Source organism: Camelus bactrianus, chromosome 5 (genome assembly GCF_048773025.1).
Source record: "Camelus bactrianus isolate YW-2024 breed Bactrian camel chromosome 5, ASM4877302v1, whole genome shotgun sequence".
Classification (NCBI taxonomy): Eukaryota; Metazoa; Chordata; class Mammalia; order Artiodactyla; family Camelidae; genus Camelus; species Camelus bactrianus.
The window spans coordinates 5,751,521-5,876,987 of NC_133543.1; the positions used below are offsets into that span (position 1 = coordinate 5,751,521).

Below are 125,467 nucleotides of genomic sequence, written 5' to 3' on the forward strand. Positions count from 1 at the left end.
GGCAGGCACGAGAGAACCCTGTGGGCGTCCCAGCTGGGGCGTCACGCCGGAGGGAAGAACAGAGTTATAGACTTTGCCACTTATTAGCTGTGTGACTTTGAGCAAGATCACCCCGCCTCTCTATATATATATCTTCATCTTTAAAGTGACAGAGTGACAAGCTCGTGTAATCAGAAGGCTTAGTTTTGCTCTGATCCTCTTTGTCCAGTCCTGTCATTGCTGCCCTGTGAGGTTCTGCAGTGGCTGCTCTTACCCTGAGAAGGGAGGGCATAGAGGGACATTGTAGTGCCCGAGGGCAGGAAGAGGTTGCTTTAAAAGCAGACATGTTGCCGCCTGCAGCTGCAGGCCTGCAGGCAGTTTGGTTGAAGGTCCTGCAGGGGACTTTGGAGGCCTTAGGTCGTGGAGAGTACTTTGGAAGCCTTAGCTTCGTCTTAAGTCTTGTTTTCCCTTGCGGACCGGATTTGCCTTTCCAGAGTGATGCTGAAGATTTGGGCTTCTAGTAAAGCTGTTTTCAGAGATGGGTATATACGTAAAATATCGTATAAAATAAAATGATTTATTTAACTTGTGGGACTTCGCAGCTTTTGGGAACAGCTCTGTTGTCCTGGTCTTCACGGAGGACACCAAGGTTCAGCAGAGCGTGTGGGAAGGCAGGTAGCCTGCAGTGCTGCTGCGGGGTGTTCTCCCGAGTAAAGAACTCTGCTGAGTTGACTCTTCTCTGAGTTTGGTTGCCAGATGAGCAGACAGCAAATTAATGAGTTCTGGTGGGATTGTATAATGACAGGAAAAAAGAGGAAACCGTAGTTTTTCCAGACTAAAACACGCTTTTGTTTCCTGATCCAGTGTGTTCCATTACATAATTGATGAGTTGTGTCTATTCTGGGACTTCATTGAAATAAACGTTCAGCCTAAATGTTAAGAGTTATGTTTTATTTGGCTGGAGGACTCGAGCCTGGATGGCAACCACTCAGATCACTCTGAGGGACTGCTCCCAAGAGGTAGGGGAGGAGCTAGGATATATAGAAGTTTTACAATAAAGACCAGGTAGTTGGAACAATAAAATATTGCTTGTTATCTAAAGAAAACCAGATATCTCAAGATCAAGTATTTAGTGCTTTTCTATGTATGGGAGTAAGCAAACATTTGTGTCATTGAATTCATCCCTTTGGCAAGTACCTAGCTATCTAAGGCCAGTATCCTGTCCTTTCTTACTCTGATTCCGCTCAGAGGGCACCACTGTGAGTGGCTGAGAGGCTGGGCTGCAGGCATGCACTCGCTGGGGGTGGCAGCAGCAGCTGATGACTTGGTTTCAGCCTTCTTTGTTTACTGACATGGTTGCAGTATTTTCATTCACAGTGCTCCCCCTTGGTCCTAAATTCTGCCAATATTTTGAGAGACATTTCATGACCAATTTTGTCCCATGGTGCTAGGATGGCTCAATCCTAGTTCAGGTGAAGAATCTTCTGAGTTGCCATTCAAGGTGTTAGTTTTTTATCAGGCCCTGTTGATACTAAAAATTCTCTGGATCACCTGTCTTACTTGTTTGTTATGATCCAGGAAGTGTTTTCCCTTCATTGCTCATTGCCATACCTAGAATCACACTACTACAATTACTTTATTCAGGGTTATAAATTTTATCTATTTCTTCAAGATGTTTAGCCATCATCAATTTTGTAGGCCTAGTTACACTTTGGGAAATGTAACAGACAATTTTATAAAATAGACAGGATATAAGTAATACAGCTAGTAACGTTAATAAAGTCACGATTAAGAATTTAATAGTCGGGAAGTTGTATTTTGGGGTTAAAATTTTGCTTGTGTTTCTGATTGAGTTTGAGTGATCTTATGAGAAAGTTCATATTTATGGTCAGTCTCAGAGCAGGTATTAATTGGTCAGGTGAGGTCTCCCACCTTGTAAGATCAACAGAGGCCTAAACAGAACTATAATTTCTTTTTAGAATAACGTTTCTGAGGGCTATCTAGTTAGAGCCTTGGAGTAGGGAAACCCACCAAGGTAACACAGAAGAACTAGACATAGGTAATTTACCATAAACTTAACAATAGGAGTAGTTCATAATCAAAGGTAGGAGAAATTATCACAGTAATTTTTATGCAGCCCTGGTATGGTGTCTTGGGTCAGCTGTCTACCTCAGATATCGTCTTCTTCTCATCCTGGCCTGGTAGCTTTTTCTCCATTTGGGCATTGTTTTAAGGTGAGCAGTGCTCTATAGGCCAGTGCATTGCAGGGGCTATTTCTGATAGGAAATGAACCCGAAAGTCCGTTTCCTTCAGCTTTGGTGTGTATGGTCTATTTAAGAGTACCTGATAAAGGGTCCTTCCATTCAGGTTGGAGACAGTTCTTTAAGTCATGCCTGTTCCAGTTTGTATAATCCCCTGGCTGCAGGTCATGGGGCATTGGAACTTTACCCAAGGATAGATTAGTAAGCTTCAGAAACAAAGCTAGAGTATCCTATTAATAATTCAGTTAAACTGTACAGCAATGTGACATAACAGCAAGGAATGTTTGGGAAGTGTGTTAGTAAATACGGACGTCAATTAACAAAACTAGAATTTAATATCCACTAAAATATAATCTTTTTTCTCTCTAAAGTTACCCTATTTTTCTCAAATAAAGCCATGTCAAGATTAATTTATTTACATGTTGTCTGATTATTTGATCATATAGGCTTTTTTAAATTGGCTGTGTTGGAAATTTTAATTAGGAGTCTCAGGGTAGAATGTTAATAATGTTTGCTAAGGCCAGGAAAGACCCGTCAACGGCTTGTCATGGATTTCTGCCTTACAAATTTAGGTAAATTCTTTTCTCTTTAAAATCCTTAAAATACCTTGAGATTCCTATATCTGTTAGGAGATGATCTTCCTCATTTGTCTGATAGAGCCACTGGGGACCTAAGAGTTTTTAGTCTATTGAGGGATCAGATAGAGAGAAAAGATAACTGTTCCAAGTCTGATTACATAGGTATAATTTATCAAATTGCTTTGAATCATAGCTAGCTTAAAGAGAAGAGATTCTTTATGTCTGGGAAACAGGTTAAAAGCCAGTAGTATTTTAAACAAAATCAAAATTTATAAACATATTCACCAGTTTACTCAGTCCCATGTAACTAATTCTTTTAATCACAGTTTTCATTGGAAATTTAAAATTTCTTACCCAGTTTAGTTCACTGCTATAGTTTGAAATTTATTAGAAATCAATAAATCTCCTTGAAGAGCAAGCATTTTGCAAAACCATCAGAAGACAACCATTAACTGTCTATAAATGACAAAAGATTTAAAATCATGGTTAAACACCGTTACACTATAATCGATAAAGAAACCTGGTCACTATACCCAGAATTATCACTGGTACCATTTCAGATATACCAGAATTTTAGGGAGTCCATATAATTTCTACAATATCTATATTAATAATATTTTCTCATACAATATAACCTTAGAAGATTTATTATTCATTTGACAATACCGTGTTATTTAACATGCCAAATGAAATTTACTAGATTAAAATCTCTCTTTGGGATGTTTCAGGGGCCCTCTGTAGCATCCCAAACTTAACTGGAGATTAAAAGAACTTTAATTAGAAATTGATATTTGGGGAGCTTGTTAAAGGTTTTCAGAACACTTGGTCAGATAAACATATAGATCACTGTAACGTAGTACTAATTCATTAACAAGAAAATGCGTCAAAGGTAATGGCAGAACAGATCAGTTAAGTGGTATAAGAAGCTTTACAATCTGTTACTGAAGGTGGATTAACATTTTAAGAAAAATTTTTCCTCTTAACAGCGAGAAAACCAAATCTAGTCTTGTACCTGCTTACTTCTAAGATTCATTTACTTTGCCCAAGTTGATTCTAAACTTAGCCAATTCCGACCACGTATGAAACTTTCCTCAAGGTTCCTCTTCTACAAGCTTTCCATAGCTTTCTCTACTCATATTAGTGTGTCCCTTATTTTCTCTTCCATTCAGAAGTAACCAGCTTCAGGAGAAATTCACTATTTTTCATTAACAAAATATAATTCCATTCTTATATCTTCCTTTGCACATTTATCTTACTTTCCTAGGATACTGAGATCATTCCCTTAATAATAGAGACTATTTCAGGGTGGCATCATCCATTTATTAGTATTTCTAAACACCTTTATTTTCTCTGTAAGAGGAAGTTACATGTTAAGTAATTCATATTTCAATCTTATTTTATCTGAAAATGGCATAGCTATTTAATAAAATCCTATCATTTGACTTAATTTAGCACAACTCTAAAATTTAAAGATATCAAACATTTAGAGATTATCTTAAGCATACATTTTAAAAATATATTTTAAAAATTTACCCAAAGCTCTCATCTCATTTGCAATTAATTTACTTAAAATTTTACCACACCACATTACTTTTTTTTTTTCTTGACAAATCTGCAACAGATATAACAGGATCTTATTTGACTTTCATTAAACCTAGGTACAGTAAAAGCATTATACTTAATATTGATGTCTTTAAAGATGTCTATATTAATTAGAACATTCTAAAAACAAAACAATATCAAATATTATCTTAATATTGAATATTTTCCAGTTCACGTGACACTGAAAATCAATTTGTTCAGTTTTTATTTTAAAAATACTTAATTTTCAAGCTCTTATTTTTTACGTCAATTAAGCAGATCTCTTTGACTTTGATTTTTTTTAGCTGTAGAAATATCTCACATCAATAATGTGTACACAGTCTTATAAACAGACAAAAGCTAGAGATCTCATAGCTTCACTTTAAAACTTACTTATAAGATAGGTATAATAATAGTTGGAGTAAAGTGAATTTGCTTGCTCAAATCACTAAGGCTTGCTATTTATGAAACAGACATTTAAGATTTCTTGACAAAGTCTGAAGGACACGTCAGAGTTCTGAGTTCTAAAATGCCAAAAATTTCTTGGCCTTAAATTTTATTTCGTTGAGCTAATTAGGCTCAGTCCTAGGTCACTGTTTGCTGTATTTCCATTTCTGATCTGCAAGACAAAGACACAATCTTCCAATTCCCCAGAGAACTGCTCTGTCACCCAGACCCAATTTTCTCTCCTTAATTGGCATTTTTTTATCAGTGAGAAGAGCTGTAAACAAAGAATTCCGTGTTTTAAAACCTTAAGGTTTAATTTATCATGTTTTCCAAAGCTTGCATAAGGCATTTAGTAAGGTCTCTTTTCCTTGAGTTATAAGTTAAACCCAGGGTAAACCTCTTATTATATTTTTTATTAGCCACTGAATATTAGTTTTTAGTTTTACGTTATACTGGACGGCTCATGTAACTCCGTTGGTTTCTTTTACTTTGTTCAATTAATATATTCTGAGGGACAGATTTGTGCCCAGAATTATAACACCAAGAAGGGGAAGCGTTTTTCCATTGAAACAGATCTATCCCACAACATAATTAAGCAAAACTTTTATATAAAGACCATTTAAATATACCAATTTTACAGACTTTTATCTCAATTTTATTAAATCTTATACCTTTAATTTTTATATTTATGTTTTAATCAATTCTTATTTCTAGAAGTAGTGCCAGAAGCCTTTTTTTTTTGTGTGTGTGTGCATTGTATCTAATTTTATAGAAAAGTCTCTAGGATGCCCAAGTTTCAGCCAAAGAGCTTAGACTCTTCTCAGTTTTTAATTTGATTAATTGGTCTGTTGTCCCAATCATTGATCAAGTATTTCAGTCTATATATACATATATTTTAAACTGCGGCAAATAAAACGGACTTGTTTGAACTTTAATGTTGGGGGGCAGTAGGTGATCTCTTTGGCCCTTTTTTTTACTTTATGTAGTGTAGTATCAAAACCTTGTACCTAAATCCAAAAATGTCCATTTTATTTATCTCATTCAAAATAACAATATAAAAATATTTATCCACTTGGGATAAGCCCCTTATCTTTTATTTTTTGACCATTTAACAATCCTTTTTCCAGTTATTCAACCTAATTAACATTAATAATTCTAAGTTTTTATTAGCATCCCTAGAACCATTTATCGGAAAGGAAAAACACAAATGTAGCATTTCAAACCAGTTTTATTTTTTTCACTAAGTTCTTAGCTTAACCATTAGATATATTTTTCTACCTTTAAAATTGATTTTAATAGATACCAATAAAACAGCTGTTTATAATGAGATCTCTTTCAACTTTCACCAATTTAAAAGTTTTTCCAAATTAAAGGATCCATCATATGGCCATCAATTTATATATATATATATATATAATAATATATATATTATTATTATATAATATATATATAATATATATATAGTGATTTTAAACCAATAAGATGAAGAGGCTCTTCCACATGAGGGTGGGGGTGTTGCCTAAATAAAATTCAAAGGTTTAGTCTTCAAAAGCTAAAGGCGTTGTGGTCCAGGCTGATGAAACAAAGTTTAAGATGGCAAAATATCTGACAATTGGTACAAAGAATTGCTTATAATCCCAATTTATTTGCGTGGCCACCATATGTACACAATACTTGAACCTTTTGTATGGCAGAGTCCAAGGTTTCCTTAAAAAAAAAAGTAAACTTATATATACATACATACACACACTTAAAACACCCAGAGAAAGATAAAACGTTTACATTTCAAGGACACAGGAAGAGAAATCCAAGTTCCCCCTAACGGGGATTTTGTTTTTATAAGTTCAGAATTCCAAAAAATGTTTTTTATCAGGCCTGGTTAGTTAATTTCATAGTGAGTTTTTTTTTTCTAACTCCCAATTAATGCTGTAAGTTTTGTACGTACATAAACCTGGCTGGGGTAATAGTTGGAGGCTGGCAATCTGTCATTTTTTCTTTTCTTTTCTGTTTTTTATTTTTTTTTTGAAAGTTCTATTCCACATTGTAAGGTCGGGTTCTCAGAATAAATTTGCTAGTAAGATTTCCCTCAGGGACAACTCTATGGCATGAAGTCTTTGCCTCTACCACTCCTGCAAGATTCTCTGTCACCAGAGAAAGCTGTTACCAGCCAGGATGAGGATCCCATTTTTGGAGTTGAAAGGTTACTCATAAGAGTTTTACTTTTATCCTGAAAAATTCAATGGAGGTAACCAAATTGAGGAAAACATTAGAACAACCTCTTACCTAACCACTCAGCCCTGAACCCAGTGTCCTTCAACTTGGACACACTCGGGACGTCTCCACTGGGTGAGTATTTTCCTGGTATGTTTCCACCAGCCCCTCTTCGGACGTCTCCGCAAAGTGGGTATTTCCCGTTATCTTTCAACCAGGCCCCACCCAGTATGTCTCCACTGGGTGGGTAATTCACCCCAGTATCTTTCAACTGGAGGGCCAGTTACCTGGAAACACCACCAAATAAAACTCAGGATCATCAAACAATATGTGATTTCCGAGAACCAAGAGAGACTCACCCAAATTCATCTGGACTCCCCGAGGAGGCAGATGGTCACAAAGGGCCACTTATGGTACCAAGGTTCCAGATACTTGGAGAGTTCAGGTGGAGAAAGTCTGCTCTGGGTCCCTTCATGGTGTCCAAAACTGTTGACTGAAATACATGTGCAGCCTAAAAGTTAAGAGTTATGTTTCATTTGGCAGGACGACTCGAGCCGTGATGACAGCCTCTCAGATCTCTCTGAGGGACTGCTCCCAAGAGGTTGAGGAGGAGCTAGGATATATAGGAGCTTTACAACAAAGACCAGGTTGTTGGAACAGTAAAAGATTGCTTGTTATCTAAAGAAAGCCAGGTATCTCAAGTTCAAGAATTTAGTGCTTTTCTATGTATGGGAGGAAGCATATATTTTGGACTCCCTGAATTCATTCTTTAAACAAGCACCTAGCTATCTAGGGCCAGTATCCTGTACTTTCTTATTCTGAGTCTGCTCAGAGGGCACCATTGTGAGTTGCTGCAGCTGCTGGGCTGCAGGCCTGTCCTCGCTGGGTGTTGGCGGCAGCCGCTAATGACTTGGATTCAGCATTCTCTGTTTACTGACATGGTTGCAGTATTTTCATTCACATTGTAGTATTTTCATTCACGGACTGATTATGGATAACCTGCAAACTTGGAAAGCAACCGAGATGGAATTACTGCAGGTACCTTCTTCTTTAATAAGCCGTGTGCAAACATAAACAAGGAAGAAGCATACATTTGGATTTGGTGGTGTAGGGAAGGGTTTCTGCACATTACAGGAGATCGCAATTCAGAATTCCTTAAGTCCACCTTTCTTTTCTGTAGTGGTTTCTGAGAACAGTTTATGGTAATTAACCAACATTGACAAATGGTGGCACACATTGCATTTAAGAGCTGGCTGGCTGCAAACTTGTGTATTGGACAGGTGGAATTCATAGGCAAATTGTCAGGTGGATGGGAGAGAGATGGAGCCTAGGCCTGGGCCCAGATTCCGGTTTAAATAGCCATTTCCTCACCATACGGCTTTGGACTAGAATGCAACCTCTCTTAACCTGTTGGTGAATCTGTGAAATGGGCATTATAATATTCGTTTCTTCCTGGGATTGTTGTAAGTTCTAAAGAGTATTGTAGCACTCATGAAGCACTTAACACACTGGCACTTAGCAGTGTTCACTGTGTGCGGCCGCCCCGCTTGGCGTGTGTCAGAGCCGTAAAGGCAGCATTTGTCTGTTGAGGGCGCACAGGTAGCCCCTTGAATAGGTTGTGAATTTGGTGATTCCCTTTAATCTTGGTAACTCTGTGAGCCGTGGGAAGTTATTTTCATGGACAGATGAGGAATCTCAGGGTAAAGAAGACTGTGTAATTTGCCCAAAGTCAGACCATAATTTTGGGTGCAGGGGCCTCGGTTCAGCATGGGCCCCAGGGCCTTCTGCCCTCTCCGTTCAGCACCAGAGCCAGATGTGTGGTCGGCTGTTTCCAGCCCAGAATATCGGGCAGGCCGCAAGACACACCTGGCCCTGCACTGCTTGAGCAAAAACTCGGGAGGAGAGGAAGTTACAAAAGGGATAAACATAAAAACAGATGACAGCAAACTGTGATCAGCACTGAGAAGGAAAGAACACGCCTCGTAATGCAGAGCTGCGAGCTTTCCCGTCGGGGCTGCTCTGGGGGCGTTCATCTCAGCTAAACAAGCTCTGCTGCTGCACAAAGGCAGGAAGGCAGGGCGCGTGTGACCAGGTAGACAGGGCCTTGTTAATCATACTCATTCCCCATTAAGCTGCAGCTGTCACGGGCACTTACCTAGTAAACAGATGTCTTCCATAATCATCACGCACTTTTCTTGGTAGTTTTATTGCCCCATCTTTGAGATGAGGTCATTGAAGCTGGGGAGCTTGCTGCATGCCCGTAATCACCATGGAAATTACCCCACTGGTCTTTCAACCTAGACTGGTGTGGCTATCATGTCCCAGCCCTGTGAATGGCATCTTGTTGCTTCTCCCAAGTGGCCCAAATGACTGTCATTGATATTCTTAAATCGTAGGAAATGGTATGTGACAATAGGAGAAAAAGTTAGTAAGTATTTGTTTGGAAAACTAGAACAAAATCCAGTTCTTCCCCAGATGGGGGAGCGTACCCTGTGTCACTCACCCCACTCACTGCGTGTCACCTCCTCCCTGCCGCCTCCGCATTCAGAAGCCACTCTGAGCCTTTGAAGAACATTTTGCCTCATGACACTGTTGACTAGGACCTGCGAACTCTCTGTCCCTGGTTAACTCTCTCTTCAAAGCCATTTAAATTTTTTGCAGTCTCCTCCGCTCAGATGTAAGAATATCCTCTTTCAACTTCTTGATGAAGCTCCTTAATGAAGATCTCGTGAAGGAAACTTAGTCAAAACCTGGGAGGTATGCACACAGTGACTGCAACCTCAGCAGTTTATGAAGTTCAGAATCAGATTTGTGGGTGACTCAGGAAAGGCTTTTTTATGGTAACAAGGGGAAAGTGAAAGGATGCAGGCTGTGTGAGACTGAAACATCTCTGTCCCAGCCAGCAAGGCACCTGCGTTCAGGATGGTGTGTGGGGAGTGCAGAGTTCTCACAAAGAAAGAAGTGTTGGGATGGGAGGGAGGACAGTTAGGTACTTTACTGTGGAGGGAAATAGTGCGTTAACCATTTCCTGGTTGAACAAGAGGACTGTGACATGATGTGCTTGTATTTTGGAGAGAAGGGTTTTGTGGGGACAGGCCTAGGGAGAACGCTCTGTGGCTGTGGAGTCAGCAAAACAGAGAAACACAGAGAACCGGGCAGACCCCAAGGCCCCTGCATGGGAAGAGGCTGCCCTCCGATTCGAGCCCTGGGGGCAGCTTCTGTCCCTTAGCTGGGGCCTCAGAGCTCCCTTCACAACCCAGTCCTGTTGATACAAGGAAAAAAACGTGAGGCATGGGAAGGGCTGTGTCCCAGGGTTTGGTTGAGCCCCTGGGATGTGTCCCACCAGATTTTGTTCCTTGGCTTTGTGCAGTAAAGTATTCAAGAGCAAGCCAGTGTTGAGGAAAGGTAGATTTATTCACAGAGACACATTGAAAGGCAAGAGAAAGGCCACGAGGTGTGGGGTTTGAGTGCTCAGATTAAAAGTAGGTACACACTCCACAGAGTGTGGGCTTTCTCCGAAGAGGGAGAGAGAGGGGTGACCGCGAGGTGGCGCTGTGTTGCTCGTTTTCTTGGGCTTGGGGTTTCATTTGCTAATATATAGAAGGACCAGCCTAAGGGCAAGGGGCTGGGATTCCCAGGGAGTTGGCCATTTCCCACCCTTTGACATTTTGTGGCTAGCCTTGGGACTGCCATGGTGCCTTGGGTCATGTTATTCACCATGTTACTATTACAATGGGTGTATGATGAAGCTCAAACTCTGCTAGAAGTTAAATCTCTTCATCCTGAGCCTCAAGGCCTATTGGGGGTTGAATCCTTCACCATTTTGATGTTAATTGCTGTGACCTTCCTTGAATGGCTGTGCTCTGCCAATTCCATCCTGTCTCACTGTGATGACACAGAGAGAGCAAAGGCCGGGCCCTGCCTGTGCTCCTGCATTTAACAGCGGGAGGTGTGGGGTGGGCTTATGATGACTCTGAGTGGTGAGAAAGATGTTTCAGATTTTGCCACGTGATACATGGGGACCTGCCAGCAGCCATCACAGATTTATCTCAAGGGCATTATCGCTTGTGTTGTTATGGAAACAACAGGCCAGCCAAGAAACATGCACTGAGATTTATTACGCCGGCGGGCTCAGAGGGGCTTCTGTTCCGAAACTCTGAGCACCTCCAAGACCTGCACATGAGGTTCTATAGGGTTAATTACAAGTAAGGGGCTATTAGCCAATAAGGCTCAAACAACAAAAAGCAAGGAATCAGTACACTGAAGCTTATGAATTTGCAACAGATCACTTTACTGACAATTGTTGACCTTGGATTTACAAGTTAACTTATTAGCCCATTCAACTGACACTAAACTTCAGATTTACGAGTTAGCTCAGCAATACTTAGATCAGTAAACCGACACTTATCACACTTAGATTTGTGACTTAGCTCGTTAGCCCACCTGGGCTTTTCCTTCACAGTGTCATTCATCTTTTCTATATTTCTTTTTTTTTTTAAGTATTTAATCCAAATTTAATATCAGGTTTTTTTGGAAAGAAATGTCTCTTTTTCTTTTCTTTGGGACTCTTTTGGGGGGTAGGTAATTAGGTGTATTTATCTGTTAGTGGAAGCCCTGGGGCTTGAACCAGGGACCCCGTGCACACTAAGCACACCCTCTACCACCCCCCCATGATCTTTTCTTTTTGCTTTAGCTGCCAAGAATCTTACAGCTGAATTTCTAGTCGGACTTTAACACTTGCCCTGACTCCAGGGAATCTATTTTTATGACTTTACCTCCCCCAGGTTTCATTTAAGTATTGAATCTCCAATTTCTCTTCACTCTCAGTTTTGCCTTTTTGTTGTTATGGTTGTTAAGGTGTGTTTAAAAAAATTGTTTAATTTCTCTTTTAGCAGGAGGCTGAAAGTAAATAAATATGTGAACAAACAGCACACTTAAATGCTTTTATACATTCTAAGCTGTTTAGTAGTTACTTAAAAACCGAATTGAATATTAAAGTGATAACATTTTTAAATTATTTTTTAATTTTTTACAAAGATATAGCTGATTTAAAATATGATATGTTTCAGGTGTACAATAGATGCTCCATTTATAGTTACTGTAAACATTGGCTGTATTCCCTGTGTTGTAAGATACATCCCTGTAGCGTGTTTACATTACATGTTGCAGTTTGTATAAGAAAGTTGGGTAACGCAGAGTCTGGGGCATGGCTGTGTCTGACCCAGGGTCACGCTCACCCTGCCTGTCAGAGACCAGGCCCTCACTCCTGTCTGCAGGGCAGCGAGTGGAGGCAGCCCTCATCAGCGCTGGCACCACCCTCTGAGCGGCAGTAACAGCAGTGTCTGTGTGTGGACGTGCAAAGTGTTTTTCCAGGAGCTTTACATGCATTTCTGCATTTAATAATTAAAGCCCTCCTGTGAGGAAGCGTTTTATGATTCTAATGAATAGTACAATTTATTTTGATATTGATAGACTTCAAACCTCCGAAAAATTTACAGAAGTAGTACAGTAAACGCTTAGATACAGTTCACTTTAAAGGGCACTATTTGTCCTTTTGTGTCTGGCTTATTTTAGCATAAAGTTTCAAGGTTCATCCATATTGTAGCCTGAGTCAGTACTTTATTCTTTTGGTTTCATAATATCCTTTTTCTTTTTTTTCATTTTTGGTCTATTTAAAAATATTTTCATTGAAGTCTATTCAGTTTATAATGTTGTGTCAGTTTCTTGTGTACAGCACAACAATTCAGTTAAATAGGAACATACCTGTATTCATTTTCATATTCTTTTAAACATAAGTTACTATAAGATATTAAATATATTCTCCTGTGCTATACAGTATAAACTTGTGGTTTATTCTATACATACTCAGTATCGGCAAATCTTGAACTCCCAATATATTCCTTCCCACACCCTCTCCACTCTGGTAACCATAGTTTGGTTTCTATGTCTCTGTGTCTGTTTCTGGTCTGTAGATAAGTTTATCTTTTTGTGTCTTTGTTTTTTGATTTTTTTTTTTAAGATTCCACATGTGAGTGATCTCATATGGTATTTTTCTTTCTCTTTCTTGCTTACTTTTCTTTCAATGACATTCTCCAGGTCCATTCATGTTGCTGCAAATGGCAATACTTTATTATTATTTTATGGCTGAATAGTAGTCTATTGGAGAAATATACTACAGTCTCTTTATCCAGTCATCTTTCAGTCGACATTTAGGTTGTTTCCATATCTTGCTATTGTAAATAGTGCTGCTGTGAACATTTGGGTGAAAGTGTCTTTCTGATTTAGGGATCCTTCTGGATATATGTCCAGGAGTGGGATTGCAGGGTCATATGGGAAGTCAATTTTTTGTCTTTTGAGGAACCTCTATACAGTTTTCCACAATGGCTCCACCAACCTGCATTCCCACCACAGTGCAGGAGGGTTCCCAATTCTCCGTAGCCTCTCCAGCATTTACTGTCTGTGAACTTCTGAATGATGGCTATTCGGACTGGTGAGAGGTGAGTCTTGATTGCAGTTTTGATTTGCATTTCTCTGATAATGATATTGAGCATTTTTTTCATGTGCTTATTGGCCATTTGTATGTCTTCATTGGAGAAAAGTTTCTTTAGGACTTCTGCCCATTTTTGAATTGAATTGTTTGTTTTTCTTTCTTATTAAGTGTAAAAGCTGTTTACATATTCTGGGAATTAAGCCCTTGTCAGTTTCACTTATTGCAACTATTTTCTCTCATTCCATAGATTGTCTTTTTGTTTCCTTTTCTGTGCAAAATCTTGTAAGTTTAATTAGATCCTACTTGTATTATTTTGCTTGTATTTCTATTGCTTGAGTAGACTGCTCTAGGAAAACATTGTTGAGATGTATGTCAGATGTTTTGCCTATGTTTTCTTCTAAGAGGTTTATAGTGTCTTGTCTACCTGTTTAAGTCTTTAAGCCATTTTAAATTTATTTTTGTGTATTCTGTGAGGGAGTAGCCTAACTTCATTGATTTACATGCGGCTGTCCAGTTTTCCCTACACCATTTTCTGAAGAGGCTGTCTTTACTCCATTGTATGTTCTCACCTCCTTTGTCAAAGATTCAATGACCAACAGTTTGTGGGACTATTCTTGGTAATTTTGTTTATCCGTTCATTGATGGATGGATATTGTTTGTAACCTTTGGCTACTCTGAATGATACTGCCATGAATATTGATGTGCAAGTTTTTGTGAGAATATATTTTCATTCTGTTGGCTGTACAGTTGGCCCGCCATATCTGTAGTTTCCACTTCATGGATCCAGATGGCTGGTTGTAAAGGGACTCGAACATCCTTGGATTATGGTATCCAGGGTGGGGGGTTCCTGAAACGAACCCCCCGAGGATACTGAGGGATGACTCTATATGTAGGAGTGGAATTGCTGTGCCATATAATTCTAACCTTTTGAGGAAACACCAGGCTTTTCCAAAGAAGATGCACCATTGACCCTTTCCAATGGCTGCGTATTGAGGGTTCCCATTTCTCTGCCTCCTGACCGACACTTGTTATTGTCCATGTTTTGATTATAACCATACTAGTGAGTGTAAAATCAGATATCATTTTGATGTTGATTTCGCTAGTGATGCTGAGCATCTTTTCATATGCTTATTGGCCAATTGTGTATCTATTTAAATACTTGGCATATTTAAAAATTGGGTCGATTTTCTTTGTATTGGTCAGTTGTAAGCATTTGTTTTATATCCTGGATACTAGTCTCTTATTAGAGACTTTGCAAAATTTTTCTCCTATTCTGCAGATTGTCGTTTCACTTTAGTGTTTTTAAACATTAAAACAATTTCTTTCTAGGGGAGGTAATTAGATTTATTCATTTTATTTTTCTTGCTAAGCACGCACTCTATCACTTGAGCTACCCCCTTTCCCTTCATTTCACTTTCTTGATGATGTCCTTTGTAACAAATGGTTTTCATTTTGATGAAGTCCATTTTATCTTTCTTGTTTTTCACTTGTGCTCTTGGTATTGTATCTAGGAAGTCATAGCATATCCTTGAACCACAAATATTTAAAATATGTCTTCTTTTAGAAAGTTTATACATTTAGTTTTTACGTTTCCATCTATGATCCATTTTGAATTAATATTTTATTTGTTATATAAAATAAAGTGGTCCAGATTCCAGATTCATTCTTTTGCCTTCAGATACCCAGGTGTCTCTGCACCATTTGTTGAATAGACTATTCTTTCAATGGAGATTTGTTGGCACATTTCTGGAAAAATGACTGTAAATGTAAGTTTCCCCCCTGGATTTTTTATTGTGTCTCATAGATTTATGCATCCAAACTTATGCCAGTACCATAATGCCTTGAGTACTATAGATTTGTAGTAACCTTTGAGTGAGTCCTCCAACTTTGCTCTTCTTTTTCAAGATTGTTTTGGCTGACCTGGGTCCCTTGCACTTCCATATGAATTTTGGCATCAGTTCTTCAATTTTTGCAAAGAAGTCAGCTGGAATTTTGATAGGGATTCCATTAAATTTGTAGATCACTTTGGGGAGTCTTAACATTTTTAACAATATTGTCTACCATTCCATGAACATGGGATACCTTCCATATATGTAGATCTTTTAATTTTTTTTTTGGTGATACTTCAAAATGTTCAATATGCAAATCTTGTAAAATTTTGTTAAATGTATCTCTCATTTTATTTTTAATGCTGTTGTAATTGGAAAGGCTGAGCTTCCTAAGGGTGGGACTATATATCAATTTATTCATTTCTAGGATTCCTACACAGCAAATACCCTAGATTTATATTTGCTACATAAATCTATCCACAATTCTTCCCACCCCCGTGTCATAAGAAACCAAGACCCAGGTTAAGCTACCTGAACACCTATGTGGAAGTGAGAAGTGAGAACCTTGGTTGGGGCTTTGTGCAGATTATACTGAAAGCTTATTCATTATGGCTTCATCTTAATTTCTTTTAAACAATCCTTTCAGTGTTTATAGTCAGATACATTAAGAAAATGCCCTTTCGATGTGTGGAGGAGCTAAGACTATAATTTTCAAATAATTTCTAGTGAGAGTGTTGTACTTGAAACTAATTTGCATCAATCTTTGAAGATTTATGTTTCAGGAGCTTTGACTATATAATACCTGTCTTTATTCAATAACTACAACTAAATGCTCAAACAACATGTAAGAGTTTGAGCAAACTGCACCCGCCCCGTAGTGCTGGTTGGCTGCAGCTATAACTGGAGTCAAGTCTTACCTATCCCAGTACGCTTGGGTGGATCTGCTCAAAGGGGTTCGTCCAATAGTTTGTTGGTAGTCTTTGGACAAAGCCATAAAGCATTGATTTAAGGTTTCTGGAATGGAATCTATTTTATTAATATTAAGTAAGCACATATTGAGTGCTTACTGTATGTTGGGAATTGTCCCTTAGCTTCACATGAATATTATTTCGCTTAAAAACTCTCATATTTCCTTGTTATTCACACTTTACAGACAAGGAGTCTGAGTATTAGGTTTTCTCTCTTTTGGGGGGAGCTCATTATCAATGATGGGAAGTTGTAAGGAAAAAGATACTGATTCATCCAGAGAAAACATTTTTCTGAGAGTCAGCACTGAAGAGGGTGATCATTGTTTGAGTGAGAAGAGCCCCGGGTTGTACGGAGTCAGCATCCCTGTCCTGGACACGGCAAGTGTAGCGCTGCGTGGTGGGTGAGGTGGCGCGGCCGCGCAGGGAACGCAGATGCCGGGCAGTTGGGCTGTACTCAGGCCCGGTGGGGCTTTCTCCTAAGGGAAGTGGAACGTCATTGTCAGATATTAAGTAGGGGAGAGGGGTGCTCTCGTAGATCACTTTTGTCTTGTAGAATGATTAGAAACATTTAGAAGGCTCGGAAGGAGGTGATGTGATAAGTCAGAGTAGGGTGGCTGTGAGGTGTAGCAGTGTTCAATTTTCAAGTGGTTTTCAGTCACAGTTTTGTGGCTCAGTAGCCGTGTCACTTTGGATGATGCACTCAAGGAAGTGAAACAATTTATCTTATTAATTGAAACAGTGATATACCGACTTCCCAGGACTTCTGTGGAGATCCAGTGAGATAACTTGTACACAATGTGCAGCGTGGTCCCCAGCACAGAGTCAGTGCTGAGGGAGTGCCAGTGAGAACCTGGTAGTTGAGGTGTGGGTGGTGTGACTCGTTGACTGAGGAAATTGGGCCCTGAAGGAGGGGTCCAGTCACATCTGTGAGTGATGGGACTGAGCTGGGAGAGGCAGACAGACCTTGACCCCGACAAGGGGCCCTGGGCAGGACGGCCATGGGAGGAGCACCATGAAGTCAGCTCTTTGCAGGTGGGGTTGGAGGTGCCCTTGAAACATCTAACTGCAGTGCCACAATCACAGAGGAGGTCTAGGCCCGGGCTGTGCATTTTCCTATAATCTCAATCCCTGAGGACGCCAAGGTATTGATCATTGAACGTGAAGACATACTTACAGGACAAGTGAATAGTAGCATCATCTCTGTCATCAAAGCTCACGTCTCTTTATTCATCACTCACTTTGCTAATTGGGTACTTACAGAGCTCACTTCACCATCCTCACCTGGGCTCAGGCTCCACAGGAAAGATCTTGTGAGTCTCCGTCTTTACCAGAAGAAAACACATTTAGCTGGTAGACTTCTCTACCTCGCCAGACTTAGAATTTTAGTTGGTTGATTTAATTCTGTTTTCTGTTGGCCGTCGCCTGACAGGAGAGACATTTTACCTCATGGTCAGGTTTCAATTAGCTGTTACTGAGAACTGCTGATCTGATCTATAGTGTATTCTTTCTATTAATTTTGTAGAGTACTTATCATTTTTCTGTCTTTGCCCTTTAATTTTGTTTCCTCTTCAATGTTCTATCCTATTTGAGGCCTTATTTTATTTTTTAATTAAAAAATGTCTGTTAGCAGTTTAGAAAACAAAAGCAAATAAAAAATGCACATGATAGCTAGATTTAGAATATATCTAGTGTGTTTTCTGTCTCAGCAATGGAGGGTTCTAGAAACTCTTGAAAACCTTCATTACATAAGTTCCTTAAAATGCTGATTAAGAAATAAGACCTTCCTTCCTCATCTTTCAAGCTGCACAGCTAATTGTCAAGAAAGTGAGGGGAAATCCTCAGAAGCCAAGTCAACCAGAAAGCAGGGATTCTAGGAGATACACGAGCCTTAGAAGCCCTGGGGACCAGTTGGCTCCTGATCTGAGTTTCAGTTGCCTTGACAGGAGGGCAGGAAGTGAGCCCCAGGACTCTCACACTGGGAGTTGGATGGCTGTTCTTATGTAAGGCCAAGCACATCCTGAGAATCCTGCTTTATAAAAGGGTGAATTAGAAAGAAAAGTAAAAAAGCATTCCTCAAGGCAAGGAAGTAAGGAAAGTCAATTTTTTTGGAAGCGGGGTAAAATAACATATCCAATGTAAGTATTTAGCTTAAATCTGTTCTGGCATGAGAGTGACAACAAACTCCTGGCAGAAAATCACAGCTCCTACCGGAAAGAGAAGTTGTGTTTTGAATGAATCAGTGGGCAGCCATTCCGAAAAAAGATCTCCAGAGTCTTCTGGATCAAGATACTGGACCCAAACACCTCCCTTCCATGGTCTCATTTAAATAACCAGAAAGGTTTTAAAGGAAAGAAGCCATAATCATAGTTCTATTTATTGACATTAATATATGCTAGGAATTCAGAGGTGACTATGGAGTTGTCTCCTCTTTTATGGACCTTACTTTCTATTTGACATAGTTGGGGAACTTGGTGGAGGGTGGTGTTAGTCTGTTGCAATTAGCCAGGACAGGAGATTAAGAAAGCAGTGAAGGGCGGGTGATATTTTTAGCTGAGGACAGTCCTGTTCAGTTGGTTTGTAATTGCAGGCTCGTTGAGATGTCACTGGAGGGAATTGATCTTATGGAATTTGGACTTAACTCAGGCCTCTTCAGAATGGACAAGTGAACCTGGAGAATGACAGTCAAATCTGTGCAGACATTAAAGTCCACGTGAACATGCTGTATCCCTGAGCCAAAGATAGGACAAGTAGGCAGCACTTCTTGAGGACAGAGGAGTGGTTTTTAAGGTTCTCCAAGAATGAAGCCCAGGGAACCGGGATGGCCAGTTGTCAAACTGTGACGTTGCTCTTTGGACGGTGTACCCACCGAGGTTATTGGCCGTTTATAGGTTTCCATTTCTCTTTAATGCATGACAGGTGATGAGGACGTTGGCATACACTTTTGACACCTTGTCGAAGTGACTGGGTACCTGCCTAGAAGCGCGGGCACAGCTACGGCTGCGCCTTACATCTTTCCGCCCATCCCGCTCCCTGGCTCCGTGATCACGGCAGAGTGGTTCCTTGATGACCTGTCCGTCTCCGCTGTGACATCATAACCCAACAAAATACCGGAGCGTATTAGCTTGGCTTTGTTCTTTTCCATCCTTCCCTTCAAATGATGATGACTGATAATGGACCCAGTTACTTTTGCAGATGATTTACATGTAGGGCTTTCAGTACAAACCTCGTAATCCCCACTGTGTGATCTAGAGAAGAAAGTTACATTCTTTCCAAATTGTTTTGATGCACTTATGTGGGAAAATGATGTACGTTTGAATATGTATTTCCTCTCTGAATCATCATGGTTACAGATGAATATTTGTAGACATGGAATGAGTTTACTCTATTTGAACTGTATGGTCCTCTAAATTCTCCCCAGCTTTTTAAAGTCATCACTGGAGTGCTACCTCCAGAGTGTCCCAAAGCATCCACCACTGCCTGTTCTTCGGACACTGTGAGTTTCCAAGTTGGAGAAGGCTGCTGGCTGTTGAGGCATTCTCTGGCACATCTCTGGCTGGCTGATGTGAGCTTAGCACACAAGATTTGGCAGACAGTATCTAACCATGGTCACGTCCATTTCTGGAACACTCATTTAGGATTTTACACCTATGCTAGTGGCATACGTTATTTCATTTAGTTTTCCCAACAATCATAATTAGATTTTATCACCTGTATTAATAAGGAAACTGTCAAAGCGAGTGATGTGCAGACTTTGGACTGGAACACTGGTCTTTCTGATCCTATCTCTGTTCCCTCCCCAGCCTATCCTTCCAAATGGCCAAGAGACTCTTCCTCAGTCTTGAGTTTCCCGCTGATGTTACCACTGTCTTTGTTTCTGGAGAGGAAAACAAGTCTAAACTTACTTTCCAGTTGGAAATGGAATGGAGAGTTAACGTTGGAAGCCGAGAGAGTCTGTCCTGTGATGAAGCGGTCTCTGAGCCACTTCCATTGGGACGTCACGTCACTGTCTGGGCCCCTTGCACAGCCTGTGCACAGGTGATAAGCCAGATGTTCCGAGCAGTCCTACCGGACAGGGAAGTGCGTTGGAAATCAGTTTGGGTGTTTGGTTTCATTACATAGGTTCCTGAGGGCCTTGGCCTGGCACTTCAAGTGGGACCACTCCCTGTCCCACAGACTTATGCTCTGGGCCCGTGCAGACCTAACGTGGCCTCAGCCTGAGGCTCAGGGCCCGTGGTGATGAGGAGCATTTTAGTCCAGGGTCTGCCGGAGGCTCTGACACTTCTTGGCCGTGGGAATTTGTCAAGGATGATAATAAATCCTCCCCGAGATTCAGATTTCCTTGCCTGTGAGCCGGGGTAGTAATAGTTTCTGAAATGATTGTAATGATTCAGTAACGGGCACAGCGTGTGCTGGCAGGTAGCTGGTGTTTAAGGAGCAGAAGTCGCAGTCACTCTGTCAGCCTCTCACTGTGTGCTCTGTGCTTTGAGAGGTTGTGTGTTTGTTGAAAGTGTCGCCCAAACACTAGGGTGTAGATGAACTGTTGTTCCTTTACTTTCCCGTCCTTTTCCTCTTTCCCTTCTCTGTGTCCCATGTTTAGGTAGCAGATTCCTCTGTTTCAGGGAATACGCGCCTTTCTAGTAAAAGGAGAGGCGGAACGTGGAAAGGTGGGGCCCAGAGGAGGTCTGGAGCGTCTGCACAGCGCTGCTTCCCTGCATTTCTGCATCCGGTCCCATCAGTGCACGAAGTCAGCCTTCCTCTTCCTTCCTGTGTCATTGGGTCTCTGTTTTAAGGGAAAATTTTTTAAGGGTCTTTTTTCACTTACATGTTTCGTTCAGATGCTTGTTGCTTTTCTCCCTGTGCTTCAGCATTCCTAGGAGAGAATTCAGCAGTGCAGCATCCTCTCCGAGCTCTATGAGTTGATCGGCTTCCACCGAAAGTCCGCCTTCTTCAAGCGGGTGGCCCCCGTGCAGCGCGCGGCCCCCGGCATTACGGAGCCTGGCTGTAAGGTCTGCTACCGACTCCTTCTGCAGACGCTTCCTGGCTACAGTCTGTCGCTGGATCTGCAGGACTTCAGCAAAGGTGTTGGAACTAAAACATTGCTTCAGTCCCATTAACCATGCCTGGTTTGGGCCCTGCTGTCCTGTCTCATCAGGGTGAATTCTGATTCGTTTAGAATAGGGCTCAGCAGACTTTTTCTGTCAAGGGCTTGGGAGTAAGTATTTCAGGGTCTGCAAACCTCCTGATCTCTGGTGCAGCTGCTCAGCTCTGCTGTTCAGACGCCAGAGCAGCCGGACATTCCACACACCCACAGAGCTTTATTAACAGCGGTGTCTGGGGCTGGATTCAGTGTATGAACTGCAGTTTGTCCCACAGCCTCCTCACTATTGACGCCTGCAACAGAGCATGCATTTGCGACAATGGGTGAACCTGCACTGACACGTCATCATCACCCAGAGCCCAGACTTGACACTAGGATTTACACTTGATGGTGTGCACTCTGTGGGTTTGGACAGATGTGCAATGACATGTATCCACCGTCACAGCATCATACAGAGTAGTCTGTCTTAGTGACCTTAAAATGCTCCGTGCTGCACCTCATTCATTGCTCCTTCCCCTCTAGCCTCTGACAGCCACTGATCTTTTAGTCTCTGTGGTTTTCCCTTTCCCAGAACACCATACAGTTGGAATCAGACAGTTGCGGAACCTTCCCAGATTGGCTTCTTTTCCCTTAGTAATATGCATTTAAGGTTCCTCCATGTCTTTCCATGCCTTGATAACTCATTTCATTTTAGCACCAAATAATAGTCCATTTTCTGGCTGGACCACAGTTAATCCATTCACCTACTGAAGAACAGCTTAGTTGCTTCTGAGTTCTGGTGATTATGAATAAAGCTGCTATTAACATCTGTATGCAGTTTTGTGTGTGGACATAAGTTTCCATTTCGTCGAGTAAACACCAAGGAGCACAGTTGCCGGATCATGTGTTAGGAGTACGTTTAGTTTTGTAAAAAATTGCCAGACCGTCTTCCAAAGTATCTGGGCCATTTTACATTCCCACCAGCAATGCATGAGAATTCCTGACGCTCCACATCCTCACCAGCATTCGGTGCTGTCAGTGTTCTGCGTTTTGGCAGTTCTGACAGGTGTGCAGTGGTACCTCGCTGTTTCAGTCTGCATCCCCTTGATGACAGATGCTGTGGAGCATCTTTCCATAGACTTCTTTGGCATGTAGATTTCTTCTTTGATGAGGTGTGTGTTCAGGCATTTTGCTCATTTTTTAATCAGGTTGTTCATCCTTCTTGTTGAGTTTAAAGAGATTTTGGTATATTCTGGATATCAGCCCTTTATCAATGTGTCCCTGCCCTTCACCTGCTGCACCGGAGTTGTCCTTTGGGTCTCAGTGGAGTGTCAGCTCTTCAAAGAGGTTCCCTGTCTTCCCTCAGCCTAAATACTGTTCTTGTATTTTTCACTTTCATTGACTCATTTTGTTCTTTTTAAATAGCATTTCCCATAATTTGTAAGTACATTAAAAAAAGGGCAATGATTGAACACCACCTCCCCCACCAGGCTGTGTGCCCTGTGAGAGCAGAGGCCCTGTCCCCACTCACCGTTTCCTAAGACAGCACATGGCACATGTCCATGTAAAAGTGTGTAACGTGGGGCCAAACCTGATGAGCAGCTATGATGACATGTGTTGGCTTCCATTTATTGAGTAGACTTTGTTTCTGATCTTAATTATTAAATCATATGAATAAAACTTGTTTGTTTTGAAAAATAAACAACAAAGCACACCTCCATTTGATTGGTACTTTCTACTTAGCCTTCTGACACAGGAGGGGATGTTCACCATCATTTTGTGGAGGAGGTTGGGGAGGTAAAGTAAGAGAGTGAGATTAAATAAAGTAAAAATGATAACTATCAGTTGGCTTTATTTTCACTAAGACATAAAAGTTACTTTAAACCCTATCTCAGCTGTTGTTCTGTTGTTTTAAACATTTCTCATAGAATTAAATGGAAGCCCACTAAACCCTGAAAGGGAAACTGTGTGCTCAGGTCCTGAAATGTGTTTATGTCTATTTCTTGAAATGCACATTTTCCCTGCTGGTTACAGAAATTCGAGGCGGGAACACAGCCGTCCGCTGTGTGTCTGCAGGCTTCACGGGCTGCTCACTTTCATTTTCATTTTCTTGTGTTGCAGTTTATGAAGGTTTTCCATGAAATATATTGCTCAGCCTTTTCCTGAATGAAGGATTGAATTTTCCACAGGAAATCTTATGAAAGAGGGTAACAAGGCACATGGGTTTCCCAAAAAGGAATACTTGATGTTATAAACTCTCACTATGGTGAACTTTTTTAATACAAGCCAGTTGAAAATTTTATCACTAGGTCATAGGCCACAAATCTGTCTTAAGTATAAAAAGATTCAAATTTTATAGAAGAAGCAGTTTGAATCAAGTAGAAATTATGATTTGTACACTAGTTGGTGTTAGAACTTATACTCAGTCTTCTCATAATTGCCTGTGGTAGGAACTGGATCATTATTTATTTATTAAAAAAAAAATCCACTAGGTGCTATTTGCCCAATTCTTGATGCAGCAGTGCTGAGGTTAGTTATGTTTGGCCATTTAGGATTGTTAGCTAGGTTTTCCGGACATTAATTTCAGCCTCTTTATCTTTTTTACAATCTCTTCTTTTGTATCAGCCTTTGGTCTTTTGACAACGTGGAAATACTCCACGGATCTGTCTTTCCCTTTTTTCCTGTCTTTGTGGGAAAAGATTTCTGAAAGACAAACTACTAGGATATTAATGATTTTGTGTGGGGTAAGTTTATTCAGTTCTAAGGATTTCAATTAATACGTATTAATACTTGCCATTCAGCTAATGACAGTAAAATTATAAACTAACTTATGTATACATCAGTAAGTATAGTACAATCACCCATTACCCAGATTAAGGAATTCACAAACTTTTCCATATTTCCTTTATTCAGACCTTTGTTCTTTTATTTGTCCTTTGTTGAAGTATTTGACAGCAAATCCAAGAAGACATGCCATTTTACACTATGTGTTCAAGTAGGCATGTCTGAAAAATGAGGGCCTTTTTTGATCAGGTTTTTCCATTTGACCCATGTGCTTGTCAAGTATCAGCTTTATCAGGCATCTCACTAGGAATTAGGGATCCTTGTGGCAATGAGACAGTCCTGGCTCCCAAGGAATTTAAGGGCTGATGGAAGAAATCAACACAGGAGCTTGGGTGCCTCACTTAAGGTCCCTACTGGATGACACCAATTGGACAAAATTTGTGCACAATACAGTAGGATTCACAGAAGGGACTGGTCAGACTTGTAGGGCAGGCCGTGAGAGAGGCGGTCAGCAGGGCTACAAGAGGAGGACTCATTTGATCAGAATCTGAAATCCTTTCTGCCAACCTTCCTACCAAGCCCCCAGGGCCCATCACACACAACCCTGTGCTGTAACTGTTTTTGATTCCAGTTACCACATCTCCTTCAGGAAGGATTTTAAGCTGGAAAATATTTAAAATCCGTAATTGTTGCCAGAAGGGACATAGAACAGGGAACATGTAAACAACACAAATGTCCATCAGCACATGACTGGATAAAGACGAGGTGATACATATATACAATGGAATACTACTCAGCCATAAAAGATGCCATTTGCAGCAATATGGATGGACCTGAAGACTGTCATTCTAAGTGAAGTGGGGTGGAAAGAGAAAGAAAAATGCCATATGACTTCATTTATGGGGAATCTAAAATTAATAGCAATAATAATAAGACCACAAATGAACTAAATATTGTTTTGATTTTTTGAATATATGCAAGCACATCTGACTGTCCTTTGTGATTGGATTACCATATTCTGTTTATTCTTTTGTAGATGTCCTTAAACCTCTGGTAACTAATTTTAAAAATCTAAAGCTCTAATCTGTTCTTAGAAACAATAATTAGTACATATATGTAAACAAATAATGCAGTATGCTCTATACATGTATTTGCATGCAATATGTGTATGTGAATTTGAACTGTAAAAATTCTACCTAATAAAACTGAAAAAGGAAAAAAATAAAAAATTTATTTTAAAAAATCACCCCTCTTTAGATATTAAAACGTTCATTTCTGAGATTCTGTGAAAGACAGCATGGAAGTAGGTTTTTAAGATTTTCTCCTTGTTCCTCGGTGAGCAGCCTGGGCTGCACAGCTTGGCCGCCACAGGCCCCCAGGACTTGCCGGCTTGCTCCTCACTTGTTGGGAGGAAGATTAGCTGCTTCAGGAATATTTATGTTCTTAGAAGTTGCTGAAAACCCCACAGAGCTTCTGTTTACATGGAGTGTATCTGTCAATATACCCCATTATAGAAATTAGAACAGAAAATTTAAACCCAAGAACTGACAAGCACACGCTGCCCCAGCACGTGGTCAAAGCAGTGCTGCCACGGTGGCGTGTGTTGGTTCTAGAAAAAATGCACAATACACTCAAGAATGAGGGTGAACCCACAGATCTCATCTCAGCAATGCTATGAAGAGGTGGGAACCAAAGACCCTAAAACAGTGTTGAAGTCCCCAGATGTCTCAGAACACACAGAGCCATGGGTTCACGAATCCAGTGTCTCACGGATCATCAGCTGTGGAGACCGCGTCCTGGGTCAGGAGAAGCAGAATTAGGGACAGAAAGCACACAGTCCTATTGACAGCAAAGCTTTAAATGTTATGAATTGACAAAATTTGGCAAAGATTTGCATTTAGACTACTACATTTCCTCTCCTGGAGACGTTAGAAGGATAACACTGATTAATAGAGGATGATTGTAATGGATTAATTATGATACTGATGACATGGGCTGCGAACACTAACCCTGCACTCAGTGTATAATAAGCCTTTTATGTACACAATTCATTAGGTCTCCACACCCCTGCAACGTGGCATTAAGCACTCATAAAACCATGAAACCAGTGACTATAAAACAGTCACAAGCCTTCCTCTCCAGCATGAGGTAGCAAAACCAGCAAGGATTTTCAATGACAAAAGCCAAAATCATACATTTTTGGGAAAGAAAGCAAATGAAACACTGAAGAACAGTAAACCAAAAGAGCAGATGGAATGGAAAATTTTATTGAAGAAAGCAATGATTGATTCAATTAAAACAGCTAATGTCCCTGGTATAATTGAACCATCAATCCAAATTTTTGGAAAAGTGGGTTGTGAAATTACTGTCTCATTTAATATTGGAATTCCTATTTGGAACAATTTGATATGCACCACTGGTGTGAGGTTAGATATTTAGGTAAATAACAATATTCCTATTTTTTAAGTTAACAGGAAACATAACACAGGACTCCAGATTTAGGGAGAGAATGCAAAAAATTACTATCATACTCCATCCAGTAAGGACAAGTGTCCCTGCGTCACCAAAGCAATGAGAATTTGCAGAAAGAAAACACAGTTCCAATTGTGACAAATACGAGACCGTGAGCCATGAGTTACGAGAACAAGCAACTGTTTAAATTCCATGGGCAAATTTTTTTATCATCTTGAAAACATCACTGATGTTCTAGGTAAGAAAAAGAATTGTTTTACTAACAAATCCAACTGACACAGGGGTTTTTCCAAGTGAGAAGGTGATTCTAAAAAGTGCAGTAAAATGAGTAAAGATGATCTGCACAGTGACGTAGATGGTCTTAGACTAACCAGCACCACGATTCCTGGTTTTACACTTGCTTTCTGCTCGTCACCTCTGACACAAGAACTCATCAAATGATTGTTTTTTCTTTAGGGAAAAAATAAATAAATAAAATCTAACTGCAAGATGTGGTATGTAAAGTGGTAATGTAGTTTTCTAACCTTACGATGCAGCCAGTGTAATGTAGCACTTATTCGGGCACTAGAATTTTTAATTTATTTCTTTATACCCTATTTCTATCCTAAAGGAGACACTTAAAGTTTTCTACTTTATTCAATGTATCTTTTGAGGGTTGTGATAAACACTGGTATGGCAGTTTTCAGAGATACAAAATCGCCTCTGTGGTTGAGGTCAGGAAAGGCAAGGCTCCCTCACTGCTGCGACGGAGAAGGAATCCCCGGAGTCAGCCTCCGGGTATCTTCCGAACCGCATTTGCTTGCACTTAGCACAGGACACCATCAGCAATTGTAATTCTGACAAGGAGGTTTCCCCGGGGACATGGGAGGTGCTCCAACATTCTGAAGCCACTTGTTTCCCATTTAGGTAAGGCTTGAATAAATAGTTTATTAGAAGTGACTCCCTTTGTATGTGCCTTTTGTCCTGAGAGGTCACTAATTAGCATAGAATATAAAATGCTCCATAATATAAGAATTTAGGCACCACATCTTTCCATCTACCTATTTGTTTATCATATTTATAGTTAGGTTACATTTTCTATGACGTTCACTTCCGGGCACCAGAAAAGAAATGTTACAAAATATTTATTATAAATAGGGGGGACTGGGTCTAAGGGTTAAAAACCACTCCTGCTAACAATAAAACCATATAATAATTTTAATCTCAGTTGCATCAGACCTTCCAGAATGACTCCCTCAATTTCACTGTTAAAACAGTAATGGAATCTCGGTTCTTCCAAGACTCGGGCCTGATCACCACCCATCCAGATATCTGTCTGTGGGTCCCTACTTGTCCTCGAGGCCCCCGAACACACCATATGGGGTGAACTTTCTTCAGTGTCCCTACTGTAGGGAAAACCTGGAAGTCCCAGGCACTGTCCAGGAGTCACACCTACCTGCAAAAATCAAAGTCATGTGACAGAAACGGGACAACACAGTTAGTGTGATAGGGCTGAAAGCTCACCAAAACTGGTTTGGGGGCCTAACCCAAGCCCTCCGTCTCCAAACATGAAGAAGGACAGGGAGTCCCAATTAGCCACGAGACTGGGGGGCTTCATTACTCCATGAATAAAGGATTTGTGCCAGTGCCACCTTTAGACAGGGAACCCCAGAACCCAGACTTGGAAGCATCCTGTCCCCTACCCTCTGAACAAATATTCTCTCAAGATACGTAGTGAGAGATGGGAGCCCCAGTGAGCTCTGGAATAAGATGCAATCTGAAAGACTGCTGGTAACAAATGGTGTGGAGCTCGGGCAGCCCCCAGGGCCACCAAACATTCTGGTACCACTGATGCCCACACTTCCAGCCACAACAGCTTCTTCAGGACACTTACGCACAATAACCATCACACAAAAATGGTTGCTTAGACATGTTTTAAGAGAAATAACATTAAGAGAATGCCAAATTCATGACAAGTCAGAGAAAAGACTCCAGAGTGTTTACTGAATGAGATCTTACGTGTGCTCCGCATGAGCTTTAAACCCTTAGGACACAGTCATGGAACAGTAGGCATTTTCTTTCTTTCCTCCAAGTTGGCTTTGCTGGAGAGCTCCGTAGACACAGGAAGACTCTGGATCCCACCCCTACTACTTACACAAAAGGCACAACACGTAGAGAGGTATCAGCGCTGGTGCGACCGGCTCCAATGTGCGCACTCCAGTGCCCAGCTCCCCGAGGAGCAGAGCTCCCCCCACAGGAGCAGAAACCCCCAGGAGCAGAGCTCCCCCAACGGGCATGGCAGAGCCTGCGAGAATCAGGTATCTGATGAGTGAGCCTGGGGCGGGCAAGACAGGAAGCAAGCACCACTCCCTCACGCTCTGCAGGTGATCTCTGTGTCATCTTGAATAAATACAGTCAGCATTAAAGATGTTTGACCAGAGGGTAAAAGGTAAGGCCTCCCCAAATCTCGCATTCCTTTAGTGGGAGTCCTGTTAGAACACATGGTGACAAGAGATGCTGGCTTTACATGCGCACGTTGCCCTCAGGGCTGCAGGGGAGGCCACGGTGCTGCCTCTGCCCCACCTCCTGCCTTCGTCCCGCAGACCTCACAGGGGCCGCTGACTCGTTCCTCTGACTTTCTCTCCTTGGTTGTGCAGCTCTTCCAGCTTTTAAGAGCTCATAAGAACCTCACCAGAAAATCTTTAACAATGAACGCAAATCAAATAAAATCAACCAAAGAAACACAGTGCCTTCATCATTACTTTACATTTTAGGATGAAATTCTTGAAGACGACTCCCTGACCTGAAGGGATGGATGGAGGAGGAAAGAAAAGAAGACAAGCATCTTTGGCCCATAAAAAATGAGAGGTAACCAGATGGTGGCTAGTTTTCATTGCACGTCTCTGCCCTCCTCAATTTCACATGCCCCTCCCAACTCAACTCATCGGAACTCCACTGAAGGAGACGGCTTTGCAAATTTATTGGTAGCCAAAGAAATCGCTTGAGAAATAGTCTCCCAAACCCAGCGAGAACACTTAAAGCTGACCAGTGCCAGGATCTGAATACTAAAACACACAGATTCAAACTCCGACACCCTCCCTGGTGGGTGTACTTACAGTGGGGGTGTGGCCGTGCAATTTGGCAGCATCCAACATATCAAAATGAAAGGGACACCAGTTTTCAACATCACAGTCCCTCTGAAACAACTGGTAGTCAATTAGCGTTTGTCGGCAGCAAAAGTCGATTTTCTCCCCTGCACGTGGAGGTGAACACACAGAAGAGACTGATGATCCCCGCTGCGAGTGTAGCTAAGTGTGTCCAAGCAAACTGACTCCACCAGCCTTCTGATGAACAGGGGAGTGTGTGAGCCGTGTGGCTTTGCAGACTGATGGCCAGGCAAAGAGGGCGCTTCCTTAATTTGGGGAGAAAAACGCGGAATCAGCACTCGCTGGAAATAAAATCTAATTAAAATTTCAGTTGCGCTTCCTGCAGCGTAACCCACGCCAATAGATGAGGCTCCCTCCGTGCTGTCCAGTCATGTGAGCCAGGCTCATTACTGTACCTGTGTGTTTGGTTTAGCAAGTGAATCATGTGTGTTTTCTGGAAATTACATGAGGGTGGAAAACCTTCCAAACATGTTCATTTATTTGCTGTGGAATTTGTTTAATCCTCTTGAGAGCATTTACAATGACAACCTTCTTAAAAAAGCATCTTTGCCCGAGAGACCTTCCAAGGCACATGCGCCGAAACCTAGGACAACCCAGAAGCAAAATCAAAACCGTTAATAAATAATAATATGTCATAGCACTAACCACCAAAATCATATATATTAAAAAAAAAAAAAGCCAGGGCTTTATGCTGTCCAGGGTTTGAATCATTTATTTAACGTGTCAATTATTACAAGAATAAACTTTTCTAAATGTAAAACCTCCTCAGAAATCTTCAACTACTATTCAAGAAAAATATCACAGAAAATTTCTGAAAAGCATTTAAAGGAAAATCATTTTTAACTCAATCTTATTCTAGGCACACAGAATAAATTCTCTTTAAAGAACTCCTACATTTTTTTTAATAAATGACCTATAAAAATACACCCAGCATTAATCAGTAAATCTTCATTCCTTATTTTTAAAATTTTTAGGGCATGCTATTTTTTTTAAATCAAATGAGGAGGTATTCGCAAGCCACTGGACAACGGAATTACCTAATGAGACATTATAAAGCAGCAAGAGCAACTAGCATTTTGACAAGCATTCTGCCTGAGAGTCACTCGTACCATCTCATTTTGACCTGGCCACTTGGAGGTGAGCTCCATCAGCCCACTTAACACTTGAAGAAACTGAGGCTCTGGGTGGTCATGTTTCCAGTACTTAGGGGAGCCAGGATCCAAACAGGGATCACTGTCTATAGAGCCTGTGCCTTTACCAGATCACACTTACATTTCTCACACTTCAAATGCACTCAGTCCCCGAGGTAACACACCTTCCTTGTGTTTCTAAGAGTTTTAGGAAGTACTGAAATACAAAGACTTATCAGACATTTGTGTGGGCTAATTTTTTATTTTCTGATTTTCCTGAATCAGTTCAGGCTGAATTCATACTACTAATGAGGAGAAGTCCTGAGGCAGAGGAGAGAGGGGAAGATAGTCCAGACATAAACAATTTCAACAGATCCACTTCATCAAGGAAGCAAAGTATTAAATAAACAACTTCAACAACAAGCTTGTCAATAAACCTTGGTGTCTCTGTCTCAGCCTGAAGGAGGGTAAGCCATCCAGCCCATCTGCCTTCCAGCCACATACCCTGGATGATCTTGGTTCCCTCACCTGTGACACGTGTGTTCTCCAGGGAATCTTTGTAGAGATTAAACGATAAAACTATATGCATAGGGGATACTTATTTGTTAGGCAGTAGGCACTAAACAAATAATAAAATTATTTTATTTCATGAAAATGGGAGATAGGTCTCCCAATTAAATATTCCTGACAGAATCCCAACAAACACTTTAATTTATCTGCCAGAAATTGTAAAATAACATTTCTTTTTAAAGGCTGTATCCATTCTCCCTACTTTTTACCAATCCTGGCTGTTATCCTGAAAATATATTCCCAGAACTTGGCATCCATCTCCCATATTTAAATCCTTTAAGTTTGAAATTATGATGAAGCTTGGGCACATAAAGATTCACACAATAATTCACAGAATAAACAAAGACCACAGGAACAGGGCCACTTCCAGACCCCATGAGCTCAGGACAGGCTCCAAACTTCATAAAATCAGATGCATGCTGTTTGAAGAGAAAGAAAATTGAATGTGATCAAGGAGGCTGACATAGAGCACTGGCTGGCTCAAGAGACGACTCCTTCAACCCCTCGTCTGACTTAAGTCATCTAACAGTTACCAGGTGATCTCTAAATAAAAGTAAAACAGGGGTAGGGTTGAAAAGCAAATTTTTTCCTAAAATATATACATATTGTCAGCTAAAATTTGGCACGTGTCATCTGCCTCTGATTTGATTAAGTCATGAGCCACTGCAGCTGCTGACCTTCAACACCCTCTGAAAGTAGTTCTGTGTGGAGTTCAGGAATGGGGCGCTCTGTTCTCTGGGAAATTGGGCAGAAAATCTTTCAGATATTTAGACATTTTCAGGAAATTTTATGAGCCCAAATTCTTGCATCTCCTCCTATCTAGAAAAGCACTAAAATCATTAACAGAGACACCTGTTCCTCGACTAGCAGCAGCCTCGGACTTAACGTATGCTTGACTGCACGTACGCATACAATGAAATCTCATATAATGCTGAGCTCCCCCTCATCGTCAGAGCAGTTCCTCCGAGCCCTCTGAGATGCTGTCACCTGGGTTCTGGTCCTCATTTTGCCCCAGATAAAACTTAACCCACAACTCTCACGTTGTGTGCCTTATTGACAGTACCACAAAAATTAAGCTTACATACTTGAACTCATAGTAAACATTCAGTATCAAATATTTCTTGACTTAAATTATTTTTTAAAAGTAAATAATTATTCCATTTCTTAAATATAGCATCTTTAAATATAAATTAACAGATATTTGTGAATCTTCGAATAATATATTCTGGAGAAATTTTTAGCTACTTAATAAAAAAGCTATTGTGTGGAGTTTTAGAAATTCAGAAGTGGAAAAGAATAGTATTGTAACTCAAGTTCTTGTTTTAATTGCAGAGATCCTGAGGCCTCAAAAGACATATAAAGTTTCCTGATTTTATACACTGTCCTTTAACAGAAAGCCTAGAACTAAGATCCTGGTCTTTGAGAAACCAAGACTTGCTCGGCTGGTGCAGGGCTGAACTTTATGAAAATGGGTCATGAGAAAGAACCAGAATGCTGGGGCCTGGGCGAGGCAGCGGAAGGAAGGAGGGTCTCACCTGGTCGTGGGTGAGAAATAGGCTCCCGCAGTGCTGGTGTGATGGGCATCCCTCAAGTGCCTGAAAACTACTATTTAGCACACCTGCCACCGAAAAGCACACATGCTGTTTAACTAGAAGGCTGACCAGGAGGCTTTCTCAGTGACACATGGAGCTATTTTCATGTGAACTCTACAACTACAGGAAGAGAAAGAATAGAAAGCTGATATTAATTACTAATAATTTACACCAAGAACCAAGGAATTTCCAGGAGAAATATAAAGATTTGTTGGAAGTTTCATTATGTGAACTTACTGCCAATTCTGTTGTCTTAAAAATTCTTCTATAAAATATATTGTCCTTTGATGTTCCAAATCACATTTGAAAGATTAATGTTTCTTAAGGGTGTTTCTGGAATTTTCTTCTATTTCCTAACACCAAATCTCAGAGCTTTAAAGAAATGGAGGGTTGGAATTTCGTCCACTCTTTTCTAGGCAAATTATTGTTCCTGCAAAGAACAAGGGGGGAATCACACAGAAAAGCATTTGAGCATCAGGCTGCTTACGTTTCTTCCGGAAGTCTTGGAAAATAACGTGGAAATGAACAGCAGGACAGAAACCTGGCGGGAGGGTCACTGGCTAGAAGGTGAGAACAAATGTGTTTTCCAACGTGCTCTGGTCGCCACTAGTTTAAATGAACCGAGCAATTGTTCCAGCATACACGCACCTCTATGTGAAAATCTCAACGGTTACCAACTGCTCAGTGCAGCCCGAAGCAATGGACGGACTGCAGAGGCCCCCGGCGGCTCATCGTGGTGTCTTACACCATGTGCAGGATGATAGATTCCTTCCCGCCCACTCCCTCCCCTCCCCTCAAGGGAGATGGCTGGTCCTGAATTGGGCTTACCTCATAGAAAGCTGTCTCTCAGCCCTCTGTCTAAAGCAAAATAAAAGCAGGAAAGCTACAAGGGACTTTACAGAACCATCCCAAAAGGGAACTGAAGCACATTTCTTCCCTCCTTTCTGCTCCTGGAATGTGGACCTGATGGTTGACCCTCAGGCAGCCACTTTGGGCCATCATGTTGATGGGCTGAAGATAACAGGCATCTTGTTCTCTGACCCAGTGGCCATCATGCAAACCAGCCCTGGGCTACCGATTGCTTGACTTCTTTATGTAAGAGGGAAATACAATTTTAGCATGTTTAAGCCACTGCTGTTATCTGGGGAACTAGGTGTTGTACATTGCCATGGTAAGACCTAATAATAAAGTTCAATATTCAACAAAAACTATTTACCAAATAGTTAATAAATGATAAAGAGATCTTGATTTTTGTTTTAATGCTATGAAATGTAAATCAAGTTTCAGCATATGCCAATAAAACAAGACACTGTGGAGATGAAGCAAAACAGAGTTTGTAGAACAGAGACCAAAAGCATCCTCCTCTCTAAGGCACAGGAGTACAGCCGTGACTATACATGCCAAGGCTGTGGTCACATGGGCTCCCTGTTTTCCATGTCTTCGGTTGTGTTCTGTTTCCAGCCTTGGGAAAAATGGTTAAGACTGCTGGTCAAATCATTTCAGGAGCAGTTTCCATCATGTAGAATCCATGTCTCTTCCTTTCCTCTGCCTCCTGGAATGTTCTGACACAATTAATCAGTCCAGCCTTCTAAACTGAGCAAATGGAGCTCAATCAATCTGCTTTTAGACAGAGCTAAAAATAGACATTAAAAAGCATAACTAGGAAATCTTACCTTCCAGAGGTCATTGCACAGATGAAATAGGAGAATATCTGTGAATCACTCTGTAAACACTAAGTACAATACAAACAATATTAGTACTGATTCTATGTTACATTCATCAGTAAAGGAATACAGAACCCTTTCTTACCAGAAGGAAAAGTGCTTTGAAATTTTCTGTCACTTTAATTCTTCAAAAGTTTCTATAAAATTGATATCCTTAAAAAAATCAGTATTTGGAACTAATTTTAATTCCTTCATCTCCCCCGGTTTAACACATATCAAGAATGTTACCATTTCTAGATATATTATTTAGGAAAGCCTTTGGTATTCATGAGGCACAGAGCACGGCAAATTGTCAGTATCACTCAGGATAGGAAAAGCATTTTTGATACCCGAACTTGAAGACATGAAGAAGATGCCTGACATGTCCCACTGACCTTTCAAGCTATTCTTTTTCAAACACTTGCTTCTTCTTGGTCCAGAACAGACACGCATTTGTTGATGTGAGACTCTTTAAGTGAAAAGGTCAACCCATCATTACCACTTTAGAGACTGAAATCTTACGCTCCTCATCCATGTGGACATAGCATCCTTACTGATCCCTAACATGAAAAATGACCATCGATGACATCTCAGGATGCTCCAATGCAGTGGTTCTCTGCTGCAGTGAGGAAGAAAGAGCCGTATGCTTCAAGACTCACTTCCTGTCTGTAGCTCACTTGGCAAGACGCTACAACTTGTCTAAGCTAAAGCTTAAAATTGGAGAATACAGACAACATCCATGGCAAAGGGCAATCGAAGGCTAATTCCTTGGCCCCAATTCATCGCTTCTCAAGAGCCTTGGGCAATACCTTGAGAAAAGCAGCGACATGGTACCCAATTCATCAATACCTGCACCTCCTACTAGTTGACAGTAAAGCAAGTGTCATCTGGCTCAACAGATCTCCCTGTGTCTCTACAGTGTACGGCTACATTTTCTTTATTTTTTCAGTTGGGGGTCATTCCATTTCTGAAAATCCCCCTCCCTGCAGTAGAAGTTCTTAGTTTCCCAATCACAATGCAGGCTTGAAGGGGGAATAAAAGATCTGACAAAACATAGATCACTATTTATTCCTTGATATATTTTTGGCACATGGACTAAAAATCTTTGGGTCAGTTGGGCACCAAGAACCTATCTAATTTACACAATTGTCAACTGTCATTTTACAACCAGCTCCTGAAACAGTCACGTGGTCACTAGTTTTTTTTTCTTTTTCTTACCTTGACCCATGGATTTGATGATTTCTAAACAGACACGATAGATTTTTGAAAAGAAATCTGTTTCACCTTTTGCTTTTAAACCTAATTTGTGTACATGACCCTGACTTCACTTTAACATTCACAAAAAGCTATCCAAAGACACCCCCTTTTGACATCATCTCTAGATGTCTTGAATATACTGCTGAGCTGATTCTTCCAGATCATTAAAATATATATGCACATTATGCTGTGGTCCTCTTCAATTTGTGGTATTTTCAGTAATCATTACCTCTTTGGATACTTTATTACACATTTAGCATTTCTTTATCCAATTCAGTTACATTTGTATATAAGATTTCAAAAGAACTGGTTTCTCAAAATGATGATATTTAACATCTATGGCCTTTTCTTAATCAAGTAATTCTATAAGGATGTCAAGGGCAGCAGTGAACTTTGTGTGTGGTGATTGCTGCTTCAGAGTCTCCGGTGCTGACCCAAGATCTTGCAGGTGTTTATGCATCCTTGTGAATGTCAACAAATCAGTCTATTAGGAGCTGAAATTAAACTACCTGGATGCTAATTTTTCTTTTTAAAAACAATAAACTCAATTTCCCTTACTAATTCTTTATTGTTTCTTATACTGAGTCTCAACACTTTTCCTAATATATATGTTTGGTGGGGAGAGGGGCACATCCCTGAATGCCTGCAGATAGCAACAACTCTATAAGATTAACCAGAGGTGGCCGTGGATGTTGTGTGACTTCAGCCACTGAGCACGAGCACCTGCTGTCCCTCCAACTGTTCTGCCTGCATTGCTGACAGCCCTGAAGTTCACTGCCTCTTGTAAAATTCTACAACATTACAGTTCATATATTTTTAAAAGGTATCAATTTGTGAAAGTCATCTGTGTAAAATGGGGGGTACTTGTCTTTGCTCATTTCAGGCTAAACTAAGTTGAGAAGGACACACTCACACACACACACACACTCAGTTCTGAGTGCCCCCAAAGAAAAGTATAAAAGGCTTCGGGACAGTGGTGGCACTCAAACCTTTGGAATTTTGAGCTCTATGAAATTATCACTTATTCAGAAATTAAGCATTATAATTCTAGGCCAAGAGAATCAGTATCCCCCACAAGTTACTTACCAGAATTTTTTTAAAGAAACTATCTTCCCTAAAATCAAATGATAAATCAAATATCCATGGAAAGAATATAGATCAGTAATATCAAGCAACAATTTCTACACTAATGCTGATTAGCCATCAGCCCAAACCAAAGGACATAGAAATAAGACAACTGGAGATAAAGAGATGGAAGAGAGGTATTAAAAAGCAAGAATATAAAAGAAGAAATGGCCCTATGGAAACCTGCTCATTTTTTTGAAATAATTACTTGGTTAAAGGAACTCACTCTTGAGGATTTGAAATGCACCAAGGGGAAATCTAGCAAGGAAAAGAAGCAGAAGCAGGTCTCAGTTTTCTCCGAGGATGATCCTAAATGAAAAAAAAAATCCTTGGCTTCCACAATACACAACCTGCATTGATGTCTAAGCAGAAGAGTGAGGAGGAGAGAAAACCGAAAGTGTGTGGAAGCCATCCTTCACCAACACTGCTGGAAGCACAGAACTGTGGTGTTGGGGCACTGACCGACCGATATATATAACAGCAGGAATAAGCTCTAACTAGGTTTCTGAGCGAAAAATGCTTTTAGCTTTAAATCTACTCAAGTAAACATGCAGAGAAATCATGGTAAGTGCTTGAGAGGAAGCCTTGCTGTTTAGGTAAGATAAAGGAATGCTTCTACACTTGTTCCATTTTGGAAACATATGTGAGTAGAAGCCAAACTTCACCTAGGTTTTTGAGAACCCAGAGTTTCTGGCCTCGGGGAATTACGGTACTTACTTATATAAGGTGAGGCACAAGCTCCAGTTGGCTTTTCCATTCCAAAGAGCTTTCACTTGAAACCGGCTTTCAGAATCATGCTGAGAAATCAGAGTTAGTGTTTCTATATGTCACTCAATCTTTTATGCTGTATGAAAGAACTCCACACCACATGCTCAATTTTTAGATATGTATGAGTTTGGAAGCCATCCTTCAACTAGCTAATTGGGAACCCACAGTTCTGGGATAGGGAAACTACGCTTCATACATATCTATTGGGATGCACTAGTACCAAAAAGGTTTTAAACTGCAAACCGCGTTTTCTTGCAACCGGCTCTGAAAAACATACTGAGAAATTAGTGTAAGTGTTTCTGTATGTCACTTAACCTTCAATGCTGGATGAAAGTAAGCCTCTCCACAACATCACTTCTGACATTTGAATTTGTGTTGGAGACGTCCTTCTCCTAACATGTTGGAAAACCAGAGTTTCTGGAATACGGGAACTACCCAATTTACATATCAAAGCAGAGGAACACGATTCAAAACAGTTTACTAAAGCAAAGTAATTTTTTTGAAACCAGCATTTCACAGTAAACATAAAAGTCAGAGTGAGATGTACAAACACGTTCTCTGATTTCTCAGTATGTTTCTTAAAGCCGTTTTCAAGTAAAAGCGGTTTGCAGTGAAAAGCTGAGTTCGTGCTAGTACATCCCCATATATATGAAAGCAGCGAAGTTTACATTGGACTGAAAGTCTGGGTTTCCAACAAGCTAGGTGAAATGCGGCTTCCACACTCCTACATTCCTGAAAATTGAGCATGTGGAGAGGCGTTCCTTCAGCATAAAAGGCAGAGGGACTTCTAGACACACATTCTCTGATTTCTGACCGTGTTTCTTACGCCGGTTTCAATGTAAAAGTGGTTTGATCTGGAAAACGAAGTTGGAGCGAGAGCCCCCCCTTACATATGTAAGTTGCATAGTTCCTCTATACAAGAAACTCTGGGGTTCCAACAAGTTAGGTGAAGGACGGCTCGAAGAGAAATTCAGATGTCAAAAGTGAGCTTGTGGAGAGGTTTCTTTCATCCAGCCTTGAAGGTTAAGTTACATACAGAAACAAGTACTCTGATTTCTCAGCATGTTTCTCAAAGCCGTTTTCAAGTAAAAGCGTTTTGCAGTGAAAAAAATCGAGTTCGTGCTAGTACATCCCCATATATTGGAAAGCAGCGTAGTTTACCTTGGACTGAAACACTGAGTTTCCAAAAAGCTAGGTGAAGAACGGCTTTCACACTCATACAGATCTGATAATTGATTATGTTGAGACGCGTTCCTTCATGCAGCATAAAAGGCAGAGGTATTCGAGACACAAATTCTCTGATTTCTAAACGTGTTTCCTAACGCCTTTTTCAATGTAAATCCAGTTTGCTGTGGAAAACCACTTAGGAGCGAGTGCCTCCCCTTAGATATGTAAGTAGCGTAGTTCCCCTATAACAGAAACTCTGGGTTTCCAACAAGTTAGCTGAAGGACGGCTCCAACACAAATTCAGATGTCAGAAGTGAGCTTGTGGGGAGGCTTTCTTTCATCCAGCATGGAAGGTTATGTGACAGAAATAATTACTCTGATTTCTCAGCATGTTCCTCAAAGTCGGTTTCAAATAAAAGTGGTTTACTGTGAAAAACCTTGTTGGAGCCAGTACGTCCCCATATATATGAAAGCAGCGTAGTTTACCTTGGACTGAAACTCTGGGTTTCCAACAAGCTAGGTGAAGTACGGCTTCCATTCTCATACATTTCTGAAAACTGAGCATGTTGAGAGGCGTTCCTTCATGCAGCATAAAAGGCAGAGGTAGTCTACACACACAATCTGTGATGTCTCACCATGTTTGCTAACACCGTTTTCAATGTAAAAGCGGTTTGCTGTGGAAAACCGCTTTAGAGCGAGTGCCTCCCCTTCCATATGTAAGAAGCGTAGTTCCCCTATACAAGAAACTTTGGGTTTCCAACTAGTTAGGTGAAGGACGGCTCCAACACAAATACAGATGTCAGAAGTGAGCTTGTGAAGAGGCGTTCTTTTATCCAGCATTAAAGGTTACATGACATACATAAACATTTACTCTGATTTCTCAGCATGCTTCTCAAGGCCGGTTTCAACTAAAAGCCGTTTGCAGTGTAAAACCGAGTTCGTGCTTGTTCGTCCCTATATATATGAAAGCAGCTTAGTTTACCTTAACTGTAACTCAGGATTTCCAACAACCTAGGTGAAGTACGGCTTCCAAAATCATACAGCACTGAAAATTGAGCATGTGGAGAGACGTTCTTTCATGCAGCATAAAATGCAGCGGTATTCTTCACACACACTGTTATCTCAGCAGGTTTCCTACCTCCGTTTTCAATGTAAAACCGGTTTGCTGTGGAAAACCAAGTTGGAGCAAGTGCCTCCCCTTAGATATGTAAGCAGCTTAATTCCTCTATACCACAAAATCTGCGTTTCCAACAAGTTAGTTGAAGAATGGCTCCAAGACACATTCAGATATCCGAAGTGAGCTTGTGGAGTGGCGTTCCTTCATCCAGCATTGAAGGTTAAGGGACATACAGAAAGAAATACTCTGATTTCTATGCATGTTTCTCATAGCCGGTTTCAAGTAAAGGCGGTTTGCAGTGTAAAATCGAGTTCGTACTAGTACGTCCCGATATATATGGAAGGAGCGTAGTTTACCTTGGACTGGAACTCTGGGTTTCCAACAAGCTGGGTGAAATACAGTTTCCACACTCATACAGTTATGAAAATTGAGCATGTTGAGAGGAGTTCCTTCATGCAGCATAAAATGCAGAGGTATTATAGACACACATTCTCTAAAATTTCAGCATGTTTCCTAACACCGTTTTCAATGTAAAAGCGATTTAGTGTGGAAAACCACGTTGGAGCAAGTGCCTCCAATTAGATATGTAAGTTGCGTAGTTCCCCTATACCAGAAAATCTGGTTTTCCAAGAAGATAGGTATAGGACGTCTCCAAAACAAATTCAGATGTCAGAAGTAAGCCTGTGGAGAGGCGTTTTTTCATCCAGCATTGAAGGTTAAGTGATATACAGAAACACATTTTCTGAGTTGTCAGCATGTTTCTCAAAGCCGGTTTCAAATAAAAGCGGTTTGCAGTGTAAAACCGAGTCCGTGCTAGAAAGTCCCCATATATATGAAAGAAGGGTAGTTTCCATTGGACTGAAACTCTGGGTTTCCAACAAGGTAGGTGAAGGATGGCTTCAACACTCATTCAGTTTTGAATATTGAGAATGTGGAGAGACATTCGTGTGTCTATAATAAAGGGAATGGTTTGCAGTAGAAACACCTACACTGGATTCTCAGTAAGCTTCCTAGTGCTGGTTTGAATTTCATGCAGTTTTCATTGTAAATCCCAGTTGGAACTAGTACCTTCACATTTACACAAATGTAGTGAATTTACCCACTCATAAGAAACTGTGTGTTCCAACAAGCTAGCTGATTGAAGACCTTCACACAACTTAACTCTCAGAATTGTGCAAGTGGAGAGACGTTCATTCATCTAGCATGAAATAATGGGTTGCAATCGAAACACTTGCTCTGGTTTCTCAGTATGTTCTCCTAGTGCCGGTTGGAGATTCATGCAGTTCTCACTGAAAAACCGAGTTGGAGCTTGTACCTCCCAAAATATATTTATTTAGCTTAATTTTCCACACAAAAGAAACTGTGTGTTCCCAACAAGCTACGTGATTGACGGCTTTCATACTCATTTAAAAGTCAGAATTGAAAATATGAAGAGACGTTCGAAAATCTAGAATAAAGGGAATGGGTTTGTAGAAACACGTACTCAGGTTTGTAGAAACACGTACTCGGGTTTCTCAGTATGTTTTCTACTGCCGGTTTGATGTTCATGATGTTTTCACGATAAAACCGAGTTTGAGCTAGTACATCCATATACATATATAAGAAGTGTAGTCCCCACATAAAAGAAATTGTGTGTTCCCAACAAGCAAGGAGATTGATGGCTTCACAATTAAATCTCATAAATGAGCATGTGGAGAGAAGTTCGTTCATCTAGCTTAAATGGAATGGTTTCTACTAGAAAGACTTCTACTGGGTTTTCAGTATGTTTTCCTCGTGCCAGATTGAAGTTCATGAAGTTTTCACTGTAACACCGAATTGGAGATAGTACTTCCCATTATATATGTAAGCAGTGAATTTCCCGGCTCTAACGAAACTGTGTGATCCCAACAAGCTAGGTGATTGAAGGTTTCCACACATTTAACTCTCAGAATTGAGCAAGTGGAGAGACATTCGTTCATCTACACAAAGGTAAAGTGTTGATATAGAAACACTTACACTGGACACACAGTATGTTTCCTAGTGCCGCTTGGAAATTAATGCAGTTTTCACTGTAAAACGGAGTTGGAGCTATACCTCCACACATGTATTCATGTAGTGTAGTTACCCACTGAAAACAAAATGTGTTTCAAACAAGTAAGGTTTTTGATGGCTTGCAAAATCACTTATCTCTCAGAATAGAGCATGTGGTGAGACGATGTTTCATCTAGCAAAAATGGAACTGATTGAGGTAGAAAAAATTTCACTGGTTTCTCAGAATCTTTGCCTAGTGCCCTTTAGAAATTCATGAAATTTACTCTGTAAAGTCGAGTTGGAGCTAGTAATTCCACATATATATGTATGCAGTGTAGTTACCCACTGAAAAGAAAATGTGTTCCAAACAAGATAGAAGATAGAAGAATTCCCACACACTTAACACTCAGGATTAAACATATAGACAGACGTTCGTTCATTTAGCTTAAAGGGAGTGGTTTCTAGTAAAAGAAATATTCTGGTTTCTCAGTCTGTCTCCTAGTGCCTGTTTGAAGTTCATGCGGTTTTCAATGTAAAATCGAGTTCGGGCTAGTTCCTCCCCATATATATGTATCGAGTAAAGTTTGCAACTGAAAACAATCTTTGTGTTTCCAACAAGCTAGGGGAAGTACTGCTTTCATACACCATTATCTGAGAAGTGAGCATGTGGAGAGAATTTTTTCATCTAGAAAAAAGGGGACGAATTGCAGGAGAAACACCTACTCTGGTTTCTCAGACTGTTCATAGTGCCGGATTGAAGTTCCTGCAGATTTCACTGTAAATCCGAGTTTGAGCTATTCAATACCCTTATAGAGGTATGTAGTGTATTTTCCAACTGAAAAGAACCTTTGTGTTACCTACAAGCTAGGTGAAGAACGGCTTTCACACACACTTATCTCTCAGATCTGAGCATGTGGAGAGATGTTCGTTCATTTAGCACACAGGGAACGTTTACAAGGAAATCACTTACTCAGTTTTCGCACTCTGTTTCCTTGTGTCTGCTTGAAGTGCCTGCAGTTTTCAATCTAAAACCGAGTTGAAGATAGTACCTCCCTATATATACGTATGTACTGTAGTTTCAAACTGAACAGATTATTTGTGGTCCCAACAAACCTTGTGAAGTTCGGTTTTCACACACAATTATCTCTGAGAACTGAGCTTGTGGAGAGACGGTCGTTCAACTAGCACAAAGGGAACGGCCGCAGGGAAAACACTTAATCTGTGTTCTCAGTCTGTTCCCTAGTGCCGGTTTGAAGTTCCTGCAGTTATCACTTTAAAACCGTAATGGAGCTATTATCTCCCCAAATATATGTAAGAAGTGCAGTATCCAAATATAAAGAAACTTTATGTTCCTAACAAGCTAGGTGAAGGAAGGTTTTTACACATACTTATCTCTCCGAAAAAAGCACGTGGAGAGACGTTCGTTCATTTAGCACAAAGGGAACGGGTTGTAGGGAAATCACTTACTCTGTTTTCTCATAGAGTTTCCTACTGCCTGTTTGAAATGGCTGCAGTTTTCCCTGTAAAACCGAGTTGGAGCTTGAACCCACCAATATATATGTATGAAGAGTAGATTCCAACTGAAAAGATATTTGCATTCCCAACATGCAATCTGAAGGACAGCTTTCACACACACTATTCTCTCATAACAGAGCATGTGGAGAGACATTCGTTCATCTAGCACAAGGGGAAGTTTTAGCAGGATAAACAATTACTCTCGTTTCTCAGTCTGTTTCCTAGTGCAGGTTTCAATATCCTGCCCTTTTCCCTGTCAAACTGAGTTGGAACTTGTGCCTCTCTGTATATATTTATGTTTGGTAGTTTCCAAAGGGAAAGAAATTTGTGTTCCCGAAAGTTTGTTGAAGGACTGATTCCACACACAATTATCTCTCAGAAATGAGCATGTGGATCTACTTTCGTTCATCTAGGACAAAGGGAACGGGTTGCTGGGAAACAATTACAGTGATTTCTCAGTCTGTTTCCTTGTGTCTGTTTGAAGTGCCTGCAGTTATCACTGTAAAATCGAGTTGGAGCTAGTACCTCCTCATATATATGTTTGTAGTGTAGATTCCAACTGAAAAGAAACTTTGTGTTCCCATCAAGCTAGCTGCAGGACGGCATTCACGCACACTTAATACTCCGAAATGAGCATGTGGATAGACGTTAGTTCATCTAGCAAAAAGGAAACGGTTTTCAGGGGAAACATTTACTCTGTTCTATCACTCTGTTTCCTAGGGCTTGTTTGAAGTTCATGCAGTTTTCCCTCTATAACAGAGTTGGAGCTATTACCACCCCATATATATGTATGAAGTGTAGTTTCCAAATGAAAACAAACTTTGCTTTCACAAAAAGTTTGCTGAAGGACGGATTCACACACAGATAGCCCTCAGAACTGAGTAAGTGGAGAGAAGTTCGTTCAACTTGCACAAAGAGAACGGGTTGCAGGAGAAACACTTACTCTGTTTTCTCAGTCTGTTTGCTAGTGCCAATTTGAAGCTCCTGCAGTTGTCACAGTAATGAATACTTGGAACTAGTACATCTACATATACATGTATGTAGTGTAGTTTCCAAAGGAAATGAATCTTTGCGTTCCCAACAAGCTTGGTGATGGCGGCTTCCACAAAAAATTATCTCTCAGAACTGAGCATGTGGTTAGACATTCGTTCATCCAGCACAAAGGGAACTGGTTGCAGGGAAAATACTTGCTCTTGTTTCTTAGTCTGTTTCCTTGTGCCTGTGTGAAGTTTATGAAGTTTTCAAACTTAAAACGTGTTGGAATTTCTACCTCCCCAAATATAAGTAGATAATGTTTTTTCATCTGAAAAAAATTTGTGTTCTCAACAAGATATATGAAAGACGGCTTTCTAAGAAACATCTCTCAGAACACAGCATGTTGACAGACGTTCGTTCATCTAGTACAAAGGAAACGGTTTGCAGTGGAAACTTTTTTCTGCTTTCTCAGTTTGTTTCCTAGTGCCCGTTTGATGTTCCAGCAGTTTTCACTGTAAAACTTTATTGGAGCTAGTACCTCAATATATATATCCATATAGTGTACTTTCTAACTGATAAAAAATTTTATGTTCTCAGCAAGCTAGTTGAAGGACGGCTTTCACAAAAAATTTTCTCTCAACTGAGCATGTGGAGAGACTTTCCTTCATGTAGTCCAAAGGGAACTGGTTGTAGGAGATACATTTACTTTGTTTTCTCAGTCTGTTTCCTAGTTCCGGGTAGAAATTCCTGCAGTTTTCAATGAAAAAACGAGTGGGAGTTTGTACCTCCCTTTATACATTTATGCAGTGTAATTTGAACTAAAAATAAACCTTGAGTTCCCAAACAGCTAGGTGAAGGGTGGCTTTCCCACACACGTAGCTCTCAGAACTGAGCAAGTGGAGGAATTTCGTTCATCAAGCTCTAAGGAAAAGTGTAATAGTAGAAACAGTTACACTGGATTTTCAGTCAGTTTCCCAGTTCCCGTTTCAAGTTCCTGCAATTTTCTCTGAAAACAGAGTTGGAGCTAAAACCTCCCCAAATATATATGTATGTAGTAAAATTTCTAACTGTAAAGAATCTTTGTCTTCCCAACAATTAAGGTAAAGTACGCATTTCACAAATACTTATCTCTCAGACTGGGCATTTTGAGAGATATTCGTTACTCTAGCACGAAGGGAACGTGATAAAGCAGAAATATTTTGCTTTCAAAGTGTTTTTCTTTCTATCGGTTTGAAGTTCCTACAGTTTTCAGTGTAAAACCGAGCTGGAACTTGTACCTCCCCATATATGTGTAAGTAGTGTAGTTTCAAAATGAAAAGAAAATTTGTGTTGCCAACAAGATATGTGAAGGGCTGCTTTCACACGCACTTCTCTCTCCGAAAAGACCATGTGGAGAGACGTTCGTTCATCTAGCACGAAGGGAACAGTTTGCAGGAGAAACACATAGTCTGGTTTCTCATTCTGTTTCCTAGTGCCGGTTTTAAATTCCTGCCTTTTCACGGTAAAACTGAGTTGGATTTAGTACCTAGCCATATATATGTATGAAGTGTATATACCAAATTAAAAGAAACTTTGTGTTCCCAACAAGCTAGGTGAAGGACGGCTTTCACACACACTTAACTCTCAGAACTGAGCGTGTGGAGAGACGTTCGTTTATTTAGCACAAAAGGAACGGTTTGCAGGAGAACACTTACTCTGGTTTCTCATGGTTTTTCCAAGTACCGGTTTCAAATTACTGCCGTTTTCACTCTAAAGACGAGTTGGAGCTAGTGACTCCCCATATAAATGTATGTAGTGTAGTTTCCAACTGAAAAGAATCTTGTGTTACCAACAAGCTTGTTTAAGGACGGTTTCCACACAAAAGTATCCCTCAGTATTCAGCATGTTGAGAGTCGTTCGTTCACCTATTAGAAAGGGAACGGGTTGCAGGGAAAATATTTTTCTCTGTTTTCTCAGTCTGTTTCCTAGATTCTGTTTGAAGTCCCTGCTGTTTTCACTGAAAAACCGTATTGGCGCTTGTACCTAACCATATATATGTATATATTGCAGTTTCCAACTTAAAAGAAACTTTGTGTACCCAGCACGCTAGGTGAAGGACGGCTTTCACACACACATATATCTCAGATCTGAGCATGTTGAGGGACGTTTGTTCATCTAGCACAAAGTTAAGTTTTCAGGAGAAACACTTACTCTTTTTTCTCACTCTGCTTCCTAGTTCCTGTTTCAAATTCCTGCCGATTTCACTTTAAAACCAAGCGGGAGATAGTAACACCCCAGATATATGTATATAGTGTAATTTCTAAGTGAAAAGAAACTTTATGTTCCCAACAAGCTAGGTGAAGGACGGCTTTCACACACACTTATCTCTCAGAATTGAGCATGTGGAGAGACGTTCGTTCATCCAGCACAAAAAGAACGGGTTGCAGGGGAAACTCTTATACTGGTTTCTCAGTCTGTTTCCTACTGCCGGTTTGATGTTCCTGCAATTTTCACTGTAAACCCGTGTTGGAGCTAATACCACAACATATATATGTATATTATGTAGTTTCTTCCTGAAATAAACTTTATGTTCCCAACAAGATAGGTGAAGGACGGCTTTCACACACACTTATCTCTCAGAACTGAGCATGTGGAGAGACGTTCTTTCATCTACCGCAAAAGGAATTTGTTGCTGTAGAACACTAACTCTGGTTTCTCAGTCTTTTTCGTAGTGCCGTTTTCAAATTCATGCCGTTTTCACTGTACAATCGACCAAGAGTTAGTATCTCCCCATAAATATGTATGTCGTGTTGTTTCCAACTGATAAGAAACTTTGTGTTCCCAACAAGCTAGGTGAAGCATAGCTTTCACACACACTTATCTCTCAGAACTGAGCATGTGGAGAGACGTTCGCTCATGTAGTAGAAAGGGAACTGTTTGAAAGATAAACAAATACTCTCTTTTCTCCGTCTGTTTCCTAGTGCTGGTAAGAAATTCCTGAAGTTTTCAATGAAAAACCGAGTTGGAGTTTGTACCTCCCCGTATATATTTATTCAGTGTATTTTCCAACTAAAAAGAAACTTTGTGTTCCCAACAAGTTAGGTGATAGTCGGCTTCCCCACACAATTATCTCTCAGAACTGAGTATGTTGAGAGACTGTCTTTCATCTAGCACAATGGGAACGGGTTGCAGGTGAAACAATTACTCTGTTTTTTCTGTCTCTTTCCTAGTGCCGGTTTGATATTCCTGTATTTTTCACTGTAAATCCTATTTGGAGCTAGTACCTCCCTATATATATCCATGCTTTGTTGTTTCTAAGTGAAAGGAAACTTTGTGTTCCCAACAATCTATGTGAAGTTCGGCTTTCACACACACTTATCTCTCAGAACTGAGCTTGTTTAGAGACGTTCGTTCATCTAGCACAGAGGGAACGGCTTGAAGGTGAGACACTTACTCTGGTTAGTCAGTCTTTTTCCTATTTCCGGTTTGAAATTTAAATTTTTCACTGTAATACCGTGTTGGAGCTAGAAACTCCCCATATATATGTATGGAGTGTAATTTCCAACTTAAAAGGAGCTGTATTTTCCCTATAGTCTAGGTGAAGTTTGGCTTTCACACAAATTTATCTTTCGGAACTGAGCCTGAGGAGAGACGTTCTATAATTTAGCAGAAACGGAAGGGGTTGCCGTAGAAACACTTACTGTGGTTTCTCAGTATGTTTCCTAGTGCTGGTTTGGAATTAATTCAGTTTTCACCTTAAAACCCTGTTGGAGCTTGTACCTCCCCACATATATATATTTTCTGTTTTTTCCAACTGAAAATAACCTTTTTTTCCATCCAACTATGTGAATGTCCTCTTTCACACACATTTATCTCTGAGAATTGATCATGTGGCGAGACGTTCGTTCATCTAGCACAAAGGAAATTGGTTGCTGTAAAAACACTTACTCTGGTTTCTCAGTATTTTTCCTAGTACCGTTTTGAAGTTCATGCAATTTTCAGTGTAAAACCGAGTTGGAGCTTGTACCTCCCCATATATATGTATGTCGTGTTGCTTCCAAATTAGAGAAACTTTATGTTCCCAACAAGCTAGATGATTGACGGCCACACACACACGTATACCTGAGATCTGAGCATTTGGAGAGATGTTCTTTCATGTAGCACAAACGGAATTGGATGCTTTAGGATCACTTACTCTGGTTTCTCATTCTGTTTCGAAATGCCGGGTTTTAATTCATGCAGTTTTCACTGTAAACCCGAGTTCGAGGTAGTAACAATAAATATATATCTATGTAGTGTAGAATCAAACTGAAAAGAAATTTGTTTTCCTAACGAGCTAAGTGAATGTCTTCTTTCACTCACACTTATATCTCAGACCATAGCATGTGGAGAGATATTCGTTCATCTAGCTCAAATGTAGTGAGTTTCAGTAGAATCACTTACTCTGGTTTCAGTATGTTTCCTAGTGCCTGTTGAAAGTTCATGCAGTTTTTACTGTAAAACAGATTTGGAGCTAGAACCTCCCCATATATATGTATGTAGTGTAGTTTCCCACTGAAAAGAAGCTGTGTTCCCAACAAGCTACGTGATTGACTTTTTCACTCACACTTATATCTCAGAATTGATCATGTGGAAAGACATTCGTTCATCTAGCTTAAGGGAAATGGTTTGCAGTTAAAACACTTACTCTGGATTCTCAGTATGTTTCCTCTGCCGATTTTAAGTTCCTGCAGTTTTCACTTTAATTCCCAGTTGCAACTTTTTCCTCCCCATATGTATGTATGTAGTGTTGTTTCCCACTTAAATGAAACTGTGTTTTCTCAATAAGGTAGGTGACTGACGGCTTTCACACACACTTAACTCTCAGAATTGAGCATGTGGGGAGACGTTCGTTCATCTAGCATAAATGGAATTTGAAAGTGATGATCATGACCTGTGCTTGTAAAAAAACAGTTAAGGGAGCATTAATTTAGAGCCTTTATAGTTATGGCCATGAGACATTACAGAATTTCGTTTTCAGCAGTTGATTTCTTTTTTTTAAACTTCAGAAAACTGAAGTCTTTCCTGTAACTGGATATAGATAGTGAATATCTTAAAATCTTAAGCGACCGCTTCAAAGTAGACTAGTTACTTTGCTGTTGGTCTTTAACCTAAAGGAATATCCAGAAGTCCAGTGGCAGTTCGTAAGCAAGGGCATTATCCTTGCCTTTTCATTTTTTATGTGGAATAGGTATAACTGTATACTAGGTTACTGTGTTTATCTGAAGAGCTTCTTGGATATGTATATGTAAGTTATATTTTCAAAAATTATAATATTATGAAAATCAATTAACCTTGGAGATATATTTCATATATTTTATTCTTTAATAATATAGATTTAGATAGCCCTGTTTTATGTAATACTTATGAAAATAAGTTGGCTTTATATAAATCCTTTTTCGATAAATCATTTAAAAATTGGTTTTTTTATCATTTGCTTCTTAAAAATAAGATATTAATTGCACAATATTTATTTTCCTTCAAGTTCATCCTTTTTTCTCTATACTATCTTGAGTTGCTTAGATAACTTTTCCCGCAGTATTATTTATTTTAAACACTCAGTATGTGCTTCTGTCTGTTTCTTTATTTGAGAGCAAGAATTCGTTATTATTTTTAATAAAGTATACTTTCAGGAAACTATACTGGGATTCTTTCATTCACACAGTTATGCAATGATACCTGTTTTGTTATATCAATTGTCTAAGCCTCTCAACTTCCAAAAGATTACATGGACAAAGTTTAAAACGTCATAAATGATCGACTAACAAAGTTTATTTTGTTCCTTGATTAAAAGTACAAATATGAGTCAGTCTTAAATTCGGATGTAAACGTCTTATAAATTACATGAGTCTTCTCCAAAATTCTTTAATTTGTGCTTTAAATCCTCCAGTAAAAAACTGGTTTGAAGAAGAAGAAAGTCGAGAATAGATTCAATCCAAATTCTATGGGAATAAACAGAGCTAAATGTTTCAGTCATTTTTTTGAAGCAGAATAGGTATGTTTTGTGCACCATATGATTTTAATAGTATTCATCTGAACATACGGTTTTGACACCATGAGACCACAAGCCAGCAAACAAGATCTCAGGCAAAGCAAGAAAAACAACTGAGGGGATTTTCTGCTGCAAAATTTCCCCTAACTAAAACTGTAATTGAGAACAAATCTGACGCCATATTGGATCTGTTCCTTCAGTTTGAAGCACTGTGCCCTCTTTTCCAGGCTTAATCTTGCTGGCTTTGCACCTTTTGTAAAACAACGTTGCCTTTAGCCTAAAACCTACAGGAAAGCCTATTCTCGGGGCCCTGACCTTTAAGGATGTTAGCACTTCTGCACTTATGCAGAGATGGCAAGTTGCAAAATAGAGAATAACCTTTGTTTTGTTGCAGGCTTACAGGTACACAATAGCCTGAGCCACATGGATGGCTGCAAGAACAAAGAATGCCGGCAGCAAGAAGTTTGCACAACCAACCACACGCCCTCCCCTTTTTAGTTCAAAAGGAGCCTTAATTCTGACTTGGGAAAGATGATTCTCCAGGACATTAGTCTCCCATCTTCTTGGTCTGCCAGCTTTCTGAATAAAGTTACTATTCCTTGCCCCAAAACCTTGTCTCCTGATTTATTTATTTATCACTGTTGTGCAGTGAGCAGAACAAGTTTGGCCTCGGTAACAGAACCAGCTTTGTTATTCCCTCTGATGTGAAATCTCTCTGGGTGTACAAGTGCTTGCCTGGTGGTGGTGGTGGCTGTGGTGGTGGTAGGCAAAAATATTTCACATCTCCTGATTTCAATAGGCTAAAATTTACTGCTATTTAAGTCAACTCTAGACTTTTACAGAATCACCTGCAGATGTGCTTCTGGGAGCTACAAAAATTCCAACAATGAAAATAATTCTATTGTCTCCAGACAAGTTAATTTTCCTCAAAATTGAGCAGCTCTGAAACACACTTCAGGAGTACAGATAGATGCAGTGTTCTTCATTTCCCATGCTGTTCTGACACAATTTTCCACTTATATCAAAGTAAATTAAAATCAGTCTTCAATAGCAGATGCTCTGGCATGATACAACAATGTCAATTCCACTTATTTATTGAGCCAGAGCAGCTTTAGAATAAATGACTTTACACCAAACTCCTGCTTGATATCCTGTCTTCTCCATGGTGGCTAATTCCTTCTTGTTACTTCCTAAAAGTTCTCCTGTTATGGGAAGTTAGCCTTTACTGTGCACATTCAATTGGGAAGGCACAAATTAAATATGTGAGGGGATGACATACATATTTAATTCTTACTTATACATATATACAAGCACATAGGACCTGTGTCTTGGAAGATGTCACTTTCTAATGTGGGCAAAAGTATGGTCTATAGTTCAATCAATGATCTAAAAACAGTTTTCTAGGATATAATAAAGCAGTGCTTGAGTTATAAGACAGAACAACTCCTGGATATGAATCAGTGGCACCAATCAGTGGGTGCACATGTGTGCATACACACGCCTATGCACACGGAGCAGCCTTGGAGACACTCCATCTGTGCTGATGGAGCAAAGCCATGCTGGGGAGATGAGGAAAAAGTGCCTAATACAATAAAACCAGGACACCTGAGTAATGGGTAATAGGAGTCAATTGAATTTTCTGGTTAGCTGAAGGCCAAACAAAAACACTTTTAGTTTCAAACGTCATTGTTAAAAACTTTCTTAAAGCACAGAAGCCTGTTTTCCTGCTTTGCTTAGTGTCACATGGCATATTAAACATGACAGATTCGTAGTTCTCTGACTGTGGAACGGGAAAGGCCTTGCTGTCATATTTCTGAACATTAGTCTATGTTTTGCAGCACAGTGGATACTGAAAATGGGGCAATTTGAGTGAATGGGAATGGACATAACCTAGCAGTCATTGACTGTGTGTGATTTGCCAACTTTCTCCAAAAAGTAGGGGTAGCAAGCAAATCAGATAAATTCAGGGATCCTGGGGTGGGGAGTCGGGTGGGCTGACAGCTGGGTGGTCCCAGGTAGCTTGTTTTACTGTGTAAAATTGTGACTATGATCCAGACAGTAACACAATGTCAAATTCTTGTGCCTGTAGTTTTGATACCTGGCCAAGTCTGTGAGCCAAATTTATCGATGGTGCATAATGAAGATAACTAACATTCCCTGAGGACCAGGTTGTGTGACTTCCATGCATTGACTCACTGAATTCCCTAAGCACCCTTTGTGGTACATAACAGTCTTAAAATATGCAGCAGGGGATTATTCTGTTTGCAGATGATAAAATGAAACTCTGAACTGTTGAAGCCTGGCCCGAAATAATGCAGATGGGAAGACGCCGTGTTGGGAGCTAAGCTCGGGCCAGGCTACAGAACCTGAAGCTCCCAGCAAGTCCCCTCACCCAGGAACCTGGCCCACAGCCAATGCCTGGCCCTGTTCTTTTTCTATGAGTGCTCATAGGAAAAAGCCATGTACTCAGGGTCAATGCGACTTGATTAAGAAATTCAAACTGGGATAGCCTTTTGTTGGGGACTGTAACCTGGGAGTGAAACTGGCAGTGAAGTAAGGGAGGAAACATCTCTGGTTGTAAGAATATTTCTAGGGAAGAAGTTTTCCTGATGGGCTGGCATGGGAATCGCTGTGGTTGTGAGCCCCGTGTTGCAATGTGGGGTTGTGGGCAGGGAAGGAGAGAGGCTGTTCATACTGGTCATAGTCAATACAGTTTGTAAACAGCTGAGTTCTGTTCCCTCACAGCTCAGACACATGCAGGACATGAGGATGCTTAGCTAATGACCAACAGTTGGTAGCAAAGGCCAAGAGTGGGCTGGGGAGGAGAGATGGGGCCACCTTCTGTAAGAACCGCTGCCCCAGGGGACCAGGAAGGTAGTGAATGATTGGGGATGCACAAAGGGATTCTATGGCCTCATCAGGTAGTTCCTATTTTAAACTGATAGTCTGGAATATATGGTCAAATGCGGTGGAATGTCTGCTCTTATTTTAAGTTCTACAAACACTTAAACGGATAGATTTCTATCTCCATTATACAAGCACTGCTGGGTGACCTTTATAGTCAATGTGAGGATCAAAAGAGTGAGTACTTATTAATGCTATTACCATGCTTCTACTGAATTAACACTTCAGCAACAGTATAACGGCCACACTCCTTAACAACTGCCTCTGAAAGGGTCTTGTAAGTCACAAATAATAATTATAAAGAAAATATATTAAAAATAATAACAATTACAGTTACAACAACTATGTTGTTTATAACGATAATAGTGTTAGCATCTCCCTCTCATATTAAACAGTACCCAACACTAGATTCCTTAGGAAACAACGCCAATGCATTTTTGGACTTTTCTAAGTCTTCACCCAATGAAGCCTTTTTATTCACATTGGTCCACCAGAGCCAGAATTGCTGTTCCTTGCATGGTGGGCTGCCATGCTGCGATGTTCTGGGCTTTTTCTGGCACAATGCGTCTATACTGGGTAGTCAAGGTTCCACGTACCCACTCTGATTTCCAATATATTGTTCTCCAGAGCCAACAGAGGGGCCACTGGAAAGAGGCCACATATACTGTGGTGAACCCAAGCTGAATACCTGTTGAAGGAATGGACACAAAACATGGAGTGGTGGATGGATGGAAGGACAACATAAATTCTTTTACTCCTGTAAAGAGAGAGGGGAAAATGGTGAACTAAATCCCAAAGAGAAAAGACGTTCATGGTAATAATAATGTTCAACAGTGAAAGAATCCAAACAAAAGGCAAATATAAAATCTCTGGGAAGAAGACTCATTACAACCTGTTTCTTTCACATATATACCCTTAGTAGGAATAACATACTTAAAAATCTTCAACCAACCATAATTATTTGCTCATAATAAACTTGGGAATCTTGAAGCATATTATTCACTCTCAGTGTTGAAATAATACAATCTTGCAAGATGATTTGTATTTGAGGATTAAAAAAAGAATATTGTGGATGTATCTAACAATTTAAATAGAAATAAGAAATGTACCTTTGGGAAAGCTATGCATAGAGAATGTTGGAGGAAATACACTGAATATAGGCAAGTGAGCAAGCTCCCTTGAGTCTGGGAAGGTGAGTGCAGCACATTCAGAGGGTCTATGAAGTTATTACAAGTCACAGAAAGGTATGCAATTAAAGTGTCTTCCTAAGCAAAATATTCTTCTTCAAGAATTTTTATCTTGATATTTCTATGGTCTGTGTGGTCACAGGAAGTCAAAGTTATGGTGGTGGCTTAGAAGTTCTTTTCTCTCTGTGTGTAATTTACAGGGCAATGCTACAGATGGGGCAGCAGAGATCTGTGGTAAGCTGTTCCATAGGGTGGGGGAGCGGTTAGAAATGATAAGGTCAGAGATCTAAAAGACTTTTAGACCCTCCCCTCCTAACTGGCAGACCTTTAAAGTAAACTAGCACAGGTATGTAACTAAGACAGTGGATGAGAGGCAAATTTATAGTCCCTTTAGTGTTACTGCTCAGTCAAGGGGTAGGGACCACTCTGGCCAGGAACGGCAAGACCGTGAATGGGGTGGATGGGTAGGAGGAGCTGACATTTGCTTCTGACCTGAGAGGCAGGGGTGTGTTGCAGAAAAGCCGACAGTGCTGGAAAGATGCAGTAGTTCCACAGCCCAAAAGGAGCTGTCATATTCAGGGAGGTCAGAGAGCAAGAACCAGAGTTAGTGACGCCACAGGGTCAGCAGCGTGGCAGCATTGATGTCAGTATCTGTGTCCATAACCCACCTAACCCTACATGAGCTCATCTGCCTACGGGGGCAGGTAAGTAGCAGAAATGCTTCGAGTGGGTGCAGCCACTGGCAAATTGGCAAGTGGGCATCCTAAGGAAACGCAATGCTCACCATCACCATATTGGAAATAGGGCCTCACAGTGTCAGATCTCCTTCTTATTCAAGAGAAGCCAGAAATTACGAGTTTATTAGCAATCAACCCAGATCAAAACCCAGAAAAGATATCATTTTATAATGACAAAGAAGGCACAGACTATTCAGAAATAAATAAATGAAAAATATTAAGAAGATTCTGATAAATGATTTAAAAAAAGAAAAAAAAAGATGATTGAATGAACAGTAGAATGCACCACCCTCTTCAGTGGGCAGACTCAAATTTGGGGGACATAGAACATTTTTTCTCCAAAATAAATTTAGTATCTGAATGCAAATTTAGTTAATAATCCCAAATGGATTTAAGAAAAAAATCTGAAAGGTGATCCTAAATGTATTCCAGAAATATACCTATATATACAAATAAAGTAATGAGGAGGGATGTTTGAATTTGTAGTATTAGGGATATTCTGGAAAAGGATAAAACAGGACCAACTCTAGGAGGTATTAATCTATGGTCATGGAAAGAGTATAGAAATAGTGCACTGAGAGTATGAATGAAATACATTACATTTCAAGAATAGACGTGGATATTTATGAGATTTTAGTAATATTATAAAACTGACACTTCAAATCAGTGGATTCAAGTTCTGCAGTAATTAGCGAAATCATTGGAAGACCTGGTAGAGTGTCCTCATTTATGACATTAAAATAAATTCCAGATAATTTTTTAATTAAAAAATAAAACAACAGAAATAACCCAACATGATTTAATCTGTTCAGATTTTCAAGCGAGAAGAACTTTCTAAAAAGCTTTTGGAACAAAGACCAAAAAGAGCAAAGGCCTAGCAACTCAGCAAGGCCAGAAACGCCCACTGTAAAATAAAACGAACCCTCGCCCAACCCTCTCTCACGGCCCTGTATTGCTCTCTGATATGTTCTACACTTTCTTCTTCCATTTAAAGTCCAGTTTCTTGGAGAAGTACCTGCGCTGAATACTCCTCAGGGCTCAGAGCCCTGCATCCCCCACGGCCCTCATCGCAGCACTGAGACAGGAGTTGCATTGCCGGTGGCTGCGTGTTTCAAACTAGTCAGCATTTTCAGCTCGTGTTTATTTGATTACCAGTTAGCTTTTGCGGTGGACAAATATTTTCCTCTCAGTGGGATGTTTTCCCCCTTAATTTTTGTTTTACTTAAATACATTTAAAAAGCCCAGACAGAAAATTGTGTGTGCACATATGCACACACACAGATACACACAGATCTGTTTTTTAAAGTCTACCTAAGTATACTCCTCCTCCTCCTTTTCCCCAGGCTTGGCAATTAAAGGTGGGCTTTACCTCTTGCTTTATTGCCCCACACACCCCCCCCTTTCTCACTATGCTCCTTTTAGTCAGTGTTCAAATCCCTCTTAAGCCAGGTTACAGCCTTCTCTGTGTTGCCTCAACTAGTTTCTCCCAACTGCTCTGCTATTCTTCTTTCTCTTGGTGGATTTCTCTTCTCCCATGTGCCATGTACATGGCCCTTTTCCCCAGGGCCTCGTCCTCAATCCTCCACTTGTCAGGAATGAATCACCCCCACGGCCTCACCCACAGCTCCTCTGAGCTCCTGACTGTTGAATCCAGCTTAACAACGGGCATCACCCCTCAGATGACCCATAGACATTTTGCAATCAAAATGCCACCCACAGAACCATCTCCTCGAAAGCATCTCCTCCCCTTACACTTCCACTGCAGATCCACTCTCCAGATGGGTCACTGGAAAGTCACCTCAGCAGCTCTGCAGCCCGCCGCCCGGGCCCTGTAGTCCCCTCTGCAGCAGTCACCACTTCTGCCGCCCACGTCTCTCTCCCTCTGCCCAGGGCCTCTCTGCAGGCGTGTGGCACTTGTCTGGATTGCCTGGGGTGGCCCCCGAAATATCCTTTCCCCCCAAAATATGGGCCTCCCTCAAAAAATGTTATTTTCCATTCTGCTGCCAGTATAACCAGATCAACTTTAACATAATCATTATACAATTCTCTTGCTTACATATATTCCAATATAGCCCTGTTTCTTTAAGTATATATTCAAGTCTAATCACACAAGACCCATCGTGACAGTGGCCTTGTGCACCTGATATTCCCACCTATGGATACTTTGTTCTAACCCTACTTGTTGTTCTTCAGTCTGGCCAAGCCGATTCATGCCGTGTACTCTTATATGTCTCTACCTCTCTGCATGAAGTGTCCACTCCCTCTACCACACATTAGAGAGCTAACTTCCTTTCACCTTTCAAAATTCAGTTCAAATATTCCCAGCTCTATGAAGTCCAATGTGTGTTCACCTGCTTACCAATCCATCAACTACTCGCCAAGTCTTGCCTGGCCTGTGGAGTGCAGACAACAAGTCTTACCTGTCTTGGTCTCCCCAGCAGTTGATACAGTGTTTGGCATAGCAGGTGCTCAGTGTTTGTTGGATAGATAAACGAATGAATCAGTAAAGAGATGAGAGGTCTACAATCCCCCCCAGTTACTCAGCTGCCATTTTGGAAAGTTCATTCTGCGGAGTTAAGGAAATGTCAGTGCAGGTGGTGGGCAGACAGAACAGAGGTGAGGGCGTAGGGGAGAAAGGCCTGGTCCTGGAGAGCGCAGGAGAGGCGTGGGTGGGATAACAATGGAGAGAGAGGGAATGGAGGGGGCGGGTGCAAGGAGATGTTGAAGAACAACTGATATTAACTGCAGTAAATTAAATGGAGAACATAATATATGAAGGGAAGTTCAAGTTACCACAGCAAGGGTGGAAAAGGCAGTACCAGAGACGAAGAGCTCTCACTTCATCACTCACTGCATTTCACTTACGGCACCCGCCCTCTGGGAAGGCAGCGCCAAGTTCTTGAGAGACTGGTGTTTGTGCTGTGGGTGCTCTAAGTACAAAACGGTATCTTATGGCTTCCAGATTTTAAGACTGATAGATTATTTCTCTTATGTCCCGTGTCTGAGTTCTCAAACAGCAGGATCTTTTGCTTGTGGGGGTGAGCTATTGTGGTTAATAACTCAGGGTTCCTCCAATAATCTCAAAGGACAGTGGGGAAATCACTAGAAGAAATAAAAGAGAAATTTCACTCAGAAAAAAACATATGCCCTATAGAACCTTGTGGGGGCCTTGGGGGCAATGTTACCGCCAACCCATCTAACAGTTGTATGTGAGTGCGTTGAAACTCCAAGCTCAAGTCACTTAAACACGTATGAGAACCAGGGTCCAGGCTGTGGTGCTCCAGACATGCACGGGAAGATGAAAAGCCTGACTATTGCCTCCGACATGATCAGTCCAGCCGGGGAGCGCAATGGAAACAGACATGATCACGCACCATCAAGACAAGAATCAACTGCAATTCATGCTTAGAGAGGAGAGCAGAAAATCTCTAAAAAGTGGAGGGTTTGCTGCCAAGGCTTGGCAAGAGTCCTTCCAGGCAGAAAAGCAGAGAAAGATACTTCTGGTGAAGGAGACTAGAGATGGTGGATGTGTGCGAGGCCTAAAGAAGCAAGGGTGGAGGGCTCCAGGGTCATATTTCAGAAGCTGTTCCCCTTCAGCAGCTAAGAGGCATAACTAAAAAGGCAGGTGTGATGTCATTAATGATCATGGGGAAAACTGTGAGGAGGAAACTGAGGTCAGGAGATCACCACCAAAGGCACTTTATTTGAGAGGAACAAAAATAATTCAAAAAGCACTTGGAAATCCTATCTCCCATGAACGAAAAGAACACAAAATAAGTTTCACTCCAGCGTTGAATACAGAATAACAGAATGCCTACTCTCAAAAATGGATTGAAATATCTAATTCGTTAGGGATTATTTAGAGAATAGGAAAACGAATAAATCTGAACAATCTCTCTAGAATAGCTTTTACTCCATCCTGTTATGTAGAGTAGAGTTAGGGTGAATTATTTAATTAGTATTTTAATGAGACTATAAAGTTCTAAATGTCTTATCAATTTCTCCCAAAAGCATTCAACTTTTCCTTTCAATGACCTTTATTTGACTTAACTAGAACAATAACTAGTTTCCAAGGCTTTTTTCGTGTGTGTTAAAATACCAAATGATATGCTGCCCTCAGAATATTGTTGTTATTATTAATGCTGATAATAGACCCAATAAGAAATATTTACAATTATGACTCATTTTGGAATAACAGGTCATTGGCTTAAAGTCCTTTAGAAAATAAGCAGAAAAAACGAACATAATTTCTACACCAGGGACAGGAGCTGCACCCTTAATCGAACCTGGTCACTAAGCACAACAAAAGCAAAGATGAAACTCAAATCAGACACCAGGCCACAAAGCATAGCTGACTGAAGATGCCACAAAATGACCTTTCATTCACCGAGGGAATCAGATGCGTTTCTATGTATATTATATATTTTAAAAGCAATTATTATATATATAGCATGTAATTTATGAAAAAGAAAACTCCCTCTTTCTGTAGACTTATAAACAGGAAGCCCAATGGGGTGTCTTGCAGACATGAACCCGCATGCATAAATGCAAAGCCTATTGACCAAAATACTTTCCTGTCTCCTAAGTTTAAAAAAAAAAAAGTAATTCAAGGCAGTGGCGAGCTCAAAGTTCTCAGATACAAAACGTGCACATCATCAGCCTTCTAGTAGATAAAAGTGCGCCATGCATAATAGAAAAGATGAAGTTTCCTATGGAAATCTATTTTGAGATGCAACAATTTAAAGGCAACCGAGAGCTCAAAACCAAGTTCAAACAAAGAGAAACAAAGGCCAAGCAAATGTACAGAAATGGACAAAGACATTGGAGAAGGAGGGGATCTGTGTTCTACCAATACTCCAGATCAGCAAATTCATCCTGAATTCAAGCCAGTGATGTGCCATGAGGTCACTCAAGGAACCAGGCAGAAACCATCGGCCAGAAGAAATAGGAAAAATGTCAAAGGCATGTGTGAGGTGTGGAAGGGGTGACCGTGTGACCCATGCTGCCATGAGGCAGGATGCTCTTGCGGGCTTTCTGCACAGGCTGGCGGGCTCACATGACTCTGTTTAGAAGGATATCAGCCAACAGCTGTGCCACACGGGCTGCAGCCCGTGCTGAGTCACATCTAGTAACGGTTCTGAGTTCATCCTTAGACGACATGACCAGAAGGATCTGAGAATCAATGATGGAGAATTACCTGAATGAGTATTCCATTTCATTCCTTGGCAGTAAACCTTCAGCTTTGTACAACATAAATATTGACAAAGATATACACAGGCAACCTATTTGAAAGCCTGACTGCATAATTGCATCTAATTGAGAAAAGCGGGCTCCGTTTCGGTATGCTAGGTCTTTGTTTGGCTCGGTAACCGATGCTTCTGAGACCCAAAGCATATTCTAGTATAACCGACAGCACAGAAATCCCCACTGATGACTTATTCATTTCAGGGTATTCATAAAATAACCCCAGTTTGCCCGTGGGATACAGATGGTTGTCCCATTCCCATCGTGTTGTGGTCTGTTCTGCTCCCGAAACTGTGGCATCATTAGATTCATGACACAGCTGCCAAACAGATCAAATTATAAGGCAAGATATTATCAGACCAAGGTCATAAAAGTATTACTGACATTTCAAGCTGAACACATCATCTTCCCAAGAATTTAATTTCTTGTTTTTAGGATAAATTTCTTTTTATTGCTTCCTCCCTACCCTCAGTATTGTGAAAACTAGTCCTGACTAAGTACCTTGGGTTTACCAAAATTGTAACGACTACTACTACTTTATCTCCTACCTCCTTTTCAGGTGGGCACTTTAGCTTTTAGAAGATACCTACCCTCATTTGTTTTTTTCCCCATTTCTCTGCTATTATCCACCATGGCATTTCCAGTCTGTAAATTGTCAGAGAAAATAAGTAAGAGAAAGAAATACAAGGTCGGTGAGCTGGTGATAAGTGCTGCAGAGGAAAATAAAGGAGGGCGAGGAATGTGTGGTAGGGAGGAGTGTGGATGGGGCAAGTGACCTTTGAATAAGGCAAAGACGGAGGCAAAGGGGTGGGCAGAGGGAACAGTGATCACAGGCCTTGAGGTCCCTCACGCTAGACAGAGAGCAAGGAGGCTGGTGTGGGCCAGAGTGAATAGGAAATAAGTGGTGGCTTTGGGGGGTGGAGCCTTAGAGGCTGCAGTGAGGATGTGGGCATTTTTCCCTCTGAAGGAATTGTGGAACCATGGAGGATCACTGAGCAGAAAAGTGATACTCTAACGTTGGATCGAAAAGGTCCAAGACCCTAATTTAAGCTGAACAAATCAAGGGCCAAAGAAGTGACATGCCACCTCAAATTCAGTGCAGAGCTTGAAAGAAACAGCCTCGACTCGCAGCCCAGTGCTCTGCACCCTTCTGGATGTTGTCCCACAGAGCTGTCTCTAAGGTTAAATTTTTTCCTCACTCAGAGGCTTGTGGGACAACTGAATGCTTCCCCCTTTTTCAAATGGCAATTTGTCCTGAAAGGAATTCGGAGTTGGCAGTGAAACAAGGCATGGACCTGTAGACTACAGAGCTGTTGTTCCTGAAAGCAACAGCTGGCGCGTGGTTTACTCGTGGAGTTCAGCAGAAGAGACAGAGCAACAACAGACAACTTAGCATCTGGCGGAGCTTCGGCTGACTGCACTGCACGTTTGGATGGAGTTCAAATTTGGACAGTGAGGCGTCTTCACACGAAAGGCAGGTGTATACATCATACATGCCCACACGTCTGTATGCACACACACGTGGACACACACAGAGTATATGATGTGACTTGAAAAGAGCTGCCCCTGCTAGGTTTCCTACTGCCTCTGATCTCAGCGTTAACCTTTCCCTGGCCATGCTCCCAGGTTTGCTACGAGATTTCTTTGCAATGGAACATGCCCTTCGCTTCACAAACTTTCCCCAATTCTTTCAATGACATTAGGGGAAGAGCAGGGAGCTCTGTGAGGGGGTGGGGATATGGACTCGAGATACCCCTGAATCTGAATCCACACTTCATGGCTTATTTGTTATTTAACTTTATTTACATTCAAAATGCAATTGTTGCAGATCTCAGAAGTTGATTTACACTCACTGCTGTGGCAGAATGTTGCGGTCAGTAGACCCACCACTGGATCCGCTTATTCAACACGTCCTTCCAATAATTCAGATAATACTGTATCACAAATGCCCATTTCTATATTTTGATACCTGCTTTTCAGTATAATTATCTTCCTTCTTTATTCTCTAAATCTTATGATTTTTAAACATTTTTCTGAGAAGTGTTCCAAAGGCACTTTACATATGATAAGTTGATAAAGAGATCCTGGATTTCAAAACCACATTTAAATACTGAGGTAAACTCAACTGTGCCGTATACATGGATAGGTTTAGTCTGCTTCCTTTGTTACTTGGTTTAGTAATTTTTGTTTCAAACAAGATCCTACTGTATAGCACAGGGAACTACATTCAATAACTTTTAATAGCCTATAGTGGAAAAGTATATGACAAGGAATATATATATATATATATATATGTATGTATATGTGAATCACTATGCTGTATACCAAGAATTAACACAATATTGTACACCAACTATACTTTCAACAAAATATGTTGAAATAAAATTGGGAGGTGAAACTTCGACTGCCCAGGCTGCTGTCAAGATGAAACGATTCAAAGCAGGCCAGGTATTAGCAAACCCCCTAACACATCAAAACCCCATATGGGATCTTCTTTTTGAGCAGCACAGGCTAACCAGCTGTGGTCACCTGTAAATAAGGTTGAAGTCACTTAGACCCTTGGCTTGGGAATGCCGTGGCCACCGGGGTGGGGGTCACTGCAGCACCTACGAGAATGACGGGGACAGCCTGCTCCTGACGCCGCTCCCCAGGCCGCAGCCCGGAGCACTGCAGTCAGGTCTGAGGTCCGGCCGGGAGCGCACAGCTCCACAGCCACTCGGAGCCCTGCGGTGCGTGTGGAGCTGGTACCGCGCTCGTCCATCACCCTTCCAGGCACCCAGACTCGGGAGTCCCCTGGGGGAATTTTTCTCTGCCTCATAATTCCTGTCTCAGCCTCTTGTGGAATGCGGTCCATGCCCAACGGAAGCAGGGCTTTAACCCTCCGGGACCCAAATCCATCACGGTTTGGATCCAGGATGTAACTTCCATGTTAACTCACCTGGTGCTCTCTTCTTGTGCTGAACTGCCCTCCCCCGTCGATGACATTAGGTCGTATTAGAAGTCCCGACTTGCTTGTCCTTAACTAAGACTCTGAGCCTCTTGCTCAGTCTTCCTGACTGGAACCAATCTTCTGTGGTAGAAAAGCTTGGGCTGTCGGCAACCCATCATTGTCCTCGGTCTTTTGGGTTTTCTGTTGGTTTATGGTTCTCATGCAGGGATACCAATTTGCACATGAGAAACACCTGTAGACATTTTAAAAAATACAGACACTGGATCCTCCCCACTCTTCAGCCAAGGCTGGAAGCTTTCTCCCTCTAGCAGGGGTTACACAATAATTTGCTTGGGAATTGACCACACATATTGGCATAATCATGGTAAATTGCCCTTTACTCAGTGCTTCCCACGTGGCATTTTCTACTTCATGTTGTCTTTGTACGTTCATTATCACATTTAATCCCTGAATTATAGATAATCACCATTTCTTTTGAGGACACTCCTACTTGCTAATCTTGAATACAAGTATCTTTGATTCTCTTAATCTATTTCATTCCTGAGTTTCCTGTTCCTGGATTTAAAGAGTGAATTATGGACACATGTATTTAAGATTCTCTTAATATATCTATCTGACTCATCCTCTAACCAAATCATATCTGGAGAAGAGAGATTTTCTCTTTTAAATATTTGCATTTTCTTACTATATAGTAGTGCGTACACACGGTGGAAAATGTAGAAAGCATATAAAGTAAGAAAATTACAGCCATACATTATCTAAACACCAAAGGACAGTGCTATGTCATGTTGGGCATTTAACCATTTTTCTTAATATTTTATCATAAAATTTCCCTAGGGCAAGTTACTTAACCCTGGAATTGTACTAGACTTTTGTCAAGTACAGAATAACATTCCCAGAAATGACCCCAACATCAAAATAGTACGTGAGGCTGGGAAGGCCATAGGGCACTCAGCTTATTCCCTGAGTCCTACAAAGAATGCTGTTAATTCACTGATGTTACTCATTCGATGCCTGTGAGTCACTCACTCACTCAGCTGGCTCGGACTGAGACCTACTTTATACCAAGTGCCGATCCAAGTGCTGGGGAGACCCCAGAGAAAGCCTGGATCACGGCATCACTGTCCTTCTTCATTTGCTCCCAGAATCCTACTCAACAAACCCACATGGGATTGGGGGGTGGAGGCAGGTGAGATATGGTAAAATTCATTTCATTATGTTCCTTTAGACATATTTAAATAGCATGAAAATAGTCACTAACTTTGATAAGTTTTCTTTTCCCTTCCTATGTATTTTTGAGGATGGGTATAGTTTTGGGGCAGCAAGAGTAATTGATAGATCTTTAGTATGTTAGGATTTTATATGAAAAATTAAGAAGGAAACTGGCACCTTATTCAAAGAGAAGAGGCAGTGAAGAAAACACAAGCCACCCTCAAACTTGGCTACCATTCAGAATTTCTGGTATTCAAAAAAGGGAAACATAATTCAAAATATTTTCCCTAAATATTTTAGCCCAGAGTAGAAATACATGTAGGCAAAGTTCAGCTCACTGGAACCTACAACAATGTGCTTACTTAAGCGAAGGTATAAACAGACCACAGATACTATAATGCATCCTTTACTTTAAACTAGTTAATGTGAGCAAGTTTCATTTCACATGAATTGCTCAGTACCAATTTAGGAAATATATCCTTCTTGATTGGTAAAAATAGCTCACTGATAACCAGATTCAACAAAATTTAGTGTTAAATAATTAACCTATTTCCTTCAGGAAATGCTTTTGAGTAATCTGAGTTAAGTATTTCCTCTATCTGATCTATTTCTTTTCACAGAGAAAAGAAGTATTATTTGCACATGAGCTACTTTTACTCCTCTGGAGAAATCTGACTGTGAGCTCAGGGTAAGAGTTGTCTACTGCACAGTAGGGAAAAAAAAGATTCATTTCACAGCAAAGATCAGAATCTTTTTTTTTTGAGGGGCATGGTGAGCTGGGGGACAAGGGAAATGCCTTTGTTTAGAGACAGACCACAGTAATCCATCCTGAAGCTGAAAGATGAAGACCTTGTGAAGAAATGTGGAAGGACACACTGACACACAAATGTGTTCACTTTGCAAAAACAGAAAGAAGGAAAGAAAAAATAATTTAACTGCCCTATAAAGAGAATGGACAGAAAATTTGTAATAAGGGAGAGTGAAGGAAAGTTAGGGAAGGGAGGAGAAACAGTGAAAGGGAACTTGGATGCGGTGGGCAGAATAGCAGGTTTCTGGAGCTTACAATGAAGGATGATAAAAAAAAAGTAAAGTTTAAAAAAAGTTACAAAGTTTAAAATAGTTTAAAAATTAAAAAATGAATTTAAAAAATAATTTTTTTATAGTGACATGGAAGATTGTAAAATGATGGAGGATTTTATTTCAAAATTCAAGTTGTTTGAGTTTCTCCTCCATGCTCCAAACAACAGTAAGATCTGCTTGTGTAATTGGTTTTGGGGGACACCACAGAGAGGGGTGAGCAATGCAGTTAGGTTGGCCAGGAGCAGAATGCTTTTGTGGAAGGCAAGACAGAAGAGAGATCAACAGTTTCATGAGGACAGAAACTCAAAGCCAGAAATTATCTTAAAAAGCTTATTGTGGTGGGCAGAAAAATGTTCCCCCCCAATATGTCTATGTCCTTATCCCCAGAACATAGGAAGAGTTAAGATTCCCTGGCAAAGGGGGCCTATGGTTGCAGATGTGGTTAACGTTGCTAACCAGCCTACTCTAAGAGAGATGAGCTGGATTATATAGGTGGGCCCATTGTAATCACCAGGGTAGTTAAATGAGGAAGAGGGAGACAGAAGAGGGGAGAGAGGAGAGGAGATTTGACCACAGGATCAGGGTCAGAGGCAAACAACCATGCTGACCTTGAAAGAAGGAGAAAAGGTCACAGGCCAAGAGACGTAGGTGGCCTCTGGAAGCCAGAAAAGTCAAAGATACAGTTTCCCCTGAGGCCTTCAGAAACAGCCGTGCCAATATTTTGACTTCAGCAGGCTCCTGCGTTCAAGAACCCTACAAGGTTAAATTTGTGTTGTTTAGTGGAGACTATTTCTTTTTTCTTCCTACTACCATGTCATTTGGGGATACTTGTTACAACAGAAAGTGAATACACTAAGCTCCTTGAAATGTTCAGAAATTGCAGATAACACTGGACTGTCCACTTTGATATGGGATTGGGCTTATGTGAAAATCCAAAGGACAGTGTGACCTTTGCTAACATCTGCTTTTCTCATTTTTAGGAAGAGAACAGTAAGTCAAAACCTCTGTAGTTATTATTTTAGACAAGTGTCTCTTAAAACATTATGTAACCCTTTGCCTTAGGACACCAAGAGAGTCTCTGTTCTTAGAAGAACATGGATTCCGTGAGATAGGGTCTTACATCTGAGTCCCACAATGGTCTCTTATTGGCAATGAGAACTTGGGCAAATCATTTACCTTCTTTAAGCCACAGGATCTTCATTTGAAAAGGAAGATAAGAATAAGGATTGTTTGGGTGATTAAATTCTACTCACAAACACATGCACACACAAATATATGTACAACATTTAATACAGTGACTAACACATACTAGGCACTCAACAAATTCCTGTTATGGATTTTTAAATGCATGTATAAAAGGAGGAGAATGTTGCGGGAAGTTGTGGGAAAACTTAGTTCACGGCCCCAAAAATGGCCATCTCTCAACGGGCTCTGATCAGTCAGTCCCCAGTGATGGGCTAATAAGCAGAAACTATAGCACTTGAGGATTTAATTTAAACATAAAAAGGGAGGAATTTAAACATAATTATTAAACAGGAGGTATGTTTACACTGTTGGCTGGATCATCTTATCTGGAGAGCTTTAATAAGCAGAGAGTCTCCCCTGTTTTAGAGATGGGCATGCAGGAAAATTACTTGGATGGGTGGGCCGTTCTCACCCCAAGATCACATGACTTAGTACTCACGGAAGTAACACCTCTTGTATGTTATTCCAGATGGACTGTCCTCCCATGATTATTGTCAGCTGCATCATCAGTTCAAGGAGACAGCCACCTGGGTCACACTGGAATATTAGACAGAAAATCTCATTTAAATTTTAGATAGCTCTAACATGAAATAAAGTCATTATTTTATGCCTAAAAAAATCTAAGGAACAGAGAGTAAAGACACTCTTCATTGGGCAACTAAGAGAAAACATGAAACAGGTTAGACTGTCAGAACACAAAGCTGTATTCACACGTCTTCATTTCTGTATTTTCACAGCCAATACACCAGATCTCCAGGATAAGTCACAAATCTGCCCTTAAAGAATGTGATGTAGAAACACGAGGAGTAGTAGTTGACAAACTGGAAGAAGAACACCTTCATGGCTAGGTTGTTCTCATAGTCAGTCTGGTCCTTGGGATCTCTGCAGCTAGAATAAAGAAAAGTTAAGTCTGTAAAACTGTGAACAGCCTTGAGACCCTAGTCAAAGCCACGGACACATGAGTTAACACGCTAAATATGTATATATATTTATATATATATATATACACAATTCACACTTTTTTCCATATAAGCTGTTTTGACTTCCTTAACATAGCTACTATATTAATTCCAACTGTACACACTGTTGTAAGAGTTTCTCCCACTATGAATGCAATATCACAAAAGGCAAAAAAAAAAACAAGTCACCCGTTCCTTAAAATTTATAAGCACAACAGTATCCAATGGGCAAGAACTGTCCTCTGTCAGGTGTAAGTTGAAAGAAAGCTACTTCTAAACATCCTGCTAAATGAAATTCTCTTGTCTCCCTGAACAGCAGGAAGGTAGGACTATTGAAGAAAACAAACAAAACACGGGGCAACTTGCTAGAAGCATTTGGGGAACATAAAACATCCTCCTAGTTCAAAATTTGAATTGGTCTTAGTGTTTTCAGAAGATGACCACTGAGCAGACAACTGGGAGAATGACCCAGCCACATGCAGTGTGTGGGAAGCAGTTAACTTGGGCCGCTAAGCTGCTGGCTGGGATACAAGCCAGAGAGAAGAAACATTTGTTATAGAAGCCACAGCTGATGAGAATGGAGCTACACTAACAGGAACAGCATGGGGGGAGGACACATAACAGTGTGATTACTTGTCCTCTCCGTAACGCACAAGCAAATTTGCCATTAGAACCACGACCCTCTTCCACTTATTTGCAATAGAGAGACTATTTACTTTCAACAATAGGGTACATGATCTAATGTAATTGAAATTATTATTAAGCACTGACATATTTACACAGAGCTTGGACATTCTAAAGCTTTCTTTATCCCTTTTACTAATGCAAAGCTGCAGCTAATTCACTTCTCATATAGGCTAGAGAAAATACGTTTACACTTGAAGTTTTCTAAAGACTGTAATGTACTGGAATTGAAGTGCCTAAAAGATAAAGTCTCTGTTTTGACCTGGTTCTAAAACTGGTGTAGAAATGACCTCAGCTGCAGAAGGAGCTTAACAGACTCAGTCATCTTGATTGCCACTTTCTCATATATGGCGTTCAGGGTCACGATGATGATAAAACTGATGAGGGAAGCAGTGATATGCGTGGCCCACCTGCACAGTCAGGTACTTCTGGATTGGGTCTCTTCCCTTCAGGTTCTAGGGAAGTTCTGCTGAAAATACAATGAACACTGAAAGTCCGTAGACAATGATCCCAATAACTGAAGCAATGGTCAACAAGACCTGACAACCCAAAAACCTAGCAGCATAAGGCTCACTAATGATCGTATTTTTACACAGAAAACTTGCCCCCAATCCACGCTTAAACAGAAAACATGCACGTGCTGTAAACCTCACATAAACGTGAAAAGTGATGTAAATCGCATGTAAATACCACAAGAGACGTGAATATCAGGCATGTTAAATTTTAGGGGAGGAGGAATGAAGGATGTCAGAAAGAATGAGTGCATCCACTAATATAACATGCTGACAGCAGGAGCAGATGTGTGCAGGGCATAGGGAATATATGGGAACTCCACTTTCTGTGAATTTTTCTGTAAACCTAAAACTGCACTAAAGAAGGAAGCCTGTTAAGTATATCATTAAATGGCTGAAAATGGAGTAACTGGTGGCATGTTCTTTTGGAGACAATTCTGTGATAGCAGAACCAATGAAAGTATCCCTTCTACATCTATAGAATTACTTAGGTTATGAACTAGTTGTAACCCATGAAGGGGATATGCTTCCTTTCAAGGGAGAACCTATCACTGATTCAGGGATCAGCAGTTGCTAGCTGTCATCTTCATTCTTAATAGGACAATTGAAGCTGTGGACATGCCCTGAGGGAAATAGTGGAAGTGACAGCAGGTCTCTGCTGATGAAAGCTTCACATGCTTTTCATACTCCTTGAGATCTTAAAATGGCAGGTATTCCTACTCCCTGCATTTGCACAAGATTCATGTCCCTGATCCATTGTAGTTCTGACTGTGTGGACCCAAGGACAACGGGAGTGTCTGAAGCATAATTTGCACGTGGCTGGTAGGGCTTCAGTTCCTCACTAGGCAGGTATTTTTCTGCCCACTGAAGAATGCACATTAAAGGTCCCATTTTTAAACTGTTTTCCTTCCATCTACCTTCTTGGTCATAGTCCAGAAGCATGTACTCAGGGTCCCTGGCTGCTCCTGATGGCTGCCCCAGAGAGAAAGCTACAAAGAATGTGAATTTCAAGACTAAGTGAACCACATCATGTTATTTACAGTAACAGCGGGAGGCTGGCTTGCACCTGCAAGGGAGAGCAGATGGAGTGTTTACAAGCCCCTCCTGGAGCCACACTCCTGCATCTAGATCCCAGCTCCGATGCTAGCTGTGGGGCCTTGTGCAAATTTCTTATCTTCTAGGGGCTTCAATCTCCTCACCCATATAATGGGGGGATAATAATAGCAATTTATAGGACTATTGTGATGATTCAATGATTTATTAATTGTGAAAACAATTAGAATATTAACCACAGGCATGTGAAAAACTCTAACTATGTATTAGCTATGAATATGGTGACCAAAGTCTTAAAAAGGTGTTTTTCTTAGTTTTTAAGCCATCAGTTTGTAGAGAAAGCATTTTATTTTCTCCTCTACTCTCTTTCATCATCCTTTTCTTCACAGAAAGTCTTCATGATTGTGAAAGGAATAACTTTTTGGTGTGTGTGTGATTAAATGTGAAAATTAGTTAAGGCTGAGAAAAATGTATTATAGAAGGTATATAAAGCCTTTCCCACTTGTACAGCACATATAGGCCATTTAAATGCTATGCATTTTTAAAAAGTCTGCATAATAATTTTTTAATAATTTATTAAGTAATCTTAATAGTTAAGACTCTTTAAATGCTTACTATTGCTTCAGCACACGTCTGTTTTTCTAAATCCTCACAATCACCCTGTTGGGAAGGTAATATTATATCTCTTTTACAGATGAGGAAATAGAGCCACGTGGAAATGATGCAATTTCCCCAAATGAAGCAACTATTAAGTGAAAGAATTGAAATACTCAAAGAGCCCAAAGACACACTAACTGTATAGCACTGTCTCCAACATGGTCTGTGAAATTAATTGTAATTCATTTCAGAACTTTTACAAACTTGACACATTTCCATTTTTCTTCCAAGCACTTAATGGGTTCAATATTTCTTATGAAACAGGAAAGCTTTCCATTCTCCTTCCTCAAGTTTCTTCGTATTTATCATCTTTTCTGATCATAACTTTAACATTTGCTCATTAAAGAAAATTTGAAAGTACTCAGTAGTGGACAGAACTGTTGTCCTGGATCTGTCCCCAGTCTTAGAACGGGACCCAGATTTTGCTTTAGGATAAATAACCTCCCTTTTGTTTTTTGTCCTGTGATTTAAGCTCGATTAACCCACTCTTTCTGAAGCACCAGAGGTAGATCTCAGTTGGTTTAAGACAAATAATACCCGTCATTGTATTGGCCTCGCACATGATTGGAGAATTGACAAATAACCCAGTAAGAGCCACTATTATGTGAGGAGATACGTGCTTGTGCCCATGTGAATGATAAGCTTCCTCTATCAAGAGAGGAAGCTGCCAAAAGAGACCTCTCTTGGTTTGGATGGATGATCTGGGATGCTGAGTGCCTAGAAGCAGCATGCTGAGACATCATTGGACACCGAATGAAGACAGGACAAGACCAGCCCTTGACATCATCTGGGCTACAGTATCTCTCCTTGACTGAAGCCAGACCTCAGATCTGAGGTTTTCATTTACAGGAACCAATAAATCCCATGCATCCCCATTTTTTGGGTGTTGTTTAAACACATTGGAAATTGATTTTGTCACCTACAATGAAAAGACTCCAACTCTGAAAATGAATAAAAAATAAATTAAGAAAAATGCTTCTACCTATAGACATAATTCCTTCAGAAGGGTTCATTGTTTGTATATTACAAATCATTTTATATATTAATTTTATTCTCAAGCCTATCGTAAGCATAACATTTTGACATGTCATAAAAAATTTTCATGGACACACTTTTTCATGGCTGGGTATTGTTCTACTTTGTGAAGGGTTGGAAGAATATTTTGGCTGAGATTTTATATATATATATATACATATAAAAGTATGTCTGTGACTTGCATCCATACTGACTTTTCCCTGCCATTTTGAAATACTTCCTGATTAAAAGTTTTTCAAAGCTGAATTAGTGGATTAAACATAGGAATATTTTTGACTCTTGATATCAACTGCCAGACTGCTTTCTAAGAAGGCTTGAGGAGTACACTAGTAATTAACACAGCATTGTAAATCAACCATACTTCACAAAAAATATCCAGTAACCTAGGCATGGGATTGGTGATCACTGGCATTTCATCCTCATAAACAGAGCTGTGTCACTTGAGAGGTGGAAAACTACTTCATTTTGATGTGCACTGAATTACCATTGGAGTGTGACATCTATTTTTTCTTTGTGAATGTGTGTTCCTTTTCTCTGCCTTCTATGCTCCTGAGATTTTTTGATGTTACCTTTGAAGTGATCTGAACTCTCTATGTATTGAAGGAATTAGCCCCTTGTTGGATTTGTAAACAAATAACAACCTCTGGTGTTTTGTTTGAAATTAGGATGCTTCTGATGCATGGAAATCCTTGTATACTTTCCTCAGAAACTTACTGCTCATCTAGAGTTTGTGTAAACATCCATATTTATTTCTAGTTTTTTTCTAATTGTGTTACTTTTTAAATGTTTCTGGAATTTATCACAATATATGTTTCACTGTATGATTTCAATCTTTTCTTTTCCCCCCAATTAGCTAACGAGTGTTCCATTCACTGAATAACCTTTATTTATCTCCCTGATTTGTAATGCCTTCCATCTCTTATATTAAATTATTATTGATATCAGAGCCCATATCTGGACTTCCTGTCCTATTTTCTAATCTGGCTATTCTTGAACTACTAAAAGTCTCATTATCTTATTAATTATTATATTACTAATATGATTTTATTCACAATAAACCCCAAATCAATTTTATAACTTCTGATATTTTGGAGATATGATATTTTAATCTAGAATCATGTGATTAAAGCTTCTTTTATATCTTTCAGTAGTTTTTACTTTTATTTTATGATAGTTCCTACTATCCTTTTCTTAGGTTATTCTTAGATATTTTACCTTGGTTGTTACTCTTGGAAAATTTTAGAAATCTTAATGCCTCCATCTGGTCTCTTAATCAGACCCTGGAGAATCCTAAACCACTGATCTGATTTGAACAAATGAGGTGAAAAGAATTGGGGGAAGCACTGTGAGCAGAAGTGACTGTGGAACCTCAAGAGTGGCGCCCTGCAATGGCTCAGATATTCTCTGGAAAAACTTTTCTCTATGAGACTTCATAGTTCCCAGCTTGATTTTCAGTTTTCTCAGGATTTCACATTAGATTTTAAAAAGTCTGTGGCAGGTTCTTACCCAGAAAAAGAGCACTTGCAAAAAGGGTTATATGTATACACTTTCCCCAGGTGGTAAATGGAACACGCTCTTCTTCCTAATTAAAAAAACAAGTTAAGTCAATCAAGGGATTACACCTATGAAATGACTTTTCTCCTAACTGGTCAATAAATCCTAAACATAATTTAAAAAAAAATAATTTTCAGACATAGCCTCATTATTTGTAATTGCATGGGTTTTTTTCCTGTTTTTTTTTTCTTTTCTTTTCTGTTAACGATTTCAAACAAACAACAAAATACGTACAGTGTTCATTTTAATACTATTTTTTGAAAATGCATATGTGAACAGTAAACTGTTTCCCTGCCATTGTCTGAGCTTGGGGATCTGGGTACCTGACGAGGCCAAGCTGTAAAGCTCTACTCCTGAGCTGGCCTTAGGTTTCAGAAGTGACGCTAGTGACAGCAGAGTCCGTGCAGGACAGAATGTTTCACAGGTGTCGGCAGCTAACTGGTCTCCACTGTGTGTTCCTTTGTTGAGCTTTATGTGTTTATTAGCAACAACTATGAAGTTTTAGAGTTTCCATTTTAGAGTTTATATTTATATTTCATTTTTAGAGATGAAATCAGTAAGACTCAAGTTTTACCTGGATAATGAAAGCAGATAAAGTATAATAATAGCTGTCACTAAGTACATGGCCTTTCCTCTGTGCCAGGAAGTCTTCCAAGTAGATTCTGCACATAAATTCAACCCGTCCTTACCATAGTCATGAGGAAGCAACTCTCTTATTCTGATTTTATAGGAAACTATGGTACAGAGAAGTTAAGTTGTCCAAGATCACTCAGGAAGCAAGCTGCTGTGTTCAAATATGAATTTAGGCAACTTCATTTCCAAGCTCTCACTACCACAACGCTGGCCTCTCTAAACAATGGAGCATACTTTCGCAAGTAAAGTAAAATGCTTCAATTAAAAAACTAAACAAAATATTAGGCAATTTTTTAAATAAGGAAGAACAATAAAGTGAAATGAGTTTTCATCTTCAATTTTTCAACAAGCATGTTCTAATGAAAATTTAAACTTATTAGCTGGCAATTTTAAATTTAAAATTGGCAGTTTAAATGACCAAAAAACTTTTATTCAGTATTTTTTTGTATACTGCCAATATGATACGTTTTTGTTTTTCAGGACTCAAAAGCATTATGAACATCTAATTTTGTCTAAGTTTCAGCTTTCAACTCTGAATGTACAGTCTTTTACCAACATATGCTTTGACTCACATCTTCAGTTGTAAACAATGGGAAATATTCATAATGGGGATTATTAGAAGCTTATTACATTGTAAAAGACAAATGTCACTTTCTATTGGTAGCTGAACCTCATTTCTTTCCATTTATAAAAAGAAGAGTTTGACCTGCTCCCTCCAGAACTTTTCAGTGTCAACATTCTGTAGATCTGTGATTCAATTTATTAAATCTATAGTTGGAGACATTTTCAGATGCTCCTAGTAAAAGCATTTTCTTTCCAAGAGTTATTCATGCTCACAACCTACTGTCCTGCTGCTGCTGCTGACTGCAAGTACCATTAGCTCTAAATTATCTCAGCTGATGGAAAGAAGCAATAATACAGATGACTCAAAAAATCATCTTTTCATAGCTCTGGAATGTTGATACAAAGATATATAGTTTTATTTTTTTAATTTTGCAGCAGGAGAGGCAGCAATAAATTTACATTTTAAGTTATGTAACATGCCTAGCTCAAACACTGCTCAAACACTGATGGCACCTCAACAAATGTTTCCCTGCTTGTTCTACCCTTTCTCTGACTTTAGGATGAGAGCCATGCTGCTTTGTGCACATCCCAACCGGAAGGGGGAGCAGTGACCGCGACTTAGTTAAAGACAAATGGGCACCTAGTCTACGATGAAAAGGAGGCGGCAATAATGAAGGCACATGTGAAAAAATGGGAGTCAACTATAAAAACCAATGTGTCTTTCCTCCTACATCTATGTCATAGCAGCTAATTTATATTTTGCATTTATTTATTGGTGTTATGAAAGGATACAAGTCAATGCCTCTTTTCTCATTCACTTATACCAGACCTTTTCTTTTCCCCATTTTTACTGTTAATATGAATGAAGGACCTCAGTTCTCTTCTGTGTCCACCATTCCAGGGAGTGCTCCTTCACCTTGGCTGCACATTATAATAACAAGAGGAACTTTAAAAACTTCCCTATGCCAGAATGTACCCCAGGCCACTAAGTACCATCCGAGTTAGCAGTGATGGAATCCAGGCACCAACATTTTTTAAGGTACCCTGGTGATTCCAACATGCAGCCAAGGCTGACAAGCCCAGAAGTAAACAGACTAAAGTGAATCTAAACAGCGCCCGCTTTTCCTGGGTAATCTCATCTGTCTCCACGTGGGGACACCGCTCCTCCTATTCTGACCGGACTTGTTCTTCCTGCTCAACCGTGTCCCATTTGTACTCAAGTTATGCCTGGTGCCGCTTCCAGAGCTCCAGAAGTAAGGTGACTAACAGAGAGAGAGATCAGCAGAATGTGGATCTTCAGTGATGACTGATGCTTCAGAAATCTGTACTTAATATTTATTACCCTTAACACTTTCGTAAACGGTTAATAAAATCACATTTTATTTATAGGCGATACTAAAGAGAAACATGAGTTAATGCCTTTTTTTAAGAAAAAAGAAAATGTAGATTATTTATTGAACTTTTGGAAACAGACTAGCTCTCTAGCTCATGGGAAAGGTATTAACGTGATGGTCAGACACAGGTGGCTGTGTCTGATGCTAAAGTATCTGCTACCAGCACATTATGCCCGCTAAAAACACAAATATCGGGGGGATGGGTATAGCTCAGTGGTAGAGCACGTGCTAAGCATGTACAAGTTCCTGGGTTCAAGCCCCAGTACCTCCATTAAAAAAGAAAATTAAAAAAAGTAAAAGTAACTGTCACAATTTAAAAGCAGTGCACGGTCCACCTGCCAAAGAGGAGGTCCTTTTCCTCACATAGCTATGTCTCTCCTGTCCAATGGACCTGAGGGTGGGGAAGGGGATTAGGATGCTTTAGTAACCCCTCCATTTCTATTTTCCACCACCCCAGTCACACAAAATTAAAATAATATTCTTAAATATGGAAAACTGCCATTTTCCTCAATCTTCGGTAAAGTAATTTTTAGAAATCGTCATTCTGTTTTAAGACTCGTCAATTCAAATAGACAAAAACAACATGAAAAGTTTATTGAAAAATGTGGCTTCAGGGTAAATCCCCTAAGCCCTTCTTCCAACCAGACTGTTACTCCTAGGCCATAACTCTAGAGAAATTCCAGAATAACCACTGTTCCCTCCACCATTATACCTGAGTCTCTACCATGCTCTGAGAATAAAGAGAAAAAAGACACAGTCCCTGCTTCCGGGAGCTCCTAGGTGCACAGGACTCATCATGAAATGATGGCTGAGGAGGCGTGTTAAGACTGCTTGGATAACAGTCAGCAGTGGGTGCTCGGGGCAGAGAGCCGGAACTGTAGCCAACGCTCTCCCAGAGGAGGGAACCACTGTGGTGAGTTCTGAGATGCCCTAGAAGTGATCAGGTGAAGTTATAATGTTAAGGCCATTTCTCCCTGGGGAGCTGCACATGCAAAGGAGGGAGGCCAAAGAGAGCCAGGTCACTTCCAGGAACTGCAAATAGTCTAGAAGTGAGAACAGGGTGTGGGAGGCAGGTGAGGCAACCAGGTGGAGAGATCACAGGTGCACATCACACAGGACTCTGTGTGCCTCCAAGGTAAAGGAGACATGCAAAGTGATCTAGAAAGAAAAAAGATAGAGGCAGGGAGAACTATTGGCAGGTTCATGTGAAGGCCTGCTGAGGACCCGCTAGGAGGAGAGAGAAGAAAACATTTCAGCAGGTGGACGGATTGGCCACAGATGTGATGGAAGGGCAGGAAGAGGTCAAAGATGCCGGCCAGCTTTCTGGCTTTGGCAGTGTCCTAAATTATAGTGCAATTTCCTAAAACAAGAAGGGCAGGAAGAGGAGCAAGTCGTGAGAGGAGACAACTGATTCAGTTCTGGCTGGGTGCCTGTGGGCTCCAGGAGAGATGTCCAATAGGCAAATAAAAGTCTAGAAATCGGGAGAAAGTTCTAGGCTGAGCCAAGTAGTTTTCCTGCTTCAAGAGGCTAATGGTTGTGAGTGGACAAGCTCACGAGAAGAGATGTAGAGGGGTAGCTCTCACCGTCCTGCACATGGGAAGCATCTGGGAGCCTTTAAAACATAGTGCGCCCCAGCCTGGTGTGGGGCCTTTGTACTGTTTATTGTGTTTTAAATACTTTCCTTTTTTGGGGGGGGTAGTTAGATTTATTTATTTTAATGGAGGTACTTGGAATTGAACCCAGGACCTCTTGCATGCTAAGCAAGTGCTCAGCCACTGAGCCATACCCTCCCCACCATTTTTTTGTTTTTAGACATTAGCTCTACTGAGCAGTCAGGGTTGAGAATCAACCTGTAGAGAGCAGAGAGCCTTGGGGTAGAGATCAAGGAGAAGCTTCCCAGAGCCCTGCAGACCCCAGCAAGGGCAGCCGGAGATGCAGGGAGCCTCGGATGGGCTGTGAGGAACGTGAACTCAACACTCCCCAATGACAAACATGTTTCAAGCACCCACTTCCCAGCAGTGTTTCTTCTGAGTTTACTACTTTTCCAGTAATACTGGGTGAGAATAGAAATAATCTGGACAAAGGGATCAAATTCAAATGCTCGTTCTGACCATTCTTAGCTGCGTGATTACTGATTAAAAGGTTACCGGTCTGCCACGTGTAAACTGGGGGACCTAGAACCGTGCTCGTGGGCTGCTGTGAGCGTAATGAAATGACAACTATAAAGGCACTCCTGACTCTCAGAGGTAATTGCTACTATTGTCCCCATTTGGGACACCAAGAAACAGAGTCACAGAAAGCTTCAAACATTTGCCCAAGATGAAGGTTAGTGTCTGGAATCAAGCCAATGACTTCGTGGATCCAGAGCCCAGGATCTTCTTACGAATAACACGGCACTGCCCAGGTTCCCTGCTCCAAAACCCGCCTCCCTTTGGCTCAGTTCCATGGGCCCTGCGCTGCACAGATATCGTCACTGCCTGCCTGCCCGCCCGGTGTCTGACCCCGGCACTGCTCCCTCCATCTCACACACCGCTTCCTTGGGCACACCAACCCTCACGAGGCCATTGCTGTGGGTACTCGGACGTTTACACGGAAACGCAGGTGGCAGCCCAGCATTTTGCTATAGATGCTGCTGTCAGTGGAGGCAAAGAGCTCACAGTTGGTGGCGGAGGCCACTTCTGGTATCCTCCTTGGCTGGAGAGCTGGATGGAATCCAGTTTCCCTCTGCAACTTAGACATCCAGCATGAGAGTTATGTAAGGCCATCTGGCCTCTCAACATAGAAATGATGCCCCCGCAGTCGTACTTAATATTGTAATCTCCTGGCTCCACCAGGGAGCAGAGGCCATGGCCTGTTGTCCAACAAGTTTTGTTTCCTTACACGACAGCTACAATGGGGTGAGTAAACACCGCACCAGAAAATCTACAAAGCCCTCGTGTACTATTTCCTGACACTTGCAGGTCACCCAAATACCCCAGATCCTCCAAGTAAACAACTAGTAAGAGGAACTGAGCTGGCTCGTCTGTCAGATCCCTGATGGCAGGACGGATTTGTCCTCTCCTGCTCTCGGGATCATCCGTTCTCCTTCTGTGTGCCCTTCCCCGATTGAAGGAGACTGTTCTTTGTTTATGGGCTATGGAGTATTTGTGGCTGTCTGATGAGAACCTTTGAAACTAGAGCTCTTGGTGAGAATGGAAGCATGGCACCCACGTCTCATGAGCTCAGCTACCGAACAGCCTCATCTAGCCAAGACTATGGCCAACACCAGGGGTCCATGCTGTTGAGTGTTGGGTCTGGAGAGCAATGCCTCCACCACTGAGAAGCTGCCCCACCACTTGTGCCCTTGTCCCCATCCAGGGGGAGGTGATGCATCCATGGGGTGAAAGCCTTGAGGGCACTAGGTGACTGTGGACAAAGCTGTGACTGGCTGGTCCTGCCCCCCATGTGACCCATGTTACCCTCACATGCAGAAAATCCCCAAAGAGACCCCTGCTTGAGGGAATGGGTCACCTATAAGCCAACTGTCCTCGGGCCACCTAAGAAGCAACACAGTATACACAGTGAGCCACCCACTCACTACAGTATCCAAGGCTCACAGTTCCCTCATGTGACACCATGTACCCCCAGCAAAAAGAAGACCGTTACTTTGTAATTGACTTGAGAATTCTACTGAAAACACTGCCTTCCACCTTCCACTTATGAAGTTCTTTCCACTGTCCCCTGCTCTGCAATTGTGCAATCAGTCCAGAGCTCCCTCATGAGAAAGGAAGGAAGGGGCCGGGCAAATCCAATAAAGGAATGGCACAGCCTTTAGCACCAAGATGGTGGAAAAGTCAACTCCCAGTAGATCTTGAGCTTCAATAAACACTCACCGAAATACAGCAGGATGTTAAATGGCACTCCCACTGGTCCCAGGACAGGTTCAAGGCTGACCATAAAATGTCAAAGGGTGAGTGGTGGCCCAATTTCTGGGAATCCCAACACCTTTCCCAAAGCAGTTGGAATATTCCTCCCACTTATTAGCATATGAAGATACTGAGTGCATAAAATCTAACAATCCCACACCTCGTGGTTGCTCTCTCTGCTGAGATAGACAGCCCACACACTGTCTGTGGAGTGTGTACCTACTTTTACTTTAAACTGGAGCACCCAACCCCCATGCCTCATGGCCTTTCTGTTGCCTTCTGAAACAGCCCACTCTGTCTATGGTGTATATATCTCTCTGAATAAATCTACTTTTACTGAACTGTGGCTCTCGAATTCGTTGCTGGGCAAACCAAGGACCCACACTTGGTGAGGTGCATCCCAGGGACCCAAATACGACCTGGGATATGGCCATCCTCTCCCCCACATTTTCCTGTATCATACATTCCTTCCCAAAGGATCTCACCTTGTGCATTCCAAAATAGACAGCACTCATGTGTCCTGACCAGGATCTGCTCCTGTGTGTATCATTTCTTATTTCCACTAGAACATCAACTTCAGGAGGACAAGGATTTGGTTCTGTTCACAAAGGAAGCACCAGCACATCACAGGTGCTGGAGAAGTATTAGCTGAATGAATGAGCTGTGGGAAGTCCTGGGATTTCCACCTGGAACTCCTAGCCTCTTTGGTCCCAGCTGACTACAGGTGCTCCCTGCTACTCATGGCTGACCTCTTGCCACCACTATCTGCTCTGCCAGCACCTGAGCTGGGATGAGCTGAGATGGGCACACACCCCGGAGAGCATGGCGCATGGTTCATGCCGTTACAACACACTCGCCCCTTGACTGTTAGAGGTTACTTAGGGTGGACAAACTGAAGGCATCACCATGTGCACCGCCCTACCCCACAACTCACTTGAAGCACCAGGACTGCACACAGGGGAAACGCTGGCCCTTTGCAACCTAAGGAGAGGGACTATGGGTGAGAAGAGGGTCTCTGTCAACTAACAGTCTCTTTACAAGCCCAGTCTTAGGAAAGCTCTTTAAAGATACTTTTTGTATCTTCCTTGTGTTTCTGTAATCCCTCTAGATTTTGTCATTTTAATCTACACATCAGAAATACAGATATTCTTGAAATCTCTATTGATTTTCAATGAAGAAAATCCTCAATTTCCTACACTGCTAAGAAAATTACTGCACTTTATTTAAAAAAAGCAGCTTCTTTCATGACTTCCTATCTTCAAACACCTAATTTCACAAGAATCAGTGAAGCAGGACATGAAAATCATGCTATGCTTTATCACCTACAGGTGGGCAGGGATGAAATGAATGAGTACTGATCTCATGAGATGGGAAGGCTGGGTCTGTATTATTCCAGCTACAGATGGAAGGGTCCGTATCTGTGAGGGTGAGGAAGGACCAAGGATGAGAAACCAACATTTTCTAACCCATTTCTCTTTTTCAGAGTCCCAGACAAAACAGTGTGATTGTATCAACTAAAACAAGAACATCTGCACCCTTCAAAATGCACGCTACAACTTTACTACTACACACGGCACTCTGTCACTGACCTAAAGGCTGATGACAGCCAAGAAATTTGCAGGGATCTTATTCTGTGCTCATCCCTTTTTGTCTTTGGAACCTCAGGATATTTGCCTCCTCTCCCTGATTGTCATTTTCCTCATCCTTCAAATGGGAGTGTAACAGTCATTCATTTGCTCAGGGTCTATTCGACAACTGGAGACGGCTTATGAAAACAACAACAACAAAAAAAGCAAAACAGCAATTCTGATCTGTGCTGTCTTCCTCCTCCTCCCTGAACATGAATGGCATCTTTCACTGAATCCCGAACTTAAGGAGTAGTTCTGATGAGGAAGTCACAGGACTGCTGTGTAACAGAGAAATGACCTGGTGAAAAAGAATGAGTTGCCAGCAAATCCTCAAAACCCATAAGGGTGCAAACCCTGGGAGCTACAGGCATGGGTGGGAGTTCCTTGGTTCCCCATTTCACAAATGGGGAGAACTTTGCAGGGTCCATGAAAGACACAGATAGCCCAGTAAAACCACACCATGTTTTGGAGTAAACCAGGGCCACGTCGCTGCTGACCTGTACTTCTTTGTGTCCCAGAGCAAGAGCCTTGGGCAGGGGTTACTGTGTTTGAGAATGGACAAGAACTTTCTGTTCTGTCTCTATTGCTTTATCTCTTCCTGCAATAAAACAACTGGTAGGACTCTTATGGGGAGCAATATACCCACATTCTCTGGCAAACCACACACCAGGCAGCTCTAGCTGATTTGAGAGAGGACTCTTCAATGAACATATATACACCAAAGTTAGGCAGAAGGCTGCCTGTGACCTTGGGAATCCAAACCAACTTGTCCTCTTAATCAGGATATTCGACATCTAAAGAAAGTGTGCACCAGATGAAGACAATGACTTAGACAGCGTTGGTGGTTATGGCCAGCAGTATCTAAGGACAAGTCATGCTCTGGCAGATGGGAGCATTTTGGTTGCTTTAAGAGTTTGCTACTGAAGGGCTGGGACATTTCATTGGGCCTTGAAACTCCAGACCTCTTTACTCACAAAGGCAGACAAGTTAGGTGAGCCAGCTCAGCCTTTATTCCAACTTCCTAACCAAAATGCTATGAGGTTGAAAATATATTTCTCAGACTCTTCTGCAGCAAGGGTTCCAGATGTGGCTTTAAAAATGCCCAACAGAGATTGAAATTTGCAAATATTAACTACTATATTTAAAAATAGCTAAAAAAACTAAATTTCTTCTGTATAGCACAGGGAACTATATTTAATATCTTGTAATAACTTTTAATGAAAAATAATATGGAAAGGAATTCATACATATATATGTGTATATGAATGACCGGAACATTGTGCTGTACATCAGAAAATGACACATTGTAACTGACTATACTTCAATTAAAATATATATATATATATAATGCCCATCAGCAGCATCTGAGTGTCACTGAAAGCAGAAACCCAGATGAGTAGAGGCAGAGGTGGTTGGAGGAGCTACGTTATTTTGCTGGGATGGATGCAGCTGGCATGGCAGAGATCTAGAAGGAATGCTCACAACAGCCACTTACTGATCTGCAAGTGTGTTAGGGTAATAGCTTCCTGAAATCCTCCCCACCCCTCCTGATGAGCCAGGTGTCTGGCGTTTCTCTGGAAATCACTAGGCACAGCCTGGGACTCAAAGGTAAAAATTAAAAACTGCAGTCAGGCAGTGAAGAGGCTGGCAGGACGTGTTGGACAAAAGTAGGTCAGAATCAACAAAGAATGAGGAGGGGATACAACGTGTGCTGAGGACCCTGACTACAGTGGTGGATTGTCTGTGTTAAGGACTCTGAGTCAGTATGAGTAGATGGATTGGTGTGGACTAAAATGGTGGCCATTGTTCAGATAAATATGTGATTTGGACTATATTTATTAGAGGAGAGCTTTTTTCCCCATTCAACGTTGATCATTTCTAGGGAGCAGAAAAATACTCTGCCACACAACATCTAAGTGCAAAAGAGATGCTACGGGATGGTGGTGGTGTGAAAAATTTCAGTTCTGCAGTTCCATGGTTTCCTTAATGAGGTTCACAGCAGTTGGTACTTAAAATAAAATAAGGTACTTATAATAAAGACATCATCATATGTACATATCCTTAAAGATACACATACGGTGCTATACGTGGGCCTGAAATGTGTTCTGCATTCTAAAATCCGATAAAAAAATCAGTAGCTCAATATGCCTGTTGGCTCTATAAACATGATGTAGCTAATGATCACAGAAAACAAGATCAGCTAGTAAATTTGAAATTTGTCTTTCCCAGTGTCAAAGATAATATTTTTTGCTTTACTTAAAAAGCATTTTTTTAATTAGGACTGTCAGTGTCCATTGGTATATGGGGTTCACTAGATGTGTTCAGATATTCTAGACAGTGAATCAGAGCAAAGACTGAGGTTTAGACAGTAGTTAAATGCCTCACCCTTGTAATCAGCATCCACATATTGCTATACTGAATATCCTTAAAACTGAGAACTTCATTAAAGCAACTAAAAGAAAGGGAAAAATTAGCCACAGACTATTGGAAGATTTGTAACGTGTAAAAATGACAAAGGGATATTCATGAGCATATTCTTAAAAACCCCTACAATTTAATAAGTAAAACAACAAACGGACAACAGGTTGCACACTGATCCCTTTAGGAGAAGCCATGCAGATGAACTCTTATGTGAATGGGGCTGGAGCTGTAGAATTAGTTACTCTTGCAAGTAACTCAGTTAAAAACAAATGCAAATGGGATACACTTGTACAATATCTGAGTAAAAATCTTGGAAAACTTACTCCTCTGTTAAGCAATGACAATGGCAAAATTTGTCAATATTAACCTCTGCAGAACTCTGGAAATTTAACCAAGGCTTCCAGCAATCCGGGGAGTGTTTATTTGAGAAAAAATAACAGCTAAATCTCCATAAAGATAATCAGTTTTGTCATATTGTAACTTGATCTACCCCATCCGAGAATCCTCACCTAAATGGTGGCCTTTAAAAGCAACAGTCTCACAATCAAGGAAGGGGCAGAAGTGATTTGAAGTTACCCAAAAAATCCGCCCCCAGAGAACTGTCACTATTTCACCTATCTCAAACTCATGCTGTGCAAACAGCCTGTCCCCAGAGTGTTTGTGGAAAACAATCAGCAGTGAGTAACATTACAACTGCCTGAGGCAGTGGTACCAGTACAGGCTAACTAGATGCTGACTAGGAAACTTAGAAGGCAAAATTGAGTATTGAGACTTTCTGGGGGTGGAGGTAGGGTTAAATAGCTCCAAAAAATTCTTAGAATTGTAGAAGTGCGTACACATGTGTGGCATATGGCAAGGAAAGATCTGAGAAAATCTTAAGCCTTCAACTCTGGCTGAACTTGAGGTTCTGCATAAGCAAGAACTAAAGGCTACAAAATAGCTGCAGACTGCCTGCCGGTGCTGAGGGCATCCGTCAGCATGCAGGCACACAGCCACCTGGCAACAGCTCAAACGATTGGCTCCAGGCATTGAAAGAAATCACTGTCCAATCATTATTACAGTGACGACAACTAGGCTTTCTGCACACATACAGATCTCATGGCCATGCATGATAAAGAATACAGACTTTACAGAATTTGTTCAGGAAAGTAACTACATAAATAGCTGCAGCAGCAATGACAATGGAAGCAACGATAAACCCTGGAGATGAGGAAAATCTGGCTTTCAGTTCTGCCATAGTGTAATATTTTAAATGTCCAATTTTCAACAGAAAATTACAAGATGTACAAAGAAACAGAAAAGTTTGGCCATAACACAGGGGAGAAAGTAGTCAATAGAAACTCCCTGAGGAAACCCAGACCCTGGACTTACTAGACAAAGACTGAAATAAGGAATTACACATATGATCAAAGAGCTAAACAAAACCATGCCTAAAGAATTTAAGTATGTGAACATCTCATTGTACAGAGAATAACAATAGATAAAATTTATATTAAAAACCAACTGGACATTCTAGAGATACAAACATAATGACTACAATGAAAAATTCAATAAGAGATTTCTCTGTAGATATGAAATTGTTGAAGAAAAAGTCAGTTAACTTAAAACTACTGAGATTATCCAGTCTGTGGAACAGAAAGAAAAAGGAATGAAAAAAAATGAACACTGTGTCAGAGATAGGTTGGACACCATCAACAATACCAATACACACATAATTTGAGAGCCAGAAAGGAGAGAAAAGAAGGGGTAGAAAAAATATATAAAGAAATAATGGCTGAAAACTTCCCAAATTTGATGAAAACATTAATTTGTATATCCCAGCAGCTCAACAAACTCCACGTGGTATAAATGCAGAGACATCGAAAATAGGCACATCAGACTCAGTGGGTCAAAAGAGAAGAACAAATAATCTTGACAGCAGAAAGAGAAAAGAGGCTCAACATATTCAAAGGCTCCTCAGTAAGACAGTTGATTTCTCATCAAAAACCATGGAGACCAGAAGGCAGTGGGAAGGTATCGTCAAAGTGATAAAAGGAAAATACTGTCACCAAGTATTTTATAGCCAGCAAAATGATTCTTCAAAAAAATTAAAGGAGAAATTAAGACACTCCTATAAAAACAAAATCTGAAAGAATCCATTGCTAGCAGGCCTGTTTTACAAGAAATATTAAGGATAGTCCAGCAGCTGTAAATGAAAGGACACTCAACTGAAAAATATAGAGCACTGGTAGAGGTAACTACATGAGTAAAAAAAATAAAACAGTATAAATAGAGTATTACATGTAAGTGTTTTCTTCTAATTGATGTAAAGGACAACTGCATAAAATAATAATTATGAAACTGTGTAGATGCACTTATAAATGCATAAAGGTGTAATTTGTATGACAGTGACAGCATGAGGAGGGGGAGGGAAAAGATTGATACCAAAGCAAAGTTTTTGTGTACTATTGAAATTAAGTTGGCATTCATGTGAACTAGATTGCTTTAAAACAAGATGTTAATAGTAATCTCCGGGGCAATGGAGGAGAATGAGTAGGAGGAAGAGGAGGAGGAGAAGAAAAAGATAAAATAAACAACAAATTAAAATGCCACACTTGAAAATGCCTACTTTGTACAAAAAAGTGTAATAATAGAGCATTGGGGAAATAAAAAGACATATAGAAAGCAGATAGCAGATGTAACATCAACCTGATAAGAAATTACATTAATGTAAATGAATTAAATATTCTAATCAAAATAGTAAAGGCAGAAATAAATGGAATAGAGAATAGATGAAGAACAGAGAATAATCAACAAAAAGAAAAGTTGGTTCTTTGAAAAGATCAAGAAAACTGACAAATTTTTAGCTAGTACTGAAGAAAAAAAGAGAGAAGATTCAAATTACTAAGATGAGAAATGAAAGGAAGGATGTCACTACTGCCCTTACAAAAATAACAAGGAATATAAGGGAATACCATGAATACTTGTATAGCCAATAAATGAGATAATCTAGATGAAATGGATAAATTCCTTGAAGGATATAAGTGACTAAATCTAATTCAAGGAGAGATAGAAAACTCAAATAATCCTACAATAAGTAGTGACTGAAACAGTAATCCAAAACATTCCCACAAGGAAATGCTAGGCCCGTATGGCTTTGCTGGTGAATTCCATCAACTACTTAAAGAAAAAACAAAAACAAAAAACAAACAAACAAAAAAATGCTTCACAAACTCGTCTAAAAATAAAGAGGTGGGCACACTTCCCAATTCATTCAATGACACAAGTATCACACTGATACCAAAACCAGACAAAGGCATCACAAGAAAACTAAAGACTATCTCTTATGGATATAAGTGTAAAAGTCCTCAACAGAATACAAGCAAATCCAATCCAGTAACATATAAAATAGACCACAATTCAGTGGAATGTATCCAGGTATGCAAAGGCATTTCAACATACAAAAGTCTATTCATGTAATATGCCATATTAATAGAATAATGGATAAAAACTAGGAATAGAAGAGAACTTCCTCAACATGACAGAGAACATCTATGAAAAACCTGGAGCAAAGATCATACATAATGGTGAAAGACTGAATTATTTCCTCCCAAAATCAACATTGTACTAGAGGTTCTAGTCAAAGCAAACAGACAAAGAAAATAAAGCCTCTAGATTAGAAAGAAAGAAATAAAACTATTTCAATTCCAGATGACATGATATTATACATTGAATTCACAAGGAATCCACAAAGAAAAAAAAGAGAGAGAGAGAAAAAAAAAAACTATTAGAATTAACAACATAGTTTGAGCAAAATTGTAAGACAAATATCAATATATAAAAAAGTAATTATATTTCTATACAACAGCAGTGAATAATCTAAAAATAAAATGAAGGAAATATTTTCATTTACAATAGCATCAAAAAGAATAAAATACTTAGGAATATTAAGAAAAATATGTGGAATACTGAGAAAAATGTCTGAAAATGGTAAATTGAAAACTAAAATACTACTGATAGAAGTTAAAAATGACCTAAAATAAATGGAAAGCTCTTCTGTGTTCATGGATCAGAAGCCTTATTATTGATAGGAAGGCATTTGTCCTCAAAATGACATATAGATTCAGTGCAACTCTGGCTTTTTGGGAGAAATGAACAAGCTGATCCTAAAACTAATATGGAAATGCAACATACCCAGAATAGTCAAAACAATCTTGAAAAAGAACAAAGTTTTGAAGTTTCCAAATTCAAAACTCAGTAACAAAATGGTAATCCATACAGTGTGGTACTTGCATAAAGGACAGACAAATAGATTGAGAGAAAAGAACTGAGAGTCCATAAACAAACTCTTACACATAGCCAGTTAATTTTTCATAAAGGTTCCATGACAATCCAATGGGGAAAAATTAATCTTTATAAAAATGATGCTGGGACACCTGAACATACACCTGGAAAGAAAGAAAACTGAACTTTTACCTTAACACCATTTATTAAATTTAACTCAAAATAAATCACAGACCTGAAACTATAAATCTTTTAGATAATGAACAATGAGAAAATCTTCAGGATTTTGAAGTACAAATACTTCTAAGATATGACAGCAAAAGCACAAACAACAAAAGAAAAAAAATCAAGTAAACTGGACTTCAGTAAAATTAAACACTTCTGTGCTTCAAAGGGCTTCATCAAGAAAGTAAGAAGACAATCCACAGAATGGGTGAAAATATTTCCAATATTTTCCCTGATAAGGGACTTTTTATCCAGAATAGACAAAGGAGACTTAAAACATGACAATACAAAAACAAATACAATTAAAATTGGCAAAGAATTTGAATAGATGTTTCTCCAAAGAAGACATACGAATGGGAAATAAGCACATAAAAAGATGTTCAACATCAGTAGGCATTAGGGAAACAGAAATCAAAAGCACAATGACATGCCACTTCATAACAACTAGGATGACAATTATATATGATATATGATATATAAATATGTATCTATAAACCCGGTAATAAAAAGTGTTGATGAGGATGTGGAGAAACTGGACTCCTCATACATTACTACTGGAAATATAAAATGGTGCAGTTACTTTAAAAACTACTTTAGCAATTCCTCAAAATGTTAAAAGTAGAATACATCCCAGCAATTCCATTTTTTGATATATCCTGAGGAGAACTGAAAATATGTGTTCACACAAAAACTTGTCCATGAGCATTTACAGCAGAATTATTCATCATCAACTGATGGATGGATAAGCAAAGTGGTGTATTTATAACAATGGTATATTATTTGAACACAAAAAGGACTTTGGGTACTGATATATGCTACACCATGGATGAGCCTTGACAACGTCACACTAAATGAAAGACGACAATCAAAAAAGGCAGCATACTGTATGGTTCTACTTATATGAAATGCCCAGAACAGGCAAATCCGTAGAGACAGAAAGTAGAGTGGTGGCTGCTGGGGTCTAAGGGAAAGGAAGTTTAGGGAGTGACTTACTAAAGAGTACTGGTTCCTTTTGGGAGTGATGGCTACAAAACCCTGAAATGTACTTAAAAATCTAATGCACAATTTCAAAGGCTGCATTTTATGGTATGTGAATTATATCTCCATAAAGCTGTTACTCTTGAAGCTGAGCCCACATATGGAGCAACTGGCCCAGCACTGACTGCAGCATCTGGAGGGGGAGTGACCCACCCACCCACCACAAAGGAAAGGATCACCTGACCCAGTGTTGGAGGGGTGCAATCTTCTTGCCGACAGACACTGTGAGCAGCACAGACAAGGGGGCCAACAGAGCAAGGTGAGTTCGTGAAACAGGGCGAAGACACAAAGGCCTCTCAATAAAACCATTAAGAGCACACAGTCTCTAGGAGAACACATCTTTGTTTTTAAAATCTTTTTATATCTGTTTTATTCCTATTACATTTTTAATCTTTATTTTTAAACAGTTCTATATGTTTACAATTCTCATTTCATTTTTAATTCTCTTGGTTTTGATCTGTTATTTATTAGTCACAGGTTTCAAATATTGTATTTTGAATTTTCTCTTCTTTTTATTAAGATTCTTAAAAGATATCTCAACTCGATTCCTATTCTGCTTCAACTTGCTCTTCTATTATTGATTATACACTGTTTTCAAACCTTCTTTTCCTCCATTCTTTTAAAATTCTCTCTCTCTCTCTTTTAAGTTTTATTCCCACATAGGCTTTATATAGATAAATAAATAAACTCCTTTAAGGACCACAATAGATAACTGATACTCCTTAAGCCACAGTGCCAGAGAGATATGAGCAGAATGAAGAAGCAGAGGAAGTCCTGCCAATTAAAAGAGCAAGAGAAATCCCCTCAAAGAACGATCAATAAAATAGACATTGATGGCCTACTAGATCAAGATTTCAAAAAAGAAGTGATCAAATTACTGAAGGAACTAAAAGAGATAGTCTTTAGAGACATAAAATATATCAAAAACAAAATAGAAGGTATAAAGAAGAGCCAAGTAGAATTGGTAAATTCATTGGCTGAAATGAGATCTGACCTAAAGGCTGTACAAAGCAGGCTAGATAATGCAGCAGAACGAATAAGTGACCTAGAAGACAGGACAACAGAAAGCACCCAATCAGAACAGCTGAGAGAAAAACAAATATAAAACAATGAAAACAATATAAGGAACCTATGGGATAATATAAAGCATGCCAATCTATGCATAATAGGGGTTCCAGAAGGGGAAGAAAGAACAAAGGGGATGGAAAAGGTAATTAAAGAAATCATGACTGAAAACTTCCCAAACTTAAAGAAGGAATCAGACACCCAAGCACAGGAGGATCAGAGGGTCCCAAACAGGAAGAGCCCAAAGAGAAACATGCCAAGATATATCATAAATCAAGATGGCTAGACTGAAGGATAAAGAAATGATCCTAAAGGCAGCAAGAGGAAAACAAAGAGTGAGTTACAAGAGAAGGCTCTCAGCTGATTTCTCTACAGAAACACAACAGGCCAGAAGGGAGTGGCAAGATATATTCAAAGTCCTGAATGAAAAAAAAAGATGCAGCCTAGGATACTTGCTCCAGCAAGGCTATCCTTTAGAATAGAAGGAGAGATAAAGAATTTTACAGAGAAGCAAAATTAAAAGAATTTAGCAACAATAAACCCATGCTAAAAGAAATATTGAAAGGTCTACTCTAAATAGAAAAGAAGCAGGATGCTACAGAAATGAGAATTCATGAATGTGAGAGTATTTTTTCTTTCTTCTTTTGTTTTTAAATCTTTCGTTCTCAGTAGGATGGGTTTGAGATTACATTAATATCTCTTTAGTATACACAGTTACAGTAATTGGTTAACAGACTTACAAAAAAAGTGTAATCACAAGCCAAAAACTTACAAGTGAGTCACAAAAACTAAATACAATACAAAGGAAAATTACCATACCACAAAAGGAAGAAGAAAGGAACCAAGAAGAAATACCAAATCAACTGCAAAAATAAGTTCAAAATAGCAATAAACTCTCATCTATCATTAATTACTGTAAATGTTAATGGTCTAAATGCTCCAGTCAAAAGACAGAGTAGCAGACTGGATAATAAAGCAAGAAACTTCAATACACTGCATATAAGAGACACATTTTAGGGAGAAGGACACATAGATTGAGAGTGAATGGACGGAAAAGGATATTCCATGCAAATGGAAATGCCAAAAAAGCAGGTGTAGCAGTACTGATTTCAGACAAAATAGACTTTAAAACAAGGGCCATAAAGAAAGATAAATAAATACATTTTATAATGATTAAAGGAGTGATACAAGATGAAGATATTACAATCATTAATATATAAGCACCCAACATGAGCACCTAAGTACATTAAACAACTACTAACAGAGATAAAGGGGGAAATTGATGGGAATACAATCATTGTCAGAAATTTTAACACCACATTAACATCACTAGACAGATCTTCCAGACAGAAAATAAATAAGGCAACAGAGAAATTAAATGATACAAGAGAATAATTGGATTTAGTGGATATTTTCAGAGCATTAAAATCCTCCATAATAGAATACACATTCTTTTCAAATGTGTGTGGAACACTTTCTAGGATTGATCATGTACTTAGTCACAAAAGAAGCCTCAACAATTTTAAGAAGATAGAAATTATCTCAAGCATCTTTACTGACCACAATGCCATTGAAACTAGAAATCAACTTCAGAGAAACAAAGGAGAAAGAAAGGAAAGCATTGAGATTAAACAACATGCTATTAGAAAACAAATGGGTCGATGATGTAATCAAAGTTGAAATTAAAGAATACCTTGAGACAAATGAAAATGAAAACACAACCACACAAAACATACGGTACACAGCAAAAGCAGTACTAAGAGGAAAGTTTAGGGTAATGCAGGCCTTCCTCAAAAAAGAAGAACAATACCAAATAAACAATCTAACCCACCAGCTGAAAGAACTAGAAACAGAAGAGCAAAAACACACAAAAGTCAGCAGAAGGAAGGAAATAATAAAGATCATGGAGGAAATAAATAAAATAAAGATTAAAAAAATAGAGAAAATAATCAATCAAACCAAAAGCTAGTTTTTTGAAAGAGTAAATAAAATCGACAAACCTCTGGCCAAACTCACAAAGAAGAAGAAAGAGAGAGCACAAATTTGCAAAATAAGAAAGGAAAATGGAGAAATTACAACAAATAACATAGAAATACAGAATATCATATGAGAATATCATGAAAAACTACATGGAAAAGTGGATAACCTAGAGGAGATGGACAAGTTTCTGGAAACATACAGTCCACTAAGACTGAATCAAGAAGAAACTATCCACTTGAACAAATGGATCACTAGGAATGAAATTGAATTAACAATAAAAAACTTCCCTACAAATAAAAGTCCAGGACTGGACAGCTTCACCAGGGAGTTCTACCACACATACAAAGAAGAACTCATACCAGTCCTTCTCAAACTCTTCCAGAAGATTGAAAAGAAGGAATATTCCCAAACTCATTCTATGAAGCCTCCATTACCCTGATACCAAAACCAGGCAAAGACACCACCAAAAAAGAGAATTACAGACCAATATCACTGATGAACACAGATGAAAAAATCCTTACCAAAATACTAGTAAATAAAATCCAACAGCACATAAAAAAATAATACATCATGCTCAAGTGGGGTTCATCTCAGGGACACAAGGGTGGTTCAACATATGAAAATCAATCAATGTAATACTTCACATCAACAAGGAAAGGACAAAAACCACATGATCATCTCAATAGATGCAGAAAACTTTTGATAAAATTCAACACCCATTTATGATAAAAATTCTCACCAAAGTGGGTATTGAGGGAACTTATCTCAACATCATAAAAGCTATATATGACAAACCTACAGCCAGCATAGCACTCAATGGTGAAAACCTCAAAAGATTCCCACTAAAATCTGGGACAAGTCAAAGATGCCCACTATCACCACTCCTATTCAACATAGACTTGGAAGTCCTGGCCACAGCAATCAGGCAAGTAACAGAAGTAAAAGGGGTCTAAATTGGAAAAGAAGAGGTAAAAGTGTCACTATATGCAGATGACATGACAATATATATAGAAAACCCTAAAAGGTCCACACAAAAACTACCAGAGCTGATCGAAGAATATAGCAAAGTAGCAGGTTACAAGATTAATGTTCAAAATCAGTTGCATTTCTTTACACAAATGATGAATCAACAGAAAAAGAAAGTAAAGAAACAATCCCCTTTAAAATAGCACCCAAAGTAATAAAATATCTAGGAATAAATCTAACCACAGACGTGACAGAATTATACACAGAAAACTATAAAGCATTGGTGAAGGAAATTAAAGAAGACTTTAAAAAATGGAAAAGTATCCCATGCTCTTTGATTGCAAGAAGCAATATTGTTAAAATGGTCACACTGCACAAGGCAATCTACAGATTTAATGCAATCCCTACCAAATTAACCTGGACATATTCCATAGAACTAGAACAAATCACAATAAAATTTATATGGAACCATCAAATACATAGAATTTCCAGGGCATTACTGAAGAAAAAAAGAAAGAGGCTGGAAGAGTAACTCTCCCAGACTTGAGACAATACTATAGACTTACAGTCGTCAAGACAGCATGGTATTAGTACAAAAACAGACATATAGCCAAATGGAAAAGAATAGAGAGCCCAGAAATGAACCCAAATATTAAGGTCAACTAATCTTCAACAAAGGAGGCAAGAATATACAATGGAATAAAGACAGTCTCTTCAGCAAGATAAACATAAGACAAGATACAATAAAATTCCTAGGAGAAAATACAGGCAAAATATGTGACATACATCTCAGAAATCTTCCCCCAGGGCAGTCTACCCAAGCAATAGAAATAAAAGCAAGAATAAACAAATGGGACCTAATGAAACTTACAAGCTTCTGCACAGCAAAGGACACCTTAAGTAAAACAAAAAGACAACCTACAGACTGGGAGAACATTTTTGCAAATGAAACTAACAAAGGCTTGATCTCCAGAATATATAAGCAGCTCATATGACTTACTGAGAAACAACCAAATAACCCAATCCAAACATGGGCAGAAGACCAAAACAAGCAATTCTCCAAGGAAGATATACAAATGATCAATGGGCACATGAAAAATGCTCAATATCACTAATTATCAGAGAAATGCAAATCAAAAGTACAATGAGGTATCACCTCAAACCAGTCAGAATGGCCATCATTCAAAAATCCACAAATGACATATGCTAGAGAGGCTGTGGACAAAGGGAAACCTCCGACACTTCTGGTGGGAATGCAGTTTGGTGCAGCCACTGTGGAAAAGGTATTGAGTTTCCTCAAAAGTCTAGGAATAGAATTGCATATGACACAGGTATCCCACTCCTGTGCATATATCCTGAAGGAACCCTACTTCAGGATGACAGCTGCACCCCAATATACATAGCAGCACTATTTACAATAGCCAAGACATGGAGATAGCCTAAACGTCCATCAACGGATGACTGGCTAAAGAAGTGTTATATTTATACAATGGAAAACTACTCGGCTATAAAAACTGACAATATAGGGCCATTTGCAGCAACGTGGATGCTCCTGGAGAATGTCATTCTAAGTTAAGTAAGCACCGTAACAAGGAATAAAGAGAAGTTACCTCTAAGTACAGTTATTTTGATTAAAATATACATACAGAAAGCAAGTCACCCCCACGACTGCTGCCAGGAGGAGCATCTGAATGTAATAGCCCAGCCCAAGCAAAGTAGATTCCGACCTTCTCTCCGTAGAATTTCCTGCAGAAATACAGAAGGTAGTTTCAGAAGAAACACATATTCACTCTGTAGCTTCATCCTCATGTTAATTTCTTTTTTCTTTGTTTTTTGGTGGGGCATAATTAGGTTTATTTATTTGTTTTTTAAATGGAGGCATTGGGGATTGAACCCAGTACCTCATGCATGCTAGGCATTCACTCTACCACTGAGTTATACCCTCCTTCCATCATACTAATTTCTGATTCTAAATCAAGGGGGCTTTAAGTTTAAACCTCTGACTCAATTCACACTTAAAACATATGCATTTTCACAGCAGCCCCCAAATTCTACCGTGAAATAAGAAGTATTTTACGTATCATAGAAATACAGATCACTGGTTCACCTGCTGAAGAGAGATAAATGAGAACAGAGCAAAGGAGGGGACGAGGCCGACTCTGGAGCAGATGCAGGGGATCATCACCACTCACTGGACAGTTTGGCACATTCAACAAATCCCACCAAAGATCATTCTTAACAGGCTTGACACAAGTGGACTTCAACTACTGGCTCAGTCATCTGCGTCTGCCTTATCTCGGGAACTTCCCTGGAGCAAATGCAACGTAAACCACACATAATAAGGAAATGGCTGATAATGATAACAACTGGGAGTGCAATGTCTCTCTGACAAAATATTTATAAAACTCATGTGGGAATGGGAGAGGGCAGGAGGGATGTGGCTGAGTAAGGAACTGCCCTGTATTCTTTGTATCTAGCACGTCGGCTGTTCCTAGGTTTCAAAAACCCTTCAATGTTACTCAGTTAAGCTGGAGTAGACGGAACAGGCCAGGGAGGCAAGATTAGAAGAAAGGAGGCAGGGCACGAAGCGGTGCCAGGCTGGTCCTGAAAGGGAGACAGACACAGACAGGCAGACACAGAGGGCTTAGGGATGAGGCGGAACAATGAGGCGGCGGCTCAGGTGTGTTTGCTGCTGCTGATACTTCCCTCAGCTGGAGCACTGCTGACGCGGCAGTGCTGGGTAAAACCTGTGACTTTCCTCAGCTCTGAGTTCTCTCGGAAGCTTCCGGCTCAGTCTGGAGCTGAGATGAGCTCCGAGGGCCTAGCCTAGGGGGGACTCAGCTCTGAGAACAGCCTGGAGTCCTGAGAAACTTCACGCAGGAACCCCTAGGGCTGGACCAGCGCTCACAGGGCTGCTGTGAGACCAGCTCCATCGTCAGAGACGTGGGCGTGGACCATTCCATGGGGAAAATGGCTGAGCCCGATGCCAAATCAGATAGGAGGGACAAAGTGTGTTCATTCTCATGTGACTGGTCTTTGTGGCCTGGCTCACAGATGGCAGGCTCAGGATGGTGTCTGGCAGAGAAAACCCTGGCAATGGGTTTGAGATGTCTTGGATTCTTTCTTGTTAAGCTTTTTGTAATACATTCTTATCAACTATCCATCCTGAAAATGCCACATTCAAAACTGAAAGAATGTTAGAAGTTGCTTGCTCCAACTGGCCAATGGTAAACACACCCTGCTACAGTTAGAGAGCTGGTCAGGCAGCCTCTGCCTGCATATTTACAATGACGGAGAGTTCATTACTTCCAAAGGTTGCATGTCGGCAAGAATGTCAGAAAGAATTTTTGAACCTTAAACAGATGTCTGCCCCCTAGTCCTTGCTGAAAGGCTAGAAATAATGAGGATCCCTTCAAATGTAGTTTTGTCTGATTGTTATCTCTCTCTGTCAAAAAAACCCCAATTCTTAACATCAATTTTTCAAAATTCAGCTTTGATTTCTTTTTATCAAACTTATACCATACATTCATTAAAGAGTCAAACAGTTCTCGAACACCGATTGTAAAAAGGAGCAGTTCCCAAAAACCACCCCATTTCCTGGTCAGAAGCAACAATGTTCAGCTCCTACTGCTGACTCTTGGAATAAAAACTCCCTATTTCTGACTAATATCCTTGTAACAGAGCCTACTGACTTTTTCAGCTTTATGTATCACCTATTTAACTTTCTATTTTGGAAAATGAATATTAAGCTCTCTTTCAAACCACATCTCCTCTACACACCCAAACCTTCATTCTTCCAACCTTTTGATACAAATACATTATAATTTTGATCAGCTCAGTATCCTTGCTTTACATTATTAGGACTCTGTTCAGACTGTTCACAGCTGTAGCAAGTTGTCTGCTAGGCTTACTTTTTTATTCCCTACTTTGTTTTTCCTGGAGTTAATAATTGTCTTGGTGGTTCATAGCTTAGATTTCTCTGCGCTTAACAATTCAACCCCATACCTTCTCCTAATGAATAACTTTCTCAATACTTTCCAATTCATTGTCTACAAATTTCATCTCCTTGAATATATCTCTTCTGATCTCCTTCAACCTGGATTAACGACATGCTAGTCTTGTCACAGAGCTCAAGGGGCCACTAGTGGGAAGCAACAAGGGAATACATGGACCAGGAGGAGGGAACAGATCAACATAATTTCCTTCACAAAACATACTTAAAATAGTGGGAAAATTGTTTTCTTTACAAACACAAACACACACACCAACCCCAAAATCCCATAAAGAATGATTAAATAGCCATCAAACCCATTGCCCTGCCATCAAATTCTGTATAACATAAAACAAAAATAACAGAAGGAATATATCATATAAATATGAATCTCAAGGGGGATGGGGTACACTCAGTGGCAGAGTGTGTGCTCAGCAAGCATAAGGTCCTAGATTCAATCTTCAGTACCTCCATTAGAAAAAAACATTAGAAACATTAGAAAAATGTATCAACTTTAAATATTTACAAATATATAAACTTCCTCTTTTAAAACTGTTCTACAGGATAATCCGGGTTAATGAGAAAGTGCCTCTTCATGACTGTGATCCTGCTGATAATTGTGGGAGGAAATTAGAGTATGACCACATGAAATAAAATCCCTTATGAAATAATGATCCCGGGTGATAATCATTATTGGCTGCTGTCATCACAAAAAAGAGAGTCAACTGGACATTATGTACCTTATGACAGGAGTACAAAACTTCATATAACAAAAATTCTTGCACAAATTTGAACCTCGTTCAGATCAAGCTTTTAGGGGAGGATCAAATCACTTAGCTAAAGCCAATACATAGGATGGAGAAATAAGTCTAACCACAGGGGAGAATGAAATCAACCAAACAGGAAATAGAGAAACCCCTCAGCAATTTCAAGGAAAATGAGAAACAGGAAAATTATAGATTAGAACCCACTTGAGAGATATGCTAGCTGCAATGTGTGAACTTAGTCTGGATCCTGATTTCAACCCCAAAACTGCTTAAAAGTGTATTTTTGTGACAATCAGGGAATTATTTTGTAACCCTAAAAAAAATGAATATTCCAATTTTATTTGAAAGAGACCTTGTCATTTCACTAATGAAAGGTTAAGCTACGTAGGATTGCCTTCAAAATGATCCCGAAGTGGGGGAGGGGAAGAGGTGGAGATGAAAGTTGCAACAACAGTGACTCTGAGTTGATAATTCTGGAGATGGGTGACTGATACAGACAGGCTGGCTGTGCTGTTCTCTCTACTTCTGTACGTGTTTGAATCTTTCCATAAAATGTGAAACAAACAAAAAGACTTCAGTGATTTAAAATCCTCACTTGGAAGGTTAAGAGGTTTGCCCAAGTAGGTGGGCATCTGAATGGGGCACTGAGATTAGGAAGATCAGGCACCTGGCTCCAGGCCGACCTGGGGCTACCTTGACCCTTCTCTTCTCCTCACCATCCACAGCCAGCCCATAACTGCATCCTGTCAGCTCCACTCCCCAAACGCATTCTCCCTGGCTCCCACCATCTCTCATCTGGCCCACTCCAAGAGCCTCCGACCAGGCCTCCCTGCTTCCTGGGTCCCTGCAATTCATTCTCCACATTATCTTTGCAAATTGTGAGAGAAAATTACCTTAGTGCTTAAACTATCATGACTGCTTCTCACTGCACTTAGAGTCTACACTACTTTCCGTGCTCCTGATGCCCTTCTAAACCTCGCGTCTCATCACTCTCACCAGCGTTGGCTCCAGTATCTCCTCAAACCTGCTGAGCACATTTGTGCCTCGGGGCAATGGACAAGCTGCCTCTATTCCTGGGGTGACTTATCCCAGATCCTCAAAGACCAGCCTCCTTATCACCATCTCAGCTCACATGTAACCTTCTCAAAGATAGCTTTCTTGACTCCATTTCCCCCAAGTCTCCCATCTCAACACTGTATTATTTCCTTCATTTCAATCTGAAATTGTTTCCTTATTAGCCCGATTATTTTTGTTTGCTCAGTTGTCCTTGGCCTCCCTCCTCCCAGCAGCCTTGCACAAACAGCATAAGCTCCCGGGGAGCAGCCGGCGCTGATGCTCTGAGAATACACATGCTGAGCGCGACATTACAGTCACGTGGTGTAGTGAAACGGTGTCGAACAGCAGATAGAGCTAAGCAGTGAGAATACTTCTCTTATTTTATAATTTAAGTGAAACCTAACATTTACTCCTGTTTAATGAAGAATTTGGTAGGTCTTTGTTCCCAGTTCCTGGACGGCAACCCCTAAAGCCTTGAAATTTCCCAAGATAGGAGTGTCTTTACTATTCATGGTGGACCCTTGGATGGCTTGTGTTCATGAGATAACTCAGGATGGGGACTGGCCAGCCAGAGACACCAACCATGTGATTAGAGGAGTGGGGCTTTGAGCTTTGTGACAAGTGACTGACCATCAGGAGAGGTAGGGGCTCAAATGTTAGGGCTTTGACTTACAGTTAGTGTTTGGGGTAGCCATGTCAGTAGTGACCCAATAAATCATGTCTTTGTAATAAAGTCTCCAGTAAAAACTTGGGGCAACAAAGCTCAGAGCTCCTGTGAGCTTCCTGGTAGGTAACACTCTTGGAGGACTGTCACACTCAGAAGCCATGAGGGCAACCCTGAGCCCTTCCCACTGGAGTGCTCTCCACAACAGCTCACCTGATGAGATCTAAGGGCTGCTTCTTGTCTATGCTTCGAGGAGGAGCACATTCCCTGTACAGAAGGCCCTGTTCGCTGGGGCAGCTGAGGTCCTCTGATGGAGGCTGAAGTTGCACTGGGAAGCAGAAGCAAACAGGTGAGCCTCACTGTCACCACGTGTTCACATGTTCTGCTAATAAAATGTGGTGCTAACACTTTGTGGTCATTTGTAAATAAGGGGCCCTCCTTTGCCAGAAGGGATGGAGGTACCATATAATTTTTCATAATTCTCACCGAGGATTAATACTAACGTGGCTGGAAAGGAACACTTGGATGTTACAGTCCTGGGACCACCGTGGGTACCTGGTGAGGGCCTTGCAGATGCTTAATGTCCTACAACCGGGCCAGTCTTCCACAGCAAAAAAAACTACGCCACCCAAGTGCCCAAACTGCTTCAGTGGAGGCAGCAGCCCCCTCCTTGGACACCCAGAGGAACCTGGACTCTGGCTGTTTAGGGGCAGGGTCAATTCTAAAACCCAGGCTTTTTTGTCCCCACAATTCAGTAGTTATTCGGTGACAGCACATGGAATATAAACAATAAAGAAACTTGACATGATGTTATATATTTAGCTTACTCAAGAAACAAAATTTAAATCCAGTCATTCTCCTTCCCACCTGACCTACTTTCCTTTCTCCTGTACTAGAACCAGATTATTACCCACCCAGCCTTAGCATGGGTCCTGACTCCACTTACCTCCCTCCCAAACACCACATGAGATGATTCCTCAGCCTGGATGTGGAACCAGCAATTACAACAGGCTTTAGTTGAAAAGAAATGGTTGTGTGCAGATGCCAACTAAACACTGTAGAATCCTGGTGTCCCACATTAGTAATCATGACAGCTGTTTGCAAGTGTCCCCAAAGTTCATTTCAGACTCTCACTGCTAATTTTGCTGGGATATAAATATAAAACATGTGGACTGCTGGGCTGGACTGCTATGCTGAGTCTCTGATCCAGGAAGCTCAGTGTCTGCTCCCTGCAACCAGCTCCCTGTTCTGTTCATGCATGTGCATCAAGCAGCTGTTTAGTGTCCATTTTAGTATCTTAGACAGTGCATTTCAGTATGGTCTTCATCCACAAATACGTGTACCACACAGTAGTAATGATCAATCTCAGTCTTTGCTTTCTTTTGTCTTAGAGAGTCAGATAAACGGATAGCAAGGTAACAAAGTCATAGAGCGCTATAATATAGTATTTCCTTTATTTCAATGACAGGATTTATTTAAAGAGCTTAGATATAACATCTTTGCATTTATGGCATCATTTAGCGTCTGAAGCTCTTACATTTTACAAACTTCATTTCATGCGAGATGTTGTCAGTTAGAGAAGTGCTTCTGAATTTGAGGGGTTGCTGTCATCTCAGATGGAGTCCCTAAAAAATGTCAAAACTCTGCAGTATTGTCATCATGACAAGAACTCAGACAGATGAAATTTGGAAAGCCCTGTGATTTACTAGTGCACAGACAGAAAATGGTATTTCAGAGGGAAAAAGCCTGAATTACAGAAAATGATAAATGAAATGGTCTAACATGCATTTCCCTTACAAAGAACTAATACTTCTTTGGTTGATAATAACATCTGTCAGTAATTATGAAAAGAGCTGGCAAATGCATAGTACTTACTATTAGCCAGGGCTGTTCTAAAATTCAAGCAGATTCATTAATCCCCATAGAATCTCTACGAGGTGGGTACTATTATTATCCCCATTTTATTGATGAGGAACTTGATAAACACAGAGGCTAAATGACTTTTACAAGGTAGACAGCGAGAAACCAGCACAAGTGTTCCAGCCTGAGTCTATGCTCTTGGCCACTTCTACCTTTTTTTTTTTTTTTTTTTTTGGTGGCAGGGAGATAATAAGGTAATTCTGGTGGGGGGTGGGGAGGTAATTAGGGTTATTTGTCTATTTTAGAGGAGGTGTTGGGGGCTGAACCCAGGACTTTATGCGTGCTAAGCATGCGCCCCATCACTTGAGCTGTACCCTCACCTCTCGAGTCTATGCTCTTAGCTGCTAATCCACAATGCCCCACATGGTAACTCTGGGGGAACTACAGTTCATTCATTCACCCACTTGTTAAACTCAGCCTTCCTGGTGCCTGGGATTCAGCAGTGAACAAGACAACATGGTTCCTGCCCTAAATGGGCTTGTCGACTCCTGACATATTATCTTCATTTTACCCAGGAAGTAACAAGGTCAAGAAGACTCACCTTTTCCTGTTAACACCGGAGGATACATGAAGTGCTTTATTTCATTTCTGCCATTTGACTTACACCATGGGAAGGGAAAGCTGCCTTGCAGATCCCGGAGCTCACAAGCCAGTTAATCCTGAATTTTTTTTAAAACTGTCCCTTACTTGATACTTGATCTGAGAAAGGATGAAGTAAACCTAAATAGATTCTAAGAAAGCGTGTGGTTTATACAGGGTAAATAACCAGCCACTGTTTACTATCCTAACAGGAATCTGTAGGCATATTTCTTTTCTTTCTCTTTTTTTATTTTTATGGGCAGCTTTTAAAAACCAAACCAAACCAACAAAACCAAATCACTTATAATTCAACAGCAGGTTCTAAATCACCCCCAAGACAGCAGCTAAACTCGGTTTAGACTTACAGTGAGGCTCCTGGTGGTTGGATTGATGAATGTATCTCTATCCTGAATATAAAAGTCGTTCACGCAGCTCTTCTCAAATAGGGCAATGAAAAACTCTTGTTCCGGTTGTTGATACTTTCATCCACTTGGAGGACTTTCATAAAACAGCTGAAGGTATCAAAGGCTGAGGACACGGTTTTCAGATGATTGGGATTCAGAGGCAATTTTATGTACAGTATCTCAGCGTATGTAAAGAGCACCTCCCACAGGGTGTGTACATTTGCAAATACAAGCTTGTCATCCAAAACCTATATTGGGAGAATGAAAACACAAACCAGGAAACTATTTTCACATTTTTAGTACACAGATTTTTCTTACATTGCTGGTAGTTAAAGCACTTGTGCAAACACACACAGATATGACACTGGTAAAAGTGAAGATATAATAAAAATAGATTTGCAAAACCATCATACATTTTTGCCTTAAAGTTAATTTCTTTGTTGAAATTACTGAAAAGTTATTTAAAATCCTTACAATTCATTCATAAAATAACCAATGTTTTAGATGAAGAAAAGTAAACTTGTTAACTTTTAGTCCAAATTAGTAACTAAAAATAGAAACACGAAAAAATTCTTTGCAGGGGCATTGTAATGACAATTTTTTAAATTTCTTAAACCTAGGACTATTTACATATCTGTTCAATATAATGTTAAACAGCCATTAAAAGGGATTTAAAAGAATTATATTTATTAATATGGAATATATAATAAAAGGAAAAAGAAAAAAATGTGAAATAATAATTTTCATTTTTGGAAGGGAAAAATATCTACATTTGAACAAAAAAATGTTTAGAAGGATTTTAAGATTCTTTATGTATAACTAAGGTACAGATGATTTTTAATTCCACTGTTTTTAATTCCATTGGATTTTAATTCCAATGTTCTTTCATTTTCAATTTTGGGGGAAATTTTTATAATAAAAAAACTTTAAAATTGTTCTTGCATAAATACATTAATAGATATATTTATGACTACATTCTCTGGCTATTAAAAAAGATCTCCTAGCTTTGGATCTGAAACATACATTCCATAATGCAGATTCTGACTGACTCGCCTCCCAGTCCAGAGCGAAGGCACGGCTAGGGTGACATGTTTCAAATATCATTCCAGGGAACATGCAGGCTCCCAGCCAACGGCTGCAAAGGGACTGACACTGATCTGCTTGCTCCCAGCTGCAGACCATCACAGATGAGTTTAGATTCATAGGCTCAAGTTTTCTCTGTCAAAAGAAATCAGAAAATGTTAGGCTTTTACTTTCACCAAGGGAACAAGAAGTTGTTTGATTTTCTTTTATTAAAAAAAAAAACAACAAACCAATTTGAACCTGAAGAAAAGACATTTGCTCAAAATACCACAGTAGCAATGAAGGTGCTCTGGCTGGCAGGGACTTGTTGGATTCCTGTGAGTGCTGGACTCCTCACATGGAATTCCCTTGGCACTCCAGAAGGCCTGTGGTTGTCCCCATGGGTTTGTGGCCATATGTGGTGCACAAAAGTCTCTGGCTTTGCCACAATTTCAAAGCCTTTTTTGGCTTATGAAAGGCTTTGCACTCAAATGGAGTTTTCTTGAGTCCACTCACTGATGTCATTCACCAGAGTTATAGTCCAGATCTGACATTCTAGACTCTTAAAATCTTGCAGACATTCAAATGGTTCAGGTTTGGATGTGTATTCACCTCTGCAGGCCTGGACCAAATTCCATAAAGCCACCCGGACAAGTTCAGCAAAATGCAAAGACATTTTTCTTTCTGCAAGACTGAAATGTCTGTGAAGCTATAAAAACTTCTGCATCTACAAAAATAGGGAACCAACTCATCAATAACATATCTATCCATAATGCATGGACATTTGAAAAAATACTGTATTTACTCCTATTAAATTCTATCTGGCTTTTGCCAAATTGTGTCCTAAACTGTAAGGAAAGTATATAAATGTAGAGAATTTTTGACCTTTTAAGAGAAAAAGGAACCCTCCTACTCGGTTGGTGGGAATGTAAATGTTGCAGCCACCATGGAGGACAGTATAGAGTTTCCTTAAAAAACTGAAAATATACTTCCGTGTGATCCAGCAATCCCATTCATGGGTATATGTCTGGAGAAAAATATAATTCAAAAAGACACATGCACCCCAGTGTTCACAGCAGCACTATTTACAATAGCCAACACACTGAAACAACCCAAATGTTCACTGGCAGATGACTGGATAAAGAAGTTGTGGTATATTATATATATATGTATATTTACATATATACACGCATATACACACACATATATACACATGAACACACACACACAATGGAATACTGCTCAGCCATTAAAAAATTAAATAATGTCTTTTGCAATAACATGGATGGACCTACAGGGTATTATGCTAAGTGAAATATGTCAGAGAAAGAAAAACAAATATTCTATTTATTAACTTATATGTATATCTAAAAAATAAAACAAATTAATTACTATAATAAAACAGAAATAGACTCACAGGTACACAGAACAGACTGGTGGTTACCAATGGGGAGAAGGAGGAGAGGGAGGCAGGAAGGGGGTAAGGGATTGAGAGGTAAAAAGTACTATGTATAAAATGGATAGGTTATAGGGCTGTATCATACAGCACAGGGAAATATAGCCATTATTTTATGGTGACATTAAATGGAATATAATATATAAAGATGTTGAGCCTCTGTGTTGTACACCTGAAAATAATATGATGGAAAACAACTACTCAATTATAAAATACTTAATCAAAGTTTTTTTCATATTATTTGCAATAAGTTAGAAGCCAGCACTGTCAATAGAAACATAGTGCAAGTCACAATTTTCCAGTAATCCCATTTAGACAATAAAAAGAACAAGTGTACTTAATTCCAGGAATAATTATATTTATCCCAAAATATCCAATATACTATCATTTCAAAAGTGTGATTAACAATTTTAAAACTTATTAATAAATATTTTACATTATTTTTGTTGTACAAAGTCTTGAAAATCTATTATGTATTTTCCACTTATAGAACATCTCAATTCACAATAGCCACACGTGGCTGGTGGCTACCATACTAGACAGAGCAGATTACACCATTCACACTTCTGATAAATTACCTGCTCTTATTTATTTAAAAAACTTCCAGAAAAGGCTTTAGATATTCCCTATATCTAACAAAGCAACCTTGACGGGTGAGGAATATCTTCATTATAAAGTGAAAAATAAAGGTAAGAGAGCCATGGTTACATGTAAGTTAATGTAACAATTCCTTCTAAATTCATTCAGGACTTTACAATCTTTCTTCATATTCCAAGGATTCACTGTCATTGTGCAATGTTTTTCACTATAATCATCTTTGGAATTGAGAGGCTTCTGATGACCCTGCTTTGTGCATCTGTACATAAAAGAAAATAACAAAACAGAGAAAAAGACCTTATTAAAGATAATTTAGGGGGGTATAGCTCAAGTGAAAGATCATATTCTTAGCATGCACAAGGGCCTGGGTTCAATCCCCAGAACTTCTTATAAAAATAAAATAAATAAAAACCTAATTACCACCCCCTGCAAAAAATTAATTAATTATTTTAATTAAAATTTAAAAAAAGATAATTTAGAGAAGCCTTATCAGGCTACAAGAGCTACAATGAATGCCCCTCCCCCATTAATTTAGAAGAAGTTTCACAATATTTCCCAACATAAAGGCTAAAATATAATTCGGAACACTTCCTGATGGTCAGCATCATTTTAACAAAAATGTAGATAATTACTTCCCTGGTGTCAAAGCTCTGTCAGAGATGGGCACAGAAAATTTAGTAAAAATTATTTTGCAACTACCTTTGAAAGAAATGCTGAGAAATGATCTTTTCTGTTGGAAATTAGCCTGCTTTTATATTCTGCAGTAGGCATATGTGTTTACAAACCAGGCAGGAACTGGATCATATTTTACACATACTTTAGAAACTGATTTGAATTTTGCTCTCTACCTGCAAGGCTATTTCTTAGGTAATAACATAAGCTGGCCACTATACTAAATTTTGTTTCCCTGTTTGCTTAATCCTCACAACAATTCTGTAAGCTGCTATTATTACCCCCATATAACAGATAAAGAGCTTGAGGCAGAAAATAATTTGGGTAACTTGGTAAATGGTGGAGCTGGGTAATATCGCAGCCAGTCTGACACTCAAGTCCATTCTTCTCACCGATGTCTGATACTGCTGCCTACATTCAGCAATGACTCCTGATTTCATATTTAAGTGTGTCATTTCTAAAAGTGCAAAGCTATATTAGTACTGCTGTGTAAATTATTCTTTTAAGATGTGATTGCCAAAAAAAACAAAAACAAATAAAATCAGGGTGCCACTGAGGGGAGGGCGAACTGCATATGGACGGACACAAGGGGACTTTTTGAGGACACAGTTGCACAACTCTAGAAATAGCTAAAATGGCTGACTTGTACAATTATAATATGTGAATTGTATGGCCTGTAAATTACACCTTAATACAGCTATTAAATTAAGAAGCTGAGATACCAAATTAAGATTAAAACACATATATATATATCACACATAGTACAACAGGCAAATATCATTATTTACTGCAACATTTTCCTTCATGCAGCTTCCTTTCCTCACCTGTTCCTGAAAGGATGATTCATTTTTAAAATAGCCTTTTAATTTATTCAGCAAATAATTTTTGACGGCCTGCAATGTACCCAGGACTACTCTAGGCACTTGGAAAAGATCAATAAACAAAACAAAAGTCCTGTCCTCACGGAGCTTGGTTGGAGTCTAGCTGGGGTGGGGGGTGGAGATGACAATTCACACAACAGAGCAGCAGAGGAGGTGGCATGCTAGGAAAGAGGAACCATGGAAAAAAGTAAAAAGGGCAAAGTAAAGAGAGTTGAGGGTATAGGATGAGGGTGATGTTGTATTAAATACCAGAGCAGGGCACACTGTGAACTGAGGTTAGAATTAAGACTAGGAGGTGAGAAGTCCCAGGTGGACGGAATAACCATCACCAAAGCCAGCGTGACCTCTCATGTTCCAGAATGGGGGCACAGCTGGAGCTGCGGAGAAGGGTCAATGCAGATCCTGTATGGCCTTGGAGGACATTGTAAGGACTGTGGCTTTTACCCGGAGTGAAATGGGGAGGCACTGCAGAAGGACGACACAATCTAACTTAGGTTTTCAAGGCTCACTTGACTGCCGGGTGAGAATAGTGCAAACGGGTCAGAGATGAAAGGTGGGAAGCTACTGAGAAATGCTATGGAGGAGGAGAGGACAGTGGCTCAGGGAAGGGAAGCAGCGGTGGAGGCAGGAGCCATGGTGAGAAGTGGCTTGGTTCTGGATATGTTTTAAAGGCAGTGTTAAACCAGATCTATTGACAGAATTCATGTGGTATGTCAGTGAATGTCAGAATAACTCCAAGTTTTTTGACCCAAGCAGCTGGAAGGATTAAGTTTCCACTAACTGAATGGGGGAGGCTGCATAAAGAACCAGTTTGGGGGGTAGGAGGACCAAAAGCTCAGTTTTTACACACGTTGGTTTTAAGATATCAGAGTTCCAAGTGAAGATGTCAAATCAGCAGAATGTTATAACAGTCCAGATTTGGAGAGAAAAAGTCTAACGGGAGACAGAACTGTGCGAATCATGGGTCACACAGGTGGTACAGGAAGCCATGAAACCCAGGTACTCAAACATTAAGATAACCTGGCATTAACCATAGGAGTTATCCTTGAGGGCCTGCCTACTAGGTGAGGATATCAGTCCTATTTCCCGACCACTCGAGATTTAAAAAGGAACTTACAAATGAATTCGTGCAAGACACTGCCTCCAGTGTGTGGGATCAGAGCTGGAGTCGGAGAATGGGATGGTGCACGCTACTCCCTACGGCAGATTGTGTGTGTGTGTGTGTACGCATGTTTGTGTGAGAAGGGGGAAGAGTTACACCTGTCTTAAGAAAAAGAGCTAGAAATTCTAGAAGCCGAAAGATGAAAGAAAATCCAGATCTGGTAGAGGGAACAGGGGAAACACTGTACTGTAAGACATATCCCCATAATGCCATTTCCCACCATCCTTTCATCAGGAACACAGTTGGAAACTGGGGAATTATGTAGATACGTGTGATGTACACAAACTTTCTGACTATGTAACACTAAATATCTACATATGTAGCAAGTTAATGATATTTATATCTGCTTCAAGTTTAATAACAAGTTCACAACAGAGGGAAAATAAAATATTGAGGACTGGTAGAATTATCCTTGAAGGCCTTTCAATGCTCAGAATGGAAGCAAAAGCGGCTTCACCCCACAAAGAATGTCATTATGAGTCAAGAATGTTTATATTTGCTTAAGAAATTGAGAGTTACAACTTCCTGCTTTAAAGAGTTAACTTTAAGACAGATACCATACTATAAGCAACATCTATACTGGTGCTTTCTTAAAGCTATTTTTAGTTCCTGCTTGCTCTGATGTACTCCAGAAACTCTGCAAAGAAAACCTTCTATTCAAAGGCTTAAAGGAATAAAAAAAGAAATAACACTGCATTCTTTTAAGTGTTCTCTGTACTGAAAGTCATTTGCAAATGCAGCACCCTGCCACATATCTACATTTTTAACAATAAAGACTTTTGTGCAATTTTTCAATTGCTATGTGACTTTGCGTCAGTCTCTCACTCAGAAGCAGAATAGAGTACCAGAAAATGACACATCATGTCTAAAACTACAGATGTGGAATATGAACTTACACCAGGAAACAGCTAAGTGGGAGGGTAAGGTTTACCTTTTAAGTTACCGTAAGTGCAGTTACATCTTCTCCCTGCTTCCCCTGTGAAGTGAAGAACTAGTCTTTTCCAGGAAAGCTCTCAATCTGAGTACTGTTTTCTTTAAAATATTTGGAGATTCTTTTTTAAGGTTCTTTCACTTTTAAGTCTTTCCCCAACTCTACATCCCATAACAAGTGTTAAAATTATCCAATAGCCTATTGTTACAGAACATACTCTACAAAAGCTGAGGTTTCCCAGTGCTTAGATCCCACAACTCTGCTACCAGATAATCCTAAAGCCTTCCTTCCATAACTGACTCTTCTGCCAATTCCCAGCTGAGGGCAAATTTGGCTTCTCAGCACAGTTAAATTTCTAACTCTGCCTACAAACACTCTACTGCCAGTAAGGGAACTCTAAGGGAGCCAACAAAGCCCCTAGTGAGTGTTGCCTCCTTCAAACAATCAAGATGCCATCACCAAGCAAATATTTAAAACTACTGCAAAACTTCTGAAGACATCTTACAAACAATATAGTTTATATAGATTCATACTATTTGCTCTGGAATAGTGATTTCCAATGGAGGGAACAAAGGACCACATGACCCAAGCAATTATTTAAAATTTCACATAACTATCCCTATTCACCTGAGGATTCAGGCAAGCCCGTCTTATAGGTCTAGGTGTAACAGAATGGCAGCACCTCTTCAGTAGGGTGAAAAACAGCGAGGTAGACTTTTAGTGAAAGGGAGTGATGTAATAGGACCCACCGCCCACTTACCTCCCACCACAGGACAATCATCTCAGATCGAGAACAAACACTTTGGGAAACAGAGGTTGTTTATGTTTTTATGGTTTTCTGGTGGAAATAATGCCCTGAGTCACGTGAAGTTGTGGCTGCAAAATTGAACAGGAGACCAGACATTTTCACATTCAGGACACAAATAATCAGCCCCCGAGTGGTCACAATAACTGTTCTCCCCTTTGCCTGTTCACCCCAAAAGCTGCAGGACTCTCCTGCTTGCAGTGACACCCACCATTTCTCACAAATTCCTGCCAAGTTCACGTCAGCAGCTGGTGGTGTCAAAGTCAACATTTGTACTGCTCTGAAGTCTCTCCATTACTTTATATCCTTCTATTTTCTCTGTTGTCTTCCTAGCTACCCTTGCATTCAGAAGCTGGTTAACGCACTAACATTGACTCTGTAATCAGTCCAGGATATAGGAAGCAGAGATTCAACTGTAACCAGTCCCAGAATACTTGTCATGCCACTCTAGTGTCCCAACAAAATACTCTGGCATCCCTCATCTCACCCAAAGAACCACCGCATTACTTAGAGGTTGTAAAAGTAGAGGGTTTCTCTACTGGGAAACACTGGCTTGTGGTAGAGTCTTGATTTCAGTTTTTGCAACTAGTTACAGGCAAAAAGACATGGTCCGCAAATTTTCTTCAAGCGTTTGGAATTTAAACTTTTATTAGATACAGAGACGGCGGACTAACCGTAATCTATGAACATATGGTCATATTATAAAATAATGTCCATGTCTGCCTTACAGCCATGTAAGAACTTGAATTACACCTGCATCCTGTAGGCCTTTAGAATTGGATGTGAAGCATCCTGTGTTAAAAACCTCCTATCCAGTCCCAGAACACCTTAAAGACAACATCACATTAATGCCACTGAATACATTAGTATAGAACTTGTATGGTTAAGTTACATCTCCAATTTCCCAGAGCTGGAAAGCAGATGCCTAGAAAGGCTGGAAAAGCCCAACTACCAAAACAGCTCAAAAGTTGAAGCAGACTCCTGCACCTCCCAGGGCGGAAGGCGGAGGGTGGAGGGGGCATTGCCAACCACACTGTCCTCCCCCAGGACGTGGCATGTGGGGAAGCAGGCAGAAGTGGGTGGCTGGGACTCAGAGGTGGAGAGGTGATGAAAGCAGGATTGGAACTGCTCTGGTCCTAGAACAACAGAGCTGTAAAAAGCTCGGCTTCAGTTCAACCCGCTTACTCTCCCACTTCCCCTCCCACCTAAGTGACAAACAGAGCACAGTCAGGCACTTTCTGCCCATGACGGTGACTACTAGCAGGAAAGGGACCAGGATAAAAGCATGTCCTACAAAAGATCAGTCTGATTTTAAAGACTGTGTTATAATCAATGAACAGCAGTGTCAGAGTGGGACACTTGTGAGGCGCTCAAATAAGGAGGAAGAGGCTGAGGATCCATTTCCAGCACTTCCATGTCTTTTATCACTCCTATTTCTGACCTTTCCTTTGCCACGTTTTGTAGCACTGCCATCACTGGCAGGTAAAGGGGCAGCAATGAGACTTGGCCGTTTGGCTGATGGGGCTACATTTCCCAGCACTGGAATGAAAAGGCACTGGAAGTGGAGCAGCTGGAAGATGTGAACCGCGGTCCTGGCCTGTGCCAAACACTAAACAGGTGACCCTGGGTTAGGCTGTTTATCTCTCTGGGCTTCCGGCTGTTTACTTATAAAAGAAGGTTTTGTCATTGCACAAATATATCCAATATGAAATGTAACGTGAAAGTCAAACATAATGACATCTCACCTGCTTGCCTCAGGGAACTGTACAAGCACTGAACACTATGTGAATGTAAACACAGAGTTAAGAAAACTGTTGAGGTAAAGCGCTAAACTGAACATGGAGATAAAGTTTTTCTCCATGGGTTTTCTTGGCTTTCTTTTTTAATTGCAACACTGAATTAATAGTTATTAGCTATACTCCACACCACCACCCCTGCGAATAACTAAAGTAGTTTAGCACTGCCTGGATGCCTGCTATTGCCCGATGCTAAGCAGGGTGAGGGTATAAAGGAGGCTGAACAATGGAGTCTTCTCCAGTTACCAGCTCAGTGAGGAGACACATTGGAAACCACCCAGGAATGGTACCAAGTCAGTACTCAAAGCCAAGATAACAGGCTACCGATCATAAACAGTGCAGGAATACAAAGAGGAGCTAGAAGTATTTGGAGTAAATAGGGAAGATTCTATGAAGGGGATAGGGATTCAACTAGTTCTCAGGGCAATTCTAAGCTGTTTTAACTGAGGACTGGAGAGGAAAAGACTGGTGACTCCTGGTTTTTAATAAGGCACAGGTTACCCTCGGAGGCTAAGTCACATAATGATTGGAACACATAAGGTAAGGCCAAAGTGATGAAGGTTCAAGCCTACCTGTCTGAGAACTGGTTGTGGTAAGTCTTTGACTTGACTCTAGATGTTGGAAGGTCAAAATGGTAGGTTGACTGAAAAGGGGAGGTGAGAGAATATCCAAGAATTCTACAGAAGGGAAAATTCATGTATCAGGGATGAAAGCTCTTCATCAGAGTATCAGCAATCAGAATAGACACTTGAAACCAAAAACATACAGTTCCAGAAGCTGACAAAATGTGGAGGGTGGTGAGAGAAAGATGAATCAAAGTCCATTCCAAGCCTTTGGCTATTCAAGACCAGAAGAATGATGATCCCACTGAATAAGTGGAGACGCTGCAAGAAAAAAGATTATGAAATCAGCTTTAGACATGTTGAATCTGACATATGAGCTAAGAGTAGGTGTTCTCTAAGAAGCTCAAAATTCAAAACTGAAGCACAGATCTAGAATACGGGCTTAAGCTGCAGATGGACAAGACTTGATAAATCTCCTAAAAGAAAACATAGGCAAAACATTATCTGACATAAATCTTAGCAACGTTCTCCTAGGGCAATCTACCCAGGCAATGGAAATAAGAGAAAAAAACAAACAAATGGGACGTAATTAAACTTATAATTTCCTTCACAGCAAAGGCAACCATAAGTAAAAGAAAACATAAACCTATGAATGGGAGAAAATATTTGCAAATGATACGACTAACAAAGGCTTAATTTTCAGAATATATAAACAGCTCATACAACTTAACAACAACAACAACAAAAAAAACTCAATCCAAAAATAGGCAGAAAACCTAAACCAGCATTTCTCCAATGAAGACACAAATGTCCAATAGATACATGAAAAAATGCTCAGTATCACTAATAAACTGAGAAATGCAAATCAAAACTCCAATGAGGTATCAGCCCACACCAGTCAGAATGGCCATCACTCAGAATTTCATGAATGATAAATGCTAGAGAGGCAGAAGAGTGTAGTGTACCCTCTTACACTGCTGGTGGGAATCCAGTTTGGTGTACTCATTATGGAAAGCATGGAAATCCCTCAAAAAACTAAAAGTAGACTTACCCTATGACCCAGCAATCCCACTTCTGGGTATATAACTGGAAGGAACTCCAATGTGAAAAGATACCTGCACCCCAGTATTCATAGCACCACTGTATACAATAGCTGAGACATGGAGGCAAGCTAAATGTAGCAACAGATGACTGGATAAAGAAGTTGTGGTATATTTATATACTGGAATACTACTCTACCATGAAAAGGACAAAATAAAACCATTTGCAGCAACATGGGTGGAGCTAGAGATCGTCATTCTAAGTGAAAGCAGCCAGAAACAGAAAAATACCAAATGATATCACTCATATGTGCAATCTAAAATAATAGAGAAAAAGACACTGTGAACTCATCTACAAAACAGAAACAGACTTGCAGACTTAGTCAACAATCTTAAGGTTACCAGGGAAAGGGGATGGCAAGGGATATATTTGGGAGTTTGAGATTTACAAATGTTAGCCACTATATATAAAAATAGATTTTAAATAAAGTTTCTTCTGTATAGCAGAGAAACCTATGTTCATTATCCAGCAATAACCTATAATGAAAAAGCCTATACAGCCACCAACTGAGGAAGCAAGAGAAGAAAGGAGAGTTAGTTATGCTGGGCTAGAGCCCACTTCCAAAATCATTGTCAGCCACTGAGGCTGCCCCGAGGGCACTGAGCACTCCTCCCAGGGACAGACTGACATGACATGCGTCCTGTGAACCTGGGGCAGCAGAGGCCGTCCACAGATCTGGCCCTGGGGGAGATGGGAGCAAGTCCACCTGATCCCCTTGGGGCAGCACCCCTCCCCGCAGACCCCGCCTCCTGACTGCACCGGTCCTGCCTCTCAGGAACCCACTGACTTGAAAACAAGTGATCCACGAACCTGGGGCAGCGGCAGGGAGATGGGCAGCGACCTGGCAGGCTGGTCGACTTGCCCCCTTCTCTCCCAAGGCCTGTCCAGGGCTCGGCTTTTGCTGCTCCAGGCACGGTCCGCAGGTCAGCCTGCTTCTGGAAGGAGGGCGCGGTGTGGTCGAAGGCAGTGGCGGGTTATGGGGTCTGCCCACGAGAGCCCGTGGATTGGCTTCAAACTCCCCAGCGCATGGCCTGAGATTGGCCTCTGCTGCCCCAGATTCGTGGAACTCAGGTTACAGGCCAGCCTGCTCCTGGAAGGCAGGTGCTGTGCTGTCAGGGAATGGCGGCGGCTGCGATGGCGGGACTGGGGCTGCCCTGTGAAAGCGCGGGGTTTGCGACCATTTCCCTCTGTTGCTGCAGCCATCCCAGCACACTGATCACACTGCGCCCACCTCCCAGGGGCAGCCTGACCTGTAACCTGAGTCACAAGAACCTGGGGATTTAGAGGCCGCCCCCAAGGTCAGGCCGCGGGGAAGATGGAAGCAAATCCAGGGGCTCTCATGGGGCAGCCCCCATTGCATCCGAGGCCCCGCGACCGCACCGCACCCGCCTCCCGGGAGCAGGTCATGATCTGAGGGCCAGTCAGAGATGCTTCGGAGCCGTCCGGTGCCCTCCCACCTCCCGGGGCAGTACCTGCTCTCCTAAACCCGGGTATAAGCGGCAGCAAAAACGCGGGGTTCAGGAACTACTAATAGCGGGGTTACCACTAACCACAGCGGCGGCTGGGAACCGCCTCAGGGTCCTAACGGGACGCGCGGCCGTGACCTCACCTCCGCACCCCTCCCTGTGCGCCTCCTCAGTCGCACAGCCCAGGCGTCACCCGCCGGCTTCGGGCAGCACGCCCCCACGAGCGCCCCCTTAACTGCCCGGCAGCGGCAGCCAAACCAAGGGCAAGCGGCGGCCCAGACCCCAGGCAGTGTTCCTCTTCCAGGAGCTGGTCCAGGAGCAACCGGCTGCCGCCAGCTTCCACTCGTTCTGGGCGGGTTCCGGCGTCCGCGCATCTGTCCGTCAGCGCGTGCGCGCCCCTCCTCCTCCTCCCTCCTGCAGCGCAAACTGCTCGGGTGGGTCTCCTGCTTTACCAGACCTGGCCACTGGGGCCGGGAGGAGCCAGGTGGTGCCCCTCCTGCTCGTTCCGCCGGGTCTCCATCCCCAGAGCCTTCACCCCGCCACCGACTGGGTCCTGGCCCTGAACTAGAACCAGGACTGCCCTGGGCCAGGCCACACCCTACCAGCCCCACTTCCCCTGCTCACCTTCCCCTCCCTGTTACTACCCTCCCACCCCTGGCCAGGCCCAGTCTCCCACCAGACCTTAAAGACAGGGCTTCTTCTCCTCACACCGAGGTCTGTGCCCTGACACTCCGTCCTGCTTGGTCCTAACCTATGGCCCCTACACCCTCATGCCTCACCACAGGACCCCCAAAATCCTGAAACTATACTCCTCACCTCTCAGCCAGGTCAGTTCCAATCTGAGCGGCCCCACACTCCTCAAACTATACCCCCTCACCATGGGATCCCCTTCACTCTGAGTGCACCCCTACCCTAAGCTCACTCCCTCACCCCTAACCCTGTGGTTGGGGTGGGGAAATCTGAGCTCCAGTAATGATGACTACTGCCACCAGCGGGGGATCCAGCCTAGTGTGCACCTTCATAGTTAGTGTCTGAGGCTACAGGGCGAGGCAGGCTGGGCTGAAAGAGTTTCCAATTCCCGCCCTGGCACCCTGATCCCCGCACCCTGTGTCTCATCTGACCCGATGGGTCAGGGTGATCCCAGGCTGCCAGCCAATGGCCTGTGGGCCTTGGGTGGTTGATGGTCCTGATGGTGATCTGGACCCCTAGGGCGGAGGCACTAGGCACGCGGACCTTTGGGGTGGGGGAGTTCAGAGGGTGCACTTGAGCCCAGGGGTAGACAGCAGATGGTGGGCTGTGTGCATGGGGCTGTGTGCGTGGCCTGGCCTCAGCCCAGGTGGGTGCAGGTATCTTGTTCATTCACACCAGGCCAGAGGGAAGAGGGACGGGAGCTTTCAAAGCATCAATTTTAGGAAGCCAAGGCTGGAGAGAAAAGTAGGAATGTGCACTGTCCAGGCCACCATGGATCCCGCCGTGACGCTGGTCCCTTGCATCAGGGGAGACTGGCAGTTAACTGGCCAATGAGACATCCCCTGCTGTGGTATAGTTTACAGGCAATTGAAGGGATTTTGACAGGTAATTTTAATTCAATAATTGTCACTTTCTCTGCGGGAGATCAGGTCCAAAGTCATGGTGAATCTGGCAGGGACCCTGCCTGAACTGCAGCCTGGGACTGTAGAGGACCCACCCAGGAGTCATCCTCTTAGCTCTCACCCAAAGGCACTGTAATAGAGAAGAACAAATCTGACTCCATAATGGATCTTTTCCTTTCATTTAACCCTCTGCCGTGTTTTCTAGGCTTAGTCTTGCTAGCTCTGCAACTTTTGTAAAACAATGTTGCCTTTAGGCTGAAATAAACAGAAGATCCTATTCTCAAAACTCTGACCTTTAAGGATATTAACACTTTTGCACTCTTATAAAGATAACAAGTTGCAGAATAGAAAAAGTTTGTTTTGTTGCAGGTGTTACAGGAACACGGTGATCTGATTCACGTGGACAGCTGCAAAGGATTCAAAGGACAAAGAAATCCGACACCAATAAGTTTGCAACAACCAACCACAGCCCCTCCCCTATTTACTAGAAAAGGAGCCTGAAATTTGACTTGGGGAAGATGGTTCTCCAAGATATTAGTCTGCCATTATCTTGGTCTGCAGCTGTCAAAGTAGACCAGGTCATAGGGCCTCTGTAAAACCTCTAACAAAGCAAAAGTTATTTTCTATTCTGCAACTTGCTGTCTTTATATAAGTGCAAAAGTGTTAATATCCTTAAAGACCAAAGACTTGAAAATAGGCTTTCCTGTATATTTCAGGCTAAAGGCAACACTGTTTTACAAAAGGTGCAGAGCTAGTAAGATTAAGCCTAGAAAATAGGGCACAGGGTTAAAGCCAAAAGGACAGATCTTCTATGGAGTCAGATATTTTTCTTTTCTATTATAGTATATTCTATTTTTGTTTTAAGTTTACAAGAATAAAGTTTAGCCTTTTCCCATTTTAAATTGTGCAATTTTAAGGAGCATTAAGTGCATTAAAAATGTTGTGAGACCAACACCACTGGTTTAGACAATTGCCTTCCTAAACTAAAAGCTTGTATACAAAGCGCACCCCACATCCTACCACCCCCAGCCAATGAGAAGCACTAATCCCCTTTCTCTCTCTGTCTTAACCTATCCTGGATGTTCCCTATCAATGAAATCATATAAAAGGTGGCTTTTTTTTCTCGCTGCCCTCATATATTAAGTAGGGACGGGTGAATTTTTTGTTTGTTTGTTTTCACGTGAATTAGCATTTTTGTATTTTGAGAGGGAAATCCAGATGGATTAAAGATGAGACGTACCAAATGAAGCCCTTTTGGTAACTCTGTGCATAATCTCGTGGTAGGCACTGCTGTTCTAAGTGTGAAACCAGAGCCAGAAGGGAGATGCTTAGCTCTTCTTGTGGCAAAATAAAACCAAACTAAAGCAGAAAACAAAGGCCAAGAAAGACAGCTGGAAAGAAAAACCACAGCCTGGAAAAAGCTTTCCTCATGACCCAAGGTCGGATAAAAGCTTCACATCGCTGTGGTGCAAAAACCTCTTGAAGCCCAGTGTTCTGAAAAGAAACAAAACACACACAGGCAGTTCCAACGAGAGGCAGTGCAGGTGGCCAGTGTGTGCTAGAGATGCTCGACCTGTAAGGTGAGGACATAGGCAGATGGACAGACTGCAGAGATAGCATTGGCCACCATCACACTGGCAGGTCTTTAGCCCGGTGACAACCAGCCCTGGTGACAACGTGAGCAGGCAGAGGCCCCAGGAGGTCCCCTGGAGGGAAGAGCAAATGGACGCTCCTCTCCGGCAGAACAAGGTACAGGATACATCAAAGTGCCACAGGAACATCACTTCCCTAGCAGTGCTGGTCCTTAGAGAAGATTCCACCAAAGTGCTTGCACAATTTTCAAAGATAATTTTTCTTTAGTAACATGAATTCAAAATAATCAATATGTCATCAAGGGATTTTCAGAAGTGACCTGCCCTGGGCCCGAACAATACACACACATAAATACACACATATACACATAAATATATACACACATACATACCGGAAAAGAGACAGACAGACTGAAACACAGAGAAGCAGGGGAGACAGAGAAACAGAGAGACAAAACAGAGAGAGAGGCACTGAGAAACAGAGGCAGAAGGAAAACTGGAGCTGGGAAGGAGTGGAACTCACGCACATTTTCACAAGTCAGTCTGCATGTCAGAACCTGGTCTCAAAGTCCATCCATCCTCCAGGGGAGGGTGTGGGGATCACAAAAGGGCGTGGGAACTGAAGGCAAAAAATATGAAGCCATTGTGGGGCAGCCCACCACAGAGGCCGAGATCAGACACTGGGCCTGTATGTCAACATGACAGAAAGACCTAGGAGGTTGTTTGCCAGAGCTGACGACGTCAGAGTTGTATTTAAATTTAGTCGCACGACTGGGAGCTGGGAAGCAAGCAATAAGGAAAGTGACTTTCTCCAGACCTCAGGGCAGACCCAGGCCTGTGTGGCATTTGCTCTACGCTCCGCCAGCCCTCTGTGGGGTCATTCCTTTGCTAAGTCTGTGCACGAGCTCCCTGTGATGCCAGCCCATGGGGGTGACAGATTCAGTAGGTGTTTCTAGGTCTAGAGACAGGATGGCTTCTCTAGGAAGCAGGGGCCAGAATGGTCCCCACTGTGCTGACGGGAGATTGGGGAGACCCTGAGAGGCACGTGGCTTTTCCATATTGATAGCACTGCTGAGTGGGGGGAGCCATGTCTGAACCCATCTGTATCTTCAGAGCTGCAGCACTGGCTGCATCCAGGCCTCCCCAGGGCTATGAGGGGGGCTGAGTTGGTGTCACTGTGTGTGGACATGGCATGGAGTGAGAAATGATAGATCGGCAGCCCAGAAAGGTCCTTGGGGAGCTATGTGTCAGGAGGAAGCTTGGGTAAGTGGACCCCAGGAAGTGATCTCATTTCCCCAGCAATAGAGCCCAACAGAACTTGGAACTAAAGTCACCAGGCACCCACTCTGTAGAGAAGTCCCTACTCAGCTCACTTGATTGGAGACAGAGTCACGTTCTGCTGCATCCCAATATCCCGAGGCCACAGACCCCGGAAAGCCCGCAGCGAGGGGCTTTACCAACGCTGCCAGCGCTGGGTCATGTCTCACCCAAGGCGCCTCTGGACTTTTGGCCAGAGAGACCCAAAGGTAACACAGGGAGGCCCAGGGCAGGCCCGCCCAGGCCAGGCCACCACTCTGATCCCACCCAGGTATCCCGACGGCCCCGTCCTGGCTGGTGGAGGTGGAGCAGTCAATTTGGGGATGGGTTTCTGCCCAAAGGAAGAGCAGTTCAGAGGCCTGGTGGGCCGGTCACATCCACAGCCCAGGGCAAAGCTAGCTGTCTGGGATGTGGAGAGCCAGGGAAGGGTCCTGCTGCCCAAGGTGGAGCCCATGCATTCTGGGTATGTCTTTTCCCTCCCGGGTGTCTGAGCTGAACAAGGTCTCGGTCTGATCTGGCAGCAGAGGTTCGAGTGGACAGAAGCAGGAGTGTTCCTGGCCGGGCAGGGCTCTGAGGCTTCCAGGCCGGGTCAGCTGCTGGTCACTGTCATTGCAGAGCTAGATACCACATATTGAACAGCAGCTGATGAATAAGAAAACCAACGCCCCCTCCCCCAAGTGAAGGGCTGATGTGCCGCTCTTCTGAGGGCCAGCGCAGGATCCAGGTGGGTCTGGATATGGCAGGGTCCCCTCCACCGTGGCCCACAAATCAGTGGGGCACGCCTCTGACCCAGAGATCACCCAGGGCTCTCCCCTGGTACCTGCCCGGGGATGACGGGTTGCTCAGCACACCCTGCTCTGACATGGAGCACAGTGCCCACCTCGCTGCAAGTCAGGTGGAGGACCAGGAGCCCCCAAAACAGAGCCCAAAGTTCAGGAAGGCAGGGCTGATGCGTGCGTGTAGGTGAGGGAGAGGCGAGGGCTGGGCCACACAAGGAGGTGTACCCAGAAGCTACTGTTGGGACCAGAGAAAAGAATGGCCTCAGACCACCTGTCTGGAAAAATTCAGTCACAGAACACATCCTGTGGGCACTTTCTGGGTGGGAGCTGTCTGGAAAGCTCTGGGAAGTTTTCTGTCCTTGAAGAGGCACATGGAAAGGGAGGCAGGTGGGTAAATTTTTCCTCTCACACAGCATGAGCTCTTCCACAAGACTTAAATCTCTCTCCACATCCAATAGTTACAGAGGAGGCAGGGGCAGGGGAAGATGTCAGAGACCAAAAAAGGATGATCTGGATCCAGCAGGAGACCGCGAGTTCCCTCCTGCCGCTCCTGCAACTCCTCCTGAACCTGCATCTGCAGCTGGACTGCTGGACAATGGAGAAACAGTTCAGGCATCACCACCAACTGGGGCAGAGCCACCTCTGCACCCACCCACACCTTCTTCTCCAAAATGTTCTCCAAATTCCCACTATCATTCCCCTCCCCCTCCCAAACTTGACTTCCCTTCCTCTGGAGATGTTTTTGTTTGGTTTTCTTTAGTTTCCTTTGTTTGTTTCACTTCATTTATGGCAAGGTTTATTTTTCTTTTTGGAGTTTCATTAATAAAATATAGACTTTTCCCCTTTTAAATTGTGCAACTGAGGAGCATTAGAGGCATTCACAATGTTGTGCGACCATCACTACCATCTAGTTTCATACTATTTCTTTCCTCAAAGTGAAACCATGGATCCAGAGCGCGCACTCCCCTCCCTCCTCACCCAGCTCCTGACAACACCAAGTCCTCTTTCTCTCTGAGTGTCTTTAACTCTCCTTGGTGTTCCCTGTCAATGAAACTTTAAAAAAGTTTACTTTTGTCCCTGCCCACTTGTTTTTAGCTGGGGCTGGGGATTTTTTTTGTTTTCACTTGAAACAGCATTTTTATCATTTTAAGGGGATATCCAGGGGGATTAAAGATGTGATGTACAAAATGAAGCCCTTTTAGTAACTCTGTGCATAATCTCAGGGTAGACACTGCTGTTCCCCCTGTGACACCACAGCCAGAAGACATAAGGGAGATGCTTAGCTCTTCCTGTGGCAAAAACAAAACCAATCAAAAAAATTAGCAAAAGCCCAGAAAAACTGCTTGAAAGTGAGACCACAACCTGAAAAAAGCATTCCTCATAACCCAAGGTTGGAGAAAGGATTCCCATCCCTGTAGTCCAAAATCCTTTCGAAACGCAGTGTTCTAAACAGAAACAGAACAGACATGGGCAGTTCCAATGAGAGGCAATGCAGGTGGCCAGTGTGTGTTAGAGATGCTTGACCTCTCAGGTGAGAACACAGGCAGAAGGAAACTGCAGAGAGAGCACCGGTCACCATCACACTGGCGGGTCTTTAGTCAGGTGACAACCAGCCCTGGTGACAATGTAAGCAGGCAGAGGCTCCAGCAGATCCCCTGGAGGGAAGAGAGAAGGGACACTCCTCTTCAGGAGAACAGGGTGCAGGACGCATCAAAGGGCCACAGATGCAGCTCTTCCCCAGAAGTTCTGATCCTTACAGTTCATCCCACTAAAATCCTTACACACCTATTCAAAGATGCCTTTTCAAGGGTGATCATCACAGCACTGGTTGAAACAGTCTGAATTAAAGCAATACTAATGTTGATGAAGAGTGTATGGGGTCCATTTTTTTCTGGTTCATGTGGATGAATGAATGCTGTGCAGTTGGAAAAGTGGGTGTCTGGTCTCAACCCAATGTCAAGGGAGGCCTCAGGGTGGAAGTATGCAGACCCACTGTCTGCACCCAGGGTCCCATCTGCATGACCACATATGTGTGAAATAAGTATAGATGTAAACTGATCTGATTGTGAGTGTGCGAGAGACAGAGATGGAGAAAGACATACTGAGAGACACAGAGACTGAGACATAAGAACCTAATCATTCATGATAGTCACCTCTGTGGGTGGGAATTACAAATCTCTTCTCTTTTAGGCAATATTTCAATTTTTTGTACTGTGTCTATATTACTCTACTAATTCTAAAAGGATTAAAATCCTATCTTAATGTGACCCATTCATTACTCATCTAGTAATTAAACTACATTAATCCTATTTTTAAAAGAATTTAAAGTCTTCTCAGGATGCAGTTCCATGTCAGCTCCGTGGCAGCAGAGGTTCTCCAGGAGGTCGTGTCTCTTCTGAATCAGCATCCAAATAGGTGAGGAAGAAGTACCAGACTTGGACACTTAAGACTACAATAGATTAGAGATTCTGTTGAGAGAAACTAAGACCTACATTCACAGAGAATAATCCCATATTCATGGAGCAGAAGGCTTCATTCTACTTAGATGACAATAGTCCACGAATAGATCTAAGGATTCAAAGAATGCCTACCCAAATCCCAGGTGGTGTTTTGCAGGAATTGACAATCAATCTAAAATTCACGTGGTAAATCCAGGGGCTCAGAATACATGAGTGAATGTTGAAAAAGGAAACAAAGTTCGAGGAATGGAAAGTCAGATGGAACCCATGGTTAATACAAAAGCACTTTAAGCTGAAGACACCTGAGATTCAATAGATGTAGAAGAAAACCTGTCATGGAAGCCAATTCTCTCCTCTCCCTTTGCCCTATTAAGTTAGGTTGATAAAAAAGCCTTTAACTTTCACCATTTAACATGGTACTTACTTTTCTGGTTGGCTCCTGCTTGTGTATAAATAAACCGTTTCTCTCGTTCATCTCCTCCTTACTTCTGTGTGCCCTTTGGGAGGGACTCTGGATGATGGGGACCTGCTCTTTTCTCACCTTCTTTAGTGACATCTTTTGTCCATGGTGAAGTGCTTAAAACAAAAAGGCTCATTGGTTTTGGGTCAGATTTGGAACATGTAAACATTTGGAGAACCCCTGGAGGTACAAGGGGGTTCAATACTGCTGGGAGAATTTACTTGTCCAAATACCTAACAAGATACAATTTGCATAGTTGTTTGTTTTTTCTTTTAAAGATTCTTACCCTAAAACAAATACCCTATCTAAACCTCTTGGATGATCAAATAGAAAGAAAAAAGAGAATCATGTCTGGCCTAAGAACTCTTCCTTAATAAAATGGAAGGACAGAATCAGATTCAGAGTAAAAAGTAAAATCCATTTATACCATCAACCCTCCCACTCTTTTGTACACTGTCTTCATGTAATCTGCCAGATGGCACCCTGGAGAAGGCCCTTTGCCCGGAACTCGTGCTCATTTTCAGAGCTCTGCCAAGCATGAGGTTGGTCCCCAGGGCCTGAGAGGGGCTACTTGTGAAATCTTCTCTGCTGAGACCCACCGGACTGAAGGGAACTGTGTGCTCTGAGGGAGATAGAGCACACCAAGCCTCTGTGGAGGCATCTCTGACATCTTTCCAAAGGCACAAAGCTCTAACTGTGGGCATGGGAATTTTTGAGTGGCATCTTAGTTGGAAATCTCCTCCTGGATAGAAAGAAGCAGATTCAAGATGTTGCAATTGGATGGGCAGGTCGGCCTCTCGAATTTGTCGATGAGAAGGACACGCAATTCACTGCAGAATTAGGAACACCCATCCCTGCTCTGCTGACTTCATCTACAGAGAAACAGAGACCCGGCTCTAGGGGGAATTAAACACCCACCAACCCTTCTTACCGATGTCAACGTCCCCACTTTATTCTCCTTTCAGGTCTCTGCACAAAAACTGTGGCTCAGCCCCAAATATCACATAAACATCACCCTGAACCACTCTGTGTCTGTGTCCAACTCGAGCATTAAGGCCTGTGACCATTACTGTCAAATCGTGTCCCCCTTTCAGCCCGTCTCCCGCCATCATCCCAGCCCAACCTCGGTGTCTCTCTCCAGGTCAGCAGCACTCTTCCCATTGGCTTCCCATCAGCTTACCTTGCCCTGCTTCCATTGCTTATTCCACATATATTACCCACAACGGTCTTATTAAATTATGAATCGGATCAAGCTGTTCTGCTTTGCAAAATAATCTCATAATTTTCCATTGTATTCAGAAGGATATCCAGAGTCCCTACCAAGGCCCTGTGTGATCCGGTCCCTCACCCGTCTCTGCAGCCTCAGTTCTCACCGTTCTGCTCCAGCCCATCTTCAACGCCCAGATGGTCCCCACCAGGACAGCTGTGTTTGTAACTCCAAGTCTCGTACTTACACTTCTGCTGGCCTGGGAGGCTTTTCTTGTCTGTTACCAATGTGGCTTATTCTTTTGCTTCATTCAGGACTTTGTTCAAATTAT

At 41.0% G+C, this 125,467-nt stretch overlaps 1 protein-coding gene and 1 long non-coding RNA gene across 41 annotated transcripts in view; one reads left to right on the forward strand and one right to left on the reverse strand.

Moving 5' to 3' along the window:
- Nucleotides 1-23,141, forward strand: part of LOC141577675 (uncharacterized) — a 148,124-nt gene extending 124,983 nt beyond the window's left edge. For 31 of the 35 annotated variants that reach the window (XR_012506914.1, XR_012506913.1, XM_074363354.1 and 28 more), the window contains one exon: nt 20,145-23,141. The gene's annotated coding sequence lies outside the window, so the exon portion shown is untranslated. The remainder of the gene's footprint in view (nt 1-20,144) is intronic. The other 4 variants (XM_074363337.1, XM_074363350.1, XM_074363348.1 and 1 more) reach the window with 2 other exon arrangements.
- Nucleotides 23,142-50,522: 27,381 nt separating this feature from the next.
- On the reverse strand, nt 50,523-116,119 carry LOC141577677 (uncharacterized). 6 transcript variants are annotated; one of them, XR_012506918.1, is made up of 11 exons: nt 115,874-116,119; nt 113,367-113,484; nt 113,173-113,277; nt 106,335-106,612; nt 104,262-104,456; nt 103,200-103,486; nt 100,549-100,663; nt 95,504-95,603; nt 67,761-67,858; nt 63,773-64,016; nt 50,523-54,423 (listed from the first exon to the last, which is right to left on the reverse strand). It is a non-coding gene; the product is annotated as an uncharacterized LOC141577677 (long non-coding RNA). The 6 variants fall into 6 exon arrangements; XR_012506919.1 differs by having other exon boundaries at nt 106,465-106,612; nt 113,173-113,484; XR_012506920.1 differs by having other exon boundaries at nt 50,523-54,354; nt 113,173-113,484.
- Nucleotides 116,120-125,467: the final 9,348 nt, after the last annotated feature.